Here is a 144179-nt window from a genome sequence, read left to right on the forward strand (position 1 = left end):
GCAATGGCAAAACAGATGAAAACCGTGTGTTCCATCCCAGGGTGAGTTACCTCCTGGGAGAGGGAGTGTGGGAGCAGTGGCTCTGTGTGTTCCTCCAGCTTTTTACAACCACTTGAACCCAGATGGCGAGTGAGCAAAAAAAGCTTCCAGCATTTTGATGAACTTGAGCAATAGGATTTTAACAACACAGGAAGAAATGTCCTTCAGCAGCAAAGCAAGACACCAGATAGTGGTGGTTCCTTGCACAAGGATTTGCTAAGCAGATTAGCGCATTACCACTCTGCAAAATGAAGTTCTTTTGAACAAAGAAAAGTGTTCATTTTTTGTTGAAAATAGTTAAATTAATCACTACCCCAAGTCCCAAATGGAAAGAGGCTTGAGCTACAAAAGCTCTGCTTGAATTAATGTCCAGGCAAGCAGATGCACTTCCCTAAAATTCATTTAGCTGTCAAAAAAAATGCCAGCAGCAGAGAGGTTCAAAAACTGTGGACTCCAGGCACTTCAATGAGGATTTTCCTTTAGAATAATAATAAATGTAGTAATAATAATAATAGAAAAGTACACTGAAACCCAACTCTAGAGAAGATTTTGTTCCTATTTCTCCCGAGGGAGAGGTAGGGTGAGGATACCACCAGGCTTTCACATGCAATTCCTTCATGTAAATGATTTCCAACGGGAGCTCCTGCCCTTGCTTGCAGACAAAAGCAGAATGCATCACTGTTGCCAGACCACCTGGGACATGGGGAGGAGAGGAAATTTCTAGATGGGTTTTAAGACAATTCATTTATATTTATATTTATATAGCCAAAATAAATGTTGGGGTTTTTTTCTGCGATAGCATTTCCCTTTGCTCTATCCAGACCACCAAGAAAAGAGGGAGGCACAGAATTTCTATTGCATTAATAGTCCTGGTGTTTACAGTTTTGGCTTTTATGAACTTGTAGGAGCTGTTTATTGAGTCATAAACTCTACTAATGGGGATATTATCTCTAAATTATAAAAGTACTATAGTATTTGGGTTAGTTAAAAGAAAGGTTTAAAACAGTTACACACTTACAGTTTGTCTCAATTACCAACATGATCCCATAATGGGAATTTAATTGCTAATTGCTAGCTTATATTGTAGAAGAACTGCAATAACGGCACACAATATATACCCTATAAACATGTCCAGACAATTCTGTATCACCTCCTTTCACTGCTACCTTCTTATATGGATTGGGGAGGGGGTTATTACAATGATTTAATTCCTAAATGCCTCAAATCAGGGATTCCTCTTTGTTAGGAAAGCATTTCCAGCAGTGCTTTGTTTGACAGATTTTAGCGAGCTGCCCACACACACTCGGGTGGCTTTGAACAAACAAGACAGCCTTATGCACACGCTTAAATACTTTGCTAAATTAGATTCTCACAGAGCTCTAACAAAAGAAATCGTAGTTCCATTTAAGTCAACCCAGATATTCCTGTTTACCCAGCTGGAGTGAAGTTTGAGCAAGACCCACCAGGCAGAGTCAAGCTCAAGTACAGCCAGGTCCACCTGATAAGCACGGCACTGCATCTGCTCATCCTGAGCTCCAGAATATCCCATGAGAGGGACCCTGTGCACGTTCAGTGTGAACTCATGGTCTCGTGGTCTCATGGACTCTGCCCAGTCTACCCAGCTCAACCCAGACTACCCAAAGCTGGCTGCAGCTGAGCCCTTCCCACACCAGCCACAACCTGCTCGCAGGCGGGGAGCAGCCGAGGTCACCGTGCTTGGCCTCAGAGCTCCTCTCGCAATGCTGGTGGACACCAAGGGTGGGATTCCTCTCCCCCAGCAGCAATGCAAACATCTACACTCAGCTGGTTGTTCCCAATCCCTTCAGTCAGTGCAGAGGGATGGGCAGGGATAACAGGCCTCTAAATATTCTTGTAGGCTGATCACTCCCTAGAGGTACTGATAGCCCTTCTATCAGCAGTAAGGGATCCAGAGAGCAAGTGCAGGTGTAGACACCTGCACTGCTGACATCTGAGAGCAGGGGACATGAGTATCACCCAGAGACATTCTAATTTGGAGGTGGCCTTGTCCCACTTGCAGCTCTGCAAAGGGTCTTCCTCTTGTCTTCCAAGCCAATGCCATCCTGACAGATTTGTTTTGGAAGTGGGAACTCTGTCAAGTACTGTCAGGTGATACAGTGAATTTTGTGCTGTTACAGATCATCCCACCATGCTGCTTGCCAGGGATCTGCATCAGATTTCGGGTAAGTTTGTGAATCAGCTCCTTTACTTCTCTTTGTTCGTAGTTCTAAATATGAAACTATCCCGACGAAAGAGGAGAGCAGAGAGGACAGATGGCTGGGGTGAAGGGCAGATGAGGATAGCTCGTTCATTTGTGTGTAATACATACCAGAAGAAATTTCCAGATGATTCAGAAATGACCACGGAAATGTTCAGAGGAAGAGTTCATTTAATCAATCCATAAACTTAATATATTATAGCTATATCAACTTCCTCATCTTGGTTATGCTTCCTAGTTTTAACTTTACATTGGAAACTGGCAGGGACATGGACATTCCCACACACCTCCCTCTGGCTTGTTTGACCATTGCCTAAACCAGGAGTGCTGCTTCTGACTGGGTCTGAGTCACTCCGCTAAGTACAAGAAGAAATTGATTTAGAGCAAACACTAACTTTAAAAAGTCTTTTTTCCAGATAGTTTTCTCTCAGATGTTATCTATACCGTCCTCTAAAACCTAAAAATAATTTTAAAAATCTGGCTGAGCTGAGGTTGTGGTACTTTTTTCCTCCTGATATTGGAAATTCTTCACAAACAAGCCGCTGTTCTATCTTTCTCATTGTACTGCAGCTTGATGCTTAAACCACCTTGAAGAGGAAGAAATTCTGCAAGTAAATACACATAGTTAAATTACTGAGAGTACAGGACACTATAGCTTCAAGAACTAATGTTTCCCTCCATGTCACTGAACTAGAAAATGTTAAAAACTGGAAAATTCTTCTATCAGTTCCATGTCTCAAACCACAGGAACACTTAGAAGAGCCCAGCAAGCACACGCCTGGTGAATTACTGCTAATGCTACACAGACCGCAGTTCTCTGAATGCAGTCAAGTAACTGAAAACATCCAGTATTTTGGTTATTGCAAAATTAGGATCCCTGCAGTTTTCCCACAGCAAGTTTTCCTTTGGGAGGCAGCAATGTCTCCTGGGCTAAAAGGACACAGGAGCCAACTGAGCCCAAACATTTTCCATGAAGTAGGATGAACTCACATCAGCACATGAGGAACAAATGCAGGAGGACTTTCATCCTTCCATTTATGCCGATGAACGTCTGCCTGATGTAGGTGCAAATGGCTCTGCCTGGAAAAATACAGTAGCTGCCTGTATGATGAAGAAAATATTGCCTGGTGAGGAACATCCATGTTTTGCCCACAGCATATGTCCGTGGCTGCCCATGTCCTAGGGGGCCCAGCTGCAGGTGACAGCCCAGGCACTCAGACCCAACCTGTTTGCAGCCATTTCCTTGCAGCAGCAGCTATTATAGAAAACTTGGAGCCTCTTCTTCCCTAATGCCAAACTGAGGAAGCAAACATTAACACTGAGCACGCAGCAGAGCCCAGCAGTGGGACAGGGAGCTGGCGCTGTAACGTGAATCCCTCCGCTCCTGCCGGGACAGCGCAGATACTTGTGGAAAGGAGATACCCTTGGCTGCCCTGCAGAGATCCAGAGCTGAGATTAATGGCAACTGTGGGGGCTGCCTTCCCCTCTGTGCCATGCGTGCTTTAAAGCTGTGGCTTCCTGCCATCTTGAAACATAACCCTGTGGTATTGTCTTCATTCAGGCCCCTCATCAGCAATGTGAAAAGAGAGAAGAAGCTGGTGGCAGGATTAGAGGGGAGGTTGAAATATCCTGGGCAGCATATGCTGCAAGTCATATTATACAAAGAGGATTATTGGGCTGCTCATTGGCCAGGGCTTTCCATTCTGGAGGCACTGCTGCTTGTAAGAAAGAAAACCTGGTGAAAAGTGTTCATGACATGTCGGGCCACAGTGTATCACCCACTGTGAGCACAGTGACAAGCAATGAAAATATTTTTCAGGCCCTGTCTGCCCTCTCCTAGGAGATTGTTTTGTGTTTGTTAGGGTTATGCAAGATGCATGGGAAAAAGGGAAAACCAGAAGTGAGACTAAAAATTCAGAATAGTATTAATAAACCTCCTAAAATTACCATCATCAGGTGAACCCATCTCAATCTTAAAACTGAATACATCAATCTTGGAAGGCTGTTTGAGACCCTCATTGTTTTAGAAGTGAGAAACCACCTTTGTTGTCCAGGTTTAACTTATTCATGGCAAATTATACCCATTTTTTCCTTAAGAGCAGCAGTGTACCTGAATCAGAAAATATCCCTCACCTGGCAACAATGTATTTACAGAGAGAAAGGATATTCATTCAATCTAAGCCTTCATTTTATTTCACTAAATAAGTCATGCTCATTCAGTCACCTTTCTTATCTCCATTCTCTTGGTCACCTTTCCAGCTCTTCTCTGCACTGATTCAAGTTTACAGTGCCCTTTCTTGACCAGACCAGACCAGACCATGATTGAATAGACCCATGCACATGGTTCCACATGAAATTACAAAAGATTATATTTTTTGATCTAAATTTTTCTTTAAAAAGGTTTCTCTTGTATCATACTCACAAAGGGAAACAAACTAAAGTGAATTTGTCTTTTCTAAAAGCTACTTGGGAGGTTCTTGATGTTCAGAGTCCCATTTTCTTGGAAACCCTAAGCTGTACAAGATGCCCACAACTGAAACAAATCCTTCTGAAGCCCTGGGAACACTAAAAATTTACAAGAAAAACTCCATTCATTTAGGATCAATCTCAGTCTTGGTGATATGTCATATTCAGCTTTCACCAAATTGGCTTCCAACACAAATTGTTGCTTCGGATGCTGACACTGTCCTTGTGGTCAGACATTTCTTGTCATGTAAGGAACCATTTTCCTCTTTTGTTTCAAAAAGCAATTCTTGGTCTTGTCTACAACTTGAAGCACTTTAGTGCACTTTAGTGTTTCGCATTTTTCTTTTTAAGCCTCTGGACACAGACATTTCCTTGCCCATTTTATTGCTAGCCCCTCCTCAGCAGCAGCAACTACATAATTATGCCTTGTCTCAAGACCTTTTTCGCTGCAAAAAAGGCAAAGAGCTCTCAAAAGCTTCGTATTTTGCCATATGGTACAAAAAGAACAAGAATTTCATTTACATTATCAGGAAAAAGTGTAGGAAGGTATTTCTATATAGAATCATAATTGTAAGAGGGATCTCCAAGTTTCCAAAAAATTACTATTGTCTTTCCCTCAGTTTGGGGATTCAGATACACTGAATTCTCATCTTTCTAAATCAAACAATTCCTCCCCAAAACTGCAATTTCAGATTAAAGAAAATACAGGGTTCCTAGTCTTCCCAGGCACGAGCAGTGGTGCACTTGCTCACACCTCTTCTCCTTCCTCTCATGGATGAGTCAGCTCCACCTTCACCTCAGCTCTTCCATTCTTCAGACTGGAGTAATTACTCCTCTCACAAAAGAACAAAGTAAACCCAGATCTAATCATGGCTTTGAGCTGGCATAATCTTAAAAAGATACAAAAATGCTAACAGGAATTCCATTAAGCCATGGAGAAAGAGAAAGGCATCAATTAATTCTCAAAGGGCAAGTATAGTTCTGCTGCAAGAATGCTGCAGACTGAAATTGCACAGAAACCCCTTCTCTTCAGACATGTCCCACCCAACTAAAGCTGGGTGGGACTAACCTGAGTTCACATTTAAAACAAAAAGCAAGAACTGACAGCTTCCGTGCCGTGCCTGCAAAACATTTGCTTCCACTTTAGAAGGCTATAATTATCTCTGATACCAGAGCAGCTTTATAGTGTGCAAAACCCTTGCTGGCGTTTCCTCCACAAAATAACCAACTTTGACACAAACAGCACTTGAGCATCACCACGGGGATAGAGCAAAACCACAGATAGAAGCTGAAGAGCAAGGGAGGAAATGTGAATGGAATGGCATTATTGTGCTAAGCAATCCAACCCAATTTTAAGAGGTCATCCAACGTTTGTTTGCAGAACAAAGCAGGGTCAGTCAGATTTTGCACTGTTTGACTGAAAGATTTCTCAATACTTGCAAATTCTTCATGCAACCAGACGCAGAGGACATAGTTTTAATTATGCTTGTGTAAGTATGACAGAGTGCTGTTGATTTAGAAAGAGTTCCAAAAACACACAAGTATACCTCTCTGTTGGAACAAGAAATTAAATGCAATAAAACCTATATCTGATTTTTTCTTATTTAACAAGAAATGCTTTCTGTATCTCTCTAAGTAATCTTCAGAGCTGAAGCATTAATCTTAAATCAGTGTCTTGCACAGATGAGATTATTCTTCCTTGCCAAACAGATCATCCAGAAGACAAGGGTATTTGATCCCAGTCACAGGAGGGGATCGTGGTAGTTGGTTCCAGATATCTTCCCTCTGAAATTAGTAACCCAGAGAATATCTTACTGTATAATAATAAAAACAAGAACCATTAAAAGCTGGTCAACATAAGATTGAATGAGCTGCTTCAATTCCACAGACGAATCTGTGAACAACTGGGTCTTTATATAGCACATCTCCTTAAAAGATTACTACATGCACATTCTTATCAATGTTGCAAAATATTTTAATGAAAATATTTTCTAACATTAGCCCTTTTGCAGATATTTTTAAATTAAATAATGCTATATTTTCTTCATTAAAATGCTTATACTTCAAATTCTTGAAAGTCATCCATGTCTCAACAACAAAAATCATACAAAATAATGAGATAAAAAGAAGGAGTAAAAAAGAAAGCCAGCTAAACAAGCACAATTCTGGTGCTGAAATATATCTGTCAAATAGAGGTACTGTAGCCTCAAAATAATGCTATTAATTCATGTAAGTCATGCACAGAATAACAATTGATTTTTAAAGCTGAACAAGACTTAAAACTTTTCCTGTTTCTGATTTTTTCCATTTTGTAGTTACCTCTCTTAAAATACTAAATATTAAATATTGAGTTATAACTTAAGCACAGAATTCATCTGTAAAAACAAAAATGCCCCCTGAACAAAGCCTAATAAACACAATGATCCTCAGGACTGCTGTATAAAACATGTGGAAGGGCTTTGATTTTATCTGTACAAGACAGAAAAATTCTTCACAATGACAAAACGAAAATAATCGACCATGGAACGCAGAGCAAACCAGCAGCCCTGGGCCATTGTTAGACACCACCAACAGTCTGAGATGCTACAGAGGAAAGTCCTGGTAAGAGGAGTCAGGAGCACAGTGCCTGAGGAATACTGGTTTAAACCATGCCACGATTGAACTTGAATTTAAAGGAATGCTGTGTTTCCAAACGGTCTGAGTACCATCAAACACATTCTGTACAATACATTGGCCAGGCCAGAACAGCAAAATGATGTGTTGGCAGAAGGCCTTTGGATTTATCTGTTACAAAGTATATAAAATTCAGCATAATTGCCTTATGGACCTTCTATTTTAAAATGTTCCACTCAGCACAAGATGGCAAGATCAGATTAGTCTCTGCAGTTTGTTGATACTGCATTTTTATTTACCCTAAGTAACAGGCTGGAGATATACAAAGTTGATCCATCAGTTCTTCTCACTGTGCACGCCTACCAGAGATGTGGTGTGTTATGTACAGGTTTCTGTGCAGTTATACAAAATGCAGAGCTATTTTCTGCATACGTGTCAGTGGAGCTGAAAGTATTTTCTGACTACCTCAGCAAGTGGGCAGATCATTTGACATGTGACAATGACATTTGTGGGGGAAGCAGTATTTATGTCCATTGTCCATGGATAAATACACCTGCTTTCCCTTCTCTTTTTCTTTTTTCTTCTATAAAAAGGCCCAGAGATGTGATACCTACTAGGCACCTCCTTGTCCCTGTTTGACTTCTCTGCTTCATCCTAAACCTCCCTATTAAACCTATTTAAAAAGTAATTACGTGAAGAAAACAGGCACGAATACACAAATATGAAAAAAATGTTGTAGTGTGTGTTGGTTAAAACAGTCATGTTAAAGTTGGAGAATTTATATTGATACACTGGTTTTACCTTGGGTGGCTCCTTTACCTCCTTGAAAGCACGGACTTGATTCTCTCTCCAGTTCAGCACATGCACAAACTTTCTATAGTCTACTTGCTTTTGGTTATCTTCAAACCTAAGCAGAATACCCATAAGATGACTCAAGGTTAAAGGGAATTTTTAACAAAGTTATGTCAAGTTATCTACAGTACACTAATCATAATAATTTCTATACTACTTTATTCCCAGACACTGGGAGGAGTGAAAAAAACAGTACAAAATGTCACGAACTCCTATATTATACATTCTTTTCCATATTCTTACACCTTATTATTATCTCTTATAATAGAATTCAACTTTTTTAAGGTTTATTTCATTTCAACTATTTTCACTTTAGTTTTGAAGCATTGTCCAACCTTTTCCAACACCAATCTCACAGCTTTTGACAAACAGAGAGTTGGGATGATCAGTGTATGATTCCATTGTGTAGAAATGAAACAGAAACAAGAGACCTGTGCTGTAATACAACTGACTGGCTTTATTGTGACTTCTACAATCATTTCCCGAAAATAAGTAATCCTTCAATAATGCTGTTTGCACACACCTTGGGATCAATTTGCAACTGACAAACACGCAGCTTGCTAACATATCAAATAATAGCCAGATTTTAAAATCATTTTGTAACAGGTTTATGGCACTGTTCTTTATTTCTATTGATAAATACATACATTTATATCAGTTGTGGCTATCCCTTAAATGCATGAAGATATATATGCTGCCAGCTAAGGTCTACAGGTACCTGTGGAAAACGCTATTTCCTTCCCTCAGATTTCTAAAATCCTTACCCTGCACTAATAAGCCCCATGGGAACAGATTTATAAGGCACTTCATCCTTCTGCCATTGATTTGGATGAAAGAGCTTCAGAAATAAAAGTCCTCAATTCAGCAGAACACTGAGGTGACTCAGGCACTTGGGAACCACTGTTCTTTCAGTGTCACCAGCCAATGTTGAAAAATACCTTTAAGCTGAAGCTTGAAATGAACAGCTGGAATGCTCTGCAATAAATAAAGCACTGGCAGCTGCTGAAGGACACCTGTCTCAACCAACACCACCCACCTGCAAAAGGGACCCAGTTTGGGCACAAAAGCAGAGTCTGAAAGTTCTGTGCTTCACTGGGGTCCATGGAGAGATACAGACACGCAGCAAGACTCAATATCTCTTATCTGGTGGGAGACACCAGGTTAAACAATTCTGCCCTGCTATCTGGTGAGACAAAAACTACTGAACAGGAGTTCAAGTATTTCAGAAAATTATTTTGCGTTGTCCTTAATGAAATAGCAGTGCACAAAACATGGGCCTCAAAACCCTTCAATCACTGCAGAGGGCTCTAACAAAAATTAAGCATGAATGCACTTTAAGGGAGAATTTACAGCACAAACTTGGAAAACAATACCAGAGGAGAAATAGATCCAGTAACAAAAATAAACTGCAATAAACTGCAACTCATCCTTTCCTTCTCCTCCCCCCACACCTTTCATTTAATAGTCAGCAGGAAAGATAACAATAAAATATACTGAGAGCCATAAAAAGAGATGGCAATGATAAACTGGAATGTTAAGTACAGTGAGTTATGCTGAAGATGAAAGCAAAGTCAGAAAAGAATGCTACTGCTACCAGAATTAAATGGAGCCTGAAACACTGCCATGAAAAACCCTCCTATGACAGCTTGCTTCTTTATCATAGTTCACACGCAAGTTAACATTTCCATAAAGCCTTACTTTTGGGGAATATGTCCAATATACAAGAAAATTACCATTTCCACTTCCAGTGGGTTCTTAGTTTCAGGGGGGTTTTTTTTGCAGATGAAAATAGGGAAAAGAAATGAGTTTTGCATTAGATGTAATAAGGCAGTCAAAAAGCTTATACCTCTTGGAAAAACAATGGCACACAGACTGGAATTTCAGATCTATCAGGACAAATTCTTTTGCCTTCTACTATTATGTCGTTACCTTTTGCTCATTGTGAAAAGTCAAAAGATTAATTCCACCAGCAAGATGCTGAGCTGTAAAAGCAAGATTTTTAAACAAAGGACAAGTGAAGGTGTGTAACTACTTAAACTCTGTTGAGGTACCAAAGTTGAGGAAAGCATTGCTTCTGCTTTTGACAAACATTTACAAAGAGAAAAGTCCTTTGATGGGACAGCACTAGTGAGCTGAGAAGACAACATGGGCTTGAAATGAACTATAACCAAAAATTTTAACATGGTCAGAGGAAATGGGATTCCTAAATCCCATAATTAAATAGATATAGAAAGCATCTTAAAATGCTAATCTAGAGTAACCCAGAAAGAAAAAAAAAAATCTACTCCTTAGATGTTTTACTGCTGTGACTTATTGAATCAATCTACTAAAAGCACACACTAGAGATTTGGCACAGAGCATCCAGGTGGACTGAGGAGATGCTATCAATTTGTGCATTATTAGGACAGAGATGTCATACATTTCAGTGGCTGGAGTTAATAATGCTGAGACAGACAGTGCTCTTCAGAAAAGGAAATTAGATTTGTTTTATCAAGAAGATGCAACAAAGATAGCTTTAAACCACCCTTCTCTTCAGTTTTACCCTGTTACTTCACCAATGCATGTGATTTTAGACTATGAAAATCACTCCTTCATCTCTCTCATAGTTTGCAGAGCTTTTTATTTTCTTTATCATTACAGAAATAATCACACATTTTTGCTTCTAAAAATACATTCATAATTAAATACTCCAGATAGATGAAAAATCTGGTTAAATCACATTACTATCATTCCTGAGGATGCTTTGGTGGGTAAAGGTTACTTACTAATACTTTTTCCTTCCCCATCAAGAAATCTGTACCCCAAAGATTTATATGAAAGTTTAATGCACATGCAGAGTTTTTTTTTAATTCCTTGGTTTCAAACAACATTTATTAAGAAGCTAATCTGATCGTAATAGAGCAGAAGCATCTGCTTCTTTAATCTTAGAGAAAATGTTGGGATTCTTCAATCTGTTTGATGGTCCCTGTGCAACACAGTTCTACAGGGACTAAATTGTCACAGGTGTACACCTAAATTGTCATAAACTGCTCATATGAAAGGATTCAAACCAGCGAGCACAAGTCAGTATTAAATAATAATGGCTACCATCTCATTTTTATTAATTTATATTTATAATACACTTCTTCATGCCTTGAACAACCATGAATTGAACCACCAGCTCCTTAGCAAACTGAATAACAGGAATAATTTGTCTTAAGAGACCCAAATATGAATGCTAGGGAACCTTTTAATCACGAATGGCACTGGGAGTCTCAGGCACCAAAGGTAACAAGAAGACAGAGTGCAGGAGAAAGATCTTGTGATCATTTCCACTGCTGCTTCTGCTACTGGACACTTGCTGTAGCAGGAAAAGAGGGTTTGCTTCCTGAAAAGGGAAAGGGCAGCCCTAAAAAACCCATTGCAGGTAGGAAGATAGGTAAAAAATTATTTACCCAGCCACAATCCTGGGAAAAACTGAGCAAGTAGGAGTGGCCTGGCCTGGCCTATAAGTGATTTGAGAGCTTGGATGACCATGTAGGAGGCCCTCTGTCATCAGGCACTGCTACCTGAGGGACTGGAGATTCTCAAAAACACAAGCAGAGTCAAACAGACTCACCTGGCAGTGTAGAGAGGTGAAGAACTACACAGATGCTTTTAACAGAAATTTAAAAACATCATCTTAAAAAATAGGGACTTGCAATTAACAACTAAATTAATGCAGAATAATCAACATGTAATGCTTGTAAACTTGTCATCCTTTCTTTCTTCTCTCAATTTTTTCCTTCCTTATCTACCAGCTGTTTATAAATCCTCCAGGGAAGGACTGTTTCTTTTTAAGTCCTTGTTAGCATCAATTTAGCATTGCAGTAAATAAAAATAACAGATAAAAACCCCTAAACTCATTACTTAAGCACTTCGATAAAATTTATTTATTAAACAAACTGTAATTGCTCATTATGCCTGCATAAATTTAAAGACATATTTATAATGACTACTGTAGTTTTCTGGCAGAAACAACTGTTTACCATCTGCATTGCTTAATACAACGTGATTAAATTCTGTATTGTTCTGTGATTAAAAAAGTAAGTGAGAAAATGCTTATGGAGAAAGGAAATACTTTTTAACATGCCAGCACAAGTAAATTGGAAAAACGTCCACATTGTTGGGTACCTAAATCTTACTATTTCAACATCTCACAATTAAAAATATAAATTTATACTAGATGGACAATATGAAAAGGTCTTAACAAACCCCAATTTTTGTGCTGTCCCTGCACTCCATAGCAACTGAGTTGTCTTTGGGTACAGTAAACAAAGTCTTGGGTCATTTGGAGGTGATCACAAAATTAGACAGTTATTTCTAGTCCCACCCCATGCTTTTAATAAGTGACAGATCACTGCAGTATAATTTACAAATGTAAATAATAAATACTTTAAGAGTACTACCTTTCAAAATGGAAAAATAGAGTCATTAAGTCCTGGAGAAAGTCTTTGCCACCTAATCTCAGATAGCAAAGCTGAATAAACACAGAGCTTCAGCCTTCAACTATTATCTGATCACACTGTCCAGCATCATTTTATAGCTGAATAGGGTCCAGCTAGTGCATTAGCTATATATACTGATTTTGTGGGAATCAGTCCAGCAACTTTTATTGTACCACTTTCTTCCTTCATAAACACAGATCCACAAAGTAGTACCACCACCACCACTTGTTTTAGAAGTATCAGTGGACACAAAACTACATGCTTCCCAGAAAGGAAGGGAAGGAAGGGAAGGAAAGGAAGGAAAGGAAGGAAAGGAAGAATACTGTTGACAAATTTGGCCCACACTGAATTGCAAGCTCCCCAGGAATGAGACTGTTCCTTCATTAACAATAAACCTGCCTAAATTCTTCAGTGTTGAAGAAAACTATGGAAGCAGAAAGAAAGGAAAAGTTAAATCCCATTAAGCCAACTCAACTCTTCGATTTACAGACTACTGGAAATTATGTCCTATTAAATAGAGTTCAATAAAACAATAAACTTCCCAAGCAGTGCCAAGTGCACACATTATGAAGAATGTGACAATCTTCCTCGTTACCTGCAGTGCTGTGACACCACCTAAACTGCCACATTTGAAGCAGCTGATGCTGTAACTTAGAAGTGCCTTACACAAGGCTTTTTGTCAAATGAAGCACTTCCCACACGGATTTCTGAGGCCCAGCTTCACACCATTCTCATTTACCTTTCTCATCCACAAATCTGTAACACAGGCTGGCCTCAGCCCCTTTAGAAACTAAGGAACATGAATGATAATTTAGAAATGCAGCTCTCATACAGGCTGAGGAGATAACTCTCTCCTCCACCACCTACAGAAAGAACCTACAGCAGCTGAAACCTCACCCAGCTGTCATGGGTACCTTGCTAAAATTGGGTGAAATCCAGACCTTGATCTTCTCCCTGTGTTCTAAGCTTATCTCTATTTTTTATTATAGTGTACTGGGCTTTTTCTTTTTAACTGCCTACACTCAGATTCTTTAGGAGAGAAGAGGGTCAGGGCACAGAAGCTTTCCCTGGTATAAATTCACAAACAATAAACACATCCCTGGAGCCCAGGATGTGTCAGGCTTGTCTGCTTCTTATCAGAACTGAGTTAGTACATGAAGGAAAACTTCCAGTGCCTTGTTGTGCATCTATTCAAGTTCAACCCTTAAGAAGTGGAATCTGTTAGAACCCCTTGTCTAGTATGGGATGTCAATTGTCTTTCAACAATTGTGTTGGGCAGCTTGGTGGGAGTTCTAAAACATGAGTTGTAGATTACTGTTAAAATTCAGATGTTTCTGAATATACTAATGCTTATAACTCAGTGTCAGAAGTGATGAACAGCAGTATGAAGAAGCTTTATTAAAACAGATTCCACATTTCTGCCTGACAAGGGTCTTTTCACTATTTACTAAACCCAGATACTTAATTTGCAACTCCTCCTGAAATCAAAAATTGTATCTACCTGAAAGGTTCTTAACATGACAGAAGACAAGACCTGTTCCTGTTTTTAACACAGTATGAAAGCACAGACAAAACATTTAAGGATTTCCCAAAAGGGAAAGAATAAACCAGCTAAGTATGCATTTAAACCTATCACCAGAAAATCTGCCTGGGAAAACCAAACTCAACAAGACATGAGTGTTCAGAGCACCACAGCTTACTCTGAACTCTAGTCTTTAACACAAGTTCTTTTCACTTCTATTCCCATTAATACAGCTAGTTAAGCAGTTTGTCTCAAAACACCTAAATGTGCTATGGAAAAGTACAAAGCCATGCCAAGACTCCTGTCCTTTTAAGAATATGTTTCAGCTGAGATTAATAGGAATAGCAAAGCCATTTTATTTACTACTGATGCTGTCTACTTGATAAAGAAATTTCATTGTATTCATGTTGGTGTGTTCCTTGGAACTCACACAATGTGCTTTCATAAGATTATTGTTTTTACCTTACATCTATGGACAGGAACAACTAAAGCAAAAAAGGTGAATCTCATTGAAAATGATAAGTATCAGTAACTGACTCTGAAAAGATTAATTCCATAGAATTCTGCCAAACCCCAGATGATTTACTGTGCCAGGCAAAATGAAGAGAAGTTGCTAAGATGGATGCATCTCAGTTGATTATAAATATTCTATAAATAGGAAAGTCTGCACGTGTGTAGGGACAAAATCTGCATCATGAAAGGATTCATATTAGATACTGCACCTCCTCCTGAAATGCTGAAGATTTGTGTCTGCAGTAAATATTTAGCATTGATTTGCACCTGTGCATGCAGATCAGGCTATCTGCCCTTGTTACCTGGTCAATAAAGTTTCTAGAAGATCATCAGTAAATGGCAACTTAAAGGACTTGCAAATGGTCCTGCAGGTCTCATAAGGCAACAATCCACACCTGTACATCAGAAAGAGAGAGGTAGAAATATACATTAGGTATTTTCCAGGTTTACTTCAAGTGAATGTTTCTGTGAATAGGAAAACACATGAGGAATATCAGGATAGAAGTAAAGAAAACAAAGTTTTATGAAATTTTGCTATTACGAAGCTGAGAAACTTGGAGGTCACATTGTAGCCTTTCTCATACTGAGATCCTCAGTGATTCTCTGTGATTCTTTATCTGTGATGTCAGAGAACAAAAAGGGCAAATGAGTCATATAAAGAATCCAAATCCTTTCTTTTTTTCCCCCCTTAAATCACTCTTTCTCCTCTTCGATTTAAAATCCTCTGTTTTGCCCATGAACTGGTATCTGATGTCACAGAATGTTCAGTACAGCATCTATAATAAAAAGTCCACACAAAATTTAAAGTAGACAAAAAGGGTGTCCTTTTCTTGTCTCCTGTAAAGTGCTGAGAGAGGCTTAACATAGTGAATAATATTCTTTGGCCACAATACACCATTTGCTCAGCAACAAACAGAAAGTAGGTGGGTTTACAAGAAGAGCTTCTGAAATAACAGCTTAGGATAAAGAGAGGAAACTTACTTTTCTCGGTCGTTGTACATAAACACTGTAGTCAGTTGTTCAAAATTTTCAAAGGTGTTTTTCTTTAGTTTTTCTTGAGCCACTGAAAGGAGGAGGTGCAGGTCTGTTTGACTGTCATCTCTCATGCCATAATGACGCCCAAGGGTCATAATTTCATGTTCTGAAAATGCTCCACCAGCAACACTGACTATCCAGTTTCTGTTCACAAAAACAACAGCCTACATTAGTTTTAAGTGAATAAAACTAAGTAAATAACTTAAAACCAGTTAATAATCACTAACTTTCGGGGAGGAAGGATGTCCAAATTTCCTCAGTAGCTGCCTATACATACAAAAATACATCCTAACCATGACTGAAGTGTTTCACCAGAGATACCATACAGAAAATTACACCCAACCACAAGTTTCCCTGGCAAGAATGTAAGAGAGAAGGCAGCAGCAAGAGCAGCTTACACTTGGCTGCTGTAAGTGGAGAATCAGATCCCATGCAGGGATGAGCCTGGGTTGTGCTCTCCCAAGCCTGTGTGTGCTGCTCAAACAAATCAGCCCAGCTCAAGGAAGAAGAAATGTTCCTGAGATCCATCTGATGGGACAGTGTCAGCTCCCTCAGCTGTTACAAGGCCTCTTGTTAAATCTGGATTAGTGTAACTACATTGGCTCTCTGATCCCAAACATCTCCCTCTGGTGCACTCACATTCAACCAGGCTTTTTAACAGCAAGCATTAACATAGGCTTCTGTGTCTCAGTCAAAATTAGATTAATTATATATAATACTTCTGGATAAACTGCACTAAGAATAAACTTCACTGTAATTGCTGGTGCAATTAGTGCTGTACCTTGTGATACCCATGAGGATACTGATTAAACACCAATCCTCAAAAACAAATAGAAGAAATTAGTAGTGATGCACAAAGTTCTGACACAAGACTCAAACAGCTGCCTGAAGAATACTTAAATTGTTGAATTAATCTGATGAAGGGTCTCTTTAACATCCGCATGTGAACTGAAAGCACAGAAACTTAGGACTCTTCCAAATTTGCAAACTTCTAACAAGAAACATAGTTCTTCACTTGCATCCTCGCAGAGGCTTGTGTGGTCCTGTTCAAATGAAGGTACCACTTCATGTAATATGATTGCACTTACACAGCTACTAAAGAAAGGTTAAATACTGTGGAGTGTCTACTTTGATTCAACTGCTTCTTTTTTCATATTAAATAAATCAGAATGATCCTTTATTTGCAGTGGCAGGAAATAAATACAAGGAAGTGACAAGTTGTTGACAGTAGCAAAACTTATTTGAGATTACACAAATGTCATGACCAAGACCTGGTCCATCTACTAATATTATCATTATCTTGTCAGTATTGTTTTTCCACTTAGTGGATATTATTATTTATACTGCAGCAGCATTCAGAGATCCAGTCAAAGCTGGAGCCTCTTTCCTGCAGCCTGCAGTAACACCACTGCACACACAAAGAGGACAATGCAGCCTGATAAGCCTGGCACGCCAATGCTTGGGCCGGCAGAGCTGGGGGCTGTAGATAACATCAGCCATTGGAACATTTCCACAGATTGGATTTCCATACATGGCACAGATTTTTCCAGTGTCAGGATTTAAAAAGTCTTTTATTTTCTCAATGCAGTCAGTGACAATCAAATCACAAAAACCCGCAGATAAAATTATTTCACTTGGGAATTAAGGAATATTTTAGTGATTGTGAGGGACTAATGAGTGAGACCCAAGACTCACAAACAGAATGACATCTGAACTCTCCCTGACAAAAAACCCCAAGCTGCAATAATTGTTCCCACAGCTTAGCTATCTCTTGTTTTACTTTTTTTTTTTGTTCTAGAAGAATAAGACAGATTGCAATCTGAATTTATTATAGAAAGAAGAAGTCATAATTAACTGCTCAAGAGAGCTGCTTCTCAAGCTGAATTGAAGATAGACATCTTTGTTAGACCCACATGGTTCTTTGTCTCTAACAGCAAACAATCTTGCCAGCAGCTTATGAGAAAAAACAGACTGGATAGGGCTGGGTGATGCACAGGCATCTAAGTTTTAGTTATTTTTTTAATTCTCTTTTTAACAAAGATATCAGTAGTTTTAATGATAGCTTAGGGGATAGCTTCAGTGTACATTACATATTTATTTCCCAGATGAAATGCTGAAGATTTGGGTTCTGAAAGCAGTTAAAATAAATTGTATAATTACAATTCTGTTCACTACACCATACTTATAGATGTATTTTTACATGCAGATCATATAAAATTACATAGGTAGAAAGGAAGACATCTGAACAGCCGAATTCAGAGCACAGTAAAGCCTCAGCTGTATTTAAGATAAGGAAAGAGGATTATCATTGAAGCTGTCATACAGATAATTGCCTGTACTAAAAATAATCATTTGTTGTTAGTTATAATCATCAAATGTCATGGCAGATTAAAAATAAACAGAGATCTACACAATAAGAAACTGAAAGAAAAAAAATATTCTATTCACATAAAAATATCTTGGAATTTTCATATATGTAAAGAAGTGTTCTCGTTTTTGTCATTAAAAATGCTTCTTTCATTCTAAAATGAGATGCACGAATAACAATAATGAGAGCCTTTAAATTACTGGATGTAATACAAATCTACAGAAACAAAACCTACTATCACTATAGAGCACAAATGTTCAATGTTCCTAATAGGCAAATTCTTGCTCTGGCAGTGTGAACATTCCCCATTAGACCCCAGGCCTTCCCCCCACAGGAGGGACGGGGACCATTGGTGGGTGTTGAGACTGTCCCACGTGAGCACTGAGGCCCAGAAAACCTTGATTTCCCCCAGCTTTCCTGCTCATGGAGAGGGCTCCTGCAATTTTTGTGGCTGAAGCCAAGTCCCTCAATACCACATGATCAGACATATCTCTCTCCATGTCACAGAATAGCACCGCCCTAAATTAAACAGTTGAGCTGTTCACAGCTGCACAGATTATGTCCGTGATTAAATTTACACCCAACTGAGCCTCTTCTGGATAAAATAAAAACCTTTCCCTGCTATTTAAAAGCACAATCATCCCTTCTAAAAGGTTGCTTCTCTAATTTGGTCATGCAAATCTTCCAAACCTTTGAGTTGCTCTTAGTGCATGCACAAAGTTTTGCAGATGGTTATTTCATAATTTGAACTAAAACCATATTTTTTTATTTTATATACTTACCTTGCACATAAATTAAAAACCCTTTTCCAAGTGCTTGAAACTTTCTCCTGACAATCATTAACTTTCAATTTTCTTCCTTCTTACTCAAGTAATAACATCTTCCCTCTTAATGCAATCAGCAATTCAAAATCTTGCTTCTGCTGAGTAAAATACCTGAGTTCAGAAATATTTTGACCAAAAGCGGCCAAAAACTGTGGCCTCTCATAGTTTAAATCCTAGCTTTAACCACTTGTTTTCCATTTGTGAGTATCATCTTGTTTTAATTTCTCACTACTTTCACTTTGAATTGCTGAAAGAACCTTCTGCTGATGTATTTCTCTTCTGAGATATTTCTGCAATTTCTGCCTTGGTTAGCATTCCTATGGAGATGACATTCCATGCAATATTCATCTACTTAAATGCCTTAGTTATTATGAAAGTTCCTAAACACACAGAGTATTGCTTCTGTGATAACCAAATGCTGCTAAGTGAAGTTTTCTCCTCTGTTTCACAGGATTAACCTCACCAGTACTGTGCCCAACACAGTTCATAAGCTCAAGTATTCTGGCTGTGGAATAAACTGAAATAAGCTTGTATTTGAGCATGATTTCTTCTTTCAAGTATTTCTACATCTGCTGATTGCCATATCTGGATCATTGCCAGAATCCAGACTTCTGCTCCCTTTATCTATGTTTAAATCACTATCCAAGTATTAATTATTGTTCTCACGACTGCTTTCCAATCTTTTTTAAACACGCTTACCACTTCTATAATTTCAATACACTTTAGTTCTGTAAAGACTGTCTTCTTTACCAATGATTCAAAACCCAAACACCATTTTCGGGAGGCAACCTGAACATTCCTACTTGAATTTCAAAACTATTGTTTGACTCTCAGGATGGACTTTTCTTTATCTTTCAGCATATATATTACTGCTGACTTGTGCCCTTCTTCACAACACTCTGTGTCAGCTCCATAAAAAGCAGACAGATTTCTGTTGTGTTTTTCAGCTTACTTGAAACGATCACTTTTTTTTTCTGGATCATGGATTTACTTTCTTTTTCACACACAATCTCCAAGTAAATGCAAAACGAATCTATGCCACTTGTCAGCTAACGTGGAGAAAGCAAAACCCAGTCATGCTGTATACATTTTGGGGGCATGCGCCTTTATTAAATATTAAAACCCCAAATCCACTGTCTTACCTGAACGTGTCATACCCAATCACATTGGTATGCTCAGGGTCAGTCGTAGCAAAAGTCTTTCTGATTTCTTTGGCACGAGATGCAGTCATGTTCTTCAGTTTGTTGAGGACAACACTGATATCAGACATGGGGAACTTAAGAGAGGAAAGTAAGACATAGATTATAAAGGCCTCAAGGATAGGATGCCATCCAGAGGGACCTGTCTAGGCTGGAGAAATGGGCCCATGGGAATCTCAGTAAGACCAAGTGCAAGGTGCTGGTCTCAATGCCTGGTATCAATCCAGGTCGGGGGATGAACAGATGGAGAGCAGCTGTGGGAGAAGGACTTGGGGGGCTGGTGGGTGAGGGCTTGACATGCCTCGGCTGCGTGCAGTTCTGGAGCGAGTCCAGAGGAGATATCAAGGTGATCAGAGGGCTGAAGCACCTCTGCTATGAGGAAAGGCTGAGAGAATTGGGATTGTTCAGCCTGGAGAAGAGGAGGCTCCAGGGTGACCTCATTGTGGCCTTTCAGTACTTGCAGGGAGCTGATAAGAAAGATGGAGAGAGACTGTGTACAAGGGCCTGGAGTGACAGGACAACAGGGAATGGCTTCAAACTGAGAGTAGGGTTAGATTAGATATTAAGAGGAATTCTTTCTTGTGAGGATGGTGAAGCACTGGCACAGGTTGCCCAGAGCAGCTGTGGCTGTCCCATCCCTGGAAGTGTCCAAGGCCAGGCTGGATGGGGCTCTGAGCAACCCGGAATAGTGGAAGGTGTTCCTGCCCATGGCAGGGGGGATGGAACGAGATGATCTTTAAGGTCCCTTCCATTCCCAAGCCATTCCAATCCAAGCCATTCTATGAAAAGCACTCTGCAACCCACTATGTGTGTCATCAAGGTGTAGGGCAATATTGAACTGCAGAGTATTATTAGTTTTTTCTTTTCCTCACTTCAAATGCATAGATCATCACTGCATTAAGTTTGGAGGGAAGCTTGTTACTGGAAAATAAAGTTACTTCCTATCAAGAATATAAACAATTAAAAATCTTAAGACCATGCATTCTCAGAAAGTTTAGTCCAGCTACATAAAAGAACATCCACCTTTGCTTGAAACGTTGCATTTTTAAAGCAGAAGTAGAAACATTTAAAATACAGTTCTAATAACTTGGTCCTCATTTTATGTTGGTGTACCTCACTGAATTCTCAAGTCATAAATTTCACCAAGTTAAAGCTAATTTTTCACTGTTGGCTCCAGTGAAAAGTTTCAACAGGTAGTCTCATTAATTTTGGACTACATTGTCTTACATACTCAGAAATAGCACAGTGGAAATTTTTAGGAACCAATTTTACCTGTTGTATATCAAAATGCTTAAATGTTTATTTCTTCCTAATTAGACCATTAAAATAAATTTGAACTCAGATTAAACAGAACTGAAATACTAAGGCTTTCAATCTATATTCAGTTTTTGTGTTAATGCTCTACCAAAGATTTATTTGCTATACTCATTTTTAATATAAAACATAGAAAAGTATTTAGTAATTAAATTGAGGGTGACTCCCAGTATGATTATCTGCTATGTCCTTACATCTGTCATGCTCTACCTAACTTAAAAAGCACAATGAACTGCCTGAAAATACTTTTCTCCCATTTCTTCCAATAGCAATTATCTGAAATTTGATATGACTGGTATTAAGGACCAGGACATAAAAATTGGGCCTCAGTCCCAACTACGCTGAAGTGTATCTACAGGTTTGTATCAGTTCAAAGTGATCTAGAAAAGGGTATTGAAAGTCCCTGTGGCACTGCCAGAGCAGTACAAATTGATCCAAGTTTAATCAATACATCAGTGCTTACAGGTTTTTCTCAGAATTAGAGAAGACAATTTCTACGCCAAAACCCCAGGTGCAGCCCTGGCAGGCAGTGCCCTGCAAGGCAGTGGTTTGGAGCAGCTGGAGCAGCGATCAAAGAGTTTTAGAGGCAGCAGCTTTTCCAGGCCCCTCTCCAAGATGTTAGAGTTTGAGCCATAAGCACACAGCCTTCTGCTGACCAAGCAAGGAACAGGGAGAAAAGGCTGAGCAGAAGGGTTCAGAGAGCAGAGTATTTCAGGCTGGACAAAGTATTCTGAATATTTAAGAGCCTGCCTTCTCTGCATTATCAAAACAACTATTTTCACCTCTTTTTTTCTAAACTACATATTCCAAACACCTACATAGGCACTGAGTATCTGAGCAGCATTGCAATAATTTCACCTGCTTTCCCCCTTGCCATGTAATTGCTGACATGTTTCTAGTCACAGTCTAGTTTTGTTTGATTGTCTTGCTTAAGTCAGAGGTTATTATGCTGAATTCAATGGAAGTAAAATCCTTTTCCATGTTAGCTCTGCAGCAGACAGCAAAGTAATAACAACTGAAGCTGCTCAGAGATGTCGGGTTCCCTTCCAGTGATGTCTTGTTTGAAACAGCCCTCCCCAAACCTGAATACCAGTAGGACTGTGTACAACACACATTTTCTGTTTTGCAAACAAATCTACACTTCCTAAATAAATTTTTTCCCTCAAATTGAAAAAGAAACAAAAAGTGCTAAAAAGTTTTGAACTAGGTCCTTGATGTTACTTTCAGTAAAGGTGGCAATCAAAATGAGAAGACTCAGGGATTTTTCTCACCCTGTAACTTAAAAACAATACAATAAGTATAATTTTGAAACAGAAAATTAAAACTTTCCAACTATATTAGATGGTGTCAAACAGATTTTCAATATCCACCTGCATTATGATTACCAATCAAAATTTCATCTAAATCACCATATGCCTATAGAACTGTGGTCAAAATGGCAATTTCCATTAAAAAAACATTCCATACAGATTTCTTTCACTAGTTTTCAGAAAACATACTGATGTGTTCTGCTGAAAGGAAACCTCTGTCTATTCAGAATGAAAATTATTTATTTTCTAGTTTTAGAAACAACTAACAAATAGTAATCTTTAAGTTTTCTCCTTCCTCAAACAATCTTCCATCTCTGATCTTCTCTAATATTTGCTGAAGTTGTTTTGATTTGAGTACGTGATCCCCTGATGAACTGAGGCAAAATTCTGGAGCTCTAGTCAAAGGATGTGAGTGAAGCACCTACCAATTGGGAGAATCAACCTTTTTTTTCTACCAGCTGCATTAAAATGTTAATTGTGCAAAGAACCTTTCAAAATTCACTTTAAGGACATATTTTCAATGTTGCCTCTTCCCATTTTGCGGATTTTATTTTGATACTATATAATCATTCAGTCGGGAGAACTAAAGTCTCATCAATTTATCCAGCACAATCAATGCAAACAACATTCCAAAGAACATTTACAATCTAAGGATGGGCTCTGCATTCTGGAGAATAGGTTTGGTTTTGATTCTACCAGGAGGAGAAACACTCCAGCATGAAGGAAACACACTGGATTGCATTTTTAAGGCTTCAGCTTTGTCTTTTCCTGCTTAAAGCATTTAGCAGCCTTAGCATTTTACATCCAAAAGCATTTTTCAGATCTTCCTCGTTGTTCCAGGGAAGGCAGATGGTGGTAATCCACATTAATTTACAAAAAAAATTGCACCATTCTGCTAAAGCATAAATCAGCAGATGCATCCCAGCTCACAATTTATTGTTGCTCTCCCCTCTGAAGGCAACAAAAAAGACAATGAACACTGTAAACTTGAATTCCTGACTGTGATATGAATTTCTAATATTACAACGGAAACGTTTTGACAGAAAAATAGGTATGAACTCAAAAAATCAAATCAGGACAAAATAGCCTCATCAGTAAGACTAAATTGGATGTGTCCAAACCTGGAGTACCATACACTGTTCCAGCCTCCACACCTCACAGTTACTTTGCAAGGACAGAATAAAACAGGTGAGACTCTGAAGGACTAGGACAGGATTAGGCTGAAGGGGAAGAATGTCCTAGATTTACAAAATTATGAAGGTGGTGCATCAGGTGAATGGGGATCTTCACCAAACCCCAGAACACTAGAACTGGCCTTGAAACTAGTCGGAGGCTGGTTTAAAACAGATAAAAGATACTTCTTTTATCAAATATTTGTTTTTCATAGCAGCAGTGAACTTTTCAACTTACTGCCACAGAAAATTCTGAAAGCTGACAGCATCTGTAGGTTCAGCAAGGGTTGGATCAACTCAAGAGGTTCATAAACAGCCTCAAGAAGGAATAGGCAGGGATATCCCTTGTCACAACCCCTAATGCAGCCTGAGTGGATTCTGAGAGAGGAAAAGGAAATGGACAGTAAAGAGTGGCCAGACTTGCATGCACTCCCAGCTGGCATCTCCTAAATCCATTGCTCGACAGAGAGCACTGGGCTGCGGACTTTGGGTGAGGAAACAAATAATTCTGAACAATATATGGATAAACCACAGTCCTGAGAGATAACAAATTAACAAGAGCCTACTTCACCTCATTTGCATTCTTCTCCATGTAGTTGAACGTGTATTCATCAGCATCCACCAAAAGAAAGTTGTGACCATGGAAACAAACTCTGGCTCCAACAAACAGATCCTGAGCCTTGTAGTATTCAGATGGCTCACTCTTAAAGAGTTCCTGCCCAGGCTTCTTAATGCAACCTCTTTCCAGGAACTTCCCACCAGGTATCCCTATGGGAATAGAATTAAAAATAGTTAATTATGGCTTTACTTGGAAAAAAAAAAAACCCTCACACACAAAAACCTCCAAGCCATCAACAAAAAGACACCCCAAATCAGATGATTTGTATTTAAATACCATGTTTTGTGCTCCAGTTTCCTGTCTCAGAACATTCTCTTCCCCTCCCTCTCATTGCTAAAAGGACTGTCTCTGCCAGTGTCCACAGCAACTGTTACATTGTGCACACTCTGTGACATGTCTCATTTGAATGCCTGCCAAACACCTTCCCTGCTTTTCTTTTCTTTAAAATGGGACAGAAATGTGCCTCTTCAAATCGTTCCCATAACTCTGTTGCCAGCCTTGGAACTGGCCCTTGAGAAACCTAAGATCCAAAAAGTAAGATGTAGGCAATTATCCTTAAACTAAAGGCAGGAAAAGGAAAATAGTTAAAAGCAGTTAAAAGGCAGTTAAAAGCAGAAAAAGGAAAATAAAAATCAAAACTTAAGAGAGTGCTGTCCTACAAAGATGGTGAATTCCGGTGCACTGTAATTCTAATTTCTTTTAAAGGGCTTTTGAAATTTTTTAAAAACATAGGAGTGACATGACCCTGTCTTCCACACATTGTTCTGCCAATGCAATTTAATTGTGATCTGCTCATTGCTTTGTGAGGTGGGTATGCCACATGGTTCCTTGTCACAGTCTAATGATTTTATTTGTGTCACTAGAAACTGCACGATGTACTCAAGGGTAGGTAAGATGCTAAAAGGAACATTTCACTTTCCTGTATTAACTTCTGGTGTACCACAGGACTGCACTGCATGTACCAAGCTTTCTGGAAAACCTTCTGTCCCATGTTTAGTTTCACTGGGATATGTGCCCTACAACAACTCTGGGGTTTGCTTCCTGTTGATACTTGAGCTTCCAAGCCAAAAGTCAAAAGCCAAAATCTTACTTTAGTAATATTTAATGATGCCCTAATGTCAGATAGTGATGTAAGTCCAGTAAAAGGCTATTGAACAGTGTAATCAAATGCCTTTTATAGTCAAAATTATAAAAGAATGTGAAACCCAAACTACTTATTAAACCAGAGTTTGGAGCAGATGTCCGTCTTAATTGCTTTATTAGCACCATAAAAGACAAAAACCCCTCCACTATGGTAATCATCAGTCCTTGCTTGAACCAAAAAACAATTCAAATCATTAATGTGACTCTAATGTTAACACATTCCTTTTCACCCAGCTATAAAAACAAATAAGAAATTTTAGGTTATATAATCCTGGCAACTGTTTTTAATATTTAATATGTCTTTGTAAGATTGGAAATTCACTCCTGCCTCTCTATTTCCCTGCAATTGTGCACTTATACTGGAAACCTACTTCTATCCCATAATGGTTTTTTAAATGTTACAGGTTAATACATTACAAGTGGTATAAAGAAAAATGACTGAAAATATCTCATTAAGTTAGAGATTTTACACTGAAACCTGATAAGGAGTTTTGATGGAAATCTACAAAAGCCAGGCTCAAAGCACAAAATAAACACCACCACGAAAGACCCTCTTCCATTAAGATCAGATCAGAGTTTGCAGGTGTTTGTACAGCTGTTGGCTGGGTCTTACACTGAGTAAAAAAGGGGTTGTGATCTTCTTCATGGGGAGCCAAAGTTCTCATGCTTTGATCCCCATCTCAAGAAGTGCTTCAAGATGTCCAGCCCTGTGAATTTCATAGAGTTTCATAGAGTGAAGTACTTCAGGTTGCTGAACAGGGAAAACTAAGAGCAACTTATTACTTCCATTTTAGGACTGAGATCTGAAGTATTACTTTGTACCAGCTCATATAAATAAAAAGGCAAAAATAGCCCTCTGAACCTGTGCACAAAAGCGATGGCCAGGTTGTTATTTTGGATGCTTTACTCTTTCTCCTTAGCCACTCTTACCTGACCTCTGCAAAGCCTTCTCATTCTTAACATTGAAGAAAATTATACACTTTTCCTTCAGACATGACTAAAATGAGGGAGGGATAGTTAGAGAAAAGAAGTAGAAAGAAAAGGAAGGTGAGAACAAAGAAACTTCTGCAGCCCCAGGCCTCTTTCCAACTGCTGCTCTACCTCCTCCACCACATCCCTACTCTTCATCCTGCCTCTTCAATGCAGTTCTCACTAAACTCTCCAATGGCCAGTTCTTAGCCACATCCTTCCATTTCACCTTTCTATGACCTCTAAAAATCAGCTACTCCATCCATTTTAACAGCCCAGGGAAGTTAGAAGTCCACTTACAGACACATGCCTTTCATGCATGCCTTGAAGCATTTATTACTATTAGTGAGAAAATTTGTCCATTTATTGTTTCACATTTTATTTGACCAGCAGTGTTCAATGGGCTCCCAGATGAAATCCCAGCACAAATTCTCATTCCAAACCGAAAGGAAGGCAGGCAGCAATCTCTGGCCTTGCACCCATGCTGCTGATGGCTTGACCAGCTGACCACATCTGCACTGCAGTGTGTGGCTTTGACTCTTCTCTGTGGGATAAATCTGGGGTCTCAGGTTACAGCTATTATTACTGTGTATTCAAGGCACTTTGGGGCCTTGTCTAGTTGAAAGAGTGCAAAGGAGAACTAGAAGTGACTGAACAGGCAGTACACATGCTTGGAGTCCAAAATTCAAACTGTTCCCTAGACTTCTTCAATTTAACAGTGCAGCTGTACCTTTAGCACCGTTTATGTCTCCAGACATAAAAAATGCCAATCAAATGTGTCATTCACTGGTGGAGAACTGAGCTGCTCTTGAGCCTCACAGCAGCATTACATATTAAATACATACATAACTCTGTGTGTGTAGTTAGCTGCAACAGAAGAAGTTCCATAAATTACAGGCCACTGGATGCCAGGAAGTGAGTAAAATATTGATAACAAGACACTGCTGCCATAAAAGTGCCGAATCTTGATGTTGTAGTGGAGCAGGACTAACTGGGAATGCTCACTGAAGTCCTAAGCAGGTACTCTACACCTCTTCCAAACACTTCTCAGAGAATTTATTGTATTTTATTTGGGGGTGAGGTGCCTATTTATGCACTCATAATATAGTTGGATACAAGCAGAGATGCCATCAGAGGTTCTTTGGATTGAAAAGGCACTTCTGGATGTTAACTGCTCTGAAACTGTTGCTGAAGATGTTTTGTGGGCTTCACAGAAAGACACTAATCTCTCCAACAGGGTCATGCTTAGCCAAAGTTCCCCCATCTCTCTGAATTACAGAATGACTTCTGACACCCTTCCCACTGCTCTGTCCTTCCATCTGTGCACAAGACACTTCAGAAAAATGAAAAGATGCTTGAAAATCACAAAACCTTTCATATCCTCAACTGGAGGCAGCCTAAAATGAGCAACAGTGGCCAAAAAGAATTTAAACATGACAACATTTGATGACCATGCTCCAGCAATAGGATAAATGGGCTCAAGCAACTGAGAAGTAACAAGGCATTTATTTGTCACTTAAACACAGTCTGGCTCTTGGAATACAGTTCAGTATTGTACACAAACACAAATCCAGACTCTAGCACAGGGCAATCTTCCCTATTTAAATGCTCAGCACTCCATGATTAATGGTAAAGTATGTTAGAATGCGTCATAGCTGTGTAGCTTTCATGAGTTGCTTCTATACAATGGATGCTGTATAGGTTTCATAACACAATTTTGCAAAACAAAGGATTTAGTCTTTCTTTCTTGATGTCTTATATTTCCTGTCCCTATTTATCATCAGTTACAATACTGTTCCTGTATGTTATCCACAACAAAAACAAATGTTTAAGGGTCAGATTTTCAAATTAAAATGCAATAAAAGTTCTAGTGCATTACACTTGCAGTTCCCAAAGGATATTGTGAAGTACTGTCATGCAATGAACAATGTAATTCTGAGTGAGGAAGATCATGAATTACTATGACATCCAGCTATGCAGGATAATGCAGCAGGCCTGCTGATGTAATTCCCATTGCATTTAAAAATCCACATCCCTGCTTCTGCTACTGCTGAGTCTGGCCACAATGTTTACAGTAAAGTCCAACCAAATGATCAGGGGAACTGGGACTGATTAGATACATTGCTACATCTTACCTGAGTTTCTCTCTGCATATTCAAATACTAAAATGCTGTCATCCCTCAGGAAGTAGGAAATAATAAATTTCCGATCCTTGTCAATAGGACTGTCCGTGATGAGTTTCGCCCCATAGCGCAGTATGTTACTATCCATGCCATATCTGAAAAACCAAAGGAACAGGTAAGAACTCAAAAACAGAGTATGAGAAAAGTTCTCACCCCTATGAGATGCCTTCTCCTGAGTTTTGTAACATACATTCATTGTGTTATTACTGCACCAAGAAGGAAAATGGCATAAGATTCACCACTTCGTCAAAAACCATTTTCAGCTTAAATTAACAGAACCAGATAGAGTCAGCCAGATAGAAAGGAATACTTTTCAGGGGAAAATTGCTTCTCTGCCACAGGTCTGCAATTAATTTTTATTCAAGCTGAGTTACAGATCAAGCCCCAAGTTTCTTTCCAGAAAATTTATAAAGGAAAAACACATTTAGGTGTGTATATTTTCAAACTAAATTCTGAATAGCAATTAATACTAGGATTATCTCCCACAAATTCAGGTCCACCAGATGATCTTCTTAGTTGGATATTTATTAAATGATTGTGTTTTAAATAATTTGCAGTGTCTATGTGTGAACTATCAATACATTCCCGAGCCTTTTCTAACAGCTTTCCTCATTTACAGAGGTTCTGCAGGTGAATCTTTAGCAGGAGACTTTGCTTTTTTGCTTTGGCTTCAACGACTGCTGCCTGACAAAGCATTTCAAAATGGAAAGTAAAGGGTTAAAGCTTTAGTAGTGCTACAGTAAAATGCAAGAAATCCAGCAGACAGAAAAAAAAAACAAGCATTAGAAAGTCAAACAGAAAAACAAATCTGTGTTGGTCTGCTGGATCATACAAAATTCCTGACTAATGCCTGGACTAAGATTTCCGTCAAACTCCCACTGAAGACGGCAGAGGGAAGGAGGTAGAGGATGGAAGGGTCATAATATTTGCCTTCTCCAAAGAGAAATTTTGCAGAGTTTGCAGAAAATTGGAGTACCATGTCACTAACCCAGGTCTCATGCACCTGTCCCTTACAAGTCTGATGAGCTGTCTATTTTGCTGAAAAAAAATCACATCCCTACATAACATGTATCTCCTTCACAAAATTACATAATTTAAAAAATTGAAATTATTTTTCACAGAAAATACCTGTCTTTCACCAGGAATTTCCTGTAATCCTTATGGGCAGGCTTGATAACCAAACCCCTACAGGAGCTCAAAGAATCTTCTTCAGAACCAAATCCATTGTAAGGAGGAAGAGTTCTTTCTGGTTCTGGAGGTGGTGGAGTCTTATACTGAACTGGGGTGAAATCCACTGCAGCAAAGAGAGCAAGACTTATTTGTTACTGCTGTTATGAAGCCATGTTACCAAGGATTTAAACTTCCAATATGAATACTTATTAGCCTATTTCTGTAACAGACCACTGATCAAAGTCAAACCAGCATCCCTCCTACTGTTAGAGGGTAGAAAAAGGCTCCATGGAGCCAACAGCAAAATTATTTCTTCAAGGGTTTCAGGATTTCATCTATAATCTTAAAATGCTTGAAAAATATCATTAAGATACACAGGCAAAATGAAAGACAAATACAGTTTCAAAATGGGATAAAATAGTAAATTAAAAATTCTAAATTAATTTTTCAGTTTTATCCTTTGAGACAACATGATTAAGTAAATAACTGGTTTATGAGTTTCCTGCCATGTGCTTTTGGGCAGAGGAAAATAAATACATAAATAAATAAAATTGTATTCATTATTTAAAACATACCTATATATAAAAAGTCTTTGGTACACTAAAGCAAATAACTTCAGTCCACAACTCACTATATCCAGAGTTTTAGAAGCTTTGTTTTTCCTTATTTTCCCCAGACTCAAGTCTTGTCTCACAGTGATCAGTGGTCCTGACCATCCCAGGAACAAAGCAGGACCTGTCCTGACTCGGCAGAGGCACATCTGGTCAGGGACCTGCACTCAGTTCCCACAGAGGTAGCTCCCAAAATGCTGCTTCCCTGACCCTCGTTACTCCTCTCTTGGTGAAACTCTTGTCCCATTTGGCCCCTTGTTGCACCCCTGCACTGCCCTTCTGCTGCAGGACAGCTTCCAGTGCGTTCACATAAAACTTAACAGAGGAGCTCAGTCTGCTGCTTAAATGAGGTTGATGGAAAATTGAAAAGGTGAGAGGAAAAAAGGGAACTTGCATATGGGAGAAAGCAAATGGGCAGACCTGAGGGACATGAAAACATCAGCCATAGGAACACAGGATAACTTAGGCTGGACAGGACCTTGGGAGGTCTCCTGCTCAGCACAGGGTCAGCTTCAGGTCAGAGGGATATAAGAGCTATATGAGACCAGTGTATAAAAGTGGATCACATGAAACAAAGGCTTTTTTAAAAAAAACCTTAACTTTTCTACCCAGAACTGAAGAGAGATGGGTAACCTAAACTTGTTGCATGGGTTTCAGTGCAAATAGAGGAGGATGACAAAAGTACTGTCACCTGGAATACTGAACTGGTTTGTGATTAAAAAATGTTTTAAACACGGCTATATCGGAAGATCAAAGCACGGCACTCCTAAAATCTGACTTGCCTAACAGCAGTGTGAGTTTAAAAATAAAGCAAGCATTCAGATGTCAGAGTTTTTCATCAGCCTGAAAACACGAGTTCTCCTTTAGCCCTTACTTCTTAGAAGAATATGGTCTGCCTCAAAAAGCTGATACTTTCACCTGAGTCAGTCAAAAAGCAGTTTTGCAAAACCACACCAACATTCTTCTCCATAAAAACTACATGTGCCCTTTCTGTGATTCAGAAGCAAAAAGGCCAAGCCCAAAGAAAGATCATTCAGAAATTTTCAAAGCCATTTGCACCTGAAAGAGTAAGTGTGTGTGTAAACATGCACCAAAATCAGAGACTCATAGAATGGTTTGGGCTGGAAGGTACCTTAAAGATCATTTTGTTCCAACCCCCCCTGTCATGAGCAGGGACAGCTTCTGCTAGACCAGGTTGCTCAGAGCCCCATACAGCCTGGTTTTGAACTCTTCCAGGGATCACAGAATCAATTTGACCATCTGAGGTCATCGAGTCCAACCAGACCGTGGCACTGAGTGCAATGTCCAGTCCTTCCTTAAACACCTGCAGGTGACCCCACCACTTCCCTGAGCAGCCCATTCCGAAGTCTAATCACTCTTTCTGTGATGAATTTCTTCCTAATTTCCAGCCTAAACCTCTCCTGGTACAGCTTGAGACTATTTCCTCTTGTCCTGTTGCTGGTTTCTTGGGAGAAGAGCCCAAGCTCCACCTGGTTCCAACCTCCTTTCAGGGAGTAGTAGAGAGTAACAAGGTCACCCCAAGCCTCTTTTTCTGCAGGCTGAACACCTCCAGCTCCCTCAGTCATTCCTCACAGTACTTGGGGTCCAGACCTCTCCCCAGCTCCATTGCCCTTCTCCGGACCTGCTCTGGACAGGGCATCTGCAACTTCTCCGGACAATCTGTTCCAGTGCCTTACCAACCTCACAGCACAGAACTTCCTCCTAACATCTAATCATCTGATCTCTAATAGGTTGCTATCTAATCTCAATTTGAAGCCATTCCCCCTTGTCCTATCACTCCAGGCCCTTGTAAAGTCTCTCTCTGTCAGTTCCCTTCAGGTTCTGGAAGGCCACAATTAGTTCACCCCAAAGCCTTCTCTTCTCCAGGCTGAAGAGCCCCAATTCTCTCGGGCATTCCGGGTAGGAGAGGTGTTCCTTCCCTCTAATCATCTTGGTGCCTTCTCTAGACTCTCTCCAATGGGTCCGTGTCCTGGCACCCCAGGGCTGGATGCAGAACTGCAGGTGGGGTCTCAGAAGAGCAGAGCGGAGAGGCAGAATCTCCCCCTCACCTGCTGCTCACGGTGCTCTGGATACAGCCCGGCACACCCTTGACCTCTGGGCTGCGAGGGCACATGGCCGGGGTATGTCCAGCCCCTCATCCACCAGCAACCCCAAGTCCTTCTCAGCCTGGATGCTCTGGATCTGCTCATCCCACAGCCTGGATTGATACCGGGGGTTGCCCCAGCCCAGGTGCAGCACCTTGCACTTGTTCTCATTAAACCTCGTGAGATTCCCACTAAACTTTATGAGACCCCTATTTTCTAGACACTGTGACCAAAACACCACATTTTCACAGCTCCGCAGCTGTGAATTGCCTGATACAGGCAATTCCTGATACCATAAAAACACGGAGCCTATAAATCGGCATAGACGGAGGCGGAAAGCAAAGCCCGAAGCCCTCAGATGCTGAGCACCGCAGGTAGCACACGGGGTCCCTCCCGCGAGATTCCCGGCTGGATTCTCCGCTGGATTCCCCATTCCCGCGCCGGCAGCGGCACCAGGAACGGCGGCTCCGCGCTCCTACAGCGCCACCCGGTGGCGGCGCGGCGGAGGCGGCGGGGGCTGGTGCTGCTCATCGGCCCGAGCGCTGATTTTGTAGTTATGCAATATGGAACAGCGTACTTCGGCAGACACAAGCCCCTCCTCTTTGCTCAGGTGTCACAGATCCTGCCAAAAGCGCTCGGGGCATCAGGGCACCTGTGCGGGACCCCTGGACGCAGAGGACAAGAAGCTCCTGTGTTTACACGCTGGTCACAGTGTGCACATTCACACCCACGCATAAGGCTTTCATTAAAAGACACTAAAGCATTTTCCCTTTTGTAAACTTGAGCACATGTGAATGGAAATTAGATTTATAAACTAGAAGGATACCACATATTAAGAGGAATAATGTTTTATCCCTGGGGGATGTGTTGAATGCCTCACAAGTGAAGCTTGGAGTAAGTGAAATCCAAAGGGAAGCTCAGCCCTTTGGTTCCCATCTCATCCCTGAAGTAAAATGATCTTGTGTTATTCATAGACTCATAGAATCACTTATTTTAGAAAAGACCTCTGAGATCACCAAGTCCAGCCATTAACCCACCACTGTCAGGTCCACCACTAAAACATGTCCCTAAGGACTACATCAACACGTTTTTTGAATGCTTCCAGAGACAGTGACTCCACTACTTCCCTGGACAGCCTGTTCTAGTTTGACAACCCTTTCAGTCAAGAAATTTTTCCTAATATCCAATGTAAACCTCCCCTGGTGCAACTTGAGGCTGTTTCATCTTGTCCTGTCACTTGTTACCTGGGAGAAGAGACTGACCCCCACCTGACTAGGCTCACTAAAGAGAAAATTACAAACATCCAGCCTTGTGTCACCTATATTTTCCAGGATTTTAAAGGATTATATATTCATATTCTCTCCTGTGAACGAAGAAATTCAGAAGGAAATTGCCATGGAGAAATACAGGCTACAAAACTAGTCAAAAACTCATTTCTGCTGCTTATGAAGAGCCAGCTACCAGAGCTCAAAACTCGTTTCATCTTTGCTCTGCCTCACAGTATTACGGCACAATCAGACAGCTGGCACTTACACACAAAATGCACTCTTCTCAAGGTGATCACTGGTGTTTAAGAAAATTACCTCTGTCCAGTCTGGAAAGGAATCAATTCTCACTTCTTCCAGGCTGTAACATTTTCAGTGTGAATTTAGAGTGGGTAGAGAGTAAAGCGAAAGACCGAGATTACAAATTTCTACTTCCAGAAAGAGCAGCATAGGTATTTTTGCCATCCATAGTTTCATCCCTTGTTACTGCAGTAACTTGGGGGGTTATTCCACCTCGTTTAGCAAACATGGACCACATACTTCTAGCTTTCTCACGACATCAAAACCTGAGTGAGATTGGAACAAGCGCTGGGAACAGCAAGAAACAAAACAGCTCCAGCCACATCTTTAGCATATAAACAATCTGAAGATAGCAAAGTCTTCTTAGTAAGAAAAACTAAAGTCCTCAAGAAGAATTTGTTGCCAGAAAGGCAGCATTAAACCAGTTTGAATGGACTTGTCAGCTTTCAGTTTCAATATACATTCTGAGATTTTGGTATATAGTGTGAGATTACCTTCTGCCCTCTTCAAAGAACTGCAGGAAAACCCTAGTGTGTTAGATAAGACCGTATTTCAAGGAAGAGTCAAGTGCTACATATTTTGGATTAGAATGATAACTACACTGAACATCAGTGTACAGAAGCAGGAAAGAAAATCTGCTTTCAGAGGAAGAAGACAGGCACCTCTGAACTTTAAAGCCAGGAGCAGGAAAAAGAAATCCCACTAGACTTGGACAATATAAAGAGGTGGCAATAACCTGGGGAGATGGCAGTTAGCATGGTATTCTCTGTACATCAGAGGAGATGTACAGCTGAGACGGCTTCTAGTGAGCATCTGCTTCACAACTGAGGTAAGAACTAAAATAAGAAGGCAAAAAATACATGTCCACAACTTCTACATGCAGGATTAAAGAAAACCTAGTGCTCACAGAACTGTCCATGCAGCTGAAACATGACAGCATTTATCCTGATTCAAAGAAAATCTCCATTTACAGTCTTACTTCATGATTATTACAGTTACCTGAGTAAAAAAAGCATCTGTATATGCCCAAGTATATTTAGAAGCTGCTGCTTGGTCTCCACCACGTGTAGTGGAGAGGTTAAACACCAGAGACACTGACCTCTGAAGAGCTTTGTGAAAATTGGCAGCAGGCTTTAATGCCTCGCTGAGGGGAAAGCAAGGAGTCAGCTGTTATCCCTGTTATCCAGGAGCAGCTGCCTGGCCAAGAGCACACAGCTCTGCCCCGGCAGCGGGTCAGGGACAGAGCCTGAGAAATGAGGGGGTGGGAGGGGTGGAGAGCCAGGACAGGAGAGGGATTGCAGGGTGCTGTGAAAAGGCTCAACAGCCAGGCTTGGGAGGTGCCGGGACAGAGAAAAAAAAAGCAGTAGGAAACCAGATTTTACTGGTTTTGTTCCATCTTGAGTAATCTGTTATTTAAGAACGAATACTTAATACTCTGTGCTAAGATTCTGTATTAAGTGAGATGGACGAGCACCAGCTTCCCCCCACTGTACATCAGCCTATTTCCCATTTCAGCAGGGTGTCCACAACACCTCTACGGCTACAGAGTCTTTTTCTCCTCCTCTGAGCCTGCACTAGCAAGTCTGGACAGGTAATATCACACATAAATACATTTTCTCTTGCATTCATAGTACTTCTGGGTGACAGTAATGCCATCAGCTTCCTACTGAAGAGCATTAGCCACGTTTATGCATGGAAAAACTCTGCTTTTAACGAACATATTAAAACAGGCAAACCCCACATTAGAAATACATCATGTTCTTCAAGAGAAATCTAAACTTTTCATTCTCCTAAAAGGCAAATTCTGTGGGCAAGCAATTTGTGCTGAAACTGCAGACTCAAAAATAAATGTCAGCCTCTTTAATGGCTTTGGCAGAAAAGTATAAATTGAAGGGGAGTAATGTAAAAACACAGTAACAAAACAGCTGGATTGATGCCATGAGGTGCTGAGTACTGTGCCTTGATGTAAGAACTAATTTATCTACTTGCTTACTCTTGCTCAAGTAAATGGTCTCCCTGGACTGGAATTGCAATTAAGTCCATTCCAGTGTTTAATTGGATCGGAGTGGAATTCCGAGTGCTTTGTGGGACAGAGCCCACTGAGAATACCTTGTACATCCACAGACATACACAAAATGTGTAAATCACTAAGAGTAAAAGGTGAACACTCACTAGTTCTCTCTAAAAACCTGCTTCTAAGACAAAACCTACCCTGATTCTACTCCTGGTCCCTTCCAGTTAAAAAGCCATATCTACGTTTTTTTAATCCTTGTGGGGAAAGCAGAAAAGAACTTTACAGCAAAGTGTGAGTCCCTTAGCTCTAAGAAAGTATTTTCTGTGAACAAGACAGGTTGCATCAAGATGGATGGTTTTCCATGTTAGTCAGAGTCTCTGCCATCATATATCCTTAAAGGTATGTGTAAGACACTTCCCAGTGGCCCAAAGGTCTCAGCTAGAGCACATCTTTGTGTGTTTGGTGTCAAGGAGGCAGAGAAACTGGAGAGAGCACTGAGAAAAATTATCACAGATAGAAAAGAATGGACTATGGAGAAAGACTGAAAGGTTTTCCCATAGCAGTAAATGGCCTGGGATGGGAGCAGGGGAATAAGGTTTTGTATTGGAATAGTGTTCAGATATGTAAGAGGTTATTATAAAAAGAGGATACTGAGCAGCTGTTCTTCCAAGTCCAACAGAGATAAGAGAAAAAATTTACTCTCTCAGTTTACACAAACCAGCTTCAGAGCAGCTTTTAAGCAGCATTTTTAACTATGAGGTTAGGACAAGATACCTCAGGAGGCAAAGAAATCTCCTTTACTTCAGAACAGGAACAGACTAGACCACCTACAGTCCCAGTTTTCTAGAATTCTGCACATCAGCAACTTCTGAATTCCCCTAACTCGCTAACCACCTAATTTTAACATCCAGAGACATAAACAGTAATTACCGAGCCAGCATTAGAGGAAGGGAAGGGTCTTTGCATTTGTGTATTACTTGGTTGCACTATTTGTTTGATCCAGGATGGTCAGCTGCATTTCATTTATTGCCTGCCCTGAGTAAGAAGTCCCCTTTCTCTGTTCAGGATAATTTGTTCAGACAGAGGATATTGCTGCCAAAAAGCAGCAGTGGTCTTGGCTGAAGAAATTCTCAGAGCAGAACCCCCTATTTTCCATCTCTAGAGTTAAATTTGCTGCTATTACAGATAATATCACGGTTATTGGACACAGCTTCTTCACACACTGGCAAGAACAGGTTCAGTTTGGTACAGACATGCCAAGGTATTATTGAAAAATTCCTAATGAGAAATATTTTGCCAATTAAGAAATTTAGTGTTTGAATGGCAATGCTACACCATTTAATTCCCCCAATGCAGCAGACAAGCTCTGATGCACACACACACTCTATCTGATCACAAGGTAACAGAAATAGTCTGCTCAGGTGTTTTATTTCACAGTGGCAGGGAAAGGCCATAGTAGCATTCTTCCAACCATCTCTGAATAGTCAGATGCTCAGCTATATTTATTGAATGGATAAACAGCCAGAAAATAACTAAGTCATTTTTGCAGGAAGATGTCCATGATGGAACCATTAGCAAGTCTGACTGGGGACATTCAAAGACAGATAAATGAAAGCCCCTATTGTTATTCATCTCCAAAATGCTTTTCCATAATGGACATAGTTGCTAAATGTTTCCAGAATTTAATGCTGGAACTTCACAGGATACACTCTAATGGTCCAGAATACTCAAAACTGCATTGTAAAAAGCAATAGTCATATACTAAAACTGTCATGTCAGAAAATCTTATTATGTGAGGATTTTGACATTCATATAAAATGAAACATAGTATAAGGGGGAATAATTGAGCTCATTCTACTTACCCACTTACTACATGTTCTTTATTATTTTCTGACTGCACACACAGCTATTGGAAGGGGAGGGGGAAGGAGAGAAGAATAAATGGCAGTCTATCCATACGACTATTTTGTCACTGTAGTTTTCAAATAGAGGCATTAGGAGCAGAACACGTACGTTATGTGTTAGTTTTCAATGGAGCAATGTATAAGAAAGCTCTTCTGGATTACCTGCAAAATTACTGCTTTGCTGCTAACAGCCTACAATAGATTGTTACTGCTAAAGGTTTTAATGAATATGTTTTGTCAGTAAGGAAATTTGAAGACAGGTCTGTTAAACTCAGAACTATAAAAATGCTCATAAGGAAAGGATAATTATCACTACTTACCAATTCCATACTTTCTCCTGTAATGTTCTTTAGTAAATTCATCACAATCACAGATTAATATCTGCCTTCCCCAAACATTAATTACTGCCCCTATTTTCAAGTCATTGTCTTTGTAAAATTCCCGACGCACTGCTCCTGTCTAATAAAAGAAGGAACATTTATACAGCAGTTCCATAAATCTCAGAATCACACAACCTTTCTTAAAACCCAGGTCATTTATTGCGTGTGATTTAACACATAACCTTAAAAGTCTATTGGCAAGTATATTTCACCCCGTTAAGCTCCTTCACTTTTACAAATGTGGGATTTAACAGAGTGAATCTCAGTAGTTCTCATTTGAGCTATTTTCCAGTGGCAGCACAATTCTATAAATGACTCTCTTTGTTGCAGAGGATAACAACCACAGAAATTACAAAAACTACTATATTCAACAGCTGGAAGCATTCAACAATATCTGACCTGCAGAATGTCCCGCAGGTACCAGCCTTTGTTTCTTTCTGACCTTCCCAACACATTGAGCAGAGTGTGATTGGTGATGGTGCCTGGATGATACAGAGGAGCGGGAGCACTCTGCAAGGAAAGAGACCAACCCTTCAGAAATACAGGTGACAGTGAAGAAAGAGAATTCTGTTACCTTAGAACCAGCAGGTTTGTTATACACGGACTGTTACTGTAGTATTTTCCTGGGAGAATTTTTAGTAAATTCTAAGATTCTACCACCAAACCTAAAAGCCAGTGTTTATTCCCAATGCCAGTACTTATGCCAGAAGCAGCATTCAGAATCTTAATCTCTATCCAAGGATAAAATCTCCTTTCTCTTGGAAGCAAACAGAAAGCAAAGGTCAGCACACCCAAAGTATCACATCGTTGTCAACATCTGCTCTAAAGGCTATTATTTTGATTGGTAATAATTATAAAAACATGCAAAGAACCATCCAAGGCTGGCCCTATCCACTGCACAAACACAGCAGATTTAAGTTAGCGTGATTCTGTTGGCAAAGATGTATTTTTGTTTCTATAGTGAGTTTTAAAATTACAGTAGTAATTTATCCCAGTAATATCAAGCTTAATACACATTTATGTTGCATTTTTTAAAATTATGAACTAACTCCTGATTCAGGGTAATCAAAATGAGTTATTTTGTCTTACCACCTCCCCTGACACCACAACTACTGATTCCTCTGCTGCCATTCTCAAAATTTCCAGAGCAAGAAACCAGTCCTTAAAATTGCAACATGCACCTCAGCTGTAGAAGGGGTCTCGTATCACAGAGCCACTGCTAAATCAGCATCTCAGAACACAGGACTCACAGGGTAAGAAAAATGTAATATTTTGCTGGTAGGTTTTTACTATAAAATCTCACATACATCTATGGCATCACAAATAGATTATCAGTGTCAGAAGAAAAGGAGGAAGAGATTCCCAGTATTTTATTCCACCTGTTGGCTGATGTTATTCTATCATCAGGATCTGTCTGGGGTGATACAGAAGTGTATCCAGATCAGTAATTTTATAATCATAACAGGTTATGGAGGACACAAACCCTTTGAAGATTTCTCTGAGTGGAGCCTTTCTCATGATTAATGCCCAACAAAGCTTATTGATGGATTCTATTGATTTTAACTGATTTTGCTTAAGGTTCCAAACCCAGAAACTCAGTTTCAGGAAATCACACTAGATTTGCTACAAAGAGGTAATGTTATAGAATACAAAACTGACTTTTCCAATGGCTGCAAATGTAAGTCATTGATCAAATCTGAATTCACCTCAGTTTAACATAAGCTTATCAATATTAATTCATTTTCTAGTCCCCATTATGGCAGAGCTTTATTAATACAGTTACCTTAATACATTAATACAGGAGAAAGAAAATCATAGGACATCTCTCTGCCTAAATGCTCCTTTTAGTTTAAGCATGACAAGCCTAAAGATATTTTTCCATCACTGATTAAGCTACTATATGAATGTGTGCAAATCCTAAATCATGCAATTATCATTAATACTCAGAAAACACTTTCTAAATATCATTACAATCCTAATACAGGATTTTCAAAACAAAACATTCAATAGTTCTTAATTAGTAGAAGAATTTGAAATTTTCTTTCCTCACCTTTGGAAGCTTATCTCTTTTGAGGAAATATGGAACTGTATCCCGGCCTGAGTTTACTGGCAAAATTTCTCTTATATCAATGGTATCATCAGCCAAATAATAACGAAGAACAAGTTCCCGTGGGCCAGAAAGCCGGGATTCTGGGTCATGCCACACACAAGAAAACCCTAAAACTTGTCCATCAAACTCCAGAAATTGTTTCAAAGTGTCAAAGCGCTCATAAGGGTGCAAAGGATTCGTGCTCGCCAAATGTCTCTGGTAAAGGAGAAATTAAGAGAAACATATTTTTAATTATTTGCTCTTACAAACAGGATCATGACAGCATGGTACTGTCTAACCTTAGAACATGGGTTGAGGATTTTCAAATGACACCACACCATTACAATACATGAAACACTATTTATGTCATTATCAAAGAAGTATTTACAGGGTTGCTGTGCCCTCAGAAAAAATATGAAAACAATTTTGGATTGGTTTTAATCCTTGTTTTTCTTGCAACAAGGTCCTCTAGATCAGAGAATTGTTAAATTATTTACAGTACAGCTCATATTTTCAAGAAACTGCCCGTGGTAATCAGATGACTAAAATGCCAAATAGCATCACTCTTCTGATTAACTTCCTTGAAAATTATTTCTTATAGATAATATGGTGTAAAGAATTAATTTGTTCTTTTCCCTTTGGTATTTTCTGTCTTTCTTTAAAGACAATCTTTCTTTAAAGAATTTAAAACATAGATTTTTAACTTTTGATTCATGTTATACAGTTGGCAGGTACTGGATGTGTTTGTTCTCCTCTCAAAACACACCCATAGGTCTGACAAGGAACAGCAGATCTTCAGCTAAAGATACTTTCCAGCTGACATGACCTAGGACAAGGCACTTCCTGCAGTCGTGGTTGCTGCAAAACCAGTGGCAGTGTGTTGAACTGGATCCCAGGATGATGGTCCAATCCAAGCACTGCATTTACATAATGTTAGCTCACATATATAAATGGTGACCTGAACAGAGTGTTTTTCCTAAGTCAAAATCCACATGTCCAAAGTGCATTAAAAGGGACAAGATAATCCTTCTCATCTACAAAATTGCTTCCAAAGATGAATGGTGACAGACATTGATGAGAAAATGTAACCTGAACTGTCTGAACACAAAAAAAACGTTGACTATAGACAGTACATATAATTGTCTAAATTTCTCTTAATCCACTAACAGATCTTCTGGCCCTAAAAATCTGAGAGGGAAAAGTCCCATTCTTTCAGAGCATCAAATCTTAAAATAAGGAAAGAAGAACCAAGTTTTGCCTGCCAGTGTCCCTGCTGATCTGCAGCACTCATTCTATTTCAGGCATATATGCTACAACTCAGTTGTTTACCTTCCCAGAGCTCTCTTTCCTCCTTCCTGACCCTTGAAGATGCAATAAGCAAACAAACACTGAACCAGGTAACACTATTGTCATCCATGGAATACCATCTCCAACAATACAGGAGGAATTTCTGCATGGAAAGGATTGTTAAGCATTGGAAGGGGCTGCCCAGGGAGGTGGTGGAGCCACCATCCCTGGAGGTGTTCAAGGAACACTGGGATGTGGCACTCAGTGCTCTGGTCTGCTTAACAAGGTGGGGATTCACAGGTTGGACTTGATGATCTCAGAGGTCTTTTCTAACCTAAATGATTCTGTAATTCTGTGAAATATGAGTCTAAATGGTTTGCTGAACTTTTCACTGGCCTCATTTTCTATCCCATCCCATTCCTTACCTTCCTTCATACCTTCGTTTTCTGGCCATGTATTAGGAGTCCAGTAAAAACCAATTTAATTTTGCTCAAAGTAGTCCAGAGCAATCAAAAAAAAAAATTACTTTCTACAAATTAGGCACAGAAAAGTGAAAGCATAAGGCAGCCAGAACCTGCTAAATAACTTTTCAATAATTCCCCAACAACATGAAGACATAGATTTTAGCCACTTTTTAACTTCTGATGCTCTTATTTCTCAAACCCTTTCCCCCTCTCCATTCTCTTTAGGCACAGATATGCCCAATACTTGAATGTTTTGCATGTTGTTTAAAAAAAAATAAAATCTAAGTGGGTTATGCAGTACCACACATAATGTTGACACAGTCTGACGGTATCAAGACAACTCAGTATGTGTTTATATACACAGCTGTTACCTACAGGGGCTGAGTAAGAAACCCACGGCCAGACTGAGTCACCACAACACAGAACCAGATGTATTACAAATGCTGCTTTTCACTGGGGGACTGCACAAGCCTGGCAGCATGAACGAAGAGAAACCAAAGTGTTGGCCTGAGAGTGCCTCAGAGACATGGAAATTGTCCTACACATCTCAGTCACAGTCACCTTCCATTACTGCTGCTGAAACCTACAGCAGTTTTCTCCCTGGGAGCACTAAGGATGCCGCAGACACAGGGAGTATTTGCTGCTTTCACAGGACCAGGTTGGATCTGTCAAAACAGGATGCACATCATGGGCCAAGAGTCCTAAGAGTCAGGTCAAGTGCCATCTGCGCTCATATTAATCAAGAAAAACAGAACTGAAAGAAACTGTCATTATTCCCGACAGAAAACATCACTCCCATTACTACTCCCAGAGAAAAAACAAACAAACAAACAAACAAATAAATCCTGTAAAGGGGAATGCACATAGAATGTAGGAGTCCTGAGTGAGACTCTTGGAGGTGTGTATGTTTGTGTATATGCATTCCCATACACTTACAAAAGAGGGAACCAAATAAAACCTCACAAGTCTTAAAACTGCAGAGCACTGGGTTCTGAACGGCAAAACAATTTGCTTCACATGTGCAAAGAGCTGTTAAAAACATGTAGGGGTAGAGGTGAAAGATAACATATGAACAGGAGAAAGGAGTCTGCAGAAAGCCATGGGTGTGCTGCAACCACAATTCCAATTAGATCTTCTTTTAAACACTTTAAAAGTGTATATTATCATTAGATTAGCTCAAACAAAATCAAGTAGCGTATGTAAATTCCAGTAAAACATGTAAGAGGTACTCTTTTTCTTTTCAGGGTGATACTGAAAGGTTTCTATTATTTTTCCTAATTAATTTTGTTCTGTTTTAAAAGGAGTGTGAACACATCAGGAGAAAATTATTTATATAGTACAATGAGCCACATACCAAAATTTTTAAATCCAAGTTTTCTCTTGGGATTTACTATGTTAAAATAGCTACTTTCTATTTGATATTAAAGAAATAATTTATGTGATGCATATTACTAATATGCATTCAAATCAAGTTTTATTCAAATCAAGTTTTTGCTGCTGCTGCCTCCCCTGACCTTTTGCCGCTCTGTGGTGTATGGGTCATCCGGACGGCTTGCAGGAGGATTTACTCGGATTCCTATCTTCCTCAGGAAGTTTTTTGTGTACAGATCACAATCTATAATCTTATATTTTCGGCCATAAAAGGTTACTTCTGTGTTGATATTGAAATGATGTATAGTATAGAACTGGTCCTCATGAGGAGGTGGAAGTGGAATCTGATGCCGTCGGACAATAGTTCCTGTAAAACAGTTAGAATAAATTAATGGAGGAAATAATATTTTTGCTCTAAGGATCCTTATAGAACTAAGTTTAGAGAAAATAAACTGCCCTAGCAAGGAAAGAAAGTGTGACTTGTCAAGCATGGAGGCAGGGACATTGAACTGAGCTTCCTTAAGGAGCACATGGAAAGTAGAGACAAGAGAGGTGAGCTGGGCTGATTGCTGGTCTGAAGCAAAGAATCCATCTCAAAAATACAGAGCCAGGACTTTGCAACCCACAGTCTAACAAGAACATTGTCCAAAAGAAAAAGAGAGAAGAGAGGAGAAAAAGAGAGATATTTTAACTTTGATAAAGTAATCACACACTTAAATTTTCTTATTGTCTTTAAATGAAAGAACTGTTATCCTGACAGCATTGAATTTGATAACATTTTAAAGATTAAAAGACATTAAAAGACAAATAAATTTCTATTGGCCAATCAGCTGAAAACTCTCAACTACATTGATGAATTGGGTGATGCTTCAAAAGTACTCATTAGCTGTGAGCAAGAGACTGGAACATCTTTCAGTCTTTCATACGAGGAAAGGTTGAGAGAGCTGGAACTGTTCAGTCTGGAACAGAGATGACTCGAGGTGGGGAAAATCTATCAAAGTTTATAAATACCTGATGGGAGGGAATGAAAAAGATGGAGCCAGGCTCTTCTCCATGGTGCCCATTGACAGGATGAGAGCAAATTAAAAGATACAAATTTCCATCTGAGCACACAAACCCACTTTTTTACTGTGAGGGTGATCAAACACTGGAACAGGCTCCCCAAAAGGGTTGCAAAGTCTCCATTCTCAGAGATACTTGAAACCCAACAGGACATGGCCCTGGGCATCTGGCTCCAGCTGATTCTGCTTGGGGCAGGGGCGTGGACTAGAGAATCTTGAGGTATCCCTTCCAACTTCAGTGATTTAGGGATACCAAAAATATTTTAGAAATAACTTACAAGAATTTTAGAATCAACTTAAAAGCTGCAGCCCTAGTAGGTTACCCAAATTTGTAATACATACATTAAAGACAGGTATGCAGCTCATGTACGACCAGCTCTGATTTGTTCTGGGTTTTCAAAGAATAGCAGATCAGTACAGATGGGACTAAAATCTTTCTTCCAACATTTTGAGAGAACAAGAGGGACAATACTTTTGCCACATGCATACTTCAATATAGTTGTGTAAAAATACCCTGCAGAAAATAAAAAGATGGTCCAGTGTTCCACCTCAGGCTCTTTGCTCTGTTTACCAACCCAGACACCTCTGTACACCAGCTTTACAATGTGTATGCCTGCTGGCTAAGACCAGATAGGAACCACCAACCCATAATAGTACAATAATTACTTGCTACCATAGGTTCCCCATGACTTTGAAATTACAGGAATTATAAAAAGTGTTGCAACTTAAAAACAAATACAGTAAAGATGCAAAAATTCCCAAACTAAAAATAGTTCCAGCACCAACCTACTCCTACACTAATAGATTATTAGGCACAATTAGCTGAAAGGTCTATCTCATTATTGCTCACTGGATCTCTTTCCAGTGCACTCAGCTGTGTATCTGCTGTGGTTTCTCATTAAATCCCATTTGATGATTTTCCAGCACTGCTACCTTGTTTTGGAAGTAGGTGAGGGTGGAGGGGAGCCTGGGAAGAGAGGGGATAAAGAGAGGCAGAGCAGAAGGGAGAAGGATACCACTGTATGTTTTGTGGTGTTTGAAGGGCCTTATTCCTAGGTTAGTCCATGGAAATTCTTTATTGTTCTTCATTGTTCAATATTATGGAATAATTTGTATGAAATACCTTTCTTTACTACATTATCAGAATTGTTTGTTAAATTCTAATTCTTACAATGAAAACATATCCTTAATTTTTCAGAGGAATAAAGCAACAAAGCAGATTTACTTTATGTTCCCATTAAAATAATTATTTAAGACCCATTCATCATCCTGATGTTTCATATGTACCAAATCCAACATTCTAGTTACTGACCTTTGATTGTAAAATAAACATTAACCTCTATCTGCTTAAGCATATTATACACCTATTTAGGATGTATCCTCATTAAAGATGTTAGAAAATGTGGGAAGTAGCACATTTTAGATGATGCAAAACTGCATTGCATTAGCTTTAACAAAAGCACATACTTTAAAATATTTTACCTGATTTTGGATAATCCTTAGGTCAATCAACAGATAATGGGTTAAGTCAGAGTATGCAAATCCTGTTGAATCATCACTTCAACTAAAATATAACGGTTGATAATTTTCTAATATGAGGTGGTTTTGGAGGGTATATTGACCTCAGATTTGGTGAATAAGCCTCAGTTTGTTTTTCATATCACTTTTAAGGGTGAAACACACATACCCATTTTGTTCTGAGGGAGAAAGATTTCTTTCCTAATGGAAAATGTCTTGTAAAGATAATATCTCTAGCAATCCTTCTCTTTTATTAGGTATCACTGTGCCTGATGTACACCTGTAGAGGGTACATTTCATAATGTTGAATTTTAAATTTAATAAAACCTGATCAGCTGAGGTTAGGTCTCATCATTTTTTAAATTGTTCTTCCTTCCGGAAAATAATAAATTTCATCTAGAAATTTGTTGCAAACTGTTAAAGGAGCATCTGGACATGCAGTTTTCAGGTTGCTCAGGATGGATTACTACTCCTAATGGTTCTTTGATTGTCAGTTTATTGAGCAGGACATTCTACTGCACCACCAAGCATTGATTTAAATATTTGCATCTGGTCAGACTAAAGCTCTGCTCTACCCTGCTCTTGGAAAGGGAGTTGAGGTACTGCTTTTCTCTGACAGTGGTGGTGGCACTGAGTTCCCACACCATAATTTGTAGCATTCCTTGTTTTCTCTTGGGGCTTCAGATTATATGGCAACCCCAGAAGATGCTTGAGGAGATCTCACTAGCTGTGAAGGCCTTTTGACAATGAAGCTAGGCAGCAAATGATTTGGTCTCTGCTGCTTCTCTGCTCTGCAGAAGAACTTAAATGGTATCCAGAGTTTCCTCAGCACAGCTCTCTGACTCTGCACAGCTCAAGAGTGCATTAGACAGAGGAGAGGAATGAGTAATACCTGGAGTTTGTACACACTTTGTTTGCACAGGAAGGAGGAGAAGCCACCACTATTATTCCTGCAGTTCATCCCAATAAACAAGGAGGCTTCTTACGTTCACTTATTCACCCTTCTCAGAACATAGCAAGGTCATGATTTGGCTACCGTCAAATATGGCAAAATCACAATTATTTCAAGGCCTCGGGGGAGGCTTAAACTCTTAGATAATCTGTTATATTGGAGGAGCTGATGCAACTTCACTTTCCCACTTGTACTTTCCTCTTCAGCCAGCCGGCCTTGGGAACCCAGCCAGGAGGCAGCTCCACTCTCTTTTTCAGCTGGCTGACCTTGGGGAAACCAGCCAGCTGCTCCACTCTGCTCTGGCTTGCAGGGTCTGGATTGCACTGGAAGCTACAGTCAACCCCATGGGAACAGAAATGACCTTTTGATAAGACAGTATCAGCCAGCCACAGTCCTGTTAACTGGGAATTAGATGTACAAAACACTCGCAAGTGCCATATCTAGCCTGGCTCTCCATGGGAGAATTTTTTTTTTTTACTGAAAGAATAATTATCATTCTGGCTGGGGAAGAAGCATTTGCAGTTTTTTATGTGGTTAAGTTTACCGTCCTTCTCTCCTTATCTTTCCTTGGGCCTTGTCCACTGTGATTGTCCTGCTGTTTCTTGCTCCGATTCTGGTTTCTCAAGTTCAAGGTCTCTGCATTCCCTCCTCAGTATAGATTTCTTCTAATGTTTCTAATATTTTCCAAATAGCAAGGCAGTATCCAGAATTAAATGAAGTTTAAATTTCAATTATTTAGTAGCAACCTTGTAAGACCAAATTCATGTCCAGTACAGCAGCCAATTTCATAAAGCAGTTTTTAAAATCACTGAAACATTTCCCACAGATCATTTATTTTGTTGCTCTGAGATTTTGATCAATGGTAAAAGCACATTTTCTGGCTTTTTTTCTCTGAAGACAATTAGTTTTGTAAAATCATAATTGAACTTAGAAATTCCTTTAACTTCTTTGACCACTGTTCTTCACCAGATCTTCTTGCAGTCTGTAAGCATCTCCAAATTTCTTTCTGCAAAGCCAAAAGCACTACAAGAGTACAATGGGAAACTACTGCATTTCTCCAATCCCACCACTCCCAGGGACACCCATTCAGACCATCAAAGTCTCATTTGTGGGTTATGGCACAAGCACTGGCAAACCCATGGCCTCAAGGCATTAACCAGCCAAGACAAGATCTATCTTTGATCTACCCTGTCACAGCTCTATCTTCTCTCCAAGAAGCCTCCTGAAAACAGCCATCCCAGCTGTCTGGTTTACATCTTTTTTGACAGGGCAAACATCCAAGTTAAAGTCACCACCACCTTCTGCCTTCAACAGTTCAATTCTACTTTATCCATCACTGGATTTTGCTGTTCCTCCTTTACACAACCCCTTTCCTGCCACTGCAACTCTCCAATTCTTCACACAGACCAAGCCCATCCTGCTCCTGATGTCCCCACACCTTTTTCTTCACGCACATCCCCACACCTGTGCTCTTTGTTCAGTGCAGTTTGCCTTTTAGCACCCAAGCTCTCCTACAGCTGACCTCTCCTCTACAATTCTCTGGAATTTTAATTAACTGAAAAGTTGTACTTCAGCAGACGTGCAGAGAGCAGCATAACAGTCAAGATCCTGAACTTCGGTTCAGTTCAGCTCCTCACCCTGTTATGACCTTTTCTCTATGATCATGGGTAAGATTTTCATTCCTTTGTGCTTCAGTTTATCAGCTTCACAATGCAGACAGTTGCTCTTGGGCTTAAAAACTCCCAGTCAGGATAAAAAATTTGAACAATGTAAGATAGATACACAGATAGATAGAATTACAATAAAAGAGGAAATAGGACAATTCTTTATTGAAAATGGGAAGATATAGTAGTCAATGATTTAATATATTTTCTTTAAGAAACATTCTTTTGCATGTATTCAGCAACAAATATTTAGAGCCTTCAACATAATAACTTTGTCATTGGTCTTCAGTTATGGAGCATGAAGCCAATCCCCAAGTGCATGTGAGTAGAAAATCCTCTGATAGGCATCTCCATCACCTCTTTCACTCTACTTCATACTAACCTTTAGGACCACAAGAATATTTATATAGATGTTTACAATAAAGTATAGGCCCCATATCTATGCATCAACTGTGAAGCCCAAACACATTCCAAATAGTCCTTGGACCTTTCAATCTACAGTTTTTCTTTCTTCCTAAACACAACCAATACATAGAGCTTCCTTACCAGCCCAAGCACCAGAGACAAATAATTTAAGTGCACTTTGGAGATCCTGGAACATTTATTTTTAATCCATTAGTTAAATATGTTGCATACATAAATTTATCCCATATGAAGTACTCAGACAATCTCATAGAGGCTTTCAAAACATCCTTGCATGGAAGACTGAGAAAATTCTTGTTTCTCTTTAATACCATTCAGTTGATTTTAGGTCCAGTATCAAAGGTGATTCCAACAATCACTAACACAAGATGCAACCAAGGAAACGGGGAAATTGTAGCCTTCCTGTCACCAAAGGAACAGGTCTAGAACTGCCAGGAACATCAGGGCTGAAGATGCAGCCTGTACAACCCATAGTACAAAGATAATGAAAATAACTTCTTCAAAGGAATCAGCTTTGAATTTGCTTTATCCTGCTCTAAAGAATCTGGCCTCCACCTTCTCTCTCAAAGGCATCACCTCTGACTCTGTACTTCCTTTGTCAGTGGACATTTGCTCTAAGCCACAAACCCCTGAAGTAGCTGCTCCCACTCTTGGGGGACACAAAGGGAAACCTAAACCTGATGATGTCTCCCACCTCTTACATATGGGTTCAGGGAGGGGGTAAGGGAAAGAGCTCCAGCATGCTTTTTTTTTACATGAAAAAGCACTTTCCCGGGTAGGAGTAGGACAAGGGTTCATTGCATTCAAAATCAGTCCCTGCTGATGAACCTACAAAAAATCTGGCAAGAACTACTCAACACCAGGACAGCAGCAGCTGAAGTACGGGTTTAAGAAGAGATTCACAAGCAATTTTATCCCAGTCCTAACAATAATGATGCATGTAACACCTTTAAATATTATCTTATTCTGTAGACGGAGAAATTTATAGCATCTGCTGATCTGGGAAAAAAATAGGGTAGTTAAATGGTTAACTTATTTTTGCAAATCGCTGTGCTAAGAATGTATAAAATGTACAAAACATCTTTGGGGACTGGGAGGTGTAGTCATCCCAAGACATCCTGCTTCTCTGGATTATATCCCTTGAAAACTTTTAATTCTGGCAGCGACCCATAAACACCAAGAAGCAGCAGCTGTGTTCCCCCTCTGCAACAGGATGTTGACCGCTAGATCACATTTTCTTAACATAAACCAAGTCCAATAATACCCCAGTAAATCAGCTCAGTAAACCCTCCTCCTGAAGTCCTCAGGCTGCTCCCAGTGCATGGATGTGACACTGAGGCAAGGCAGCTTCCTAACTTAAAAGGCATGGAGGAAGAATCACTGTGCCATGGGCACTTTAATCATAAGAGAACCAACAGCCAGAGGCACAAAAGACTCTTGTCTTCAATAATGGCAGAGACACTGCAGTAGCTCATGAACAATTACAGAGCTGCTGCCACAGAACTCCCTGTCAGTGCCAAGATGGGAGGAGCCAGGCTCAGGAATGGAGATCTAGAACACAAATTGCTTTTGCAGGACTGACACAACACTGACAAAGTCCTTACCACCATATGATTTCAAACTCCTGTATTAGAGAAAAAATTGTATGTTTGAGTGAGGGAGAGGATTCAGCCTTACAAAACCTGTATCTTGAGAAACCAAGACAATAAAAAAGTTCACATCATGATCTGTAACAAGAAAAGACAATTACAGCTGTGCATTTACATCCTATTTTAGCAATAAGAACTCACATTACGTATCCTTTGGAAGGGACCAAGACTGTACTGAAGGAAAGTATAAAGGGGAGAAAAAAGGGTGCCAATAAAAGCAGATACCTTGATTTATGCCACTATTTTTCACTACAGGCTCAGTCACTTGAATTGTATCATCTTCAAGGTAGAAATATATTTTACAGTGTCTGATTCTATACAGCTCTTGATTTTTTTCAGTCACTTCTTCTTCAAAATAGGCATCAAAATTCAACGCCTATTAAAAACAATAAACAAATATAAACCAGCAAAATCTCCAACACTTTTGCAAAATACGTCAAATAAACTTGTATAGGTCGTAAGTAACTAAATGTATGGATTTCAGGAGGTAGATTTATTTCTCAGAAATGTAAGAACAGAAATCCACATTAAAGCACATAAATTTAGAATTCTTTGCTTGGCATTTTTATTATCACAACATCTAAGCAGAGATGGAACTCTAAAGCAAAGAAATAAATCAAATACAAAACTATCAGCAGGTTGCTTAGAAAATCTTCCAAACAAAGCATTTCTGATAACACAATGAGCTGCCTAGGTACTGAAGCAAATTTTAGACTGCTATTCCATGAATTACTAGAAAATACAATGCATGATGACAGCAGTGGCTTTACCATCAAGGTAAGTGGAAGGAGTTCTTTTTAAGCAGAACCTGCAAGCGTTCAAATGAATGGTACTGAAGACTATCAGACAGAAATGACATTTTTCAGGAGGCATTTGCAACTGTGCAATATTGGCATTTCAAAACTTACCTGGTTCTGCAATTCAGTGAGCAGGGAAATCTCAGAGAGTGTAGCAACTGCTCTTCAGTGTCTCTTGTAATAGCAATAATGCAAAAAATTCCACATTCACAGGGGAGGTGCTCAGTGGCCCTCATACCTGGAGATCCCAGCTCAAATTCAGGCACCATTACACAAATTTTGCACCTCTTGGTATCATTTTTTAACCACCAACACCAGTGTTAAGGGAATATGCAAGATGTATCTACTTCCTCGTGCATTATCTAGCAGGATGCTCGCTGTGGTAAGGATGTGCAGGAAGGCATTAGTTAAAACAGGTTTCTATCCTGTCCCCCCTAACTCAGTTGGGTCAAATCAGTGTTAATTTATGCTTTATTTTCCACACTGGTTATATTTAATAAATTCAATTACCTTTACTCTTGATTCATCAGACAACATGAAGCATTGAAAAAAAGGCAATTTAGCTGTTCCCTATGTTTCAACAATCATCTAACAGACCATGAGTTGGAAATGTTTGAAATCTAGTAAGCTGGCTGAGTTCCCTACATGACAGAACACACTGGTTAATAGTCTGCACTCCTTTTGCACGTGCCTTCGGGAACCTCAAAGTGCTTCCGTGAGTACTGATGACAGAGATTTTATAACACCTCATAGACAAGAACAACTTCCTTTTCTACATCTGGGGAGAGAGAAGTAGCAGCTTGCCCAGGAGCACACACAAACAGCCACCCTGTGTCCTGCTCACACTTCTCAGCCACATTCCCTTCTCTCAGGCAGGTTAAGCGCAAGATGAGAATAATTCTGTTTCCAGAAATTATTTCAAAGGCTCAGATCCCACGGATTTTCAGCAACCATTGAACAGCATGACAGACACATTTTTGGCATCAACTCTCCTGCACTGTGATCCTCTGCCACTAGAGAAATAAAATTTAAATTACAGAATCAAATGACACAACCATTACCTGTTAAACCTGATGCATTAGATTTTCACACAAAGGAATCTAGAAAACTCAGTTATGGTTTGTTTAATTAGTACAACATGCAAGTTTCTGAACAATGTACAGACTTGAAAATAAATTTAAAAATTAATACTTGTCCATATGTTTTAACTGTGGATTTCACTGTTTCATGCATCAAACACAAAAACACTGGACAAAACATCTGACACACAACAGAGGCAACACAAACTCTATCAACCTTCAACATCTCTTCCTCTTTCCATTTGTCTAAACACTGGTGTAGAGTGCCATTTTTGGTGACCAAATGATCCTTCCTGGCCTCCAGCTACTGTTCTGGAATGACCAGGAACCCTTTATAAATCTCTTGAACACTCCAGGGGACTCAAAAGGTACTATGGTGGAACCACTGTATCCCAGTCTGAACATCCTGGGCTTCAACTGACAAGGATCAGAATTTCATTCCTCACCCAGCTGCTGCTGAGACATGAAATCACTGGAAACATGGAAACTTCTGTGCCCTCTTGTCCCTACTCTGCCAGTCCCACTAAAATAGGGACATTTGATGAACATACTGTTCAAGAGCTCTGTTTCATTACTAATTGTTCTTAATTTTGTCAATGATCTCTTCTGAGAACAGTCATCTCATGAGACACCAGCCTGGCAAAGCAGCCTGTTTGCACAGAACTCCAAGCACAATCACATCCTTAATACACTGGATTTATTTCTTTCTCTGAGCATCCACCTATGCCCCGGTTTATTCCATTTGAGGAGTTTGTGTGGGTTCTTTTGCACTCACACTTTATTCTCTTTATGCCTTTATCAACATGTTAGTGCGTGACTGAAATATTTGCAGCAACCAACTGCAATTTTGCAGACCAAAGCAGATGATTCAGGAAGCACGAGGAGGGGAAGGAACAGAAATGCAGATTAATTACTTTTCATTTTGAAGCAAAGTTAGTCTTAAAAATACTCAAAATGTGACACTTCCTAACCTGAGTCTCATCTGCAGTACAGAACTACAAAGTTTGTATCCCCACTCCTTAAAAAATTAAATATTACCTATGAAAACCAAAACTAACAAGTATTGAGTAAACTCAGTGGCACTTTGCAAAGTGCTGCAAAGTTTCCCTGGCACCTGTGGTGGTCAAATCACAAACATCATTTCAAGCCCAGGAGGCCTTGTGTGTGTACTTAATAGTAGAAGAAATTGAATTTACACCTGCTTCCTATTAGGCAAATAAAATGGCAAAAACTACTTCTCAGCCTACTTAAAAATGAAGTTTTATGCCTGTCCTTCTTCCAATTACTTACGGTACTGTTGGAAGTTAGAAGCCAAAGTGGTAAGAAAGCAGCTTACATTTCAAAAGACAAATACCTACTCAAACCATTTTTCATTAAGTCCATTCTGTTGAGCTCCAAACTGCAGCACTGGAGGACAGAGCTGCATTCCAGGCTCTTAACTGGGGAAGCTAAATTAGTTGGATAGTAAGTACCCTGTAACAATCTGCCATTAATACAAACACATGAGCCCTCCAGAGGCCAATTCTGCAAACGCCTGTCCTGGACTGCCCTGTAGAGGCACACATTGATTAGATCAGGAATGGCCAAAGGCCAGCAAGCTCCTCTCACCAGCCAAGGCTGATGCTCAGTGGAAGGTCCCCCTGCCTCCTACTGAACCCCTTGAATCCATAAACGTGGATCCAAGGCCTGCTAATTTACACAGGACCCTGAGAAGCCAATACAGCCCTCCTTGTTCCAAGAAGGGAGTGGGAAAAACAAGTCCAGGTCTGGCTGAAGCCTTAACACCTGGGCACACTGGACCAGTTCGTACTCGAGCACATTGCTGTGCAAGCAATACCAGGGATCTCAGAGGCGAAGCCAACCAAAGGCACTTGATCTGTTCAAGGCTTACATTTTCTTGTTGTAGTTCTGGTCTGCCAAAGATGAATGTGTAATTGTACTGCAATTACCTGCATGGCTTCTCTTTTAAAGCAAAAATTATGAGATTTGCCTTTCTTCCCAATATTTAAATACTGTAATCATTTAGTCATGCAACATTTCTGCGCTCTGCTGAGTGATTCCTTTTTCTGGATCATTTTCCTTCCCTGATTGTAGGCTTTTTGTTTTAGAAATAAAACATCTCTAAGTAGAATTTAATGGAAATTTAAACATGGAAAGCAACAACAATGTGCTATAAAATTCCTGTCATCACAAGTTGTAGTTATTTGGTAACTCTCTAAAGGTGTCACTACATTCTTGCAAAAAAAGGAAAAAAAACAAAACCTAATTTTAAATTCCTGTGTCAATATGAGACATACTCTATTACACATGAACAAATCACACAGATGTGTGAGCAAGCATGATGGCATGAGTGAATCCCAAGCATATAGCACTCCACTGAGTTTACTGATTCCCAACTGCCCATGCACACTTTCTCCTGGACTGGGGTTTACCTTATGTTCATCCTTACCAGGTTACCAAATAATTCCCTTACTGTCATCATTTTCCCAAAAAAGGAATATGTTGCCCACTCCCTTGTTTTTATTACATCCTGTAGGAGATGTATCCCAATACAGAAATAGTTTTATATCTTTCTTTATGGCATGATACATGTTTATATTAATTGTCCAACATATTATTATAATGAAAAAAACCTGCTACCACTCTTTTTGTCTATCTAGAAGCTTTTTCTCCATGCACAAAATAATCTTCTGAAATATCTGACTAATGGATTTTCATTGTTATACTCTGTCATATTGTAGCTATTCATTAAAAAAAAAAGATGTATATGGATTTCTACATACCTGCTTATCAAATGCTATCCAAGCAGGAGCATCACTTCCTGTTGCTTCAGGAAACACACTGTTTGTAGGTTTCAGGGTCTGACCAGGTAACAGTTCACCTCCTATTCCACGTTTATCCTCAAACAGCACAGGAACATTATTGCTGTAACCACAGTGCTGTGACCTGTGGAACTTTTCTCCCCCAATCTGTCAAAAGTTCAGAAGAAAAGGAGACAAAATTGTCTGTGTGTTTGTTTTTAAATCTATAATAGCTAACCATCTAGGCAAGGAGGATTAATCATGCAAAAGTTTCTCTGTATTTACTTTTAATACAGACTCTAAAAAGCTGTAACAACTGGAATGCTGCAAGTGAAGTGACATTTTTCAGTGGTCAATTTGCCAGTCTTATAGACGAAAATAGACAACAACAAATATTCCAGTAATTTACCTAGGCTGAGACACTGGATGGTACCAGACGTTTACCCCCCACACTCCTTCCCTGCCACAAGGATTGAGGTAGATGGTACAGAAAGAATCAAGTCACTCCCAAGAACTGTTGTAAAAGGTAGAGGGGAAAGGCCTTTCCTACAGCTCTCCAGAGGACAAATGGCAACAGTTCAGCAGCACTGAGAACAGCCTGCTCTCGTTATTCATGTCAAAGATCTTATTTACACTTGCATCCCCAAGTGCAAAATAAATTCCTCTAGTACTAGTGAATACACTTGAATTTTGGGAGGTTGGACCTGAATCAAAAGACAGACATTAATTCCATCTGGGAGTATATCAAAAGAAGGTCTCTGTGGTGATTCCTCTATACTATTACTAATTTTTCAGGCAATTAAGGATGGAATGCTTAAAAATATAGGAACAACCAGCTGCAAAAAAACCATCTTTCCCATTCGAATTTCTTGGCTGGGGCTGGAGCCAGTCTTCAAGTGACACAGAAAAGCTTCTGGGCTCACATAAATATCACTCCTGTCTCTGGGAATGTCCCTCCTAATGAGCCACCTGCTTTTCTGGCCAGTTCTCTCCAACAGAGTTAGCTGGTGTGAGCTTGGCTTGGGGAGCAATCCCCTAACAACCCCACATATCAGTCTCATAGGAGAGGACAGGGAAATAGGAAAAGCCAGTGGAAAACTCAACTTCCTTCTGTAAGCAGCAATCCTGACTTGTTAGCTCCTCTCACTTTGCTATTCTTCCCTTTCTTGCCCTCTCAAATCCTCAAAATACTTTATCTGGGAAAGCAGAGAGGGGCCACTGCATCCCTGGCACACCCATTAAGGGGAGAGAGAGGCCATCAGAGCTGTGCCCTCCCTCAGCCTGGGACTGGGGGAACATGAGGGAAGATGAGGTTGAAGTGGGAGGAACTGATGTAATGGGTGAGCACAGTAAATGTCCTGGGTAGAGGAAAAAAATTTTTTGCTGGACAGCAAAATTTTCACAGCAGCACCAGAGCAGGATGTCAGTAAAGTAGCAGGAGGACAAAATTGCCTCCCCACTCCATTTGGAACACTGGGCATCACTGATTATCACATGCATATGTGTAAACCACTACTCCCCCAAAAGGTGTAGACAGTTCTAAGCTAATATCATAAGACAAAAAATGGTACAAATAATCCTTTTTCATGATGGCAACATTCAAGTGCTCCAAGATAACGTAACACACATCCAGCAGAGCAGTTCTGGGAACAAGTGCAAGCTGTGAAGCTGCAAAACCCACAAGTACTCCAGCAGTTATTTCATTCTGCCAGTATGAAAGAGTCAGGAGCCTGAAAGGCAGGGAACCAGCCTCATGGCACAGAACAATCAACACTGGTCTGTAGGAACTCCTGCACAATGAGGGTCACCCTCTGAACTGCTCACCTGCCTCCAGGTGCTCCAAATCCAATGGCACAGGACAGAGAGCTGCTGACACAAACAGCTCAATCACTGCTTTAGCTTAACCTTGCTTAAAATCCTTTTGCACACCACTTTTGCAAGGACAGCAGTATGAAAAGGAATACTTACTATTTTTACAAATCATTCCTTTTAATACCATGATAATCAATGGCTATACCCTTGCTTAGGTTAAAAAAAGCTGAGGTAGCCAGCAGCCTTTGAAACAGTCACTGCAAAGGAGATAAGATTCACATAGTGGGGACAGAAACAACAGAGCTATGGAAGTACATCCCCAAAGGAGATACTTAAAAGGTAAGCAGTGTTTTGAACAAAGGTAGAGAAAAGAGCATGCAGAAAGTACCAAAATTTAGAGAATAATACAAAGGACACAGAAAAGAACTCCTCAAGATATAACTCAAGAACAAGAGTTACTGAATAAAAGAGAAAATCAGTAAAAGCAAATGTTTGTATGCAGACTAGTAGCTCATGGATCCCCCTACCACAGAGCGTTGCTAAAACCAGACACATTTGCAGGAATAATGCCCAAAATTAAATATTTCACATCAGCACAGCTTTGTGAGCTGTGATATAAAATGTCATGCTTCAGTGTGAGCACTGACATTTTGGCATCAGGAGCAGGGCTTCATGTGGTCATCCCACCTCTCCCACAAGAAGTGAGCACAGGCTCTCTCCTGGAATCTCGAACAGCCAGGCACTGGTAGGGGCTGGCACCTGCTTTGTAACACATCTGCACTTGGGATGGTTTCTCCCCTCTCCTGTGGGTGCTACTGAACTACCCTTTCTTCTTCTCTTTCTTTTTTTAATAATTTTGTTCCTCTGTAAGCTGAGAAAGAGCTGGGGAGAAGTCAGAAATGAAGGCAGCTTTCTGCATTTATCAGTTCAAATGTACAATAACTATAGCCAAGCTGAATTTTAAAAGGAGGTTTTCTAGGCAGAAACATCTGATTTATACTGAAGGTGCTACAGAACAGATCCACTTTCTGGCACAGCAAGTATTTAATTATTTTCCCTCTATTACCAAAGCATGAGTTAGGGAGAAAGGCACAGTTAGCACAGCACAGTGAGAGTGGCAGTTTTCCTGAGCAAAGGAAAGCTTTTCATGTCCTCAAAGCTTCTTCTAGAAGCATTTGCTGTTCATATGTTTCTGGGTTTTAGCAGCAACGGTATGGCAAGGTGTTCATCAAAGAAATCTAGGTCTGACCCTGCTGGAATTTCCAGAATTTAGGGCTAAAATCACAACATCCTTAAAGTTTTATATGAAAAATATGTAATGAAACAGCTCCAATTCTCTTAAGAATCTTTTGGGTCATTCTTGTAACTTTTTAGGGTTTGACAAAAAGATTCTTTTAGATTCCTAATCACAGAATTACTTATCCCCTTCTTCCAAAAAGTACCTAGATCCATAGACAAAGTAATCTCTTCTAAAAGTCTGTACAGTTATTTCTTAAAAAAAACCCAAAACCAACAACAAAAATAGAAAGTTTAACAAAAAGATTAGTTATAATTGAGGATCACAAAAGGGAAAAATTACATTTGGGAAACTTCAGCTAATGAACTCAGACCAAATCCAGCCTAACATAGTGACAGAACATCATGCCACCTCCACAGTGATATTAAATGACTTCCAAAAGAAATCTTTTAGAGAGCAGAGAAAGAGCTTGAATGTGTCTGCTGTGCTAATGCAGCTCAGCTGAGCAGGCTGTGGATCTGCTGAACAAAGCTGGACATTTTCTGTGCGGTGCGCCTGAAAAATATTGAGGATCCACTCAGTAGAGACTAACACAAAGGTCGGGTTCTCTGACTGCAGCCCTTGGCTTTGCAAACTCAGCCCCTACAGTCCTTGGGGGAAGCTGCATTGTGCTCTCTCCATCTTGCTCTGTAATACAGAGTCACAGCGAACTCCCCAGGGAGATGCACATTCCAGCTGAACTAAACACAGCTGGAAATCTCCCAGCACACCTGCTGGAGTGATGGGAGAGCCCCCAGTGGGCTCCCAGAAGCCACATTTTTAACTCAGTCCCAGAGGGAGCTATGGCAGCAGTGGCAGCCCAGCTCTGTACCCAGTGTCCATCTGTAATTCCCAACTTGAGAACAGCAGCTGCACTGTGGATGTCCTGCTCAAATCCTTTATCAGGATGAACTGTGGCATTTCTGAACTATTCTAGGCTGCTGATACAGTCTCCTGGCTGTTTCAACTAAGTGATGGAAATAAAGGCAAATGCTACACACTTTGACTGTTCCAGTCACATTACAGTGTACACACACTACAGCGCCAGTCAAATTCATGTGACTGATTTTCAACTCTTCTATCATCCCTAGTTTGCTGCAGAGGTCTCAGGATTGCTCAGGGGTTAAGTGGTTCTGGCAAAGGAGGAACACCCTAAGACATTGTTCCCAGCAACTCTGGTGCCCCTCTAAAAACATCACAAAACAAGGTGCATCAACACCAATAGCCTGGATCAGCACAGGAAAGGCATGAATCTATTGGAGCAGGTCCAGAGGAGGGCCACAAAAATTAGCAGAGGGCTGGAGCACCTCTCCTACAATAGAGAGAGTTAGGGTTGTTCAGCCCAGAGAAGAGAAGACTCCAGGGAGACCTTATTGTGGCCTTTCTGTACTTAAAGAGGGACTTTAAGAATAATGGGGACAGACTTTTTAGCAGAGCCTTGCAGTAGGACAAGGGGTTATAGTTTTAAATTAGAAGAGAGCTGATGCGGGCTAGGTATAAGGAAGAAATTTTTTACAATGAGTGGTGAAACACTGGGACAGGTTGCCCAGAGAGGTGGTGGATGCCCCATTCCTGGAAACACTCACAGTCAGGTTGCCCTAAGTAACCTGATCTAGTAGAAGGTATTCTGCTCTGGGCATTGGCCTGGATGACCTTGAAAGGTCTCTTCCAGCCCAAACCATTCTGTGATTCTGGCCTGCTCTTACTGCCCGGGAGAAGACAACAGATGGATAAAGGAAAGGGATAAAAATGCAGCCATGAGGGGCAGCTACACGAAAATTTGGGTTTGGGGGTAGTGAACAGAGACAGAAATCTGGAGGATCAGGGCTGAGGGGTAGTGGAAGGGTTCAAGAAAGATGGCCAGGGAAAGACGAAAGGACAGCAGGCACAGTTACTTATAAAGAGATTGGCAAATGTTCTTGGTCAAGAAAAACTAATGTCCTATTTTGTGGGTTACAGAGCAGCAGAAAATATTTTGGGCAGGAAACATAGAGACAGCCACAGTAGCACCGTTGGGCTATTCCAAGCGTCTGCAATAAACAAGGAAGATGTGGAATTTCTGCTGTGCCACTAAAGTTTTCAACAGAATTTTTTGCAGTTTTTCAAGGATGTGTTTTCCTCCTGAGATCTATAAACTTATTGTTCAATTCTCTAAGAAATGCCATGCAGAATTGTTGCACGGAATTTTCTCTCTGAGAGGGATTTCAAACAGTCATCCCGGCACATTACCTCAGGCAAGAAAAAACACTGGTCAGCCAGCACTTGGGAAATCTGACCCACGTCAGTATGTGTTTCTCACCCTACTCCTCAGCTGTTGACATAGGCAAGGACATCAATCCAGTATCAGAAGGAGCAGCTGCTTTTGAGAATGGGAGGCAGACCAGGGACACTAATAAAATGAGTACTTGTAACCAGTGCCATCCCTAACACAGTCCAGGCTCCAAATGCACAAACTTCTTCTTGCAGTAATGGAGCAAACCTATTATATGCTGTGTTTCCACCACATGCTCAAAATACCTGTATTGTTAGATCTCCTCATTACCCACAAACAAAAAAACACAGGCACTGCTGATGAGCAGCAGATCTTTGGATTTCTGTTTTGAAAGAGGTGAAGCGGGTTTATTTGATGGACGGACTTCTGTGTACACAAACTACTGTAATTTTGATTTTGAACACTATCTTAAAGCTCTGATTTTCTGGAGGCAGCCCAGCCACCTTATCAAACACACCCAAGGGAGACAAAACACATATGTACTCCTCCTCCACTGCCTTTTGTGGGCCTACAGATGAGGCAGGTGGAAGCATTAGGGGCAGAGACAAGATGATTTCACTAGGAGCTTGAACAGTGATGAGTGGAATTAATACCCATAATTACAAACCAAGGGCTGACTGGAAGAGCAATTCCCTGTCCGCTGTGCATCCTTCCTCAGGGAATGCTCTGCCACTGTTGTTTCCACGCAATAAGAGGCGCTGATGGTGAAGCTCAGTGTCCTAACAGGTGGAAACCCTTTCTTCCTTTTCATTTTATCTATAGCAATGACACTTTTTTCCTTTAAATATGTTGTTCTCAGGCTCTCATTTGTGGAGGTGAGTTAGCATTATTAACTCCACTGTCTCAAGGATTAACAAAAAGAGCAATCTGGAGCCCAAACAAGGGTCTAACCATGGGTTTACAATGCTGTCTCATGGCAATTTGTGACAGCTTTCACACCTTTAGTTCTCATAACATACTCACTGTATGCACTTCAGCATGGGGTGCTCAACACTCTCTGTTAGTAACTCTTCCCAAGCGTATGAAGTTAAATTAAATCAATTCAGGTAAATTGAAGTTCGGAGAACAATAAAGCCACAGATATCACTGAGTTGAGCTATTCTGCTTCCACCCAGCACGTACCAATGGCACACACCAGTTCCAGCGTTGCTGATACGCCCACTCAGCAGCCACCTCAAGTGTTATACACACAACCAACCCTTAACAACACAAATCTCAATTCAGCAAGAGACTGAGTATTCATCACCAGACCTTTTTTTTAACCCCTTCCAAAGCAACAGCATCCAGCTGTTTCCAGGGGAGAAGCTGCCTGAAAGATCCTTAGTTTCTTGGCTGAGCTGCTCTTGCAAGAGGTCCTGTGTTTGCACACACCTGTGCAGTGCTGACACACAGAGTGAGGCTGGGAGTCCACGTATTTCTACACAATTTCATGCTCCCTGTACCTGGGCAGCTTTGATTGTGTCTACATATCTATCACAGAATCATAGAATGGCCTAGGTTGGAAGGGACCTTAAAGATCATTCAGTTCCAACACCCTTTCATGGGTAGGGACACTTTCCACTTAGACCAGGCTGCTCAGAGTTCCGCCCAACCTGGCCTGAACACATCCAGGGATGGGGCATCAACAGCTTCTCTGGGCAACCTTGGCCACAACACGTTTATAGTGTGAAAATGGCAGATTCTCTTCCAGATATTTCAACATTATTAAAAATGTTAAAATACACTGTTTTGTTTGCCTCCTGAAGGCACCAGCTAGAGTGCTGTGCACAAATCCTGCCTTACCACCTGCTCCGCTTTACAATAGTGTGTTCAGTGAATTCCTACCTATCCCTGACAAGAAACTTTAAAGAAGTGATGGCAGCCTTCTCTTGGTTTTGCTAAGATAAAAATAGCATCTTGTCTATTTAGCCTGCATTAATGGTATTGGCAGCCCTGAAACAGCACATCAGCATCCCTGGCACTGCCCCCTCTGCAAGGCCTTTTTGGTTTATATAGAGGGCATCTGTCTCTCCTTGTTTTGCTCTGTTAGAGCTGCAACAAGAGCTCAAATTGCCCCACAGCAGCTGTCAGATCCAGAATCACAGAGTCAATGAGGTTGGAAAAGACCTCTGAGATCATCGAGTCCAACCCATGACCAACCACCACCGTGTCACCCAAGTCATGGCTCTGAGTGCCACGTCCAGGCTTTCCCCGAACAGTGACTCCACCGCCTCCCTGGGCAGCCCATTCCGATGTCTAATCAGCCTTTCGGTGAAGAAACTCCTCCTGATGTCCTGCCTAAACCTCCCCCGGCGCAGCTTTAGCCGCAGCTCCTCCCGTCCGGCCGCACAGCACCCTCACCCCGCCGCTAAGGCCGGGGGAGCTCAGCGCACCCGCGGGGGCCGGGGGCGGCAGGAACGGCCCCGCCACCCCCGGGAAACGCCTCGGCACGGCCCCCACAGCCCCCGCGGCTCCGGGGCAGGGCAGGAGGGCGGGCAGGAGGGCGGGCAGGAGGCTGCCCGGGCGGTCACTCACGTTGCGGCGGCGGGAGAAGCCGGGCAGCAGCGGCAGCGCCATGGCCGCCCCTCAACCGCTGCCGCCGCCGCCCGGAGACCGCGCGCCGCTGACGTCATGCGGCCGTGACGTCACGGGGCGGGAGACGCGCGGGCGGGCGCGGGCGCTCATCCCGAACCGCTCCATCCCGGGCGCTCCATCCCCGGGCCGCTCCATCCCGGGCCGCTCCATCCCGGCCCGCTCCATCCCGAACCGCTCCATCCCGGCCCGCTCCATCCCGACCCGCTCCATCCCGGACCGCTCCATCCCGGCCCGCTCCATCCCGAACCGCTCCATCCCGAACCGCTCCATCCCGACCCGCTCCATCCCGACCCGCTCCATCCCGGCCCGCTCCATCCCGAACCGCTCCATCCCGGACCGCTCCATCCCGACCCGCTCCATCCCGGACCGCTCCATCCCGGCCCGCTCCATCCCGAACCGCTCCATCCCGGACCGCTCCATCCCGACCCGCTCCATCCCGGACCGCTCCATCCCGGGCCGCTCCATCCCGGGCCGCTCCATCCCGGGCCGCTCCATCCCGGGCCCGCTCCATCCCGGACCGCTCCATCCCGGCCCGCTCCATCCCGGGCCGCTCCATCCCGGGCCGCTCCATCCCGGACCGCTCCATCCCGACCCGCTCCATCCCGGACCCGCTCCATCCCGGACCGCTCCATCCCGACCCGCTCCATCCCGAACCGCTCCATCCCGGACCCGCCTCCATCCCCACCCGCTCCATCCCGGACCGCTCCATCCCGACCCGCTCCATCCCGAACCGCTCCATCCCGGACCGCTCCATCCCGACCCGCTCCATCCCGAACCGCTCCATCCCGGACCGCTCCATCCCGGGCCGCTCCATCCCGGGCCGCTCCATCCCGACCCGCTCCATCCCGACCCGCTCCATCCCGGGCCGCTCCATCCCGACCCGCTCCATCCCGGCCCGCTCCATCCCGGACCGCTCCATCCCGACCCGCTCCATCCCGGGCCGCTCCATCCCGGACCGCTCCATCCCGACCCGCTCCATCCCGGGCCGCTCCATCCCGGACCGCTCCATCCCGACCCGCTCCATCCCGGGCCGCTCCATCCCGAACCGCTCCATCCCGGGCCGCTCCATCCCGACCCGCTCCATCCCGACCCGCTCCATCCCGACCCGCTCCATCCCGGGCCGCTCCATCCCGGGCCGCTCCATCCCGGGCCGCTCCATCCCGGACCTCTCCATCCCGAACCGCTCCATCCCGGACCGCTCCATCCCGGACCGCTCCATCCCGACCCGCTCCATCCCGGACCTCTCCATCCCGGACCGCTCCATCCCGACCCGCTCCATCCCGGACCGCTCCATCCCGACCCGCTCCATCCCGGGCCGCTCCATCCCGGACCGCTCCATCCCGGACCGCTCCATCCCGAACCGCTCCATCCCGAACCGCTCCATCCGGACCCGCTCCATCCCGACCCGCTCCATCCCGACCCGCTCCGTCCCGGACCGCTCCATCCCGGACCGCTCCATCCCGACCCGCTCCATCCCGACCCGCTCATCCCGGGCCGCTCCATCCCGGGCCGCTCCATCCCGAACCGCTCCATCCCGACCCGCTCCATCCCGGACCGCTCCATCCCGACCCGCTCCATCCCGGACCGCTCCATCCCGACCCGCTCCGTCCTGGACCGCTCCATCCCGGACCGCTCCATCCCGAACCGCTCCATCCCGACCCGCTCATCCCGGACCTCTCCATCCCGACCCGCTCCATCCCGGACCGCTCCATCCCGGACCGCTCCATCCCGGACCTCTCCATCCCGGACCTCTCCATCCCGACCCGCTCCATCCCGACCCGCTCCATCCCGACCCGCTCCATCCCGACCCGCTCCATCCCGGGCCGCTCCATCCCGGACCTCTCCATCCCGACCCGCTCCATCCCGGACCGCTCCATCCCGGGCCGCTCCATCCCGGACCGCTCCATCCCGGACCTCTCCATCCCGACCCGCTCCATCCCGGCCCGCTCCATCCCGGCCCGCTCCATCCCGAACCGCTCCATCCCGACCCGCTCCATCCCGAACCGCTCCATCCCGGCCCGCTCCATCCCCGAACCGCTCCATCCCGAACCGCTCCATCCCGGCCCGCTCCATCCCGACCCGCTCCATCCCGACCCGCTCCATCCCGGACCGCTCCATCCCGGACCTCTCCATCCCGACCCGCTCCATCCCGACCCGCTCCATCCCGGACCGCTCCATCCCGACCCGCTCCATCCCCACCTGCTCCATCCCGGCCCGCTCCATCCCGACCCGCTCCATCACGGACCTCTCCATCCCGACCCGCTCCATCCCGACCCGCTCCATCCCCGGGCCGCTCCATCCCGACCCGCTCCATCCCGGGGCCGCTCCATCCCGGGCCGCTCCATCCCGACCCGCTCCATCCCGGACCGCTCCATCCCGGACCTCTCCATCCCGGACCGCTCCATCCCGAACCGCTCCATCCCGGACCGCTCCATCCCGGACCGCTCCATCCCGAACCGCTCCATCCCGGGCCGCTCCATCCCGACCCGCTCCATCCCGGACCGCTCCATCCCGGACCTCTCCATCCCGACCCGCTCCATCCCGACCCGCTCCATCCGGAACCGCTCTATCCCGGACCGCTCCATCCCGGACCGCTCCATCCCGGACCGCTCCATCCCGACCCGCTCCGTCCCGGACCGCTCCATCCCGACCCGCTCCATCCCGACCCGCTCCATCCCGACCCGCTCCATCCCGGACCGCTCCATCCCGACCCGCTCCATCCCGACCCGCTCCATCCCGGACCGCTCCATCCCGACCCGCTCCATCCCGGACCTCTCCATCCCGACCCGCTCCATCCCGACCCGCTCCATCCCGAACCGCTCCATCCCGACCCGCTCCATCCCGGACCGCTCCATCCCGACCCGCTCCATCCCGGACCGCTCCATCCCGGACCGCTCCATCCCGACCCGCTCCATCCCGGGATACGGCCCGGGGGATGCAAGCAGGTCCCGGCTTTTCTCCGCAGGAGCCCCGGCCCCACCAAGTGCGGGGGGTGCAGGGGGGCGGGCCTGGAGTCAGCGGTAGTGAAGTAGAAATAAATTCATTTTTATTTTTATAGATTCCTTTAATTAATGCGTATAAATATCGAAATATATCTAAATATTATATATTACATATTATATGTATTACATAAACATACTACAATATATAAATATGTATTAAAATACATAAATATATGAAATCTAAAATATATCTATGAAACATATATTTATATAGTATTTATTTTACATCATTATTTACTGAATACTAAATACATATTAAATCCAACACTAGCACATACTATGTCCATTTATTTAATTTTTCAAAATGTGTGGCCTTTTTCATCACACATCTCTCAATAGTTGGAGAAAAGGGAGCTCTGGGGTGACCTTACTGCTCCCTACAGCTCCCTGAAAGGGTGCTGTGGCCAGGTGGGGATCAGGCTCTTCTCCCAGGGAACAAGTGACCGGAGGAGAGAACAGAGTCAACAGCTGTGCCAGGGGAGGTTTAGGCCGGACATTAGGAGGAATTTTTTCACAAAGGCTGATAAGACATCAGAATGACTGTCCCTGGAGTTGTTCAGGGAAAGACTGGATGTGGCACTCAGAGCCGTGGTCTGGGTGACACGGTGGTGATTGCTCATGGGTTGGACTCGATGATCTCAGAGGTCTTTTCCATCCTAAAGGATTCTGTGAAAATTTACCTCAGGCCCAAATCTTTGCCTTGTTCCCTTGCTCTCTCCCACCTGGTGAGGAGCAGTGACCTCACTGGACATGGTGCCCCCCAATACCTCTGGAACCAGGGTCACAGATGGGGCAAATCTCACCCCATTTGCCATTTTCTGCACCAATTAATTTTTAATGTTTTCCGTTTTGTGACTTTTACACAGCACATTTTACTCTGGGGCCCTGTCAGGCTTGGGGGAGGGGGAGGTGGGATGCTTTTACAGCTTTTTATTGGTTTTTTTGCATTTTAGTCCACCGGGATGGCAAAACTGGGTCAGTGGGTTTCCACCTTCTGGTTTCCCAGAGCTGTACTATGCATCTGCATTTGCATTTAGTGTGGAAAGGTAAATATTTAAAATATATTTTAATTGAAAATTAGAGGAAGCATCATTTTAATCACATTCATTTTGTACAGTGGGTGGTATTATGCAGAAATTTAAATTTCAAACACAAAATACAGTGAGAGTTTCTCACGGATGGCTGGCAGGGGGAAGGGTTGTTTCTTTCTTTAATGGAAGTAACATTTTCCTTGTTAATAAGGGAAGATGCATTCCAGATCACTTCCAAAGCCAATTCCAGAGAACAGCAAGTGTGCTATGTTATGTTCCTCCATTTTACGTAAAGCTGTTCATTAATATGGGGTTTTTTTAATTAGAACGGCTTTTTACAGAAAAATTAGTTTATGGATGAAATTGCTTAAACTGAAATACTCCAATTCTGATCTGCCATCACCCTGTCTCAGAGGAGCTCTACTTCAGCTGCTGAATGTCCTTATTCTCATGGATGGAGTGGATCTCCCCTGCCATATTTCATACTCTATGATGCATCAGACCATGAAATTCCCATAACATGTCATCCCTCCTCCCTCAAACAGAGGCTTGTGGAACAGCATGGATGATGTGTTCAGTCTGAGCGAGCCTGGGAGGGACTCCCTGTCCAGGCCCCTGGGAGCACTTGTGCAGAATTTGCTCTCTGAATTGGAATTTAGCCAAAAATGTTCCAGTTTCTGAAACTGTCAGTTCAGGGAAAATTATTTTGGGGTTGATTTGTTGTTTTGTTGTTTTTGGTTTTGTTTTTTTGCTAGACATTCAGGAGGGAGGGAGGGAAGGAGGGAGGAAGGAAGGAAGGAAGGAATTCGGAAGGAAGGAAGGAATTCGGAAGGAAGGAAGGAATTCGGAAGGAATTCGGAAGGAAGGAAGGAAGGAATTCGGAAGGAAGGAAGGAAGGAAGGAATTATTATCTCCTGTTTTGTTTTTGTGGCTCATTGCATAACTGGGTGGTTGAAATGTCTGAATATCCCCTCTGATATCAATAATAAACTGTTGCTCAAAGGTTTCAGGCAGTATGGGCAGAGGCTGCATGTGAAAAACATGCAAAGGAAACAGCAGCCCTGCTGGAGGAAGGTCAGTGAAATGCAGAGTATCAGTAGAGTCCAGTGCATTTCCAGCAGAAAATCCTGTGAATTGTCCCTAAATCCTAAGGTCAAATCTTTCTGCACCTCTGCCTCCCCAAGTGAAGAAGCCACAGGGAACTGTAGAGAAGGGGAGCAACCTCCTTGTGCACCAAACCACCACTGCAATTTGATGTTTTCTCCCAGTCTTCAATAATTTTGTTTTCTTTCAAATGAAAAAAAAAAAAAAAGAGTATAATCTACTTTAGAACACAATTGCTCCTTTCAACATTACCTTCTCTTTGGGGTTTCTCTCACATGTTTATCTTTTTTGTTCCTTGCTGTATTCACTCAGTAGCACAGACTGAGTGAAAACAAATTAATTTTAATGCTTTTTCTGGGAAAAATGAAAGTACTCCAGGAAAACCAATTTTGATAAAAGCTTTTTATTAAATGAAGATTGTTAATGACAACAACAGTAAGCAGTTGGCAGTAGAAAATTAACTGTGTGTTCTGAGTACTGTGCAGATGATAGTGGTGGATGTACACAGGACTGCATTAGTTGTACAGTTCAAAGGAGGGAGAAAGCAGGAGGGAAGCTAAAGCTGGGGAAAACATGGAAAACTCTGCTTTTGCGATAAAAAGACAGCTATTCTATTCTCTTTGTGTTGGGATTGAGTTTTACTGGCAAAATTTAAATGAGTAGGGGAGTACAAATTGTAAACTGAGCCAGGCAAAACTTTCCAAAGAGGCTTAATTTAAAAAAAAAATACTGGCTTTCACTCTGACCAAATGCTTCTGGCTCCAGGCTTAGACCATTTGTCTGAGTGGAAGGCCAGGTCTGACAAAGTTTTGTCAGTTTAAAATAGGAAAATTTAGAAAGAAGAGGAGACCAGGAAGGTTTTACTAAAATCAGCATAATTTAGTGTTGCTTCTCTGTGAAGACATATCTCTGCTTCTGTCATATCTGTGACTTCTTCCTCTTCCTGGGACTGGTTTTACAGGCCATGGTAAGGCTGGGCTGCCCAAAATCAGATTGTTCCCAGGCTTCCCAGTTTAAAGTGAATTATGACCCTATGTGGGTCGTCATACAGCACACTGAAACCTGAATCAGAGATGAACTGTGGCATACACTTAATTAGGTACCAGAAATTAAGAATAGAAAATTACTACCTATTAATACCCTCTTCCTTAGGCCTGTCTTAGAAAAACACTGAATGCTGTGGGAGGCATTGCAGAAGTCACATAGGGGATTGGATTAGGGGAATCAAACACAGCCCTGCCTGGCCAGCCCATGGTGGGGGAAGGAGGGCAAACCCCAATGTGGCTGTGCACTGTGGTACTCTGTGGGTCAGCTGCTACCATCAATGAACAGTCCTAGAAATATCGATTCCTTATGTTTTCCCGTGTCTTTTATTACCTCATTCATTTTGTTTTCACCAGTCAATGAACACGTAGCCCATGAACATACTTCTTCAGTGGCCAGGAAACAATGGTGAGACCACAGCATTGGGCTGCAGCTGTGGAGTGCTCCAGACAACCCACATGGGGAAAATCTGGCACCTTTGTGCCCACAGATCTGTGCTGGCCATGTACCACATGGATACTTGGTGCATTATTCCTGCAGCTGCCTACTGGCTCAGGAAGGCAAAGTGTCAATTTCCACATCTCATGGCCTGTAACCTTTTCCTCCTGATGATGTCATAGGGGAGAGGAGAACAGAAAAACAGTTAGAGCCATTTGGGTCTCACTGAGAGGTTTCCTTAGCTGGAATGACCTTTCCATGGCCAACTGCTCCAATTGAGCCTGCTCCACCATGAGCCCCCTCAGTGAGATGTGCCATGCCCTTTGGGGACAGAGGTATTGGGCAGGGATGAGGGATGGAGGCACAGTATCCCCACAGGTGCTGCCTCCCTGGCACACTCCCTGTGGGTGAGGGGCCCTGCAACAGGCTGGTTTTCCTGTCCTTGTGTCCCCACCCCACCATCCCATCTCACAACCTCCTCAGCCTCTGGAAACTGGATAGAAGTGCTCTGTCTCACAGAACAAGCTCGGTGGGCAAGTTTCACTTTGCTGTGCCTGTTTGAAGTGTTTTGAAGTTCCTGCTCATCTGATACCCAGCTCTTTTACATAAGGTGTGAGCTTCTCAGGGGATATTTGCAATCAGCCTGACTTCCGTGTCATGGAAGTCAGGGGGACTATGGGGGGCTGCTTTCCTCTGTCCCCCACACCTCTGAAAGTACATGAAAAGAGAAATATTCTGGGCCTGGTAGATACCTCTGAGCTGCCCCCGCTGCATATATTCAGTGAGATCTGCAGCAGGGAGTAGCTGTTCAGCTCCTCTTCACCCTCCTTATGTGGGCTGATTTGAGATGCAGGCACACTGGTAAAATGAACCCGACAGAAAAGCCTCTAATTTAATTCAGAGAGGAATGCAGATTTTTTTTCTCAATTAAGCTATAGACATGCATTTAATACAGCATGCAGCAGTTGCTGGGAAGAGTTGGAAAAACTTTTAAGTAACACTCCTAACACCGATGGGAACGAAGTATGAACATGGAGCTTGGCAGTAACGTAACCACACATCAAAGTGCAGCTGAGGCCTCCCAGTTGTGTGTCACCTCTGCAAGAGCCAAGCATGCCTTCCTCCCTCCAGATAACATCGATTTTAGGGTGAAGATAAATCACTTGGGAACACAAAGCCCCCGAGGCAGGGAGGCACAGTGACTCTCACAGCCCGACAGGGCAACCACCCCCAGGCAGTCCCATGAAAGTCAGGGAAATGCTGCTGTCAGTCAAGTGCAGCACCCAAACCTCTGTCAGACACTGCAGAACAAATGGGGAGCTGCACCTGTGGGCACAATAAAAGAGGGAGGTGGCTATTACCCTCCTGACTGTACTTACTCTCCTTCCTTCACTCCTGACCTCTTTGGGATGTCGATGGGACTGAACTCATGCAGGTCACAAACATTTCCTGGCTTTCCTCTCATGCTGCCTTTCTGACAAAAAACAGGGGTTTGGCTCAGCAGAAGTGTCAATACACCTTTCCTGCTTTCCACCAGGGGTGTAACTTGCCAGTAGCCTGACTCTCCATGCCCACTACCAAAGCTCTCTCGTCCAGCCAATGAGGCACTGCAAGCCGCTAAGAAACCCCAGCCCTGGCTCTGTTCAGCCAGACCTACCAGTCTGCTCCCTTCTGCCCAGGAAAATTCTGTCAGCGTTTCCCCAAGTCTTGCAAGTTGCCTTGAGGACACGCCATCAGCTGAGGCTGCATGACTGATCAATTCCTCCCTCTTCTCCCATCCTCCATTTTCAAGCTTCATCTCTGCAGCTGATGGATGCAACAACAACAACAAAAAAACCCACCAACAATATTTAAAATTCCCATGGCAATAACTAGATAGATAGATTGCAGTCAATTACCAGAAACTGCTATTGATCAAGGCCGGTTTAGAATTCTACTTGCTTTCATGATCAAGCTGACAGTAGAATTTGCCCTGCATTCAGCATCTATTTCGAAATGAGAGGGGAGGAAATGCCACTTATTTTAAATAAAAAGCTTTCAAGCTATTCTTGCAGGCTGCTTTGAGGATCTAGGACAGATCAAAGCTGCTTTGAGAATTCATCCATTCTGCTTCAAATATGATAGCTCATTGTCCATAGGAAAAAAATTAAGGTAGTATAAGTTATCAAAGCAGCAAGTGCACTTTGGGTTTCCAAGCAGTGGTCTCAAAACTGGTGAAGCCTGCCAGGATAATAGCAGAACAGGAGTGACTGTAATCCTCTTTGTCACAGAGACCAAGACATTGGCAATTGCAGGCACTACACCAGAAACTGTTTTTTTAATCAAGCTCTGTCTTAATGATAGCTGGGTCATCTGTATGGATCAAAAGTCTTGGTCAATACCAGCTTCTCAAAACCAGCTGAAATTGGTCAGTTATGAATAGGTTAGGAATTGAGGTTTACCCCAAACCTAATTCCTTTACTGATTAGGACTTTATTCTAACTTCCAGACTAAGGGCATTCTTGGGAAACAGATCCTTTTGATCCTTGTTTTGGCATTCTCCTTTGAATAATGTAATTTTTTTTTTTGCTGTCCAATGTCTTCTCCTTACATAATGGCAGATAGCAATCACATCTCCCTTCAGCTTTTGGCCAAGTTTAGTGAACCAGACTTTTTGGCACTCTGCCTTTCTGATAGTTCATGTTTCTCCTGAACTCCCAGCTCTGCTTTTCTCTCTGTTCCAGTCTGAGTGCATCTCCCTTCAATAAAAAGTAGCAATGCACAATAACTTAAAAGAACTCTCTCTCACCAATGTGCTGCACTGTTCCAGTCACTCGCATCTCTGCTTTCCTCTGCTATGTCTTCCCAATATTTCTTCTCAATATTTCTTTCCCCTGCCTTTCTGCTTTCTTACGTTTGTGCTTCCTCCTGCCCCTTCTCATTCCCACTTGTTCTGCTCCTTTTCTTCACTGCCGCTTTTGTCATAGAAGGCCAAAATAAGTGAGAAAAGTGTCGGGTCCTCCTTTCCAAACCTGTTGATTGAACGTGCTGAAGAATAAGTGATCTTCAGGGAATAGGATTTATTGGGCTGTTAGCTTGAATGGAGACGTCTGGCTCAGCCTGCCGACTCTCTGAGCACAATTTCTCTCTGCACGGCTCCACTGCTGTTCTTCGGCTCTCTAAATGCACTTTGAAGGGCTTTGCTTTTGTATCAGTGTGTGAGGAGTATGGGTAAGACCTAATTTCAGGATGGGAGAAGCAGACTTCACTGTCTATCAGAGGTGGTTTCATGCCCTTAAAATGTATTTTTCAAGGCAACTGATCCTGATGTTTCATGGCTAACTTGCCTTCCATCCATTGAAATCTGAGCTGCTGTCCTGGCGGGGTTTTGTCTCTTTGTTTGGAGGCAACCTGTGATAGCACAGAAAGAAATCTCTTCACCTGGAGTTCATTTTGAGCTTGTGATTAAAATCAGTTCTTTCTATGAACGAGGTACCTATTTTGCTGTATTTCTACCTTAAAGATGGGGCAAACTCCAGATCTTGTCAATGAAAGGATAAAGATGAAATGAGAGAAGAAAGCCTTCTGCCATTCCAGACATTTGCTGGTCACTAGCATGTTCCACACCACAGCAAGACCATATTTATTTTTGTGTGATAAACGGTGCAGCAAGGTAAGTTCATAAATAAATAAATGAGTTGATGTTCAATAATTAAGGGAATTTCAACTGGAACAAAAACTACCATGAAAGTTGAGACTGTAACAACATCAACAGTGTCCCTTTAAATTACACTTAATAAATACCAGGGAGCTGAAGTGTTGTGTGGTTGTGCATATATTTGTAACAAATGGCTGCACAAATATTTGGCTCCTAACGATGAACTAACTAGTATGACATTTGCCAGGGAAAATTAATTACTTTAACGTGTGTTGTATAAAATATGAGATAATCATGTAATGTATGTGTGTGCTGTAGAGTGTTGCTGAGTGACTAAGTTATTACCAAAGGAAATTTATGAGAAACAAACAAGAAACAGTCAGAGATGCTGTAAATGTCATGCTATGCTCAAGGGCCTTTTGCGGCTGAATGATTTTTATGTGGATGAGGAGGATAGGATCATGCTGTGAAAAATCAAGTTAGAATGAGTTAATCTTTGTATTTGCACATAATTTTATTGGTATTTAATGTAGCTGTGATGTTTCTGTTTCAAATTGTAGGGACAGTTCATAGTGAAGATGACAAGATCGAATCAGACTGAACTGAGTGATCCAGCGTGATCTCAGCATCAAATTTTAAGCGGTTTATGATCAAGAAGAAAAGCTGCCTATTAAAGAAATGGGAAATAAAGTGGTCCTGATAGTCAAGCCGTGGCTGCTGGTTTGGGCAAAATTTTACTGCAAAATTTATGTGATTTTTTGGAAGGGTGAAGTAATCTCCCTTAGAGGTCTTGCCTGTGAAAGGGCACTTACTGCTCTGTGCAACTCTGGTGTCTCACAGCAGGGAAGGCTCAGGGACTGCCAGGGCTCTGCCCTCCCCTCCCACCAGGATGCTCTGCAGGGTTTGCGTGAGGCTGTGGGCAGCAGGGAGAAATGGAAAGCAGTGAACTGAACTGGAGAAATAGGAACTGGTGAGGGAAAAGCAGATACACACATCCCTTCTCAGACAAAGAGTGTGGAGTGCAATAAACCTGATCTCTGAACGGTAGCAGGAAATGATGCGGCAAAAAATCACATCTGTTACATTCTGCCTCTTCCCCTAACTAAGAAATTCAGAGAGAGGAGACTCACTTTTGAGCAGATAGCAGAGTCATTTAAAAAAAATAACTCAACAAAGAGCTAATTGGTTTGAGGGGGTCTTTTACCACCCTCATAGTTCTGAGGGACGTGAAAAAGTAGGGGACAGCCCTTGGTGAGTGTCACCAGCATTTTGCCAGGCAGCAATACAGAAAGCAGCTTCCCAGGTGGGGACCCTGGAGTCCTGGAGTTCCTACCACGGGAGAGGAACAACTCGGGAGTGTGCAAGTGGAGGACGATGTTGGTGAGAGAGTTGCAGGATTTGTAAGCCTCAGGGAATGCGGGGAAGAGAACGTCAACCTCAAGGCAAAGGACTTGAAGGCAGCAGACTTAATACAGAGGATAAATTCCTTTGGGAATCAAATCCATGGAAGAAAAGAGTTCCAGAATGAGTTGATGGTTCATTAAAAATAAAAATAAATAAATAAACAAAAGACTGTAGCAGCAGAATCACGAAATATCCTAGTGTGTAGAAAGGATAGAAAATGCAGTAGGAGATACCTGTGAAATCACAAGCTCTTCTATGATCTCAAGTGCAAGAAGGGAAGCACAGAACACAGAAACTAGGTCAAATATCTAAAAATGAATGTAAAAAAAAAATCTCAGCATGAGCATACAGAGACAAAATCAGAAAGTCTAAAGCACAAAATAAAATACTTTTCCTATTCTTTGCTTATACTAATAAGGCATTTTAAGGGTATTTTTTTATAGCAACAAAAAGGGAAAACAAGGGAAGAATTACTCCATGGGTAGGAAAATTGGCAGATGCTGAGAAGCTCAGAAAGCTTAGTGCCTATTTTAAAGAAGACTAGAAGGGGACAAAAATAGTGCTTCTGTTAAAAGCCGGGGCAGGGAATTGTGGAGCCAGGGAATTAGAAACAATCACCACCCCTGTGATTCCTGATAAAAAAAACTAAACCAATCAGGTGATTTATAATTACATGCAGTTTAAAAATTAGATGAGGCTTGATATGATTTGCCTTTTTTCCAAATCCACCAAGTTTCCTTTTATGACAAGGAAAAACAGATGTTGTAGGTACAAGAGAAGCAATGTGGGCCGCACACAAGGATATGTGTGGGTGTGTGCTGGGGGCCAAGGGAGGACTGGGCAGACAAGTATGTTTGGAGGGAGCTTTCAAACAGACAAAATGTGAGATCCTCTCTGGTTCTGTTGCCAGTGCTTATGCAGGTGCCTACGCTGGAGACTGTGGGGTCTGGAATAGCTGTAAAATACAGGGACCACCTGAATTGAAGGGAGCTGGAGAGGAAGAGAGGTGAGTGGTGTGTGCTCTCACATCTGGGACTAATTGTGGCCTTTTTAAAAGAGGATGCAGTAGGTAGAGGAAGATGAGGGTTGGTGGGGTTGTTTTTTTTGGGTGGCTGTGAGCAGCCTGTGTTTCTAAGCCAAATAACAGGAAAAGGTGTGGCCAAGGAGAAGATTCCAGAAGCTTTACAGTTAAGAGGGAGACAACCTCCCCAGCACTGACAGCATTTTGATGTGGTTCTGCATCCTGGATGGTTGGGCCAATGCTTTGAGGAGAGTAGCAAGTGTGGGGGAAGATACTTTAAACCTTGGGCTTTCTTGCATGTAGTACCTAAAACTGATTCTTTATCTGTGTTTAATGGCTGTGGTGGATAAGACATGACAAAAAGTGATCCAGTTGCACCAGAAAAATGCTCCGATGGTGAAGAAGAGCATCATGGCCCTGAGCAGCCTCATCTTCCAGTGCTTGTAACAACAGGTTAGGGAGATTTCTGCCAGGTACAGCTGATCCACCCCAGGGTCAGTGGGATGCTGTAAATGAGTGTATGCACTGTTTCTCACCCAGGATATTTTGGTGTGTCTCTGCAGTAATGGCCTGGCTGGAACCTCACTGGAAAAGGGAAGGGACAGGTGGCATTTCACTCATGGCAATCTGTCTCACCTTTTGCTCCAAGGTGCATATTCAGGCTTGTTCCTGAGGTCCCTTTTCCTTCTGCACAGCTGGCAACTGTATCCTCACTCAGAAATGACTAAGGATATCACAGGTAATGATCCAGAGGGTGGGACATTTTGTCTCTGGAGGTAGCTAGGCCAGAGCTGTCAGGGAGAAATACAGAAGCCATATGAGGGGGGTACCTGGTGATTAAACTGCTTGTTGGTGAAAGAAGAGTAAATAAGAGAATCCAGCTTCTACATTAAGTAAAGTCATAATCTGAAGTGCAGCAACCCAAGCCCTGGGGCTGCTTATGTTTCAGCCCTTCCAGCACAGATGCTGGTTGTCCCATCAGTTGAGGAGAGGATGACATTTTCTTTAATCCTGTAAGGCTGTAAGGGAGTGAAGCTTCATCCCCTCATTGTGTGGAACAGCCTTCCTCTCTTCTCATACCCTGCCTCTCAGTGTCACTGGGGGTTTTGCTGTCTTACTATTAAAAAGTCAGAAGTGCCCAGCCAACCTGCTCTTGGATTCTTTAGCTTGTACAGTTCTGATTGCTCCCTGGGTAAATCAGGTTCCTCCGTTTTCATCTGGGTTTTTTCCCAGCTTCTCTCACAATTTTCATTAATCATGCCTTACATTTCTGTGTCTTGATAGAGAAAGGGCCACCTCTCTTTTAAGGGAGAAAACCTGGTTATTCTGAAGGATGTTGGGGAACAGTCACCTACCATGAGATCCTTAAAATATCTCTTAGGAGAAAGCCAAAGCTCATTCCTGTCTGCAGAGAGATCTGAGTAAGCTCCTTAAGCTAAATCAGCTCTTCTGAGCAGGTCTCTGCAGAGTATTAGGCTGACCAGGACCAGATCCAGTATTCCAGGGGAATCACTAATGGCACTGAAATGTCACAATATTGAACCTGTTTTCCATTCCATTCCAAATGTCCCCCAACATCCTGTTTGTGATTTGACCACTGGTGTATGCTGAGCTTCCAGGTGAATTTCCCAGTCTTTCCCTGACTTTGCTGACTGTGATTTAGGACCAAGCACTGTGCAGAGGACTTCAGGTCTGTCCATCTGCTGGACACAATTTTGCATAGATGAGAATCAACACAGCTTTATTGTCCCACTGCCTTCATGCTCAGACTGGACAAAACTTCTGGGAATTCTTTTCTCTCCAGTGGTTCAGCCTAACCTAGATAACTTCGTGTCACCTTCAAATGTTGCTCCCCCACCTGTTTTCTAGATCACAGTGAGATACTGCAAACACCACTTGTCATTTTATACAACTCATTGGCATATTAATACAGGATCTGAAAAAAAAAAAAAAAAGGACTGATAAAACATTCCAGTTACAAATATAGCAGATGCCAGGATTAAAGGTTCTTATGTCATTGTGATTTAAATCCCTCTGTGCAACAATACAGATTTTTGTCATGGGTATATAGGGGCATTCCTGGGTTATGTCTTCCAGGGCTGCATGATTCCCATCATTAGGAAGTTTTCTGTATCTCCTGTCCTAAATCTTCTTTACTTCAAAGCTGATTTGTTCTTGTCCTTGTTTTGATGGATATGATGAGCAGTTGATGATAATCCTCTTTATAACAACCTTGTAACTACTGGAAGACTGGGAGACAGATTTTCTGAGAACCTGATTTTGGCTTTAAAATAACTCTACCAAATTATTTTGCTTTTGTACCACTTGGCCACAAAATAGGCAGTTTTCTTAAAAGGAAGAGACAGGAATGACCATTTCAAAACCATCTGTATCCCTCTGCAAACACAGGTTTTATTCCTTTGGGAGGTGACCTGTCCGACATTAAATTGATAGTCTTATTTATCAGTGTCGTGTGCAATCTGTAAATTCTTTTAATGAGATAAAGGTTTGCAATTTTGTTCCAACAAGAATGTTTGGAGACTTTAACTGACTGGTGCCTCCAATCCCCTGTTGAACTTGCAGTGGCCTAAATCACTGATTGCTGAGCCAAGGAAAGCTACATTAGGTAATCTGCATAATAACACTTCCTACTTCTAGCAATGCTGGAGATTAGGAAAAGCAGTGCAGATAATCAACAAAACCAAAATACACTGATTTTGGAAGTCACTCAGGAGCATTTACTCATGGGGGTAGGACTGATGCTGCCCCTTCAGCTGTGTGTGTTTGCTCTGGGTGTGTCTTCAGAAAGAAAATTGCACAAAACTCCATTTGCCTTCTGTGAAAAATGGAGCCTGTTTTTCAACGAACAGAAGCCCTCTCTGAAATCCAGGATCAGACAGCACTGCTACTCATCCATGAGAAGTGCTGACAGCCTTTGAAAATCCATGCAATACCTGTGGATCCCTCACACCACCATTCCAGTTTAGATAACAGGTCTAGGGAGATAAGTCCATCACCGCCCACTGTCTTGAAGGGCTCAAGAAAGAAGCAAGGAGAAAACAAGACTATGTGTGCATCTCCCAGTGCTGAGCAGGTTGGAAGAAACCCACCCCAAAACTGAGAATAATACATGTTGCACAGGAACTGGAGAAATAGTTGTGCTCAAATTTCACTCAGCACACACTAGTTTTACAGGTCCTGTAGCTCCTCAGGAGCAGCAAAAGTGATGGGGGATGGCTGCAGGCACTGCCTTGTCACCCCCAAGTCAATAGGAATTGGAGCAATGCCCATCTGTGTGACCTGAGGAGCAAAGCATGGTTTTATAGGTTTGGTTGTCTTTCCCAAAACACCCACACCATAACACAGGCAATGCAGTGCTCTTCTCCCTGTCTCTGTAGCCTCCCTCCCTGGGGAGCTCAGGTGCCTCTGTGCCAAGGACCCAAGGCACAGCTGTGGCACAGCACAGCTGTGTAACCTCAAGTCAGGCCCTGAGAAAGCCCCCAGAAAGTCACTGCACAGATTAGAGAGGTAAAATTACAGCCAGAGGTGGGAAAGCTGAGACAGGCTTGGGGTAGAGCTCAAGAATTCAAGAGAGAAAACACCTGCAGGTAGACACATTGGATCCTTTAAAATAACAACAACAAAAAAAAAGGTGAGGATGTTTGGGGACCAGTCAGAATTTAGGGATGATCAGGTTGTGGTTTTGGTGTTACCTCCCACTGCAAAGGCATAATTAGCTTTTTTGGGATGCCTGTTGTCCCTTACGGTAAAATCGCTTTGAGCTCCTGACGTCCCTGCCAGCCTTAGGGGTTCTGTCCCACACATGGAGAGAAGCTGCTGCAAAACACAGGTATGGCTGTGTCCTGTCCATGTTCTCCTGGAAAAGCAGGAATTAACTTTGACACCTCGAGGTGAAGCAAGGACTCAAAGGGGTCACAGTGTACAAACCCTGGGGGATGGTGCCTGCTTGTGCACACACATGGGCACACACAGCCACTCACTGGCTCCCTACCAGATTTTCTGGCTCTCTGCAGGATAATTCCAGCTGGATTCCGCTATGGCTTTATTTTTCCTGGGTGCTGAAATTCAACCAAAGATGAGCTTGGACATCCAAACTGGCACAGCAGGCGCCAAGCAGAGCAGAGGCCGTGTTGGAGGACGAGCTGGTGTCGGAGGGGAGCTCCTCCTCAGATGGGAGCAGGACAGGGGCCTGCCCAAGGTCCCAGCTCTGGGAGTCCTGTCAAGGCTGCCCTTGGCAGCTCTGTGGCTGCTCTGTGGCAGTGCAGCTGCTCTCTGGTCCCAGCAGGTCCCCCAGCCTTGGGAACCACAAGAGGACTGCAGGCTCTGTGAGGGTCTGTTGGCCACCCCACAGGGATGATCATGTCCCACTGACACCTGTCTGGGATTTGGGCCTGCATCTGCCCTGGAGAAGAAGCCCCTCAGGCAGGTGCTGTGTTAGTGCCCTGGGCAGGGTGGCCTCTGTAGATGGGGCCACTTCCTTCCCTTTGTGCCCCTGAACACCCCTCTCCTTTTCCCAGTGGTGTTTATTCCACACAGGCTGTTGTTCCCACAGCTCCTGCCTCACTGGTTTCCTTCTGCCAGCCCAGTCAGAGGTGTGCTGCTGGTGCTGAGAACTGTGGAAGCACTGTGGGAAGCATCTTCTCCATCCTTTCTTTGGCATCTTCGGGCAGCTGATTCCTCCTGCCAGCTGGAGGTGGACTGGTTTACCCAAATGCTTTCTGCAGAGGCTGCTCCCCTCAAAAGGTTCAGATTTTTCCATCCCATTTCCTTATTTCCTTTTTTTTCCCTTTGAACAGAGGTCCCTGTGGTGCTCTCCAAGGAAGGAATTAAATGCAGCTGTAGGAGAAGGTACATGAAACACCCTCTGCAGCTTGTGACCTTCCCTCTGCCTGGTCTCATTCCTTCAGCCCTTTTTCATCTCAGGCTGCTCCAGGAAGGAGTAGGATGAGTCTGGGCTGTCAGTCCATACCCTGTCACCCCTACCATGGGCAGACCCCACAGCTCCAATCCCATTGGATGGGGGTAACAAGATCTCACTCCTCTGGGCAGCACAGGATTCAACCAGCCCACAATACCAAGCAGAGAAGTTTGCCTGTTATTTTTACTTCATTTTTATATTATTGGCAGCAATTAAACTATATTATAAAGGAATCATATTTCTTTCTGAAATGCATCAAGCAATACAAAGATGTGGAGACCAAGAGGAGGTGTATGTAGGTACAGCATATGAAGGATTTGTATTCCTTTCCTTTCTTATTCAACCTGTGGATGAGAAACTGCATAGTTCACATATTTACAGAGCTTTGCAAAAGGTTAGCAGTTGCTTCCTCTCTAATATATATTAATGTAGGGAAAACCACCATTTGAAATTGTAGAAACATCAAGAAACCCTTTGGAAAAGTAAATCATAAGCATGCCATTGCTCTTCTCCTACTGACAAGAAAGGATTTGCACTGAGAAATCCTATTAATAGAGATTATTTGCATAAATCTTTTGTGCAGCAGACTCCAAATCATTTGTATTATATACTTCTCCCGTGGTATGTATGTTAAAATTATGTGTTTTTAATATGTTCATGTTGCCACTTACAAATCTACACAGCCATGACTCACCAGTGTCTCGTTTCTCCTGAGGTCAAGTGCAGTCAAGCTTAGAGATCTGTAAATGCCCAAACTTCACTAAACACTCGCCAGTCCTCAGTAATTCCCATTCCAGTAAGTTATCACAACTGTCCCCCACAAAAGCTTTCCAGCATCTCCCACTCCCATTACAATCCTAGGATGTGAGTTATTACCCCAGTCTGGGTGCCCTGAGAACTTTTTAATAGTACTAATTGCCTTATTATCCACTCCAGTGCGAGAGTAAAACCTTTTGACATTTTCCTTCCTTCCCTGAGGAAAACAAATCCCAGTTCCTGGGATATTGCCTTCTGCTGCCTTTGTGATTACTGGGGCGAGGAATTCCTTTAGGCCCTTTGCCTTATCAGCCTCATCTGTCACCAACTTTCCATTCCCATCTCTCTTGGTGCTCCCTAATCACTTTGCATCTTGTGTTACTCTGTGTTATTTTTTTTCCTCTTCCCTTTTTACTTGCAGTGTCAATCTTCATCACATATTCTATTCCTTATTTTCTATTGATGTATTTTTTTTACATCAAGCTCTGTGATACTTACCTTGCCCCAGTTTACTATTTTTAAATTAGTGTAGGAGTGCCTATTGGAAAAAAAAAGACAGAAATGCATTTTTCCAGCTGTTCCATATTTAAGAATTTGCTGCAACAGCTCCAAGCAAACCACACACGTACACAAATTCCTGTGTGTCAGCTACCAGAGGATCTTAATTTTCTAAAAGCAAATCTAATATCACAAAAAAAAAAAAAAAAAAAGGCAGGTCTCTAACCTTTTCAATGCTGATATAATAAATAAATTAGCTTTTTTTTTTTTTAAGTGAAAACCTGGTATTAATTGCAGTGCCACACCCCCCCTCAGCATCTATTTTTCCTGCTCAGAGTGAACAGAAAGAAGAGAGCAGCCACAGAGAGCATTTCTGTTGCATATTCAGACATGAAAGAGCACAAGGCTAAATCCAGAAGGATGGAGGAGCTGGGTGGGATAATAACACCTGATGTTCACAGGAGGGGAGCACTGGAGTTTTCTGCTCACAGCAGGATGGTTGGGCATCAACCAGCGCTGCAAGGTCAACTTTGTTCAGCTAAATCCTGTAAATTCCTGAGGAGGGAGCACCCACAGCCACCCTGGGCGACCTGTCCCACTGCTGCACCACCCTCCTGCTGGAATATCTTTTCCTAATGTCCTGTGTGACCTTCCCAAGCCACAACTTGTGGCTGCTGCCCCTTGTTTAGAAGGGTTTGGCTCCATCATCTTTGTGACTCCCCTTCAGGTGGCTGTAGCTGTTTTAGATTCACCCTGAGCCTTTGCTTCCCCACGCTGAACAAGCTCAGCTCCCCCTGTAGCCCTGATGCTTTAGACCCTTCATCAGCTTAGGTGTTTTTCTCTGGACCCTTTCTTATTTCTTGACACCCCTCTTGAACTGGGGGGCTCAAAAGCAGTCATGGTATTCCAGGTGAGGTCCCACCAGGGCTGAGTACAGACAGGCAGATAACGAATTTCCGTAATTGCTGACCATGCTGCTCCTAAGGCACCTCAGCCTGTGTTTTCTGTCATGTGCAGTGACTGCAGGGTTCCTTCAAATTCAGTTTGAGGTTTACCACAACCTCCACACCTTCCCCAGCAGAGCTGCTACTCCTGCAATCTCTGCCTATGGGGTTCAAAAGGCCAAGGAAACTGGGATTGTTCAGCTTCGAAAAGAGAAGGCTTTGACCTAATTGTGGCCTTCCAGTACCTGAAGGAGGCCTATGAAAAAGTTTGAGAGAGACTGCTTACAAGGGCAGGGAGTGACAGGACAAGGGAGAATGGCTTCAAACTGTCAGAGAGCAGGTTTAGATCAGATATTAGGAGGATTCTTTATTGTGAGGATGGTGAGGCCCTGGCACAGGTTGCCCAGAGAAGCTGTGGCTGCCCTGTCCCAGGACCTGTTCAAGGCCAGGCTGGATGCAGCCCTGAGTAACCTGGCATACTGGAACGTGTCCCTGACCATGGCAGAGGTTTGGAATGAGATGATCTTTAAGATCCCTGCAACCCCAAACCATTCAGTGAGTCTTTGATTTACAGTAAGGCAGATTTGCCGCAGAACATTGACATAAGCAGGATATAGGGCACCCAGCTTGACATCCACGTTCAGACAGACAAATTCCTCTTCTTGTGCCTTACCCCTAACTCCCCCACAGTGAGCAGTGCTTGGCTTCCTGATTCTGTGCAGACTACCCGAGGGTCTCAAAGCCTAACCAGAGACTCCTGTAATAACATAAAAGGAGGAAATATGTGTGCATCCCTTCCTCGGTTTTTTCTACCTTTGCTTTCACATACAAACTGGTGAGTTGCTGAAGCACGTGCTTGGCTGTACTTGCACAGGCAGCCTCAAAACAAATCTCCTAAAGAAGCCAGCATGCAATTCAGCTTTAAAGTTTGGAGACTAGATATCATACATCATATGACATATTTATATTCCACATAAATAGAAAAAATATTATTAATGTTGTAGAAAGGCATTTTCTCAATGTTTTTTAACTATCATACACTGTTATAAGAGCATTAAGAATATAGGCTCCCTGATTGCTGTTAATTTTCCTTCCTCCTCTTTATTGGCCCAGGTGGATTTTGAAATATTTGGCAACACTTGATTTTCAAACATTCCTTTCACACATCTGTAGGGTTTTCTTACATTTAGGGATTCATTCAGATGTATTTTGGCTTAGATTTCTGTCTCAGCAACATGTAGGCTATCAAGGCATTTTGATTATCTCACTGGAGAGGATTTGAAATCTGTAATAAAGATTTGTAATTTGGCTGCAGTATGAGTTTGGTGTCTGTTAAGCACACAAGAAAACAAAATAACCTTTACTTCCCCATTAATACTTAAAGAAAGTAAGATGTTCAATTACAAATGATAGTAGATATTGGTCCTTAATTCTCCAGGTCCCGTAAGTGTGTGTGGCAAGTGTTTAAAAGCCTCTTGTTGAGATCAAAGTTCAAATGATCTATATTAAATGGGAATCATATAGCTCAATACTCAATTCTCTTTGTGGATTAACATCTTCTATTAAGTTTTTTTTTTTAAATATACAGTCCACATGTGCAGAAATGGGGTTTTTTACAGCTTACGGATATGAGGGGTTTGATGGTGAAACTGAAAAACCCTTATCAAGGACTGAATGTATAACAATATATTCCAGTTCTCAGGTAAACATCCTATCAAACGGGCAGCAAAATATCCTGGGTGTAACCTGTCTTCCTTCCCTCCTGCTGGAGCATTTCCACCTCAAGCAGCACATTCAATTGCTTACCAGTGACTTCAGGTAAACTTTGAGGTGATCAGACCCATGCTCCATGAACACTGAGATAACATCCACACCCAAATGTGCCAGCAGCAGAGACCAAGGACATCTCATGCCAAAACACCTTATGGTTTGGAAGGTAAGGTACTGGTCTAGGAAGCAGGAGAGGTTTCCCAGGAAAAGGTAACGGAATGTGGTCTCCTGCTTGCCTGAGCTAAGCCAGAAGCATTAGCTGTCAGGAAGTCCCACAGCTGAGCTGATTTGTGGGATTTATTCCCAACTTCACCTCATTTTGAAGCACTGCCTTTCCTCTGTTTCACAGCTCAGTGTATGCTGTGGTGCTCTGTTCCAGGAGCTGTGAAAAAAAACACAAGGCAGGCAAAACTAAAGCCGGGAGGAAGGAACATGGAGTGCTCTGAGGAACTGGGAAAAGGGAGGCAGAAAACCTCTGAGTGTGGAATCCATGAACTAGGCAAATTTGCACCACTGCACTGGTTAACCCAAACTATAAATTTGAGCCAGCCTGGGTCCAGCAAAATTTCCTAGTCCAAGCCTGGCACCAGTTGTGCTGGAGTTGGCTGTGCTGTGTCCAGCCCAGGCTGTGAGCACAAAATCCTGTATTACACCTCTGTGCCACGTCCTGCAGCACTCCAAGATTTAGATGCCTCCGAGCTTGAATGTGGGACCAAACACAATCAAGGGTTCAGGCTGTGCTGTATCAGCACCAGATGTTTTGTGCGCACTCACCCCACAATTATCTTAATTAAAATTGGTTTCCAGTCTTCCAGGTCCTGATGAATGTCAGCTGACTCACTTCCCAAACTGCCCCAAAATAAGAAACACCAGCTCTTCCACGTGTCCCAGTACTGGGACATCACCATGCTGCATCAGACCTGCTTCCCAGTCCAGCAAGGGAGGATGGCACCTCCTTCCCCTGGTAGATTTGACTCTTGTTCTCCTCCACCACTCACCCACCCCATGCACAGTCCTAGGGTGACCAAAACGCTGGGGTTTTTTTGTGCCCAATCTCTCTTCCAAAATGTCACATTATTCTACTTGTGCTGAGTTTGGGTGAACATTACATTTTTCCACTGTCACCTACAGACCCCAGATAGTTGCATACCACAAAAGTTTGATTTTTAAAGTAATTCTTCGAGATTTCCAACAATTTTCAAAAGGTTAGGGGGAGGTATTACAGATTCTTTTTCACATTACTCTATGCACTATAATTTAGGGAATCTGCACAGGCAGAAGTACTGAATTACAGTCCTGACTCCTGCATTTTACTCTGTTTGTATCCCCCCTTCTTAAGCCCTCATGAAAAATGCACTTGAATCTGGGAGGCAGCTCTATCTTTTAACTACAAGATTTTAATTTTCAGTCTGGCTGCTGAAGCAGAAACAGCCTTCAAAGTTCCAGCCAAATTCTGGCCTCTTAAAATTCAGTAATAAGATCACACTGGCATCTCACTTTAAGTTAAAACTGCCTAATGCTGCTTTAACTAAAAAGAAATAATTTTAGGAAATTGATTATCCCATTAAGATAATAGAAAACAAATAGATGATTTATTAGCAATCTCTCCCCAAATGCACTATTTAATAAGCTTTCAAAAGCTGTTCACTAGAGGGATATATGCCATGCCTTCCTCAATCGTTATCTTAGCCTTCAACTTTGAAAAGTGGCTGCTAACAACTATTTGAGGGGAAAAAATTACACAAGCTTGCAGAGGGAAAAGATAGGATCAGCTGCCCACTGGAATAATTTTCTTATGAACTGCAGCAAATAATATTAACTATGGCCAGAGAAACCTGAAGTGGTTTTTTTCGCACCATTAGATATAACAGACTTTTGCAATGCTGCCCATCTTTCCCTGAATGGAGGCTCTTCCTTGGTCCCAGTAGCACACAGTGGAAATTAATTCCATGGACCCATTGGGCAGTATGGAAAGCTGTTTCCCACTGCTAGGTCCATGTTTTTCACCTTTCAGGTAAGTTCTTCAGCTATACATTAAAACCCATAGAAATGCTGGGTCAGCCTTTCATTGATTTAAGTATTTCTAACACCTTTCTTCTTAATCATCTTTCTAAAATTGATTTTTCTTCCCCCTCCCAAATGCTCTTCAAAAAATTTTATTCCATGTTTTTTTTACAATCATATAGTCACAGAATGGTTTAGGTTGGAAGAGACTTTAAATATCATCCAGTTCCACCCCCCCTGCCATGGACAGGGGCACCTTCCACTATCCCAGGTTGCTCCAAGCCTTGAAGCCCCGTCCAACCTGACCTTGGACACTTCCAGGGATGGGGCAACCACAGCTTCTCTGGGCACCCTGTGCCAGGGCCTCACCACACTTTCTCCTCTGAATCTTCTTAGCCTGGATTATTTTTTTGTCAGACAGGGCAACAGTAACTTTGAAATCATCCCAGAGAAGATTTTACCCCCAGAAACTAAATATTCCTGTTACACTCCATTCTGTTCCCAACGCCATCAACATCCATTTTTTGACTGTACCTTTACAGAGCATTCCCTCACACAGTGAGAGGTGAGACCGATCTGAGCTGGCACATAAAAAATCTCAGGTAGCTGCAAGAAAAGCTGCACTTACATGTCGTGGTCCTTTACCAAAGCTGCCACTCCATCACTTCCTCACCCTGCCAGCTGTACCTGGAGCTGCCAGCAGCATCCCCTCTGCCTCACCAGCCCAAGGAACTGCATCAGCAAGTGCTGCTGCTCCAGTAGCCATTCTCCTTTTCCAGTCATGAGTCCAGGACATGGAGCCAATCCCAGTACAAACCACCAGTGTTCACCTTTTCAATAACACCATTTCTCCTTGCCTTCTTAGTCCCTCAGACAATTTTACATGTGCAATATTATGTCTCTCATTCCAAAGGCTTAAAAAAATAAATCACCAAATAAATCTAATTCAAAAAATAAAACTATAGAACCCTCAAACATATTTCAGTAAATTCTTGATTCATTGACTGAAAGTCTCAGATGATGGCAACAGAGTAGCAGAACAACTTTCCTCTGTAGAAATCAGTCTTGCAAAGTATTTTTGGTTTTAATTCTAACAATGAAGTGTATTCCTTAGTCACATGAGCTGCCTTTTTAGCAAGCTCACTAAAATATGATCCTTTTAAATCCTTTCACAAAGTACACCAAAAATGCACATTTACAGGTTCTTGGTACTGGTCACTTCATCTCCAAAGCCCTTCAGGACACCCAGTTCATTCCAGTCAGGGTGACTCACAGCAGTTGGCTTCAGTACTCTTTGGACATGCCAAAAACCCATGAGCTTCATCAGCAAAAAAGAGCTGACTGTTGGTTACCTTCCCATTATTCTTTGGGCTGAACACTATGGCAAAGGCTTTCACATTTTAACATTTTCATCTTTCTTTGTTTTTCTCTAAATCTCAGCCCAGCAGGCACACTCCTCAACAGGCTTCCCATTTCCAGTAAACTGCAACTGTGCTTATGTAACTTCAGATATTCACTATAAAACTAAATATTTAGGATTCATGGCCATTCATGTACCTTGGGTTTAGTTTGTGAGGCGTGTGTGTTAAGATTTATTTTCCAAAGCCTTAAGCAGGCTTGATGAAACCCTTAAAGCTGAGAGGTATGCAGGACATGCTTCATACCTTACTCACCTTGGCCACAAGCACACCACAAACACGAGGTCAACATGTAATACAAACCTCCGGAGCCAAGGGACGCACTAATCTAAATATTTAGAAGGTTAATACATCCAACATCCCATGTCCTGTGCATCCCAAGCTCACACCCATCCATCCATCCGATGCCAATGAACCACTATTGCTGTTCAGCCAAGGGAACAGGAGCCCAACACAACCCTGGTGGGAGAGATTCCAGTTCACATTCATCTGCTGCTACAGTAAAAACCAGAGGAATCAGGGCAGAGCAAACTCCTCCTTGGGTAGAAATTTCTGAAAGGTGCACAAGTTTGAAATGTAGAAAAATGCACTGAGTGTTTGTTTGGATTCTCAACTTCTTTAGAATAACAGTAACAAATCACTAAAACCACCTTAAAAACCTGTCTGGGCAAACACTGGCACCAGGTCCCTGCAGGCTATAATTGAGACACTTTCTTATTTTCTATGTACACAAAGGCGAGAGTCAAAGTTAATTTTCACCTTTAATAAGCTCATGGTTTTTTGTTATTTAATACTCTGTAAAAAGGTATTACAGATTGATTATTATTGCAGTGACTTCTAAAGAAGATGGACAGCCAGGAGGCTGAAACTACAGTATCATATACAGTATGTAGTCATAGATACTACCACCTACAGCATGAAGAAAAATACTTTTTAAATAAACAATATTTAACTGAAAACATAGAAATGGAGCTTTCATCCTTACAGTATGGTTACATAGCTATATTCCAAGAATAACATTTTAAAAAATGCTAGATCTTGAAAGGCCATAGATAAAAAGAGTCATGATGAGGATGAACCAGTTTTGCCCAGAAATGCTATAATGAGCACACTGCACAGTTTTTCAGCAAATCCTAGTTTTGCCAAGCTTCAAGAGGCAAAAGCCTGAAATGTAAAAGCTCTCAAGTTCTCTAGCTAGTCCACTTGTCTTGCTCTGGCAGGCCCAGTGACCCACACTGCTTGCAGACAGCGTGTCACCACAACTGTTCTTCACCAACACGGATCCCATCAGGCAGAGAGACATTCGGGTCCTTACGATGCCAGCCCCAACAAAAAGCCTCCAACAAACCCACTGGACACCACGATGTTCTGTTTGATAAATTCTGTTGACTGAGAAGAAAAATAATATTCATAAAGTTAATTGTGTCTGACTTTATTATTTAATACTTATCACAATTTCCTGGGAACAAGAACACTAAGATTGTGGAGAAGGGTGCAGGCAGAAGCAATGTGTCTAAAACCATATAAAAACAGGTGGCATCAATGGACTGCAAACTGACTCTCAGATGTCTTTAACAATATATTTAAAATACAGTGAGCCTTTTAAAAGTCAAAATACAGAGGAATTGTTAGAGCAATTTCATGCCAATACCACTCTAGTTTTGATTAAAACAAGACAGATGTTTTACAAACTACCTTGACAAAAAAAAACATGAGCACCACCGTGACTTCAATTGCAATCACATCATAAAAGGTTTTAAAAAATACTGGTTTTTGGAAGAGTAGATCATTGGAAAAGAAATACACTTGACTCCATTATGAGCCAGTTTCTTAACAACTTAATCCTGAAAAAAAAACCTTATGTATGATGACATGGGTACGGAGTATTTCATGAAGTAGCAGCACAGAGTATAGCACCTTTTATCAAATGTGCCATTTCATAAATCCTCTGCTTCAAACACTTCAGACTGGCAACTAACACACAGTTACAAGAGAGTCATATAATCTGAGAGGAAAAAAAAACCAAAGGAAAACCAAAAACCCCATCCTGTCCCACCCATTTCTAAGGGCAGTGGAGAAGAAGAGGTTAAGCTATTTGAGGTACAGAAGAAGCAAGAAAACCCTCACTCTTGAATTTTCAGTTCATATTCAAATTAAAATTTAAGGTAATTTTGATTAACGGATGTGCAACTCCACACAGGTTAAACCTGAGATGTCTAAACTCATTAATTACAGAGCTCTAGTGTGGCTGCTGTTTCACTGTCTACAGCACGTTCCCTGTCAGGATTCTCAGTTATTCAGAATGAAACTTAGATTGCATGCACGGAACGTGCAAAAATGTAGAAGCAGGCTTTAAAAAAACCCAAACAACCACAAAATTGATTAAATGGAAGTCTTCAACTGACAGGGTGCAACAGTCCCAGTGACACTGATCAGTATCACAGCTACTACCTCTTCTCAACATAGCAGGCACCTGGCAGATTCTGCAGACAGATATTCTCCAAAATGTGTAAAAATGAGATAAAATCACAACTACTGTTACAAAGTAGCTATAGCTTTTCTGCAGTAAAGTCATTATTGTCCAGACAAGTAATTTTATTATCAGCAGTCTGAGAAGATCTGGCTTTTGTCTTTGTAGTTACCATGTTTTAACCACACCACCCTGAACTTTTTTACCATGTCATGACCTTACTGGCTTTGTCACTCAACAAGAACAAGTCTGTGTGTCATCTTTAACAGTGGCCAAACCAGAAAACTGAATTAATAAAGACAACACAATCTGGTAACTTTTAATATATTATAAAGCCAGACTATTTCTGATGCCCTCCAATTTAGCACTTGCATTTTCAACTCATCATCACCTGCAGTGGAAGGTAAGGAAACCTGGCTGGTAGAAAACAGTGTATCACCTTAGACTCACCTCTTCAATTAGAGTGTTGATTTCGGGAGCTGCCTTATTTGCCCGCTTTTTTAACTGTTTTTTTGCTTTGTTTACATCTTTTTCAACTCTCTTCCAGTCAACTTGTACATATCCACTATGACTAGCAATCTAGGAAAATAAAGGCAGTTAGTACAGCTGCAATTCACATTTCATGAGTCAAAATACATTGTCTTGGTGCCTACAAAGTCACTTTTCTTATTTTTTTTTTTAATTACAGATACAGGAAAAGACATTGTTCCAATTTCAGCAGGTTCTCTGCTTCAAACACTGATACTTTCCTCAGTGACAGCAGTTCAAATTAGAACAAGCAATGGCAAAGTTCAGTAGACTCTTGTTAATTTTACCAGTTCTCTGTTCTTTAGTTATAAAAGCTTTGAAATGTTTTTCCTTCAGCATTTACTGTAGCTTGTAAGAAAAACACATTCATAGGACAACAATGAAAAACTGTTTCATTTCAGCCTCTTTCAGAATTGTAGAATTCTGATTTGTGACAGAATATCTGGGGCTAATCAAAATCATCATTAGAAATACTGAAAACTCGTATTTTAACCTACACAATTTGAACTGTCCAACAATAAAAATACTCATTACAAGAGAATTCTCACACTTTTTACAAAATAAAACCAGTGAGTAGAAAAATAACACAGCCTGAGAACAGCACAAGTTCTGTAAAATGAGAAAAACGGCTAAGTTTGAGGAGATTGGTTCATGACAAATTTACACACAAACTCCCAATTTTTTTAGCATGTCTAACCATCATCCCAAACCTTTGCCTTATTTCTAAGATTCGATTGTTGCATGTTCTAGAAAACAGCTAAACAACTCCTTATTTGGGGAAAAAAAGAAGTGAAAAATATCAAAACTAAGGATTACTGCTTATTTTAACTGTTAGGACAAACAGATATAAACCACTAAATTTATATGTAAATGATTGTTATATAAAAACTCTTTGTAAAGAGTGACATTTCTCAGGTCCTTCTTAAGGTCACATGTGGGTGTGAAATCAACTCAATTTACCTAACAGCCTGCCATGCAAACTGTTCAACTGGTAAATGTAAGTCACAGATAATGAACTTTTGTGGAACAGGTATTTAAATATACAATTTATTCGGTTTAGCCTAAAAAGAAATGTTTCACATCACTTACGGGCTCTGAAGTTTGACTTTCACACGGTTCTTTCCAACAAATAACTGAAATTAGACCATCTAGCTTGCATTACAACTGCTACAGTAACTAAGCAACCTATTTCACCACAAACTGAGGATTTCATAATCCAGAAAAAAACCCTAAAATTAAACAAGTGTCAGACAGATTTTGTTTGAATTTAAAACAAAGCTTCTAAAAGACCACCTATGCAAGAAAGTAAATTTCGGTTTCCATCTTTGCGTAATTCAAAAAACCAATTCACTGGACAAATGCAAAATGAACTTATTATACTTTAAACTCTCTTTTACTTCATACCACAGAATGTAACAAATTAATTGACTTTGCCTGTCTATTGTAAAACCATTTATTCACAGGGGCACTAGTGCCAGGCAGGGACAGCTCATTAAGGGCTGTCTGTACAGTATGAAAGCAGGAAACCAGTTTGAAAGCTGTACTGGTTGCACATCCAGAAAAGAAAAATAGTTGTACATTGGGGCAATTGTTATTTTATGAATTTAACATAACCACAAGAATTTCAAGAAGGCCCAAGCATCGAATTGGTGCCTTCTCACCCATACAACTGAAAATTAAATGTGACTGATCTACCCAGTCCAACACAATGTAAGAAATGCTAATGTATTTGCTTGCTTGTAAAATGCAAATGGATCTTAGAAGAAACATTTCATTAAGACAACTTTAATTAGCTCAGTTACCCTGACAGCACAAAGATGAGGCAGAAGTTTTTAATTAAGTTCTGTTTGTAACTACTGCAGAGCTTACACTTGCATCAAAACCAGACATCTTTTCTCCCTGAACTTAGTAGCCCTGAAATTAGAGATTCCAAATTCTACTTTTGAGTGTTTATACAAGTCTATAAAATAAGCAACAGAGGGTAACGGTTTGAATATACAATTTTTAACTGAGAAGAAAAAGACCCTGTACTTTGGCAGTGATAGAGCCTGTGTCGTATCTACTTTGGCTGCAACCCCACTAATTACATAATTTCATATATACGTGCAGAAATAATACCCCTGAACTCAAATGCTGGAAAAATATACTTCAATTTTTAGACTCTAATTCATCATAAAAAAACTACTTGCTTATAACAGTAAATTTGCATAAATGCAAATTCTCAAAATTTACTAGTATTTTTAAACTCAGGCCATACAATAACAAAGTAAAATAACAGTATCCCATTATCATATCCATGGATATATAAAGTAGTCATATAGGTCTATACATCTTAATTGCATATATTACTAAAGAGACCTATGGGGGGTGGATTTCTGGTTATACAGGAATCTCTCTATATATGATAATGGAATAATATATTATATACTTATCTATATATCTCATAGCTCATTATTTGTTCAAGACCTTCCAAAAGTGTTGAAAAAATAACAGAATTTTTTCAAAAAAGGCAATTGAAGAAATACATCAGTGCAGGAACACTAACAATATGTGTACCTTTCTTTACATTAATCAAGGAAAACTGAGAATTTTCAAGGGCAGACCTCATTTTGGGGGTGATACTGGAGAGGCACACAGGAACTTTGCTATTATGAAACACTGATAGGAGTAATGAGCAAAAATTTATATAGTAAGATGGGACAAAAGAGTTTTAATTTCCTCAAGGCAAAATCTCTCAAGAAGAGCCCAAGCAAGGCCAGAAGGCAGAGGTGAGCTCCCCTGTGCTCAGCTGCCTGTGCAGTGCACAGAAGCCATGGGCACTTTGAGGTATTTTCTGCTATCTAGGAAGGAAACAACCCCCATCACACTCCGCCAATTTCCAGAACAGATCTGACAAATCTCTAAGCTCAACACACAAAGACAAGCAGGGACTGAGAAGCGACACACCACTTTCTGTAAGAGCTGAACTGCAGAGGTTGTACCCTCAGCCACCATCTGCAGGCACAGCTCTGCTATCCCCACAGCCAGCACTGCAGGTTACAGAAGCATAGACACTCTGTCCCTCTACTTCACGTCAGAACCTGCCAGGAACTTGGCATTTCTTTATCAGTCCAACTTCCAACTCCCACTTGCTTTGGCTGTTCCATTGAATACTCCCTCTGAGTCTGCACACATTCATTGTCAAGTGGGATACTCAACATAAAATTGAATCCAACTCTTCCTCACTAAGTCCCCAGCTCCAGAAGCAGGTTGGTCCCACCCTGGGAATGTGACTAGGATGCCACACTGGGCTGGAACTACATGGTCCTTAAGGTCCCTTCCAACCCAACCCATGCTATGATTCCATGATCATCATCATGGTGCAGTATCAAAAATCCCTGTACAAGATAAAGCCAAGGATATCTCGGAGTTTATTTTGTTTCTTGTGTTGTTTTCATGTATTTACTTTTCCTAAATTAGAACATAACTTAATGAAGAATTGAATTTAATTCATCAATGGTGTATTAATGGGCTGAGGAGCAGTATATTAATGAAAGCACAAATAACTGAATAAAAATCCAATTTCCTTATTAAATAATAGACAATACAGTTCAGAAAAACCTGTAATTTGTATGCTCATTGCAGAGCAAAAAACAATGAAACTGCTATTGAGGAGATAGGATTTTAAAAATTAATAAATATTAGGTGCTCATTAAGAACAGTTGTTTTTAACCAATTCATTATAGCAGAACCAAGAGTACACGAGTTCATCCTCTTCAGGATTTCATTAAATTGTGCTGTATAAATGAGAAGTTACAAGAAAAATCCCTTACTTGTTATGAGAAATGCATTGCATTTTCCTTAACATAGTGCATGGATATTGATCTTACACCAGCATATTTGAAGAACTACATCTATTTCACTAAATAAAAAAGATAGTTAATTCATTAAACTAAGCTGTGGAAATATCCACTGCAAAGATGTGATAACTGATCTTGATTTTGAAAAGCTGTGCAAATTTAATGTCAGTTTTATCTTTTTCCTCCAACTACTTTTCATATAATCAAAACGAAGACTGAAGTTCTAGATCACTTACAGAAATACGAAAAATCTTTTTTGCTTCCTGTACAAACTGACAGTCAAAAAATGTACTGCTTTCAGTTTCCCATTACATTTCTCAAGATGAAGTCATCACCCACTGCAGAAAAAAAAGTATTTTTTAAATTTTAAGACTGAAACGTTTCACTGAATGGGCTTCAGCCAAGAATCTTGCCTTCTGTAGTTATTATTCTTGTTCTAGCATGTAATTATAATGTCAATGTTGCAATCAGCAGTTGAAATGAAATCTGCAACTTCAGAGAAATTTACAGATAAAAAGGAACTTTCTAGTAATGTGCTGAAACACTCTGCCCACTCAGGGGAAGCACTGAACATGTATTCATAGAATCAGGATGTGTGATCTTTAAATGAAAAAATTAAAGACTACAAAAATGTAATTACACCATAGAATTTATGACTCAGCCTTAAAATGCAAAATGTTTTGAATTAAAGGAGAGACCAAGGCATTTACTTCATTTCCTTCCAAGAGAATCTGATCTTACTTAAGATATAGACAATCCAATCAAAATACTTAGCTCATATTTCCTCTTGGATAATACTCCTTTCTGGATTCAGTGTAAATGAGATCAACCAAGAAATCAGACACTCAACCACAGGGCAAACCTACTGCATATACAGGAAAGCTCCCCAAACCTCACAGCTCAACAAGCAAAAATCCTGCAGAGGGGATGTGTTTTATTCAATTTCCCTTCTCCTTTGTTTACAGGTCTCAGCTTTAACTTTTCAGCTTCCTGTAGTCAGGAGCACTGAGGAAGGCACCTGCAGCAATGTGCTGCCTCCACCCCAGGTGCCTCTGTCCTGGCAGCTCTTCAGTCATATTGATAAAAAGAATTATTATTAAAATAATTAATACCAATAGCATACAAAACATGTGAAAAGAACCAAACTAGCCCCCAAACCAGTAGGGACCATGATCATGAAGGAAGCGTGTGTACTCAACACAACAGCGACATTTCAATGTATCACACAGCAGCAGTTACTACCCCACCCTTCCTGATCAATGCTTGACTGCACCAGCTATTATAATCAAAGAAGAAATAAATGCAGGATATGCCTTTCAGAAGCCGTCCAGGGTGATGCTGGAAAGAATAAACACATCTTTAACCTCCCCTCTCAAGAAATTGTGTATCATTGAGCCTAAGCAGGCATCAATCTATATCCCCTAGAACAACCTGAGGAAAAATGAGAAGCTCACAGGTATTAAGACATGAAAAACGCCAGTAAAAAATCTGGCATCTTAAAGAAGAGCACATGAAATTGTCCTTCACTTAAAGTTTGTCATCTAATTCAAAGGCTTTTTGGGACTATATCCTCCCCTAATCACAGTATCTGATGAAAAATAAAAATGATCATGCCAGATAATATAATCAAAAACTTCTGAACCCGAAAGCCAGCAAAGAGAGGAATGCAATGAAGCTGTCAAGATTCAGGCAGGCTTTAGAGGTTCAACAAATATAACATAGCAAGGGGAGAAAAGAGAAGAACATGGGTCATACTGGGACCAGAACAAGCCTTCCAGGCAACTGCCAAAGCAGCCTACTTCTTCTAAAGCTCTGATAAAATTCTCAAACCAATTTAAAATAAACACATTTTAAATTCTCCCTAACCATAGGTTAACAGGCAATTCCTCTCATCTGGCAGCACTGAATCACACGCAGTACCTCAGCTTCTGCCCAGAAGGTTCTCATCTTACTACAGACTATTTTACAGGACAGAGTAGATTCTGATTTACCTCTGATTTTTGCAATGTCTCTTCGATACATTTGTACACAATACTCCAGTTGAAATGTAAGGTTTTGACTGATAAGACTAAAAAGATGAAGTAGGTAAGAAGCCTTCCTAATTAAATGTTACCCAACAGCTGTGTTATTCCTATTGTTTAGTAAATAACATTTGCCAACTTATAAAGCATGAAATGCTACATACTTGAAGCAGAAGAAAGCCACCACCTACTGCAGTTGCTGCAAGCTTTCCGACTTTCTGGAACAAAAATCCCGCACACCTTAGGGGAACAAAACAAAAAAAAACCCAATCCAATGAAGTTTTCTGCTGAACAATGCCACACTACAATTCCTGACTGCAACTATTACCATTATCTCATTTAACAAAGCAAACGTATAATTTCATATTTACAAATTTAAAAATCAAGGCTATTTAATGCAAGCAATATTAAATTAGCGATGTCTAAAACAAGACACTGTGAGTAATGGTTGCCTGTTCCTGGCTGTCTGATGGCCCCTTTAAAGTAAGCTTGAGATCTCCAGATCTTACTGTTATTAAATGTAGCACGTTAATAAAGCACAACATAATTATATAAGAGTGCTACTATAACTGCTCCCAAATGGAAGGTAAATACATTATTCCGTAATTTATATTAACTACACAACTCCTAAATGAAAGATCTCAGTAAAAAGAAGCACATCCCTACACAAGAGTTAAACTCAGCAAGGCCACTCTACTGGGACATGGCATTAGTCTATTCTTAATGGATCAAGGCAACCAGAAAATTACCTTGTTCTCAGTCTCCAAACCCTCCCACATTAAATGGAGAACAGCACAGATATTGATATTACAGAGTAGTGATAAGGCAGGAAGGGGCCTCTGAAGGTCACCTGGGCAAAAAAGGCGAAGGTCACCTTCCCAAAACTGCTGCAGAGCCCAATCCAATCCCGAAGCTTGGTCAGGCTGCCAAGAACCCTGACTCAGACAAGAATTTCCAGAGCTGATGGCTCCGCAACTTCCCTGGGCAATTCCAGTGTGTCTAAACACTGGCCCACACACAGAGGGGAATTCTTCCCCCTGCATATGAACAGTGAATTCGTATTTATATTCATCAGTAGGCACACACAGATATGTGCATCTACAGATACTGAAATATGCACTTTCCAGATCATTCAATAAGACAGTTTTTATGGATGCCAGATGAACTATTCCCTAGAAACTTCTGAGTTTACATGTACACATCTAAGTTTTAAAAATAATTTTAAGGCTACAGAAGCAAATAAAAAACTCAGACTAAAAGCTAAACCTCCACTACCTCAAAGCTGTACTGAGCCTGGGTACAACAATTTCATTTTTAGTCTATCTCATCTTCCAGTTCTTGCATAATCCCTCTTTAAAAGTCACTGTGCTGCCATAATGATGTTTTCCACTGAATTTACCATTTTTCTGAGTACTGGAATAGACAAATACCATTCAAATAGCTCTGACAAATAACAAATACCTTGACACTGCTGTTCAGGCTGTAGCCACATCGTCCAGTTTAAGTTCTCATCTTTACTGTCTAGCTTTCACCATGAATTATTCTGGTATAACTAGGCTATGGTATCTCTCTCCAGTTAACATCAGAACAGACTGTGAATTTGCTCAACATAGCTCCAGCTCCATTTAGAAGAAAAAACAGTCTCCATTAAATGGGGCTCTTAAGTAAAAGTATATTTTGCCATCTTTTTTTTTCCCTTTATGTGTTTTACCTGTAAAATATGCCTCAGCCATAATATAACTTTCTAAGTCTATAGTCTAGTAAGGTAATCAACTTTTCCATACAAATAAAAGCTATATGCAGTAATTTTCCATTATTCTTCTAATTTTAGAGCTCTGACATTTTTCCAAATCCCTTCCACAGTAGCTAGTACGAGTTCCCTTGGATAACTGGTGCTTCACCAATATTAAAAAAACCTTCATAATGATGAGTCAGAGTAACAAGCTAAAATTGTTCACACATGAATTATCTTGTTCAATGCTAAAGGAAATCCCATTAAAGATACATTTATCTGCTTCAAATACCCTTGGAAAATGGATCTTCTAACAGAGTAAAAGGTCTAGGTCAGTTATGGAAAGGGAAGCTCCCTCACCAGCCAGTCACACCTCCCATCACAATCTGCGTGGCTACAGAGTATTTTTCTACAATTGGTCCTGAATTGCGGCCAAACACACGATTCCACCAATGGTGACGCCGCGCATATTCTGTTAAATCCAGCACTTCGTAGGAATCATCGTCACTGTCGTGGTCTTAAAAAGAAAAAAAAAAAATTTTTAAAGTTATTTTCTCAGTTATACAGTACATTAACAATGTCTGTAAAAACCCCAGATCCAGTTTGGGCATTAACTGGGTAATGCAATGGTTTAAATTGTAGCGTACAAGCTACCTGTGGTCCAGCAGCTCCAGGACAAAGGATTTTGGGGCTAATATGCAATCATCAAGGTAAGATGTAGAAGGCTATAGGGGTGTATAACCTATAAAATCCATGACTGGCACTACAAATGTGAAGAATCCCCTACCTGTTCAAGCACAGGAACCAAGAGGCATCGGATGAAACTACCACTTAGTTCATTCAACACAAACAAAAAAAAAAAAAACCCAACAAAAACAAAACCCAAAGGGATAAACCAACACTTCAAAAGATTAAAAACTCCTGGCCCATTGCTCTCCTCAGAGGACCAGACATCAGCATATGCCACTAAGCCAAGAAGCCACTTCTGTTCCTTTTCCACAAGTGAAACAGATGATGCTGGGACTTCAATTAAGCTCCATGCTTGCAGGGCAATTCTGTCAGTGTTTTCAAAACAAGTATCCTACAACTTCAAATTAGAGATCCTCACCACCATGTCTACTTGAATAACAGAGGAAGGAGATGGGTCTAGATTTTTAAAGACAAATATTTTAGAAGTGTATCACATTCTGTGGATATACACATGAACTGAAGCCCACTTTGGCTAAATATATTTGAGGTTAAATCTCAAATCAGCAATCCTGGTGGGACATTCCAGAAAAGAAGAGCAGTTAAATTATTACCTAGAATTATAAAGTAAGACTGTAGATATAAACATTTCATTAGGAATTTTGACAGCTTTTTAACTTTTACTACCAATATGGGTAAAAACTTCAAAGACTGCAAGAAGCACACATGCAGTTGTGGATTATTTCCCTTTATTAGCACCTAAGTGCTCTTGAGTACTAAAAAATAAATAGCAAGATCCATAATGCTGAAAAGTTGCTATTGAATAGTCTTTCTTTGAGGTATTGAGGACAATCTGTTTAACTTCTTCAGATGGAGAACAATATTAAAACACTGTCATAAACAGTTATATTAATTCTGCCCTTAAATCATTATTATTTAAACCAAAACTCGTGTACGCAAGTGTAACACATTCTGTGGCAAGTAACACTGCCAGAGCATTTTCTACTGATGAAAAATATTCCCTGCATGCGGCATATGATGTTCTGGACATTCCCCAAGCACATCGAACTGTGCCAGTGCCAAAAGGCGCCACACGACGAGGCCACAGCAATGCCCTTAAATCCCCGCACCATGAAGGATGCGGCGGCCATGGGGACTGGAGGCTCCTCGTTCCCGTCCCGCATCCCCCCGGCACCTGCAGGTGCGCGGCCCCGTGGTCCGTGAGGGCTCGGCCAGCACTCATTATGTCTGCGCGCCTGGCTAGAAGGGGTTTCAGTGGTTAAATCCCGGGAAGGACCTTTATCCCGGGTGATGCCGAGGGTGCCGGGTCCGATGCGCCGGGCCGCGCGGTGGAGGGGGGACACGCACGGATTGGGGGGGCCGCAGAACCCGGGCCATCCCTGCCCGCCTCCGGGACGCAGCGCGGGCAGCGGGAGGGGGCTGCCCACCGCCCCCGAGAGGAAGGAAGGGCGCCCGCCGCGCCGCCTCCTCCCCGCTCCCGTCAGGAAGGGGCCAGCACTGACCTGAGGCGGAGCGGGGCCGCCGCGCCGCCATGTTGGCCGGTGCTGAGGCGGCGCGCGGCCTCCCCGCTGCGCCCCAGCGGCCGCTCGCGCCCCGCCCCGCCGCGGTGCCGCCCCCTCGCGGCCGCTCCGCGCATGCGCCTCCCGCCCCCCCGGGGGGTGTCCCTGAGGGGAGAGCTGAGGGGCCGGGGCGGGGGGGATTGGGCTTTGGGAAACGTGGAATATCGTGAAGTGGGAAGGATCCGCAAGTGTCATCGGGTCCAGCTTCCTACGCGGCGCAGGACTCCGCAAGAATCCCGCCATGTGCCTGAGAGCGTTGTCCAAACGCTTTTTGAGCTCCGTCAGGCTGGTGCTGTGACTACCGCCTTGGGGAGCCTGTTCAGTGCCCAACCACGCTCTGGGGGAAGAACCTTTTCCTGATATCCAGCCTAAACCTGCCCTGACACAACCTCAGGCCATTCCCTTGGGTCCTGTCACTGTCACCACAGAGCAGAGATCAGTGCCTGCCCCTCCTCTGCCCCTCATGAGGAACTTGTGACTGCACTGAGGTCTCCCCTCAGCCTGCTCCAGGCTGAACAGACCAAGTGCCCTCAGCTGCTCCTCACACGGCTTCTCCTCAAGGCGCTTCACCATCTTCGTTGCCCTCCTTTGGGCGCTCTCCAGTAGTTCGATGTGTTTCTTACCTTGTGGTGCCCAAGCCCGCACACAATATTCAAGCCTGTGCCATGAGGGGCCCATTGACCCCAGTGATGGGGATAGGAACCCTGAAACCTTCCCAGTATCTCCATCTGTGTGCGAGGAGCAGAACAGTGGCTGCAAGCATGGCAGGACAGCAGGTACATGCCATAAGCCCCATAAAAATTAATAACCAGAAAAGAAAACAAAACACAAGGCCCCTCAAAGTACAAAGGTTAAAGCCAATGTGAGCTGTGAAACATTTGAAAAAGTTAAATTTGACCCCTGGTGTGCTCCTTCCTTCAATGCGTTGGTGGGGTTTCAATGGGCTAAAAGCCACATAATTGTATTTTATTACTTTTTTTTTATTGTGTGCAGCCATAACATGGAGGTGGCTGACACAGTAAGTGCAGCTTCAGGAGTGTTGTCGCAATATGAATCAAGAAAGCATCAAAGAACATCACTTATAAATAATAAAATTGAAAACACATTATTTAAAAGTGTTTACAGCTGCTCACTTGGACTCTTACCCTGCCAATACAGAAGACAGACAATTACAATGGAAAAAAATCCACTTTTCCCCATGTCATAAAGCTGTTTTTATGGAGTAAGCATTTAGGATTTTAATTAAACCCCTTAATTACGCCAGCCTTAACAGACATAGGAAAAAAGGGGAAAAACATATTAAGGTCCTTTAGTGAGCTCTGAAACTGAAGGTAGCAGATAAAACTTGAAGTTAGTGTATAAAGTGGTCCTTTGCTTATTAAATGATTTTTATTACAAAGATTTGCCATTGTGATAAGCAGGTGACAGCATGCCAGACAGAACTAGTAATATATTGCTTTCTTTAAGATTTTCAATAGATATGTTTCTGTATGGAACACAGATTTGTCTCACGATTTATTTTGACAAACACTGCGCATCTTCAGAGTTTCCTTGTTTAAGCATAAAATTGGTGGGTTTGGTATTCACTTCCCCATCAGTAACAAAATGCTTGTTGACTGTTCCCAGTCAGATGCCAGTAAGGTAAGGGAGGTGACCAGCAAGTTTTGCTCAGGTTGTGTGAGCCTGGCTATTTTTGTACCTTTTGTTGCTCGAATTCTTAATATTTGGCTTCCCTATTTTTAACTATGATCAGTTAAAAATAGCAGCGCTTCTCAGATGACTTTCCCCATGTCTGTACAAACAATTATATTAATTTTCTTTCAGAACAGGGAGGTTTATATAATTAGCACTTTTAAAAGATTAACATTAGAAGCTGCATTGTGTTCTACATGCGACTTCTGTTTGCCCCCTTTTGCAACCCTCTTGCCAAGTCAGGGCGGTGTGACAAGTGGCAAGGAAGGAGTTTAGGAAAGAGCCAGGGAAAGCCCTTTTGGCAGGTTTTGGGCTTGTGGTATCTCTGTTCTAAGATCAGGATGCACCCCTTGCCCAACACAAGACATTTCCCCGTGGGTTCCAGCTGTGTAGGATGCAGTGGTGCTCCCAGCCATGGTGCTCAGCCCAGCCTGCTCCTGGGTGCTGTGAATCAACCAAATGTCTGCCCAGGATCTGCGGGCACTGCCTGGGGGATTGGCTCGATGCCCACACAGAAAATGCCAACAGGATTGTTCTTGCTTCCAGCAAAATCCATAACCTGTGCAGAGACAGCAAACCTTGTGGCTCCAGAGACCAAGAATAACTGGGAGAGCTTTTACCATCCCCATTGTGATGTATAAAATTCCCCAAGCCCATTCAAATCTCGTGCACACTGGTGCTTTCTTCAAGCTATTCATGGCAGATTCTGACAGATTTTCCAAGGAAAGGTAGACAGTTTAAACTCAGGCCACATTTTGGCTTCACCCTTAAAGGCTCTTCAGGAACAAAATGTTTTCCCGTAGCATCAGAAGGACTGTACAGAAAAATTGCACTCTTTGCTCTATAAGCCTTGGCTACAAGTTCAGGCTGTACAGCCACCCTCTGTCCTTGTACCTGTGACAAGCAGGTTCGCTATCACAGCTTGCGAGGGAACATACATGGCACACACGTATCTTACAAATACTAAAAACCTCCACAATAAGCAACCCAAAAACCCTAAAAAGCAGAAGAGAGCCCCCCAACCTTAAAATGCCTGTGTGACTAATCTAGCAGCTTCTCTGTGCTGCTGACCAGATTTCCAAACTGGGACACACGTCCTTGAATTTCTTACCATCTTGCATGATTAATTACAAAACCTAAAGGCAACACACGCTGCTGGCCGTCTCCGCTAGGCCTTACTTGTGAGTGAAACTTAGGTTCTCAGCGGGTTTAGCCTAGTAAATGCAGTCAGAATAACCTGGCAATAAAGGTATTTGACTGAATGGATGATTCCTTTTTCAAAACCAGACTGGACATGCTGTTATTCAATGTTCAGTTGGCTGGAAAATGGCAGAGAAATGTCTTCTCAGATATGGGAATGGATTTAGATTTTAAGTCAATCAGGATCCTGGGCAACAGCTGTTGTGGGAAGGCACCAGACTCTGACTCTTGGAGGTTGTGACCTTTCTGCAACAGCCTCTATGTAGTTTTTGGATGAGGAGTGAAAGCTTGCACTAGGACTTTTTCCAGCTCTTTCTTGCTTGCCTGGCAGAGAGGGGCCATAACCTGAACTGTTAATGCAGTAGGAAGTTCCATGACTTCCTGATGAAGAGCAGTACAGGGGCAGACACTGATCTCTTCTCTCTGGTGACCAGGGACCCGACCCGAGGGAGTGGCCTAACGTTGTGTCAGGGGAGCTTTAGGTTGGATATCAAGAAAAGGTTTTTCCACCAGAGTGTGGTTGGGCAGTGGAACAGGCTCCCCAGGGCAGTGGTCATGGCTCCAAGCCTGACAGAGCTCAAGAGCATTTGGACAACGCTCTCAGGCACATGGTGGGATTCTTGTGGATGGGCCAGGAGTTGGACTTTGATGATCCTTGTGGGTTCCTTCCAACTCAGGATATTGTATGATTCTGCGATGTTAAAATGAAGATACTCTTCCCTGTAATTATGATGTTAACAGATACACATCCTTGTGTCTCATGACATCTCTATGTGAGATTTTGGATGGCTTGCTTGTATTGCTTGTCCTCAGCCTTCCTTTGTCGCTTTTCTTTGTAAAATGTTTGTTACAAGGTTTAACTAAATTTAATTACGATAATTTTTTTCTTGTTTGTGAACATCATTAAATTCTGCTTTTCAGTTTTGTACTACTCTCAACTCAATAACAGCCTCTTTTATCTTAGAATCGCAGAATAATTTTGATTGGAAAAGACCTGTAATAAGATTGAGTCCAGCCATAAATCTTAATTCATTTATCCTAATGAAATTTCAGTTATAAATTCCCACCACAATCCATGTGTGAGTGGAGGAAAAGGGGCAGAGAAAGAGATGTCTGTTGTCTTCATTAACTAACGGAAGTTTAAATTGTCTCTTGGTGAAGAATTCAACCGATACAAAAAGAAAAACCAAGTTTAGTGTGCTGTGAAAGGTGTTTAAACAGGTAACAACCAAAGACATCACCCAGGTAAGATGCACTGGATCTACAGCACCTGCATTAAACAAAACTGATGGTTAGTGTTGGGTTGGGCTGCAGCAGGACACATTCCCATGACCCTAGCCTGGAAAAGTAAGGAAATAAAAAGTTAAGGGGGAGATTGGTGTTTCGTGTTCAGTTTGTTAACTATATTGTAAATAATGCAAGCTGATTATCCATTAATCTTTTGATCTCCCCTCTGATGCATTACCAGACTTGGACTGCAGCATGGAACTCTCACTGAGACCTCCTACTATTGTATGAACCCCATCCCTGCGCTGGGATGGTCTGTGTGCCATGCCTGTGAAAAACGCCGGGATCGCGGCCAGAGGGGAGCCAGGGGAGCCAGGCTTGGGGCAGAGCGCTCATCTGGCACAGCTGAGCTCATCATTCCTTTAGGATCTCCCCTGGAGGCAGCCAGTGCTTAAGCGGTGGGAGCAGAATGCAGGAGATCACTGCAGTGACTCATGGAGGTTCATCTTGCACAGTCAAAATGCTTAATAAAAACTGGAGTGTTGTCATAGGTTAGCAAGCATAGTCCCGGAAGGGACGTCCTTGCTAAGGGGTGCTTACAGTTTCCTCTGGGAACTGATAGAACCTATCAGCTGGCCAGTTTGGATATGGACAATTCTCTAAGCCACTTAAAGTTGTGATCACCTCTGTGATCCACATTTAAGAATAGGCAAACTCCCCCTCCAAGCTCTCTCTCGTTTCCGGTGCTGGGACAGGTGGCTGCAGGGCCCGAGCAGGGCCCAGTGGGCCCGGCCAGGCCCTGCTTGGGCCAGGCCGGGCCGGGCCACGGCCATCCTGAAGCCATGGACCTGTTCCAGCCATGGAACCCCCCCCACTGCCTTGCCGTGGGCAGCCAGAGCAGCTCGGCTCTCCCCCCTCTCCACTGCGATAAGAAAAATTCAACATTCCAGCTGCAAAGCTGCAAGGCCGAGGTGAGATTAACCCTTTTATTGCTGTGAAGAGCTGAAAACCTGAGGGAAGAGAGAGAGGAGATGCTTAAAGCTGAAATTCTGTTGTGAAGCTATGATATATCAGAGTATCCCGTTGTAATTCCATGAAGATATGGGGGGTGGAGTGTTCAACTCGTAAGCAAAAGCACCTGCGCTGAGATAGGCAGATGCTGACGCAGCTGTAATTTCATGAGAAGTTCGGACAGGGAGAGATGAACCAGATGAGGACTTTTGCTCCAAACGGGAAAGGAGAAAACCTCAGTTCCTAGAGATGCTCCCCGAGATAGTCCTAACGATGAAGATGATGAAGACCCTTTGCACCGAGGGAAGGAGAAGGGCCTCTGTTTTTGTTTCTGAACGGCTCAACCTTAAAATTATACCCCAAAAAACTTCAAGAGTGGACCCTCGAAAGCAGTTGCGGGAAAAGCTGCAAGTCGGGGGAAAGGACTCACACGCAGGCAGAGAGACTCCTCTTCCTAAATGGACTGAACAATATTTGGAAGTGGGTGGCTGGCTCGTTGTGATAATGTTTTCATAGCATGAGCAAGAAGAGACTTCTCTTTCTACATGGACTGAACAAGGTTATTATGGAAGTGGTAAACAGACTGAACATCTTAAGGGTTATCTTTTCACATTGTCAGTGGGAGAAGGGAGGAAGGTGGGGGGAGGAGGAGAGTTCTGAAGGTGGTATAATTTTTTTTTCTTCTTTTAGGTCTGTTAATAAACTTCTTTATATTCTTTCAAGTTTGGTGCCTGCTTTGCATTTCTCCTAATTCTTATCTCACAGCAGATAAACAGTAATGAGTATTTTGGACCAAACCACTACACTAAATTGGTGTTTCCGCCCGGTTACAAACCGAACCCGCGACAAGTGTTCAGCTAAATTTGAGGCTTTGTGTGATTGCCCAGGCAAATAAAGGGCAGCGAGGGGAACTGAATCTTAGAAAAGCAGAAAGTCTTGCAAGGCACTGGAAGGTTGTCTTCAATTTGATATAGGTGTCTCTCTGTTGTTAAATTCTTGTTTAAAACTTTTCTCATATACAAATTTTTTTAAATGAAAGTGTTCTGCCAAGTTTGTGTTCTTAATTTGCTGTTTTCTTGTGAGTAAAAACTCAAAGATTTTTAATTATCTGGAGGTAACCTTTTGTTTACTGTATGTCCATATTATAAAATTTCAGAAAAGCATGCTGACTCTAGTACTACATTATTTTAGAGAAGTTCTTTAAACAGCATTTAGCTGTGATCATGAATGTAATGATACATTTTGGTTTTAAGTTGTCCTTCAGAGATAAATATCCAATTCCCTTGGTAAATCCTGTAGGTATTCTGGAGTTCCCTGCTACTGTCACTCAAGTACTCGGACAAACCAATGGAGAGAGTGAGAACAGACTGACAGTCTGGCAGTCTGTCTTGCCAAGCAAATGTAAGGAATTACTTTTTAGAGGAGCTGCGACGATGAATCAATCATACACACCACTTCCACAGCTAACAGATGTTCCTATTTTCTGTAGCATTAGTGCTCATAAACAATGAAGAGAAAAATAAAACTTATTTGCATGGCTTTTTACAAAGTTAAGGGTAACAGGATAATAACTGGACAGGGCAGATTTAGAAAAAATCCACAGTGAAAAAATTGAGGACCCTCCAGAAATACCATCTAAGAGCCCAAAGAATTTCAGATTTTTCTGTTTGTGAAGCCTTGCACAAAGAAAAGGTTAAAAATCCTAAAATGAAGGGAAACACAGTAATAATGTTTTTCATTTTCTAGCAAGAAACAAAAGCCAATACAGAACTGTAATGAGTAAACTCTAGACAGTACACAAAGAGAAAAGATAATTCATGTGAGTCATCACTGCTGGCAAGGAAAACCTTTGATCAGAGACTGCTGTGCCGGTCACAGGTAGCATTCCCTGAAACACCTGGCTGCTCTCAGGTCACCTCAAGCTTATGAAGAGCTCTCCTACCGCTTCTCCTTCCGTGCTGCCTGGTTTTGGCTGTAATAAAACTAAACACAGTTCCCCCAGAAGGCTGAAAATGTGCCAACACAGTCAAACATGAGACTCCTGGAGTACAGGGCTGCCTCCAACTGCCCCATTCCCCATGGCTGTATCCCCTTCCTAGATGGAGATCTCAAAATAACATTTCTCTGCCCAAAGGACTAGCTTGCTTTAGCGACCCTGAGATCAGGGGAACTGGATTTGTTTTCCAAGGGTAATTTTTCTGCAAAGATTGAGGCCCCTGGCAACTGGGGAGACAGCCTCACAAGCTAGAAGGCATTCCTTACTGTACTTGTGCACAGTAACTGTACTTCATCACCAAGACCTTCCCTAACTTTACAAAGGCAATGCCAAATAAAATTTAAATAATTTCTTTATAACAAAATTTGTCTTGAAAGATTGCCCAAAGGATCAGACTCTCATTCAGTTACCTTTCGAAGCTCAATAATAGTGAAATAACTATGTCCCAGCATTGCTTCCAGTAGCACTGTTAATTTTTCCAGCTTTTAAATACTCAAATCTTGATTTCTCATAAAATACTAATGCAGTTTGACAAAAATTGAAAGCAGCCATTGCCTCTGATAAAACTTTTCAAGGATAGATAATGTTCACCTTTTCATCCTGGTTTTCTCCAATATTTTTTCTGTGGAAGTATTGTAGCCACCGTGACTTATCCCCACTGACCACCTTCAGCACTTATGGTCTCTACAAGGACTTGATAATGATTTTTGCAGAGTGAGAGCTGCACTCCCCTAAAGAAGACCAAGTGCTACACTGCAGAGCTTTCAGCACTTGGCAAGACAGAGGCAGGGCCATTTACTGAAGCTGTTCGGGACATGATGGTGAGCTAAACATCTGTAGCAGCAGCAATACTGATTCTGATTGAACCTGCAAATGATGTGGGTAGGGATTAGAGGAGGAAATCTAGTTTCTCTTCCCATCATTAATTCAATGAGCAAGACATTCAGGCTGTATCTACAGAATCTTTTGTGCCATACATTTCCTGGCACTGACACCATCTGCCAAGTCCCACAGGCTGCAGCAACAGTGACACAGAGGTAGCAGTGGCTCCAGTCCAGCCATTGGTGTTTGAATGCTGTTCTCATTAAGTCTCATCCAGAATTTCTCAGAGGAGGAGGAGAAGTGTGGGATATTTGCTTGTCCAACTGGAATCCAAACTAGCATGTAGAGTTCTCTAGTCTGCTCTTGTAGTCACAAACCTCATACTCAGAAGAGAGCAAGCAAAACCAACAGACCTAAGTGCAGCTAGGATGACTTCTCAGAGGAATCTCCCCATGTTCATTTTTTAAATTCAGTTTCATACTGAGGCCTCTTTCTTGGTATTTGTCAGATGGAACATCAGGAACTGGAGTGATAGGACAAGGAGTAATGGGTTCAAATTGAAAGAGAGGAAATTGAGGTTAGATATGTAGAAGAAATTCTTTACTGTGAGGCTGATGAGGCACTGGCACAGGTTACCCAGAGAAGCTGTGGATGCCTCATCCCTGAAGTGTTCAAGGCCAGGTTAGATGGAGCTCTGAGCAGCCTGGTCTAGAGGAAGGTGTCCTTGCTCATGGCAGGGGGTTGGAACTGGGTGATCTTTAAGGTCTCTTCCAACCTAAACCATTCAATGATTCTATGGCAAGCCCCTTTTTGAACATGGAGCTTGTTTGCACCCTTTTTATTGTACAGCAAGGTTTGGCTGAAGGTTTCCAGGCAATTGTGTGGAGGCTACACTGGCAGCTGCTGACAGCCAAGGTATTTTCCAGTGCTCAGCCACAGGAAGCCACACATGAGCTGCACAGGCACAGGTCATGCAGGAGGACTGACCTGTGGTCGGTCACTTGGCAGAAGAGGAGGTTATGGGGAAGTAGTTGTTGGACACAGGTTCCAGCATCTGCATAAAAAGATGCAGGAAGCAGAGAGACAGACATTCCCATCCAAAGGAGAAGGGAAGTCCTTCCAAGCTCAATAAAAACCTGACCAGTACCTAAAAGGTGCTCAAAAGTGGTGAGAAGAGCAAAGGTATGAAGAGGTATTGACCTTCTGTGTGTGTGTGCATGTACATTTCTATGTTATGTGAGCTAAGATCAGGACTGGCATAGTTTTAAACCTTTCCATGTCCATTTACTTCACCATTTCTAAAGACATGGATACCTTCAGGGCTGTCCCAAGACGAGGCTCCTGGAAAATATGGATGCTTTTGTTGTCAGGGTCTTTTCTGTGTCAGTGTTAAGCTCCAGGGGCCTAGACAGGTGTGCTTTGGGATTCTGCCTCTCTGAGGTGGTGCTAACTCGTCAGCGTGATCACAGAGCTGTGACAAAAAAGGGAACAATGGTCTGTAAATCTCAAAATCGTTCACACCCATGTAGTCATCACTCACAGCGTCCTCCAGAGGGGAACTGCAGCAGGTATGCACATCAGGCGATCAGGAGGAATTTCTTCACTGAAAGGGTTAGAATGGGCTGCCCAGGGAGGTGGTGGAGTCCCCATCCCTGTTTCCTTGCAAGAAACAAGTGGATGTGGCACTCAGTGCTCTGGGCTGGGTGACAAAGTGGTGATCAGTTAAGGGTTGGACTCGATGATCTCAGAGGTCTTTTCCAATCTAACTGATTCTGTGATCCACAGGGACCTCACCCTAGAGTTACCAGGAAGGTGGTGAAACCAGGAAGGACCTTTTGATAAGGATCACTAGTGTAGATGTACTTTATCTCCTTCTTGCTTACTCATGACATGTCACTGACGTTAAAAAGTAAACTAGTGAGGAGATCATAAAGCTGGGCATCAGCAGCTCAATATTTGTGAAATACAACTTCACAGCACATTGTCTACAAACTTTGCTTTGCAGTGTTTGGTTTATGTTTTTGCTTATTTATATTTTGCATATTTTATGTGCATTCTATATCCCATAGGCAATTTCTGCATTCAGTTCAGGTTTTTTTCCCTTCTGATTGATCAGGACCAGTAAGTAATCTTTAGAAAATTTGTTTGTTCTATTTGTTCCTGTCTTCTTCCTAAATGTTTGATGAGTGGGTGATTTGTTTGTGCTGTCATTACAAAAACCATATGTTGATGTGGTCTTATGGAGGAGTGTTTTTATTATTTTAAGAGTTCAACTAAGGATGTTTCCAAAGGAGTCATAATTGCTCTTCTAAGTACAAAGGCTGAACAATGACTGGCTTACAAATAATGCCAAAAATCTGTTCAGCTCAGTCTAATTATTTCAAAGACTAAAATCTGTTTCTCAGAAATGTCTTCTTTCCACAGTCTGGACTTTTCACATACTAAGAAAGTTATATTTCTGGAAGTTCTCTGGTTCATAGTCCCTTGGAGCAAGGGAAAGTATCCAATTTTTCATGTACATCTCAGTGTATGCAAAAACTTTAAGGCTGCCCCTGTCTTGATGTGAAATTTATTGTGCCCCAGCCTAACCAGTGCTGGGGGTTTGGTTGTCATTTTCATGGGTGTGATGAAAACCGGAGGGAATTTTCTGCTGGGAGACTGGTGCTTGTGCTGTTGCCAGCTGGCCAGTGTTCCTGGAAACACCTTGTGAGGCTGTTTGGTGTCACTGATGAGCAGGAGACAAAGTTCTGACATGGGTGGTGTCAATCTTCTCCGTAAATATGAGATTCCCACTGACACCTGGGGGACTACAGGAAGTACAAGGAAAGCACCGTGAGTGTAATTGCAGTAAAAATGATCCCTAAATTGGCTGGTCTGTAAGGGACTCAATACTATCCTGGCAAAAGGAGAATCTCTGGAAGTGCCTCAGTGCCCAGTATAGGCTGCTGTATATGGTAGAGATTCACCTGGATATTTTATACCTAAAATATTAAATAACGACTATTATTCAGTGCTGCAGGAGTAAAGAAAATGAAAAGAGGAAAATAGCTGTGCAGCTGGCCAAGACCTTGAAGATGACAGACTCTTCAAAACAGTTTTCAGAAAAACAATTTCAAACCTCCCTGCTGCAAAGCCTCCTACACAGCCCTTGCAGAGAGTTCTTTTAGAGGAGAACTTTAAACAAAGGAGCACAATTGTGTGGCCATGTTTTGAGAGCAGCAATGTAGCAAATAAATGCTACACATTTATAGGTGCACGGCAGCCAAAATCAGTTACTGATGAAGCTGATTTCTTGTGGTTTGCAATAAAAAATGAACGGGGGGAAAAGTAGAAAATACTTCTCTGCAATGAAGGACAACATGCCATGCTAAGTGTCATTACTAACGCACTAATGCACTTTGAAAACATAGCTGTGTATATAAAATTTAAATGTTACATAAACCATGCATGTGTTACATAAATGCCATTAGATTATAAGAATTACCTGAGATAAATGTGCATGTACTTGTATGTTTTGTATATCTGTCTGTGTGTATGTACGTGTATATATATATATAATGTAGAAATCTGTATTATTAGATTATTGATGAAATGAACTGTTTTTCTCCATAATCCAGCAAAATTCCAGAGGAAGTTGGCCCAGTGGTCAAAGCTGTTCAGGTGTACTTTCGTCTCAGACCTCCTATATTGTGTTAGGTGGGGTCTCTATGCCTTACATGCTTAGAGACCAATGGTTTTAGAGGAGAAATAATTTATAAACTCAAATCCATAGTGATCAGGGCTAGCTGGATACCTTAGATGGACTAAATGGCAGGGGGTTAGAACTAGATGGTTTTTAAGGTCCCTTTTGACCCAGATCAATCTATAGTTTTATGAAAATAGTAACAGGTAATTTTTTTCTGAAGGATTCATTTATTGGAAATTCCTGCTCCATGTTTCCTGGCCTCCAGAAATATCTTAAGCTGATCATTGACTTTTAGGATATCATGATCAGGAGATCCTGGGGGTCTGGAAGGTGATGTGAATGAAAACTCTGTCACAGCTCTTGACTGAGGAACAGGAGGTTGTGTTCCTGGCTTTTCTTTGGTTTTGATCCAGGTTCATCGTGGTGAAGTGCAGTAGCCTTTAAAAAAATGAGTCAGGCCAGGTGGGGTATTCTCACACTGCCTCCACACAGGGCACTGCAGACACCTGATGGGATATGTCTGTCTCCAGAGCACCAGAGCCACAGGTCTGGGTGCTGCCAGGGGGATGGGATTCAACCTTGCAAAGGTGCCTGCCCTGTGTGGTGCCTGAACCTCTGGAGCAGCCGCTTGCTTCCCACACTTCTCTGGAACTTCCTGGCCTTTCCGCATGCCAGAGCCATCTCTTGCGTTGCCACTCTGCCAGCCAAAAGCCATTCTGCCCCCAAACCAGGTGTAGTGCAGGCAAACACATCAGGAAAAGACACAGCCCCATTCCTGTGTCTTAGACTTGCAGTTTCTGGGATCTTTCAGGCCTCTCTGCTGGTGGCATGAACAAGGACAGCCCAACACTGCCTCTGCACATGGGCTGCAGCCAACCAACATGCTCACAGCCTGGAGTCTTCCGACATATTTTCCCTGGTTCACAATTCAAAACCATCCCAAATTATTATTTTGCTTTGGAAATTACGCTAAAAATAATTCCCTTTTTTAGAGTTCAATGAATAATGGATTCTCTCAACCTTACCCTGAATTTATGGGAACAAATGCCATTGTTCCCTACCTTATGGAGGCTGTAGGTTACAAAAACAGGGACAGGCAGAGCAATGTGCTTGAGGGGAGGACTGAGAAGCAGGTTTTTCTCTTTTTTTTTTCACCAGGCATATCTTAAAGCCCTTCCTTGCTCAGCTTGGTATGGTACACTGGCATTTCTAGCTCCAGCTGCCAGCTCTAACGGTGTTACTCATATTTGTTAAACAAACCGAAGAGCAGAAAGCTCTCCCTTAGCTGGCTGTGTCAGAGCACAAAGACAAGCAACTTTAAAAAGGCAGAAAACCCATAAAGTTGAGCTCATTGCAGAATATTTTCTTGTTGGCTATTCCTTGTGTTTCCTTTGGGACTGTAGTAGCCAGATCAGCCAACTGGGGATACTGATGAGTGTTGTTAATCTAAAGCAGTGCATCACTCTTTATGAAAATGGGAGTGTTTTCATAAAGGCAAATACTGTTTTCTACTTGCTGTAGACTGTGTTTGTACCACGACCAGTGGGAAAGCAGTATTGCAACAACTTTGGTATAACCCTACCCAAGTCTGCTGCCTGGCTCCACATCCCGATTTTGGGTGGAAGCCGACAGGATGGATGAAATGGTGGCTTCCCCAAAGCTGAACTGCAGCCAAACCCTAAGGCAAACTTCTGGTTTAGCTCCTAGACAGAAACCCACCCACCAGTTTTCTTTGGGAAGAACAGGAATTCAAATATTGCTTTGGCCTGAAAATTGTTCTGGCTACCCTGAAGGCAAAGGGAAGGTGATTCTGCGAAGCCACAAGAAGCAAGAATTTTAATTTACAAATCATTTCCCTGATTTAAAATGCTAATTTTTATCTAACATTTTCCTTACTCCAAAACCACATTGGGTTTCAGTTACATGTCCGTTGAAACCAGAAAGCGATCATGCTGAAAGGCAATAAAAGGAACTCAAATTACATTTTTTTTTCCTTCCTTGTGTCTTTCCCTGCCTCCCCAAATGTTAGAGGAGCAAAACTGGATGCTACTATTGCATGAATTTGGGGGCAGGAGCAAATGGTGCAAGATGCCATCAGAGAATCAGTATATTTAGCACAGGAGGGGTATTTCTGAAGAACTTCTTAGCTAGAGCTCCTTGCAGATGGCTTGGGGCTGGGGTGGAAAAGCTGACAGGTGCTCCTGAGTTTAACTGAGCTCACTGAACATGTGGCAGAGAGAGCCCTCTGATTGTGCCTGCTCCGTGCAGGTACAGTCCGTGCCCCAGGTGGATTAAAGCCCTCAAATGCATGGGGTGACAAAGGGAAATGTGTCCCTGTGGCCACTGGCAGCGAGAAGGCAGCAGCTGCTATGGGTTCCCTGGGTGAAGGCAGGGCTGGGACTGCCAAGAGACCAAGTGATGGTTTCACAACCTATTTGTCAAGAGGGATAATTCAGAGCTAATCCATATCTGAGATGCTGCCTTTGTGCCACTAGCAGGGAGATAATGTCCCTCTGTCCCTGTAGTGCCTGTTACAAAGGAAAGGAGAGAAAATCAAGTTCCTCTTTGTCTCAGGAACAGAAGAAATGCCATTATCCTCCATGGAGGCAGGGGTGCACACACAATTTGAAAGGTCTGCTGGTGTTGTGATGCTCGATGTCCTCACAGTTTGCACCGTCACTTTCAGGTGTGCAACACAAATATGAAATATTGCCACATTGTCCTGTTAGTGTCTGCCCATGCTTTGCAAAACTCTGTGTGGCTACAGATTACGCAGAAAAGAAGGAATACGGGCCTGCTCCTGGCAGGATTCATTCATTGCCCTGTAATGGGATTTTATTGGTTTGTAATGAAATGTGAGGAATTAATCACAGCTCAATTATACTTACAAATACATTGCTGTATTTTAACATGTGCACGCATGTTGGTCTGTTTTTAATTACCCAGAAAATGTGAAGTTAGCATAGTAAGATCAAAGAATTCAGATTTGTCTCTCAGTGAACAACGTCACTGCCTCGCCACACAAAGCCAGGGTGGGAACGAGCACAAAGAAGCAGGGAACAGGGGACTTCCCGTCTTGGCAAGGACGAGGACTGGCAAATGCAAGAGGCCAGACAATCTGATGAAAAACTGATCCTTATTCTCCCTTCTTGTTTTTCACTCTTCCATCTCCCTTTTTCAGCCTGAAATTCACTCTGCTTGTTTCCAGTGTGTCCCTGCCATTGTCACTCCGTCACGCTTTTGGAGTGGGGTGGGGGATCCTGTGTTTCATCCTCACATGCTAGGGAGTCCTGCTTTGGGTTCAGGTACCTCTCTGTCCTTTCAGCTAGTTCAGATTTATCCCAGGGTTCTCTTTCCTTTTTTTAATGCATTTGTATCAGTACTACTGGATAGCCCAGTTTGCTTTTGGTCTTACCTACTGGGAATGTCAAGTGAGGATAAAATTAAACTGTGGGTAGATAAAACATAAGGAGTTTTCTACAGTGAAATATGATATGTATTAAAATCAACTCATTCATTAGCACTCACATTGTGAATTTATTAAACACTCTTAGTTAACAAACAGGGTTCCTAGTTCAATGCCTAGTGCTGCAAAAAGCTGTTTTCTGTTTACAAAATAAATTACATCTTCCACTGAGTAAAGAAATAATTATATATGGATTTTTATTTCTTTCCAGTTAAGTCCACAAATAAGTCCCCTGGTGCCTTACCTTACACATAGAGCATCCACAGTCTGCTCTGAGTAGCTGTGTTCACTAAAGGGCCTCCTTGTACAAACTCTGTTTAACACGTAATATCACCATTTTCACTTCTGCATAGTAATTTGTGCTGAAGAATATCAGAAGAATCAGAATAACATTTCATAAAACTTCCTTAAATTCTTTACTCACACTGACATTCCTGGACAGTGTCTGTGTCTAGCACTTGGCTGTGGTTAAAGTTGCTCAAGCAATAACAATACTGAAAGAAGGAATAGGAATGCTCCACTGGACTTGACCCTACATCCAATTCCTATGACCAGGCCAAAACATCTTCTGGCCTGTGTTCGAATGGACATTTAGAACAACTCAACCATAAAGAGGAAAAGAAGGAATTATTTAAGAAAGTAGTAAAATTAGAAAGCCAAAATGTTTCTGCTCTTGTGAAAGGAATTAAACCAGGCAGCAAAGTCCAGGAGAGGAGCAGGAAAGGGGAGGGAAGGGGAGCGTGATGTGATCCAGGGAGGCAGCAACATCCAAGGGCTTCAGCTGGGCACCTCAGGATGGTGTAGGCTGGAAGGGGACTTGGTCACTGTGCACACTGGCACCGTGTAAATCAGCAGGGAGGCAAAAACCTGCAAACACCTGCTCTGAGCTGGAGGGTTTCTGCAGTTTCTTACTCATTATTATAAAAGACACCGAGCTGTTTTTCTAAGTACAGAAAAACACACAGTAGAAATTACTACAAAGCACTCTCGATTACTTGGGTATAAATAAAGCAAGTCATGTTCCACTTTTTAGTTCAAATGCTATTTACAGCATCACACCCTGAGCTAATTTTCCCAGTTACACAACACGTTACTGTTCCATCGAGTCAATAGGACTTTGGAAGTGTAAATGAGGAAAGGTCTCAATCACAGCCAAATATTAAATGGCCACAGGCAATTATTGTGAAATCAGAAAAAGTATCTTTGTACTACACATAAAATTGAGCTTTTTTATGATGATAGTCAAATAAAATAAGTGCAAATAGATCCTTTGGAAGGCAGGGGTAATAATTAATATTTACACTGTAGTTAGGCTGTTTATGTGTAAAGTTTTAAGTATAATTATTCAATGTCTAAAGCCAGCTTTTGATTGATCTTGCTACTGTAAAACATTCTGGTTTCTAAGCTACCAAACCCTTTTTGTTGGTGGTGGTGGTTTTGGTTTTGTGTTGGTGTTTTGGTGGGGGTTTTTTTGTTTGGTTTTTTTTAACTTCCATTTATTTTTATTTGGGAAAGAAACATATTTTGCAGCACTGTGGGCATTACATCAATTTCATATTTCATAGTGAACCTAGAGCAAGCTCTGTACTAATGACATCTGAATTAAGAACAACAGAGCAGAAGATTTTTCACTCATAAGCTCCCAGCAGACGAATAGATCAATAATCCAGAATTATTTGGCTCTTTCATAATTCCCTATATAAAATAACTACTTTATGCTTGATGTAATAGTAAGATGACAAATCCTAGCTGTTGTGGAAAGCAGCTGTTTGCTAAATCCATCTTCAACTCACTGCAAATGAAAATGTCATCTGTAAAGGTCTCTCATTTTTTTAGGATAATTCATCACAGTGATTAGGCACCTCCTGAAGCAAAATGTTATCGACTCTTGGTTTGGAAGAGTTAATTCATTGTGCTTCAAACTGATGTGAAATGAAAGAATTGCCAAGAAAGTAAGTTTTGGCTTTGATATGAAAAATGAGCAGAATGAAACTGAGACATCAAAAGGAGCTTTTTATAGAAAACACTCTGTAAAGCTGAATCAGAATCACAGAATCAATTAGGTTAGAAAAGACCTCTGAGATCACCGAGTCCAACCTGTGACCGATCACCACCTCGTCAACCAGACCACGGCACTGAGCGCCACGTCCCGTCTTTCCTTAAACACCTCCAGGGACGGGGACTCCACCACCTCCCCAGCAGCCCCTTCCAATGTCTTATCAGCCTTTCTGTGAAGAAATCCTTCCTAATGTCCAGGCTAAACCTCCCCTAGACTGTGTCCTCTTGTCCGGTTGCTGTTTGCCCGGAAGAAGAGACCAAACCCCACCTGGCTACACCTACTCCCCTGTCAGGGAGTTGGAGAGAGGAATAAGGTCCCCCCTGAGCCTCCTTTTCTTGTGCTCCTCCTTTTCCAGCTCCAGCTCCCTTCTCTGGACATGCTCCAGTACCTCAATGTCCTTCCTGAATTGAGAGGCCCAGAACTGGACACAGGATTTGAGGTGTGGCCTCACCAGTGCCCTGTGCAGGGGGCAATCACTGCCCTGGTCCTGCTGGCCACACTATTGCTGATATGGGCCAGGTGCCATTGGCCTCCTTAGCCACCTGGGCACAGCTGGCAGAAGTTCTGCTCTGGTGTCCCTGGTCACTCCCAGCTCTCTGGTCAGCAGGAGCACTGACTGATGGCCTGCTGGGGCCCTTCTTACACCACCTCCAACTGAGCTACCACCTGCACAGCATCAAAACCACCAAGTGTTGTTCACTTGCAAGCCCTGTTGTTCACTTTCCTTCCAGTAAATCCTCAACACACAGCTTTATACAAAGGCAGAGCTGTATCCCACAGGCCCCGGGGTAACAAAGAGAATGCACCTCTGATTGGGAACAGTGACTAATTAGAAGTGCTGCCACTTCCTCCCATAGGTAAAGGGGTAAGCTCAGCCTCCAGACATTCTTTTTTCTGGCAGATTTGGATTTCCAGAGATTGAAAATCTTGTAGTCAATCTCCCAATATGTACAGCCTTTAAAGTGAACTGAAATAGATGGCAGAACTGAAAAATAAGACTGACACAGTAAATCACAATGATTTATGAGCATTTAGGTATACGGGAAAATTTACTCATTCCCATTTATTTAAAAATAAATACATTACTTATTTATAGTCTTCATTCTCATGCAGCAGAGAGTGCTTTGGGGTTGTCTTGACAAATTGAAGTCATTGGATTTTACCAATTACAGGGTCAAATTCCTCTATCCCTTGCATGCCTGTATATGCAGTTTCAGAAGGATGAAGTACAGATTTTACATATTAAAACCCCATTTTATTAGTCATCCTAGTACACCCAACCAATACAAAATGAATTACAGATTTTTCCATGTCTTTTCCTATCTAGTTTAAATGTTCAAAGGAATTATTTATGCTGCCATGTAGACATCAGAAACTAAATGTTTGCTAATAATTAGCCTGAATCTTCTACTTTTAAATTTCATCTATTTCCTTTAATTTTATTTAATGAGTTGCCCTCTAGATCCCTTCCTGATGCAGTAGGGCTTCCTTAGCTTATATATTTCAACTGTACATCAGTCTGGAATATTTAAACCTGTTTTAGAAGTACACAGAAGCATGTGGCAAATTTTGGGAATGGGATAACCAGGAAGCACAACAAACATGATCAATATTCCGTTCTTTTGCTAATAATTTTAGTCTCTGAAACTGTAAACACATAATGTCAGACCTTGGGATCCAAACCTTAGGGAGCTTACTAACTCCATCTCACTCCTCCAGAGATTGCTAATTAGGATAATCAGTAACAATTTCATGTTTGGGTGGTTTTTTTGACATCTTTCTGATTAAATCATGACTTTTAACCTCCCTGCCAGTTTTCTGATCTTTTGTAAATCCCCTAGTTATTTTTCTGCTAATGAGATGAAACTGAAATTGGTATTTCAAATGTGATCATAAAAGTGAAAATGAGGCAATACAGGCTGGCCTCCTGTGTCATCTCTGCTGCTCAGAACTGCATTGTTTTGGGGGTTTTTTTGGATACACTTGCCTGATGGTGCTTCCACGTTTCATCTAGCGTTTCTGTCATCCAGGCTGGTCCCTCCCCTGGAGCAGCTCTCTCCTCGATCACATCACTTTAGCAGGACCCAGTCACACCTGGCCAAGAGTGCTGCAAATTTCTTGCTTTCAGTCTGCTTTTGCATTACTGCATTCCTCTGGCGTTTGCATGTCAGAATTCATGTTAATTCTGGTAATTCATGATAATAATCAGCTTCCTTCCTTATTTCCTAAATGACTGATCAGTTTCCTCCTTTTGAAATAATTACAGAAGTAGCTGGGCAAAGGGTGCATGGCAGGGAATACAAATTCTGTGCAAAACTATTTATCAAGTAAACAAATAAGTCTGAACTACAGAAGTCCACAGAAAGTCTGCAGGCAGGCAGTCAAACTTAATAAAGCAGCAAAAGCACATTTCAACTGCCAAATCTCCTCCACAAACTTTGGATGGAATTATAATTTGGAATTACAGACTTCTACTATAAAGAGAAAATACCACAGAGCGTGTTAATATAAAAGGAAAGAAACAATAAGGAATTTTTAAAAAATTTTGAGATTTCAGAGTCAGAACCCAAATTCTGGCCTTCACCCTACAAAGTCTGTTTTGCATTACTTAGCTGAGAATGAAGAATGAATTTACTCTGTTTTAATTAAACAATCTACAGGCAGTTAGAACCATTATTAATATATGTTTGGCTGAAAGTAACAGTGAGATTTTGAAACCTATGAAAACAAATTAAGGACATAAGGTTCATATATTTGCGTGATTATTTTGATTTATGGGGATAAAACCATAATTTTCACCCCCTGGTCACAATAGTAGGAAGCTACTTACCTTTGCACAGTTCATTAATTGTTTTTTTACTGTTTGGTATTTGATTTCACAAATTTGGACGTGGCACAAAAAATAACAAGACGTGAACAGAAACACCAGACTATTTTACTAGACACAGTAGCAAAGGAACAACAAATCATTTCATAGAGGATCCTATGTTTATTTGCAGGCCTGACAACAATCAAAAATGGACAAAACGTTAAAAGAATCCGCATCATTGACTAAGTAACAATAAAAATGCTTGAGGGTTTTGGGTATTTCCAGGTCCTGCAGTGATATGTGGGGCCTGTTGATGATCCCCAGCCCTGCGTGAAACCTTCTGTGCTGCAATGCTCATTTAAACAGCAGCCACTCAGGTAACAACTACTTTGAGTTCATCCTAGTCTTCCTCCTAATCCTGCTCAACCTTTTATGCTTTAAACTTGATTTGCTCTAGCCTTTTCCAGCTGCATTTCTATTGGGAAGATGTAATAATGTGCCTTTACATTTTCTCCATAAGACTTACCCCGTTTGTTTTGGTTTTCATGGAATAAAATACTGTAGCAGTATTGGCTTTTGGGTTCTCATCGTATTGAATTTAAATCCCACAGATGCTGATGAACACCTCGGAACCTGCACTGTGTGAACTGACACTGTTTGTCCTAGTAATTATCACAATAGTTATTTCTTTCCTGTGATACACTTCAGGTGGATCAGCAAACTGCTCTTGCTTTCTGCACAGACCTGTGATCATAGAACCATAGAGTGTTTTGGGTTGGAAGGGGCCTTAAAGACCATCCAGTTCCACCCCCCTGCCATAGTCAGGGACACCTTCCACTATCCCAGGTTGCTCCAAGCCCTGTCCAACCTGGCCTTGAACACTTCCAGAGATGGGGCAGCCACAGCTTCTCTGGGCAACCTGTGCCAGGGCCTCACCACCCTCACAGTAAAGAATTTCTTCCTAAATCTACTCTTTCTCAGTTTGAAGCCATTTCCCCCTCCAGGCCCTTGTAGGCTTCCTTTAGGCACTGGAAGGGTTCCAAGGTCTCCCTGGAGCCTTCTCTTCTCCAGGCTGAACCCTCTCAGCCCCTTCCATAGCAGAGGTGCTCCAGCTCTCTGACCGACTTCATGACCCTCCTCCGGACCCATTCCAACGGGTCCACGTCTTTCTTGTGCTGGAGGCCCCAGAGCTGGATCACTAAAGCTGCATGAAAGATGCAACCAGACATATGGCCATGGGTGGAAGCAGCACCAGGACTTCCCCTTTGGCAAGGGCCAGGTTTTAGATCACCCTGAGCAGACAACTGTATCCTTCCCCTGTCCTCTGACAGCAGATTCCTGATCCCTTTGGCATTAGTGGAAGGTGCTTCACTGATTTCAGTACAACCAGAATTTGTCTCTGACCAAAACATAGTTAATATAGGGAAAAAAAATTCCAAATAACTTAAAGACAAATGTACAAAACACCACATCAGTTTTGACATATTACTCTGATGCACAGGTAGGTCACTAATAAAATATTTAATCTCTCAGTACACCTATTTGGAAAAAACACCATCACCACCTTAATTTGGAAAGTTCTACCTGCTGAACTGTGATACAGCAGTGCAAGCATGATTTATCATCTTATTAGCAATGTAGAGGAACAGAACATTTCCCAATAACTGCTGTTTATACATGACATTACATGGCATGTCACAAATGCACAGTCCCCAAATATTTCTGTTTACAAGCTGCCACATGGAGAAGCCAACTGGCGTCTTGTTTAGATTCTGATTTTTGACACGTGCTTTGTATACAGAAAAACCTGATTTATGAAATGTGAGATGGAAACTTGACAGGTTTTTTCAATACATACAAAAATAATTGACAGCACATAAATCACAACAACATCCAGAATGCACTTCAAAAAGCTTCAACTGCTTCTTTTTAAAATTGGCTATGATTTTGCAAGAATACTGTATTTTTTAAGTTGAATTGGGCTCAAATTCCTTATGATTATAATTTATACAAAAGGCTCTAATAGGCTGGATGCTTTATTGACAAAAGAGGGCTGATAATTCAAGTCTGAGGCAGTTAAGACTGTGAGTAAAATATGACAGTGAGGAGACAGAGGGGAAGGCTAAAGGCTACAGCCGTTCAATCCCTAACTCAGACACCATATGCACATCTTGGATGAAGTATTTTAAAACATATTAAGTATGGGCTAATATAGTGGCTGAAGTTTGTGTAGCTTGTCCTTGACTGACCTGGGTGGAGCTGTGCTAATTTACATTAGAAATGGTAGAGAATTTTCTTTAAAAGACAAAACTATTGTTATTCTGTATGGGATAACTGTAAACCCTTTAAATAGTATATTTTCTCAAGTTAAAAGTTGCTATGAAAAAAGATCAAAACTTTTTTTTTCTCCTTGGTTTTGATTTTCTTTTACTCTTTCCTTTCCTCCTTTTACCCTCAGCCTTCTCTTTCCCCCTCTTCTGTTTTGCTTCAGAAAATATAATGCAGAAGAACAAATAAGAAAGATAAATAAAGATGAATATGGAAAGAGTTTATAATTTTTTTAGTTTCACTGAAGATAAATGATAATTATAAAAGAAGGAAGTTCCACAATAATTTGTTGTCTTTCGACTAGAAGTGACAATGGAATAAAAGGTTGATATAGATGATGTTAAGATGTAACAATCTAAAAGGGTGTCTTAGACACTTTATTTTGTAATTTCTAAAAGTGACTCAGAACACATGAAGCTCAGAATTTATTTCATTCCCTAAATCTCGCGGCTTAGTCTCTCTGAAAAGGGAGAACATCTCCTGCATCAGGGAAAGCACAGGAGAAAAGTCTCTGGAAGAAGCAGCACTTGGAGCACCACAAGTGGCACCAACCATCAAGGAAAGTTCCAGTGAGACTTGGTGCACTAATGAGACAGGGGCAGAGTTAAGAAGAACTTGAAAGCTGAGATTGCCCATATTGCAAACACCTTTCTTTAGGTGCTGAAGAATCTTTAAAGTTGCCGATTTTCCTCCATAACATGGTCTTCCTTCTTCCTGAAAAATCCTGACTTTTATTGTCACTGCCAACAACAGCAACAAGCAGGGTAACAATTTACTAGTTGTTAATTACACAATAAAATGCATGAAAAATCCCTTGCTTTCTTTCCAAGAAACCACAATTATAACTTAAATTTTATGTGTACGTCAATATGAAACACAAATTATGCCAGATGAAAGGCACACACACTCTGTAGCCTCAGACCTGACACCATCCAACAGCACCACACAAAACCTGGAATTCAGTCCTCTGGGCACTCTGGGAATGATCACCACCACCATCACACATAATGCTCTGACATTTCCCTACAGCAGCAAGACTACTTTTGAACAAAGGCAACTGAGAAATGTCAGTGAAGCAGAACTGGAGGACGTAAAAGCAACCACTGTGGAACTCTGCAGAGCCGTGACTGCGTTGTGCAGCCAACACCTCTGCCCAGAGACAGCACCTTGTTCTGGGCACAGCACCACAGTGCTGAGAACTTCTCCAGCTTTCAAAAATCACTCCAAGTATTTGGTGCATGATCCCTTGTGCCCCACGAGCCTGTTCTGTAAGGAGCATGACCCTGAGCACTCCTCTTTGCCCCATGCATTACCTCCTTCTGCATGAGGATCCTAAAGCTTCCTGAAGGTCTGTGACCATCCTCTCTCTGCAGGTACATTCTCTTCACTAATGTTTTCTGGCAAGGATCTCTTCCTGTGTTTTTGTCACAAGAGAGTATTTCACATTCTAAAACCAACTACTTCACTTGCAAAAATGTTACACAGCTTTTCTAGCATCCAGTAGTGTATTTCACTGTAGTAAATGCATTGTTTTCCCAATAAATTAGTCTGGAAATTAACAGTTCTCTCATTGAAAGATGTAACTGTTACTGACAGATTATCTGACAGTCTAGATGTCAAAATATTTTTATTCAGTGTGTACTTGCAAATGCTAAAAGTGTCAGGATTTTGAGTTTGGATGAAGTTCACTTAATTTCAGAAAATAAACTGATATTTATGTATTATATTCAGTTGTTTTGTTATCGAAGGATAAATTGAAATAAGCAAGGTCAAAAACCTGCATGAAAACCACTATCTGCCTCTTTCTGAACCAAAACAGTTCCCATTAGAAAGTCAGATTACCTATGGATAGGACTTAACAGTGCACTGCAGACAGGTCAAGTGGCAATGAAGTGTCTGTGGCGGAGCATGACACAATTTCTCTCCCTGCTTAGAAACACAGCAGGACATGCTTTGCATCAATTTTAGTGTGACAAGGAGGAAGCCTGGAAAAACGTATTTGTGGGGCACACACATTTCCCCCTAGAAGAGTGATACATTTGAGTTAAAAACCCAAAGGCTGAGTGGAGAAGAACTGTGCAGTGATTTCCATTACAAGGCTGTGGAGCACAGCCAAGAAAGGGCAAAAAGAACAAGAGCCAACTGAGAGCACGTAAATACATTAATCTGAAAAGTTATTTTAAAAATACTGCTATCCATGTAAAAATAAACAATGGAACCTTTAGGCATCAGTCAGGGATACAGGCTGGCTCATTCCCTCTATTTCCCCTCTCCATTTCTCATATATACAGGAATGAAAGTCTCCCCAATAACCTGCTGGAGGACTATTCCATCCAGACTTTCTTCAAAGTAAAAAGAGTTGTTGTTGTTTTGTTCAAGGATTGTACCCCAGACTATTATATACAAAATCATATGAAAGCAAAAGATGGTGTTGACAGGAAGAGAAACTTCTCACGTGGTGCCTGCCCTGCTTCTCCCTACATTAACCATTACAGGTAATTCCTATCTTTTCCTGAGGAATCTGAGACTGTGCCCTGCCAGCAGCACCCAGACTTGCTGCTGTGGCAGAACTCCTGGCGCAGCTTCATACTGCAATGACTTCCTGGTACATCCAGAAGCTTCTCTGCACATGTGCCACAGACTGGATGGGATTAGAATTTTGACCCAACATTTTGTAGCATGATGAGCACAATTAGGAACGGCAGCTATCAGAGTTCTGCTGTTGCAGGTTGATTGCTGTTCCCTGCCTGGATCGCAGCCCATGGGGTGGCTGGAAGTGGGCCAAGTGAGGTGCTATGGTAGGTCCCTATCTCCTCCTGAGGAGAGGGGAATAGATTTTCCTGAAACGAAGTCATGAAGAAATATGACAGGAAGCCTTTAATGACCTGCTTCAGAGATAAGACAAAACATTGCTGGGTGTCTCTTTATGACTGAATATCTTTTGTAATTGTTGGACTCTGTCCTAATTGGCTTCGATACATCAGAGGCCTGCTTTGTGAGCTGTTCGGTTAAAACATGTTGTTCTGTTCTGCTTCCTTTCAGATGTTCTGTGGATAACATTATTAGGCTTACCTTTTTGTTCATTCACTATAGCATTTCTATGCTAGTAGAACATCACACACATGCTCTTAATTTGATCCAATCTCTGAATAAAATGCCAAACTTTAAAAATGAGATTTATATAATTCTATTTTAGTGCTCGTGCATCCACTGATTGCCTAAAAGATTTATCTGGTTCATTAAAGTATGGATGTATTTGAATTTGCATTTCCCTCTTTTTATAACACTTTTATTGAAGTGTCTAGTATTTTACCAGAAGTTCTCCAACTAATTATAAATAAATAAATAAGTTAATTAATTAACTAATTCCATTCTAATCTTTCCAGATTCTGTATCTTCACTAGGAAGTTCACAATACAGATCCTAATTCAATCTTGAACCTCTTGGCTCTTTGCAATATCAAGATCCAAACTGCTGTCTCTTGCACCTTCCACAGCAAGTCGCTCTTTATAGCACCCAGCAGTTTGGATTAAGAAAACTCTGCTGAAACTGGAGAATGTAGTTGTACTTCTTAGTAGAAGTAGTTGTAGAAGATAGAAGCAGTTGTACTTCTTAGAGGAATTAAAACAGAACCTGTGCTACAAATCATAGCTCACATGGCAAGCCAGATGATGGCTGTAAATGACCTGAATGCTGGAGCCCCTGACACAGCCCAAGGTAAGAGCTGTGCATTCTTTAGAGGAGGTGTGTGCTATCTTTGAACAGAAAAAGATGTTACAAAGTTGAATACAGCCTGAAAAGTGATGTATTTTCTAGAAAACACCTGGAACTCTGAATGGCAACTCTTCTGGTTTCCTTCAAATTTCACACCAACTCAGTTCTTTCTGCACAGGAATATGCCTCTGTGGACTCTTGGTGAAGAAATACATTTGTTTGTGAAGAAACAACTGCCAATCAATTTAATTTATTAAAGAAACCTATCTGCAAGACCATATAAGTGTTTATATCAAAAGGACTAAAAATGTTTTAGAAAAATAACCAGACATTTCCATAAAGCAGAACTTAATTTATCTCTGAAATAAAAAGTTAACCAGTTTCCACACATTGCAGCAAATAAGCCTGTACACTTCCCTTTCCCCAATATATGCTTGGTTTCATTAAATTTTACTGAGTTAAATCTTATGTATTTCTCATCAATATAAATTTGGCCAATCTGCAAAATCTGAAGTACTCTCCCTGATGTAATTTTACTAGTTACTCTGAAGTCATTAGCTGGTATTATTCTTCCATTTTAAATACCCACAGGCATGATTCTAATTTTGAGTACAACAGTTAAGCTTCTAATACAAACAATTACATGTTCATCGGGAAAAACTTCCTGAATGTTAATGTAGAGGAAGAATCACAGTGCACGTATTAAGGCTGCAAAGAAAGGAGACAGTAGTTAAAAGTTTAATTTTTAATCTTAACCCTCATGGTCTTTATTATTTACTGTTACTTTAAGCACTTTTCTGAATGGACACCTGTAATTCCTAAACTTTTCAATAAGCATAATGGAAACACTTCAAAGCTGGGCTTAAGAGGGAGTGGTTAGTTCAGGAAGATAGTCTTTATACTTCTAAACCTAAGAATTAATATAAAAGACAAATTCTTTCCTAAAAGTTTCTGTAAATAGTGACATGAAAAAAAAAGTGTAAGGACACTAATCAGATGAAAAAAAAAAATGGTAAGAATTTTCTTTAGCATAAAGTAAGAGTGTGAATTATTTTCCTATATAATCTACCAGTTTCATCAGTTGTAGATTATGTTTCTTTTTTAGCCTTGCCAGCTGTGTAGAACTTGCTCCTTTTTGTCCATGCTCCATTGGGAAAGAAACGTATACACAGGTAACACAGCAAGTATTATCTGAAAAAATGAGTTATTCCTCCTCCTCTGTGCATCAGGGGTTTGATTCCCAGCAACAGCTGCTCCATCAGTACAAGAACAGCACAAAAAGAGAGATTGTGATACCAACCAACAGCAATTTGTCCAATTCTTCCAACTTAAAATCTAACTGGCAACCTAATAAACAATTACTCAGAAGTAGTAAGGAGTTAGTAGTAGGTCATTTCTATGGCTCATAAGCTTCTAGGGTACCAGATTTTTTTAATTTTTAACGTGGTTTTTATTACTGTGATAGCAATCTGCAGTCAACCTCACAAGATGCAATCATTTTACTGTGCTGGGCAGCCGTCCACCAGCTCCTCAGGCACTGCTAGGAACAGGCTGAATGTCCTTACAAAACAATCTCAGGATTCTTCACAGCAGCTGTCAGCAATGATGCAAGATTTATTAACAAGACAAGATTTAATTGAATTCAGTATGCTACTCAATAATGCAACCACTGTATCATCCGTTCTGGCATTTAATTTCACATTAAATTGATGTTATTCTTAAATATTTTTCAGTGTGTCACACAATATTGCACAGGAATAATGACGATAAAAGTTGTCTGGAAGTGGCTTTCACCTCCCCTCTGGAAATTTCTAGGGTTTTATGTGTTGTGAGGTTTTTTGGTTGGTTGGTTTGGGTTTTTTTTTTTGGGGGGGGGGGGAGGGGGTTGAGGCTGGTTTGTTTAACTTTTGTTAATCGAGGTTGTTACAATGACTTTGCCCCAGTTTCCAGCATGGTTTGCAAACAGTTAAATCAGTATTGCTGAGGGATGGCACAGGGTTGGTAACAGTGGCTGGGAGGGGACTCTGTCAGAAGCAGGGGTTGCCTTTCCCAAATCGATGCCATGTGACCCCTTCTGAGGCACCATCATTTTGGTTACCCAGCTGTTTCATTTTTGACAAAGTGCTGACACAGTCATTTGTTTGGCCAAGACTGGGGGAAAAAACCAAACCAACCCCACACCATGTGATCATTTCTGCTTTTTGCCAGACACTGTCATTTTAACAGAACATTCATGTTCTACACATTTAGTAGAAAACTGCAAGGACAGAGAGAAGAGCTGGAATAAGTGACTGGTCAAGAAGTCGGCTAAAGAAAAGGTCTCTGTTCAACCAGTGGTCAAACCTTATACACTTTCCTCTCTCCTCTCCTCTTCATTCACAGAATCACAGGATGGGTCAGGCTGGAGGGGACCACCATGGGTCATCTGGTCCCACCTCCCTGGTCAAGCAGGGTCATCCTGCATCAGAGCACACGGCACAGGATTGTGTCCAGAGTGAGGGAGACTCCACACCCTCTCTGGGCAATCTGTTCAGTGCTCGGTCACTGCACAGGAAAGAAATTCTTCCTCATGTCCAGGTGGAACTTCCTGGGCCTCAGTTTCTGCCCATTCCTCCTGTCCCATTGCTGGGCACTAAGCAGCTGCTGCTGGGATCTCCCCTTCTTGTACAGCACCAAATGACCCACCCATGGCAGGGTTTGGAACCAAACCACTCCACCTGGGAGGATAGAAACTGCAATCCTCCTATTTCCCATGTGTTTTTTGCAGACCACTGACAAGAAGCACTTACATTGCTAAATTAATAACCCTGCATAGATATGAAAAAATTCAGTTGATTCATAAAAGTGGCTTAACAGTAGCTGTGTTGTTCTTCACTAATCATATATATTGTATTCCGTTATGTTTTCAGAGAGACAGAAGCATAAATAGTGCAGGGTGTCTTGTTTAGCACGTGTTGATGTAACAGAAACCAGGAACAACACTGAATTTGCAAGAAATCCTGTGTCTTGCCCAATTTCCTGAATAAAGGAACTCTGATAACCATTTGAATTTTGTAATCTTATCTGGAGTGATCCATTAGATGTGGGACTTTTTCTTGACTGAGCAGAAAGTCTCTTCAGAAGGTATTCCAGAACCTGCAGGTTCAGGTCCTTGGGATGGTGGGATTATTCACTAGAAATGTGCCTGCACTGAAGGAATATGTAATAAAAACAAAACCAATCACTTACTAAAAAAACCCCAATTACATGATTGACAACAAAAGTATTTAAAAATCACACATTTGTCCTCTTTTTTGTATAAGAAACAACTACAACCTGAACAGGAGCAATGTAAATTTCTTAAGATTATATCCTGGTCCTTTTTTATATAGATTACCCTTGGGAAGAAATGCATCCATGCACTTTCAAACTTTTATGTCTTTAAAATAGTGCCAATTGCATCATTACTTTCATGGTCTCTAGTCCAGACTCCAGTAACTTCGATTAACTACATGTAAGTATCTGAATTCATCAAAGGATGTGGATATTTTTGACTGAGAGGAAGGAATATCAGAGAAACTTTCTTCTCACTGATACTAAGAAGCCACTGGACAACTATTTTGTTATATGAAGATTTGAATTCACAATTTACAGTGAAATTTTGTGTATCCATTAGTGGCAGAAAAAGAATCAAGTTAAGGATATCAAGGCTTTGGAAAACATTGCAGATTCTCAGTGAAGCTTCCCTTTGCTGCCCCATTTCCCAAGAAACTTTTGTCCCATTGAGACCAATGGCAATTTCCTTCTTCTCACTCAGCTTTCAGTTTGGGATTATATATCCATGGAGAAAAACACTGTTTTAACTTTCCTCACAGGAGTAAACCACCACAGGACTCATTTACAGACAAGAAGCCAAACCAAAACACCGTTAGAGAAGAACCCACAAACTGACTTCAGTAGCACTGAGTGTATTTGTACAAATACACAGCTGCAAACTTCCAAACAGAAACCAAACCGTATCTTGAGAAACTGTAAGATGGGAAATTCTCCCAGCCATTCCTAGGGAGTTCCTGTCTCACTGAAGTGCAGCTGAAGGGGGAAGCAACGAAAAATGTACTTAAAGGCAGGGTTAGCTTTTGGTTTTATGAATGTCAAGCTGATTGTAGAAACTAGTCATCTTCCTCACACCATCCTGGTGGTCTAGCTCTGTGAGAGGCCTGATCCAACTCTTAGTGACATATAGAACACACAGTGGAGCACAAACCCCTAGAGAAATTCTTAACATAATCTGCCTCTTGATAATAACAAACTTAAAAAAATAAAAAACAGAAAGCAAAAAAAAAAAAAGCAAATTTCAGTTTGGTGTTTCCCAGTTACATACAAAGAACACATTTTCATGCTTTGAGTACAACCCTGTTTCGTCCTCAGTTGTGTCCTATACATTAACAGGATGGCACCTCATTTTGGGAACATTCAAAAATACAAGAGTTGTCCTACAGCAACTAAGTCTTCAGATTTAAGCATGATGTTTTATTTCATTTGAAATGCCCTGACTCACCCATTGCTGCAAGGGAATCCTGAACTGTGCTTAGACAAGGATGGAGAATTGTCATGGTTTGTGTTTAGTAAGTGCAAGATGGAGCTTCTTGAGCCAAGGCTTTGACTCTGCCACACCCAATGTCCCAAAGCTGCTTCTGCTGTTTGCACCCTTAAAACTCTCGTATGTGCACCAGTACAAGACTTAGTATCCACCATCACCTGTGCAAAATACCTGATTTAAAAAGTGGCTGATATAGGAAATGGACACAAAAGAGAGACTACAACCAAAATAGTGTTTTAGATTAGTAATTGAAGATTTTGTCCTTTTAGACATCCATAAAAATATTAAAAAAGCAGCATTTAAACAGCTGAGGCTGTTAAAGTAATTCATTCCCAGATACTTTCTCAAAAAGATTTGAGTATGAAACACTAAATTAAATCCAGTAAGAGCATGTGACATCCTCTGCTCTAGGAGAAAAACAAAAATACCAGATAATAAAGTGTTTTGGATAATAATGGATTCTGTCCCAGGATTCACAAAAGTTATCCATTCACCTGGTTTGCCGAGCATCAGGATTGGATCTTTTCAAATGTTTACACAAAAACCCACATAATTTTGCTCAGAGCTGGTTTAGAAATGTGATTTACTTGTTTTTTTACTTCCAAGCCAGAAAACCAGTAGGCTACAAAGGTATCAGCTCAGCAACTAATGTTAAGTCAATACACATAAAACCACCTCTTCTTTACAGCATTTGGCAAATTCTATTAAGTTACAACCGTCAATCTGAAGACAAATACAAGCACAGTATTTTATCATCTTCTCAACAGACACAATCAAATTCCTGCATAGAAAAAAATGCAAGAAATCTCAGTTTCTCTAGACTGTTTTGGAAGAGCAGAGATCCAGAGATCCTTCAGGATAATTTCCTGTCAAACACGTGATTTCTCTGGAAGGTGGCAAGTCATAAGCTGCCACATCCAGTTCCTACCTAGAGGGAGGGCAGACATTCACCTACTTACTTGCTGAAACTACAACCACAAATGAAAACATTTCCACTTTTGGAAAACACACCAAAGACACAACCAAAAGTGCTGGAGGTGAGAGGCACAGGCACAATCGAAAAGAAGATCCAAGAATCTACCAACAGAAGCACTGTAAAGGAATGACTTCCTGGACAAGTATAATTTTTCACATTATTTATTTCTCCACGTCAGCAGAAACTGTCAGTATAACATAGATCTATATACTGCAAAAATAGGATAGAGCTCTTCGAGCAGTCGTTTCTTCTACTGGTAGAGCTTCAGCAAACAGTCACTGTTCATGCTGGCATGCAGAGAACTGGTCTCCTACACAGCAAATCTACACAAAACCCAAAAACCCGCTGCTTTCTGAATTTCATGAAAACAGCTCAGGATACAGTTAAGGTCATGATACAAATTCGTGCTTTTCCATGTAGTAGAATGAATTGCTGACATGTTGCTGCACAAGAATGGACATTACTGCTTACCTGGTGACTGCATGGACTTCTTATGACCATGAATTACCACTTAAATCTCAAATGAATTCCAGCATTAAGCCTTTCAAAGACAACCCAGGTTTTAAAGTCGTGCTAACCAAGGACACAGAGGGCAATAGACAAAAATGACTACATGATTCAAGCAAGACAGTACAATAATAATTAAGGTCAATACCCAAAGCATTTAGCCTTGTTTTTAAAACTTTCATTATAAAAAACAAGTATTTTTTTTTATAACAAGGCATTTCCTAGACCAGTTCACTTTTACTCCCCTTACTACCAAAAGTTAGTAAAGTATTTCTGAGATTAAAGAGCAATTTTTTCATCAACATAGTGAAACAGTATCAGGATGACTTTTTTCCTATTTTCAATAATTCTCCTACCCGTGTATTGATTTTCCTTATTGCTAGCAAAAGCATTTGCCTTTTTTTTGTGGGGGGGGAAAAAACCCCAAACAAAACATCCCAAAACCTTGGAGTTTAGATCAGCTTCCCCACTTTCTTGACCACCATATGCTGTCAAAACATAAAACATCACACAACACTCATCAGAACTTTAATGTGGGTAGTACAGGGAACATGAAAATTGCAGGTCATTTTACTATGAACCTCTGGACAGTAGAGAAGCCACTGCTAAAGTACAAAAATGAAGCACCACAGGAATTTTTGTTCCAAATATCAAGAAAACAGTTTAGTAATTTAAGCTTTTCTTCTTTTACCTCAGAGTAAATGAAGAAAACAACAGTAGGGAAAACAAATGCAGAAAAATATAAAGGTTAATGAAACTGCTTTCTCCCTGACTAACTATTGCCAGGCTTTACTAGTTTATGCCGCTTTCCCTTACATGCCAAATAGCCATGTATTTCAGGTAGGTCAACTAAAATTTGGCTAGATGGCAACAATTCAAGTGTTAGATTTATGTTTGTAGGACACAAAATAGCATCCTGTGGGTTCTGTAGGTCAGCCTGCTTTTCTCTTTGCTGTCTTTTCACTATGTGCACCTTGTCACATGAATCAAAGATTGTCTCATCACATTTTGCCTGCTCTACTGCAAAAGGATTTGCCTCATAGTCAGAGGTCTCCTGAGCTATTGGGAGCATAATGTTGACTCCACACCTCAAAATCCTTTGTTAAACAGCAGTGTCAGTAGAGATCACATGTGGCTCCTGAGCTTCTTGGGTAAGGAGATGACCACTGCCCTCACTTGCTTAACAGGTCAAGGCTTGCAGCTGCCCGGAACTTCAAAAAGCAGGAATAAAAACCCAGTTTGAATTGATATACCCAGCTTCAAGCACCATTGTTTTACCAGGGATGAAGCTTGCTGCAGGGGACTACAAAGTATGTCTGGATTACAGAAGACTATGAGATTTCAATCGTATCCAACAGGGACTGATCTACTGCTCCTTCCAATTTGCGACCTGACTTGGAAGTGACAGCAAAGAAATAAACAAACAAACGAATGAATAAAGGCACCTGGAAATTCAATCGTATCAATTTAGGCAGGGTATATGGGACTAAGAGTGGCACTGACAGTACTTGGGAAGTAACTCAGTTGTTGTGACTTCAGGTACACACAAGTTTCAGCTGGACAAGGACTCTGCTTCTACAGTTTCCTGATTTGCCCAGTAGTTTAGCAAGAGAAATGCTTCCTTCCACTGAGAAATGGTTTTGCCTACTTTCCTTTCTGCTGATTTATACTCAGGATACTGCAAAATGAAAACTTTACACCTGGGAGTCAAGATCCTCAAAAACAATCTACATTGAAATCCTGTATTTATGGCACATTCCCAACCAGTCAGGCTCTTGGCACTGATTTGGGCACCTGAGGAAACTCTGCTGAGCAAATCCATGACAGAGAAGCCATGGACAATAGAGACGAACACAGATGTTTGATCATAGCTCTTTTTCCACTATTAGCAGACCATTGCCCATTCCCAGAACCAAAAATAACTTGGTCTTTATCTGGACTCCAAACTTGTAAGTCCTTTAAACACAAATGCCTGTCTCTTACACCAATACTCTTAAACTGGCTGCTGTTTTATGAAGAAATGCAACATCATCAAACTCAGGTGGTTTTTTTTCTGTTCTTCCGGGATTTGCATCAGAAAGGAGAGCTACACTACAAGTCTGCTTTTAAGAGGAGCATAGACACACTACTATGAGTCTTCATTTGCATTATTTTAAGACTTTGTCTTGACCAGGTCTCCAATCCTGGCAAGGTCTCTGCACCATCAGGATCAAAAAACATGTGAGGATCCACCTGAAAAACATCACTGACACGTGTTAGTTTAACACTTAGAGAGGCAGAAATATGCTTCAGTGTCATAAGCACACGATTGGAGAGTAGCAGTTAAAGGAGAACCAGCAAGCGGCAGCAGCCCCTGCATAGGTGGCTCTTTTACCTTGTTGACCTGATTCCCAAAGGCAGCTAATGGCTTTACTTTTGCTTTAGAGCACCTGGCAATCATCAAACAAGAAATTCAAATGGGAAAAGCCAACCCAGACATGAAGCTTCAGCCAGGCACCAGAAAAGTGATGCAGTGCTGTTACAGAAGGCTGTTCTAATCCATTTCCCAGCAAAATGGGGATGAGCTGTGCCCTCACACACCTGAAGCAGGACTCACCTCCCCGTACACACCACAGCAGAGCCAAGATCGAATGATTTGCAAACATCTTCCATAAAAAACCCTAAAGCCTCCTGGCTGTGTGGTACTCTAAAGCGAAACGTGGTCCCCGGGCTCCAGGTTGAGCTGGGAAGAGTGGAGGAATCAAGGAACCCAAGGATGGGGTGGAGGCACAGGAACAGGCGTGGATGTCCCATCCCTGGAAGTGTTCAGTACCAGGTTGGATGGGACTCTGAGCAACCTGGTCTAGGGAAAAGTGTCCCTGTCCACGGCAGGGGATTGGAATGAGACGATCTTTTAGGTCCCTAAAGGCATTGTATGATGCTCAGGTAACGCTTCATCTGCAAGTCGGGCTGGAGCAGCGCTAAGCCATATGAAGCGGGGGAAGCAAGCAGCAAACCCCCTTTCCTTTCCGCGCCTGAAGAAATTCAGAGCTTTACTCACACACGAGGCGTCTCCAGAAGCGCAAATTCCCAGGTGTTGCCATTTCCATCCTTCGCGATTTTCCCACCGCTCCAGCCGGGGCCGGGCCGGGCCTTCCCACCCTCACGCCCTGAGGCCCCCGAGGCATCGCGAGACTTCCCGTGCGTCTCACGCGAAGCGCGCGCGGCGGCCCGCGCCACGTGACAGCCGCGGGGGGCGCGCGCGCCGGCGGGGGCCGCTCCACCTGTCACGGGCTCCCGGGGGAGGCGGGGGTGCGTGGGCGAAACCAACGGCAGGGGTAGCCCCCGCCCTTCCGCATGAGCGTTACCCGCCGTCTAGGCATCCCCCTCGCAGCCCCATTCTGCCCTGTCCCCGCTCGGGGAAGCCTTTATTTTCCGCTTGCGCCAAGAGCGCCACGCCCGAGGCGGGGGGGGGGGGGGGGGGTATGAGGGTGCCTACTGCCTCCCGCCGGTGGGACATGGCACCTTCCTCAGCGGCGTCCACTCCTCCAGCCCGGAGCCCCCGTTACGCAACTCCACCCGTGAGCGCAGCCCTCCTTCGTTCCTCCTCCTCCCACCCCAGCGCCCGCCACTCCCGACATCCCCCCCCCGTCCCCTTTTAAAGGCGCATTCCAGCCTGCTGGTGCTCGCTAATCGAAAAGCTTGTGTGACTGACGGCCCCCTTGACCTATCACAAACGGTGGCTCTCCGAAACCCCACCCCCTTGCTCACCTACCGACCAATGGCGTGAGGCCGGCGGGGGAGGCGGGCAGCGAGGGCCAACCAAACCGGAGCGCAGCGGCGGCGGAGCGCAATGACTGACGTAAGTCAACAAAGGTCACGTGGGGCGCGGCGGCGGCGCTAATTGGCTGCGCGGACGCGGGCGGGCGGGGCGGGACGGGGGGGTCGCGGTGGCGGCGCGCGGGGTCCGCGGTGTGACACAATTACAACAACTTTGGGCAGCGGCTCCGGGGAAGTTTGTACGGGCGGCAAAACACACCCCGAGCCGCGGGGCGGGCGAGGAGGGTTCCCCCGGCTCCCCGACACCCCGGCTCCCCGCGCCGCTGGCGGCGAGCGGCGATGTAAACACCCGCTCCGCCGCCATCCGCAGCCGCCACCTCCTCCTCCTCCTCCCCGAGTCTCCAGCGCTGGGGCTCCCTCCCCCCTCCTTCCCTCCCTCCCTCCCTCCTCCGAGCAGCGGGGCTTCCCCCGCCTCCCTCCCTCCCTCTCCCCTCCCCTCCCCTCCCTCCCTCCCCCTCCCTGCCGGCTGTTGTTGTTGTAATAAAAGTTGTGGTGTGTGTGTGTGTCGGGCACCCCGCCCCGCCCGGCGCTGGGGGGTGTGGGGGCGCGCAGGGAGGGGGGGTGCGATCCGCGAGTTAATTACGCTGCGTTTCCATGAAATCGTGCGGAGTGTCGCTCGCCGCCGCCGCCTCTGCTGCTCCTTTCGGTGATGAGGAAAAGAAAATGGCGGCGGGGAAAGCGAGCGGCCAGAGCGAGGAGGACTTCGCCAGCTTGACAGCCCAGGAGAGAGAAGCCCTATCCGGCCTCGACAGGTACCCGCTCCCCACTGCGCCCCGGCCGCCTCCGTGTCCCGGCTCGGCCCGCGCTCCCTCCGTGTCCCCCGCTCCCCTGCCCGCGGCTCCCCGTGCGCCGCCGCTCCCGGGCCGCGCTCTGCCCTCGCCCGCCCGCCGCGCTGACTCTCGCTAACGCCGGTGCCTCTCTCTCCCCTCCCTCCCGCCCGCTCCCCTCCTTGCAGCCGGCTCTTCGGATTTCTGAGGCTTCATGAAGATGGCGCCAGAACGAAGGCCTTGCTGTTAAAGGTAAGCGCGAGGGTGGATGTGGAGCGGGGATGGGGGGAGGGGGGAGAGAAACGGGGGATGGGGAGCGAGCGGCCCCGCCGCCCCTTCCCTCGGGACCCCCGGGCCCGCACGGTGAGTGTGTGCAAGGGGTGTGCGAGGGGCACCGCCACCTCCGCGGGGTCTTTGCGCGTTGCTGCCTCCTTTGCCCCTTTCCTTTTAACGCCCCCCACCATTCTCCCCGAGCGGGACGAGGGAGCGTGGCCATGCGAGTGCCTGTCCAGCCCCAGGACGGGAAAGTGGCGGAGCCCGGGGCCGGGAGCGGACGGGCCGGGGGAGGGGGACCGGGGGCGGAGGGGGGGGGGGGGGGTGGAAGGCGGAGGACGAGGAGGAGGAGGCGGCGGCAGCGGGGAGAGCGAGGGAGGGAGGGCGCGCTCGGCGCTGCTGACGTTGCCGCTCCCCGGACCCTCCCTCGTGGTTTTCGCCCCCAGCCGCCGGGAGCGGAGCCGGGGCCGGAGCCCGCAGGGAGCGCGGGTCCGGGCCGGGGCGGGCGCGGCGCTGAGCGGCTCTAGGAGCCCGTCAGAGTGACTTGTTTACTCTGCGGGCCCCGCTGCCTCCGTCTAGCGTGCCCCGGTCCTCGCCGAGCCCCGCGTCCCGCCCGCCGTCCCGGCTTGACAGGCAGCGGGGCGTCCCGCGGGCTGCGGCTGCCCTGCCCGGTGTCTGGAGAGAGGTGTTTGTCTCTGTGGAAAGTTGTTGGCCCTGTCATTTAGTTAAGTAATGGCTGCTCCTGTCGGCCCAAGATGGCCGGACAGGGAGGAGAAAGAGAAGGGGGGGGAGGTAAACACGAAACAAACACCGGGAGCGAATATGGGGAGCGTGGAGCCCCCGGTGAAGGCTGAGGGAAACTCTCCTGCGCATCCCAAGTTCTTTCTGGGCGCTTTCCTGCTGCTTTGCAGAGCCGGTGCCCTCCTTATCAACCTGTAGCACGTTCTGCTGCCCATCCGTGAGCTGCTGACAAAGGCTGTGCGGGCCGAGTGTCTGCCAGCTGTGCTTAAACACCAAACGCCAGGGAAACATTCGGGTAACAGAATAAGTGGAACTGTTTTTAAAATGCTACACGGCTGAAGCAAAGGGGACAGTGCTCCTCTGGTTCCTGCTTCCTGGCTTGTTCCTGTCAGTAGCCTGTCGTTTGACACTGCTCATCCCATTGTTGTGCCCGGGTTGTATCGTGGAGAATTTTTTTTTCTGCTGCTGGTTTTGGTTGATCTGAAGATTTGACTCCAAAGCATGTCGAGTTGGATAGCCTAGGCCTTTGCTTGTGTTTGGGTGTTTATTTCTGGCAGGATTGGAAAAGCTCAATGTCAGGACGTGGGGGGAGGGGGGAGGGATGGAAGGAAAAGCAAGTACACTTTCCTTTGTGCTTATATTAAAAAAAAAAAAAGTCCCGTGGTTTCCTTTCGATTTTCAGAGTTATTTATAAGAGCACTTCTTCCCATTAATCAAAAAGGTAGGGGAGTGACATGTCAAACAGTTAAATAATGTACATTAACTGTTGGTGAACCAGAACTCCTGTCTGCTCTGTGAATACTGCTGAGGCTATCGGAAATATTAGACTGAATCCTGTATGGGATAGAGCTTAAGGATGCCAGATAGAAAATAAAAGCTTCGTATCTCATTAGATTGTGTGTCGCATAAAATCCCTGGGTTAAGTTTTATTTTGCGTACTGTAAAATTAAGTGATGCAAGAAGCAATTCAGCCTATTAGTTGAGTTTTGTGCCTTTCTTATGTATAATGCTTTTTTTTTTAATGCCAGTCAATTGTAATTTTAGTATATACAATCTGAAGTTGTGGGGCGTTCTGATAGTTTTAAAACACGTTTCCAGAAATACCATTGTATGTTCTTTTACTGTGTTAAGCTGCAAATCCATGCAGTGAATACTAAAAAAAACCCCTAGCAAACCAAATATTTTGCTATTTCACTTCAGTTTTTGGATGATGTTTTGTACAGTTATGAATTGCACAGTAACTCACAAAGCATGTTCTTTGTAAAACTTGTTTTTGAGAAAGGTAGATTATTTAAGGAAGTGGAGGGATTAAAACGTTACTGCTCGGTGCAGAGATGTTAAGAGGAATTTCTTGGCTTGAACCAGTTTCGGTTTTGTTTGTGCTTTTTACTTTGAGGGAACGTGCTTGTGTTTCTGTTACCGTTAAGTTGCTATTTTTAAGGTATTTTCTGCTTCATTCCTTTTCTGTGTGTTTGAAGCTTCATGCAATTTATGATCTATTGAAAGCTTTAGAACAATTAATCTAGCCGACCACTTTAATTCAATGTAGCAGTTATTTTTATTGTAGAAACTGCGTCCGAATATACGTGCAGTTAATTAATTGGTTTTGCAGTGATAGCAACAAAATGTTTCCTTTTGTGCATGGAGCAACAACAGCTAACAAAGACCCTAGACTCCATAATTATGAAATCCTGACTGACTGATTTAAGAATCTACAAGGCAGCGCGTTACTGTGTGAGATTTATGTGCAAGCGTAGCAGGTAAGGAAAACCATTGAGTCATGTTTCCAGAGGAATCCTTCACAAAGGCAGAAATTTATCAGTGCTCCCCTCGATGCAAGAGGAGCACACCCGCTATTGAACCTTTTCCAGAGGCTTCCAGGCTGTAGCAGTGAGTGCTCTGTGGGGCCTGGCAGCACTCCCTGGTTACCTGTGGTTGAGGTGGCAGGAGCAGGGTACCTGTCTGGGGAGACTGATGGGATGCCCTGGGTTGTAAGTGTTTGGGGAACAGCTCTGTTCCCTGCCTGGGTACTTGTGCAGCAGGAGTCTGTGGGCTTAAATTTGGTGCCTGGGTGCAAGGAGACACTACTTATTTTTGGTGGGGTTCACTGAGGTGTGCATCGGCTTGGAGGGGATTGCAGGAGGCCTTTGCAGTAGGAAGTTTGGTTTAATGAAGCCACACCCTGACAGGATTTAAGAAAACTGGGATCTTTTTGAGGGATGGAGGAAGCTTTGTGTCTAGAGCTTTAATTTCATTGTGGGTTCTATTCATGCTCCAGGTCTGCAGTCCCCCCTTTTTGGCAGTTTTGCTTTGTAGGATGTATGGGCTGTAGTATTGTGAACTAAGCTGAGCCCTGCTGCTGGGTGTAGCAAATCAAAAGGGAAGATAAGACATGAGTTCTATACAATGTTATGAATTATTGAAGGTATATATTAAGGATCAGGAATATTGTAATGTTGCCCCATGTACTGGATACGTGATAAGCCAAAGAAACTTTCCTGTAATGGTGTACATGCTGTGAGTATGTGTGACAAAGGAATGGAATTTTCTGTTGCCAAAAATTTTGTTTATTTTGCAGAAAAAAGGAGCTTGAAAATCACAGTTTGCAGTTAGTGTGGTTTTGGGGAAGAGGGGAGGGAAATTGAGAGATCACCTTTCAAACTGGTTGAAATGCTGGAAACCCAACGTAGTCAGTCTTGTGTAGGAGAAAGTGCCCACTGTTACGCTTCCGTAGTTGACAAGAACATTAACGTGAAGAGTAAAAAAAGCCCAAAACAAAAACCCTGCTGCTGTCTTGATGTCTCTTTCTCCCAGGAAGGCATTCTGGCAGGAGGTGAAGCTTAAAGATTACTTGGGGGGGGGGAGGGCGAGGATATCCATTGTATTGGAAGCGAATTGCAAAGCATTTCCTTTCTCTTTCTTCCTTCATTTTCTTTCTTCCTTTTTTTTTTTTTTTGTTTTTGATTATGTTTCCAGTGTTTAGCCAAAGTTGACTTGATTGCAGTGACAAACCATCGTTTCATAAGCTGTAATTGGCATCTATACAGATGTGGGTTGATGTAGCTGGTCCGATGTATTATTGGGTATAAGATGCTTGTTAATTCCTATTCATTGAGTTTAATCAGTTTGTCATATCCTGTGGACAAAATCTGAAGCATATTTCCATTTAAAAGTATTGATGTTGAAGTCGATTTAGAGAGATGAAGTAGTTCCCCACAATAAGCCATGTTTTAGTCTGTGTTACCTCTCTTGGTTTTGCGGCCCTTTTGTTTTCCAGCTGATTTTTAAAATGGTATTTCCTTTGTGTAAAGGCCACATGTGTTGACAAAATTAACAATGTGCTTATCTGTGCTTTTATGAAGCTTACAAATTTAGTGCACAGTGACAATATTCTTTCATTTTTCTTACAATTGTAGGTATTGCTTGTTTAAAAGTAGTTTTGGACAGTGTGAATTCGTATATGTTGACTTTGTCCTTTTGGTGTTGACGTTAACGTTAATTTCCTACTAATCCATAATTAAATATTCTCAGTTTCATTTATAACAAATGGCTTGAAAAATAATTATGCAGGAAAACATTTTAGCAGGTTAGTCTCAGTGTAGTAAAGTGGTTTTGTTTCTTTTTTAATAACTTTGGAAACATTTTGGCTTGATTTATTTTCATCAAAACAAAGAAATACTGCTTGAAAAAGAATTAAGAGTGTTTGCCTTACATAATGGCAGTACTGGGAATTGAGAAACTGGGAATTGGTACCAGGAGACATTTGTAAGGCATTCCAGGAAGTGGGCAGCCTCTCTCAATTTCTGTAAATTTATGTTTGAGTTGTTCCTTTATGTTTGGTTTGTTGGTTTTTTTTTTAATATATTGTGCATTCCCTATTGTTTATTGTCTACTGTACTGTCTGTCCTGTGGAGCAAGTTGAACTTGGATAAAAATTTTGTAAATTGTGTCATGGGTGGAACTGGTTTCCTAGCCTTTTTTGAAGGTGTCACTTTTTAAAGTGTGTTTATTGGAGAATTTTAACTGAGCCATAGATTTTTGAAAGATCAATGTTTTTTTTGTATGCAGTTTGGCCTTTGTGTTAATAGGGTGCAGCTTTTTAGGATCCAGTTAAGGTGTAATGGGTGACACATTCTGTAGTTCATGGTTGTACCATGTTTGTACTTGGTAATTACAGCCATAGTGTATGTAATGGTTGTGTATCCTGGTACTTTAAACTTGGTTATAGATTTGCAGTGTTTGTACTTCATCTGGTGTTAAAACCAGCTTTGTTTCAAATGGACATTACACAGTACTGTAAGTATGAAATGCTTAGCATGTTTTGATACTTTCACAACTAGTGTTCGAGGCTTTTTTTTTTCTTAAAATAGTGGGATTTTATTGCTCTAAACATATATCCCTGAATGTTTTGACTGTTCTTTAAGTGTAAAGTACAGTGTTGGTACTACTTTTTGAAGGCAAGAAAATTGATGAAGTCAGAAACATTGCACTTGTCATTTTAATGTGTTAATGAAGAGAGAAGGATGGATCTCATGTCCACAGACAACGTGCTTTTGTAGAGATGTAGTTAGGATTGCAGGGCACTTGGTGTGTTGGCATTTGCATTTCAGCAAGCTTTATATTCACTATCAAGAGACTATTAATAGGGAATATAATGTAAGAATTTTTTTTTTGTTGATTGCATGTTACATATTATAGCTTTTAAGTATTGCTCTGCTAGTCTGAAGGCTGAAGTGGTCCATTTTTCTAAGTGGTACATGTTCATCAAGTTAAGGTAATTCATGCCCTACAGACTTTAATAATCAAACAGCCAAGGTGGGCAGTGGTTCAGGATGGAGTAGAGAGGGAAATAGTGCTGTATTTTAGCAGCTGAGGAAGAGAAGTTCTGATAAATTATTTAAATTCCGAAAGTGTGAAGAAAAACTGTGGCAAGTGTGGGACACAACTGTTTTCATTCCAT

The 144179-nt window shown here is 42.3% G+C and overlaps 4 protein-coding genes across 19 annotated transcripts in view; 1 reads left to right on the forward strand and 3 right to left on the reverse strand.

Moving 5' to 3' along the window:
* Positions 1 to 6203: 6203 nt before the first annotated feature.
* EFHC2 (EF-hand domain containing 2) lies at positions 6204 to 63786 on the reverse strand. The gene is made up of 15 exons (XM_039552508.1): positions 63622 to 63786; positions 55730 to 55915; positions 51296 to 51446; positions 43947 to 44170; positions 40643 to 40897; positions 38992 to 39102; positions 38533 to 38671; positions 29972 to 30137; positions 28796 to 28938; positions 24501 to 24697; positions 20077 to 20210; positions 15689 to 15886; positions 15010 to 15102; positions 8156 to 8261; positions 6204 to 6526 (listed from the first exon to the last, which is right to left on the reverse strand). The coding sequence occupies exons 1-15, from the start codon at positions 63661 to 63663 to the stop codon at positions 6431 to 6433; spliced, it is 2241 nt and encodes a 746-aa protein (XP_039408442.1). The 5' UTR covers positions 63664 to 63786; the 3' UTR covers positions 6204 to 6430.
* On the reverse strand, positions 63716 to 65919 carry LOC120410367 (glutamine-rich protein 2-like). Its single transcript, XM_039555731.1, has 2 exons — positions 65341 to 65919; positions 63716 to 65290 (listed from the first exon to the last, which is right to left on the reverse strand). Exons 1-2 carry the CDS (start codon positions 65917 to 65919, stop codon positions 63716 to 63718), a joined length of 2154 nt encoding a protein of 717 aa, XP_039411665.1.
* Positions 65920 to 89433: 23514 nt separating this feature from the next.
* On the reverse strand, positions 89434 to 136802 carry FUNDC1 (FUN14 domain containing 1). 2 transcript variants are annotated; one of them, XM_010394586.4, is made up of 5 exons: positions 136660 to 136802; positions 99642 to 99798; positions 97714 to 97789; positions 91612 to 91740; positions 89434 to 90080 (listed from the first exon to the last, which is right to left on the reverse strand). In XM_010394586.4, the coding sequence occupies exons 1-5, from the start codon at positions 136784 to 136786 to the stop codon at positions 90003 to 90005; spliced, it is 567 nt and encodes a 188-aa protein (XP_010392888.2). In that variant the 5' UTR covers positions 136787 to 136802; the 3' UTR covers positions 89434 to 90002. The 2 variants fall into 2 exon arrangements, with proteins under 2 accessions (XP_010392888.2, XP_039408539.1); XM_039552605.1 differs by lacking the exon at positions 136660 to 136802 and adding an exon at positions 101492 to 101579.
* A 1085-nt stretch (positions 136803 to 137887) lies between these two features.
* KDM6A (lysine demethylase 6A) overlaps positions 137888 to 144179 on the forward strand; it is a 151949-nt gene continuing 145657 nt past the window's right edge. For 9 of the 15 annotated variants that reach the window (XR_005601988.1, XR_005601991.1, XR_005601990.1 and 6 more), the window contains exons 1-2: positions 137888 to 138190; positions 138394 to 138457. Coding sequence is in view for 7 of the 15 variants with exons in the window: in XM_039552533.1 (XP_039408467.1) it covers positions 138033 to 138190; positions 138394 to 138457 (222 nt within the window). In the remaining 8 variants the exon portion in view is untranslated. The remainder of the gene's footprint in view (positions 138191 to 138393; positions 138458 to 144179) is intronic. The other 6 variants (XR_005601995.1, XM_039552575.1, XM_039552549.1 and 3 more) reach the window with 2 other exon arrangements.

This window comes from Corvus cornix, chromosome 1 (assembly GCF_000738735.6).
Source record: "Corvus cornix cornix isolate S_Up_H32 chromosome 1, ASM73873v5, whole genome shotgun sequence".
Lineage (NCBI taxonomy): Eukaryota > Metazoa > Chordata > Aves > Passeriformes > Corvidae > Corvus > Corvus cornix.

Bases quoted from the DNA above. Each gene is read 5' to 3' on its own strand.
- FUNDC1 (XM_010394586.4), bottom strand. From the start codon at position 136,786: ATGCCTCGGGGGCCTCAGGGCGTGAGGGTGGGAAGGCCCGGCCCGGCC. The intron at 99,799-136,659 runs GTGAGTAAAGCT...TTTCTTTTTAAG, and splicing joins CTTCTGGAGACGCCTCGTGT to ACCACGACAGTGACGATGAT. The intron at 90,081-91,611 runs GTGAGTCTAAGG...TTTTCTTCTCAG, and splicing joins TCAACACTCTAATTGAAGAG to TCAACAGAATTTATCAAACA.
- EFHC2 (XM_039552508.1), bottom strand. From the start codon at position 63,663: ATGGCGCTGCCGCTGCTGCCCGGCTTCTCCCGCCGCCGCAAC. The intron at 20,211-24,500 runs GTGAAGTAGGCT...TCCTCTCTTAAG, and splicing joins TGGAGAAGAATGCAAATGAG to TTCCCCATGTCTGATATCAG. The intron at 6,527-8,155 runs GTAAAACCAGTG...TACTAATTTCAG, and splicing joins AGGTAAAGGAGCCACCCAAG to AGGGAAGATATCTGGAACCA.
- LOC120410367 (XM_039555731.1), bottom strand. From the start codon at position 65,919: ATGGAGCGGGTCGGGATGGAGCGGGCCGGGATGGAGCAGGTGGGGATG. The intron at 65,291-65,340 runs GTCGGGATGGAG...GGAGCGGTCCAG, and splicing joins GAGAGGTCCGGGATGAGCGG to GACGGAGCGGGTCGGGATGG.